Below are 144,179 nucleotides of genomic sequence, written 5' to 3'. Positions count from 1 at the left end.
AATTCAACAACAATCTAATCATACTCTAAATTTACATGGCCAAAAGGCGGAATATCTTAAGGCTAGTGATTTTAAAACTGACAATTCGGGTTATAGAGTTGTGAGAATATCTATAAGAAGATTTATTGAAAAGAAATTAAATATAACAAGCATGAATTTATCAGAACCCATAACCAAGGTAGGGGAATTTATAGCTGGAGGGTCTACAATATGGTAGCCTTGTACTTAGGTTTATCTGCAAACATGTTTCTCAAAGACAAAGCCCTAAAAAAAATTCTTATTAAATTTATTAACAGGTTAACGGCATACTAAATACATAGGTATATGGTGATGATGATGGGTCCATATTCGAATACAAACAAAATTATGACTCATGATGCAAGGAGTGTGGTTTTTAATTTTACATAAAGTAAGTACCTAACCGTAAATAATCATAGCTGTCTAAAATCCAATAAGAAATTTAGGGAACGTATAGTGCAATAGTGAAAATAATCATAAGCGTACCAAACTACAAATGAAATTACATTAAAGTATTGCTAAGGAGATAATCTTACATCATCTGGCCGAGGGTATGTGAGGAGAGAGAAATGTTCTCCTTTGTAGTAGAAAACTTCTTTCAAATTTTGTAGATTTTACAGATTTGGATAGTCTATTTATACAAAATAGATCATATTTCTATGTGCAAGTGCCAAGAGACAATGGATAACGACCAAAAAAAAATTGACCTATTAGCAGTGCACAAGGAAGATTTAGATCAATTAACGTAGGGAAGAAGAGTTTCCTGTCAGGCTCAAAGTTAAATCACTGTCGGTGTAAAACAATTTGTGAATGCTCTAGAGAAGAGGCTATCTTTTGTATCATTGATGTGCATGAGGTTAATGATAGTGATTTGGGTGCATACAATCATACTGATCGTGAGGGATTTTCCCAAGGGTGAAGCACCCATATGCAGATTATTGTGAGCATGTGCACTTACACGCTCTCTCCAGTGTTTCCTATAAATATTTCACCCCCCTTTTTTTTTTTGCTACCATGTTTGATCGACTTGCTCTCCATTACAATCATTTTATGACTAGCTTAAGCCTACCGACAATCAATAATGTCAAAGAGCGCAAATAAACTAATGACTGTGATTCTCGTTTTGCTCCGTGGCACTCGTGATTTTGCTGAGATCAATTCCACTCGAGAAGAGGAGAGAGGGTCCGAGGGGCACCCATGGAAAATATTGGCATCCAAAGAACTTAGTAAGAATGAGGCTAAAGTGAGTTGTGGCCTGCAAGTGAGCAAAGAAAAAGCTTCCATCCCTAGGGTGTTCAGTAGAGTGACTGCAACAACAGAACGATGATGAAGTTTCAGCCTGCGTCCCAACAATTATTGTTTTTTGACTCTAGGTCGTGAGCGTCATAGTTAGTATCTTGTCGGAGCTTCTTCTTGATGTTGCCCCTATCAACCACGATTTTGTCGTCCTGATGTGTTCTCCAACCTGGGCTCCTTCGGCCAAATGAAGCAAGATATGGCGCTCCCATGTGTGCGTGTTTTGTTAGTTTGTAAAGCTCCAGTCTCTAGACCGTGTAGGCAATCCAGGTACTGCGCCGTCAGCCACAGAGGTTGTTGGTCATACAGAGGGAGACTTTGTTGATGGGTAAAGGGTGTTGAGCAGCACATTGCTCCAAGATCAATATCTTTGCAGAGAAATGACATGCGGTTGTATGTAGCCATGCCAAATGATAAGACTTAGCCGAATGAAGGAATGCCTTCAGCGTTCAGTATGCCTATTGCACAAGGAATGCCAGTTAAGCCCTTGGGGCCCCATGTCCGTTGCAGGAGTGAAGTCGCTATCGAATCCACCTCCATGTGGACACCTGGGCGATCAGTAGCTTCCTGTTTTAGTAAAGACAAAATATCATCCAGCATCATGGCCACGACGTGTCCGGCCTGGCTTTGAAATTGCAGGAGCCATATTGGTGGAATTGCCTATAGGGGACCTGTTACGTCTACTGCAGTACGCTACATATTATTCGAGCTAGGGAAAGTTGGGAAGCTCATCGAAAGATCAAGCAAAGGACATGTGGTAGTGGCAAGAGATCGAGAAGGACAAAAACTGATCCTGATGTGAGTGACTGAAGACTGGGCGAGTAGGCAGGTTGGTTGGTGGCAGTTTTCGAGAACCGAGTGTGTGTGTGTGTGTGTGTGTGTGTGTGTGTGTGTGTGTGTGTGTGTGTGTGGGCACACATAGTATTCGATTGGTGGTTATGGGCGCCATGTAGACGAGGCGGCTGCTACAATTTTCATCGACTGAACTGAGCAGGTCCGCCCTTTCATTAGGGAAAAATTGGACCCCCTTGGGGCCATGTAAGGATCCCTAATTGTAAGGGATTAAAGCTAATTTTGTAGGGGATGGAGGGAACAAAGACAATAAATAGGGCTACTTTTGTAGCTCTCTCTCTAACTTCTCTCTAGATAGGAGAGGGGGGGAAAGTAGGGAATGAGGGTGGTAAAGTAGGAGGAATAAGGGGGATAAAGTAGGAGAGAGAGGGGAGTAAAAAGAGAGAGAGGAGTAAAAGTAGAGAGAAGAACCATTCTCTCTCTACCTATCACCAAACAAAGAGAGTAAGTAGTTATGACAAAAGCCACTTTTCAGTTCGTGCATCAATCTACCCCCAAAAAATGAATTTTTTATAAAATCTTCAAAATGGATCTTTTAAGCTTTCAAAACGTCCCTATATATATATATATATATATATATATATATATATATATAACAGTATTTTTTTAGAAGAATCTAGCTTTTATAACCTCCAAATCTAAAATTCCGTGGGTCCCTCTCTACATTAACTCCAAGAATAAATAGATAATGCCACATCATCAAAACGTCCATCTAATAAAGCTTTAAAATTGAAAATTTTAAAATTTCAAAATTTCCCTCCTTTGAGCTCAAAAATTGAACCTATATATGAAAAAATATATTTTAAAGTCTTTTTATCCCAAAAATTGTCTGTTTATCCCAAAAAGTATATCTTATCAATTTTTTTCAATATCATAACTTTTCACCATGTCTCTTCGTGACATAACCAATGAATCACCTGCGCCGTCATCTACTAGGTCAACTAATGTCAGTCTGCGTCTACCGATCGAATTTTCTCCCACAAAAAAAAATGACGAGAAAGCATCTCAACCGGCATCCGTACGACGGTTTCGAGGAGAAACTAATGTTGACTTGTGGCTTGATGGAGGGTTGTATCCAAAAAGATCCGCTCATGGGCTGTCATTCGACATTTCGTACACTCCCAAGCTTAATCAAATATGTGGGAGAAGGAGAACGTCGTCTTCTTGGGTATTGTAAGAGATTGGAATCCAATCACGCAGGTGCGTCTGCATATTTCCGACAACAATGTCAAGTGTTACACATTCATTCCACAAATCTCCAACAACAACTACATTCCACAGAGAAACAACTCAACGATCTTAAAGAGGAGATGAAAGCTACAGAAATAGAGGTAACTAAGCTACAGATTGCAATGATGCACCTAAAAGCTACTCCATTTAGCATGCGTGAGCGTAAGAGGGAGTTCTCTTCCATTGAAAACTTAGCATCTAATGGAGGGGCACGTAAGAAGCGGATCACGGCAACCAGGTATTTTTTTAAATTCACAGTGTTCGTAACTCTCAAATAATTTTCATCAATTTGTAACTCGGTTCACCTTTTGAAATAGAACATATATACAAGATGTATGTGGAAGTTTTAGACAAGAGGACCGTTGCAACCTTCTCCTAGGATGCATCTCAAAGGAAGATATACTTTACATCATAGGTTGTGAAAAGGCCAAACACATGAAAGATGCCATCACAAAGGAGATCCTAAAAAAGATCTCTAACCTTGTGTTTGAGGATGATGTCTAGAGAGCTTGTGATGAGGTTGGGATCAGCACAAATGCATACCATGCACTTCATGGATTGATGAAAGATGCATTATGAGAGCAAAGCATCACCGAGAATTTATTTCCTATTCCACATAGGGTCCGACTTGCAAAAAAAGCAAACAATGATCTTGTTCGGGAATCCCTTGGCGAATACAAACGCATTGAAGGATCCATGATGTACTCTTCCACGAGTGCCAAGTCACGTGGTAATATAAAGGGAGGCAATACTATTCCTAATGGGACAAAGTCTTTTAGTTATCATCAATTCAACAATATTTTTGTTGACTTGAAACGACTACAATGAGCTATGGTTAAATTTTATGCTTTGTCTCCACAAGGTAATACAAATTGTAATGTTGTTTTTTATTTGTATTGAATATCATTTAGTATAACAATTCAATTCTTGTGTTGTTTTAGTACTTGGAGAGAAGCTCATATTTATTCTTAAGCTAGATGAATGTCAAATTGTCAAAGGACGGAGATTGGAACGTATGAGTGTGACACTCATGAATGAGGCAATGTTTTTTGCAAAAGTCGATGCTATCGGTGATCATTCTCAGAAACCATCATTTAGTGTACAATCGGAAAAAGAAATATGGTGGTTAGGAGCTTTTGAAGTTCCGAAGGAGACTCATGAGGTGTTGGCATGGGTCTTCTCTATGATCCCGTGGATCGCAGAGGTTATTAAGGCACAACTAGAGGGAGAAAAGGTAGAAGTAGATGGAGTAGGTACATTTGATGTTGAGTGGCACTTAGGAGGTGATCTAAAAACAATCAAATGTATACTTGGGTGTAAACAAGGTGCTTCATCACTTCTTCCTTGTCCATATTGTGTACGAGGATACAAGGAGAGTACTCGTGGCTCCACGTCTTCAAAGAAAAATGTCAAGGGAAGTCAGGCAACAGGGTCAATGGATGATGATGCAAGGGATTGGGTGTGCTCGGTGTTGAAGTGTCCTATCATGGAGGTCCCCAATCGGTCGACAAAAGATAAAACATGGCATCCCATTATCAATTTTCCACTTACAAATGTACACTTTTGCATTTTGCATGCCTTTATGCTTATATTTGATCGCTTGTTAAAGCTTCCCATAGAGTACGCTTTCACAATGAAACCACTTTCCAGATCCGTGGAAGCCATTGGAATAGTTGAAACAATTCTAAATTCGATTGGATGTCATGGTGGCAATGTTTATATCATCGATGAGGTGGATAATATGCATGAAGTGCCACAAAAAGTATCTATGAATGGTGTGAAAGCACGTAGGTTTTTCAAGAAACCAGAGATGCGAAAGGAGAGGGGTGATGAGGATGCTCCATGGGAGCTATGGAAAGCACTTTGCAAGTGTACGACCGATCAAGATTCAAATCCCATGCTTGTAAATCTGCATAGGCAAGTGTGGCACCACTTGGAGTTAGTGCTTCAAATCATGTGGAAACCCCAAACCACGAGCGAGCAACAAAATTTGTTCAAAGATCACATTTCGAATTTCACTAAAGCATTTGTGCAAGCGTGGGGAGAGAGCAATATCACACACTACATGGTAAGTTACTTTGTTCAGTTCAAATTTTGATGCTATACATAAATATTTATTTGATCTAAGCATATTTTCTTGATGCAAAATATTTTGTATGCGCATGGAGAATTCTTTATGTCAAAATATGGTTCATTAGACATGTGGAGCACTCAAGGAATGGAAAAATCACATTATCGAGCCAAAGGTGTTTACTTTAAAAATACACGTCACGGTGGTGGAACTACGAGATCCAACTACATGAAGGAGATGTTTGATTGGTTCTTTTGTTGTTCTTTGGGGACATGTCATGCCATAGAGCGAGCGTGAAAGTCAAGTCTTGCCAAGGAGGTTAGGAGACAATCTCGACTTATTGCTAAAGAGAAATGAAGAAACTGCACCGGACCCCTTAATCATGATAGGTGGTGTGAAAATCGCCATAGAGTGGGCAAACGTTGGTTACCCAACATGTAAAACAAATGATGCTATGCAATGTAATGTTTATGTTTGTAGATGTCTTTATTGAGTTGCATATAATATTTCTCCATTTATCTATTTTTTGTTTTCTATAGTTTGATGATATTAAGAGTTTTTTTAAGTGGCCTGGTCAAGTGTGAAGAGACCTTTTTTAAAAAAATAGAGGGCTTTTAGAGAAGAAGGAGTCTCATTTTCAATCTTGCCCCTTCTTACACCATGGCACGCACAAAGCAAACATCAAGAAAAGATCAACCTTTTTTTGCTCACCCTCACTCAACCGTCCAAGGTGCTCAAAAACCACCTTGGATACATGAACAAGAGCTTTTAGAAGAGATGGAGAGAGAATGGTCAGGTGAAGAGCAACAAGATGGACAACCTTCATGCAAGAAGAAACGGGTAGTGACATCAGACACAGAAACCGAAACGGACAACGAAGCACAAAGCCCACCATGGAGTGGACAGGAGATTCCAAGCAATCATCGAGTTCCGGCTGGGAAGACATTGCCACGTGGCTTCGGCGCTCTACCGTCAGATCAACCTAGAGGTGATCATGGGTTACTAAATGAAGAGGATTTTGAGCATGTAGCAGACGAGCCAGTTAGAGCGCAGGGTGGAGTTGAAGAGCCAGTCGGCTGACATGGTGGCCTTGAAGATGTGCAAGCTCCCCCTCGCAAGCCCTCTCGTAAAAAGAAAAAGTTTTTCAAGGTTCGCCCTCGCAAGGCCCATGTCCAAGATCCTACCATCCCTCAACAACAAGCTCCTGCTGTGAAGCGACGCATTCCAAAGGCGTTGCAAGAGATTCGTCACTATCAAAAAACTTCAGACCTTCTCATACGCAAGGCACCATTCGCACGTTTGGTAAAAGAGATCATGCAAAGTTATCGAATGGCGTTTCGAGTTCAAGGTATCGCCGTAGAATCTCTGCAAGAAGCGGCAGAATATAATCTAATTTCTATTTTTGAAGACACCAACTTGTGTGCTATTCATGCAAAACGGGTGACAATAATGCCCAAGGATTTAGCTCTTGTGCGTCGAATCAGAGGACAAAGAGATTGAATTTGACTTTTAGGCAATTTTGCCAATGTAAAGATATCTTTTTGAAATATAACGAGTCGTGGCTTTTTCAAATATAACGAGTCGTGTACATTTGTTTGAAGTGATAAGTAAAACTAAGTAGAGAGAGGGAAAGAGAGAGAGAGAGAGAGAGAGAGAGAGAGAGAGAGAGAGAGAGATGTGGATAAAAGAGCTGTCGACCAAGTTTGGTTGATTGAATAACCAAAAAAAACATTGTATTCTTATAATTTTTTCTTTAAAAGCCTTTAATTAGGCTGTCCAGAGGTCTGCCGCAGAGGCGCGCGAGAAGTCAAAAGTAAATGTTACTTCTGACTTCTCGCGCGCCTCTTCAGCAGGCCTCTAGACAGCCTAATTAAAGATTTTTTATGCTAAAATTATAAGAATACAATGTTATTATGTTTTTATTGATGTTATTTATCTAAAAAAAACTCTATATTTTGATTCAGAGAATTACACAAGTGTATCACAAGATAGAACCAATCATATACTATCTATCGTACCATAAACTCAATACAGAAGTTGGAAAGTAGCAATTAAAATCAATTTCCATTCGAATTTTGAAATAACAAAGTACAAAGAAGTGATATATCTCATTACATATTTGAAGGAGTTAATTACAAGATTTATGCAGCTATTGACTGCTTGAGCCATCTAAGATATGGCGAGCAATGTTTTCTCAGCGCTCTTGGGCGCAAGGAAGCTGTTTGTGCAGCACATCCCAAGCAATTTGTTCCACATTGCTTAGAACTACAGCTTGGCTTAAGGCCACGTTACAAAGCACACGACCACGAATGTGTGTCGCAAATGCAGCACTGGCTAGAGATTTATTTACAAGATATATAACTTGGGAGGCTTGAGATATGGTTGACAGGCATAGGATGCGGCTCATTTCTTTCATCATTAACACCCAAAATTGACCACAAGGAGTGTACTCCTTGTGGATTATCGCAAAGCCGTCTTGGGGGAGCTTGCCAAGGTAATGCGCAAGAGACGACTGCCATACAAAATCTTGGAGCCTACCATCTCCTCCCTGACCTGCATGCTCATCCAGCTCCACAACATTCTACAAAGAAATCAATAGGTAAATAAGATTTTAGAATGCAACAATGAAAATTAACGTAATCACAAAACAAAAATCAATTAATACCTCTTATTTTTCGTCGTCTTCATCGTTTATGCCTTTGCTATCAAGAGAAATAGATGAATTGGGAGCCATAGCGACACTCTCAAGTTCATCTATATGAACAGGCATAGGAGTGCGTTGGGATTCAAGCAATGCGCGTGTAGCTACAAACTCATCCTCCGACAAAGATGAGTGCGGTGCATCTGTCACCGCCACCATTGCCAACTCCACTGTATCTACCACACTCTCTCCAAGGGGAAGGAGGCTTCGATCCAAAGGATCGGAAGAGGGGTCAATGGCATAGGACTCTACAGTGGCACAGAGGATGGACAGACACTCATCCATGCGGATATCAAAAGTCTTTTCAAGATCATGTAAAAATAAATATTCCTCCCCATCTATCACAATTGGGGAGAGGTGTTCAAAAAAAACCTCCGGAGTTAATGTCTCCTCTGGCGCATCTGTAGCGGGCTTAAAGGATGCTTCTGCACCCTCATCACCCATGGATTTGGCAGCATCCATGACACCTCCTGGGTAGGTTAGGGCAAGAATATTGCCCTCTTTGCTTGCATCCCAGGGCGCTGTAATGGGCTCCTTTGTGTCCTTGACGACACCCCCAAGGCGCAAATGAGGCAAACTCACCTCAGATCTTTCAGGCTCCTCCGCAAGAAGAAACACAAAAGTCGCCAAGCGACTTAGAAACTGGGTGCCGACCTTCTTCTTTTTCAAACGTGAATATTCAATGTACTGACCTGCCTCACCCGCAATTACACAAAATCGTTGAAGTCGCTGGGTGAAAGGCCGATCGCCTTTGTGTATGTAGCGAAGCAAATTTCATGGAATCCACAATTGCCCTTGTCCAACAATTGGTACAACATACTTGTCCATGTAAAATTCAAAACATTCTAAGATAGGCTGAAAAGATTGGCTGTTTAGGTGAATAGTTGCGTTCACATCAGGGAATTGGGTGAAGAAATTGTGAAGATCATCACGATCTTGCCACTCGGTCGTTTGTAAAAATGCTTGGAAGCATTGTAACGCCGTGGCTTTGGGAGGGGTGGAGGAGGATTCCATAATGCTAGCTCTTAAAGTAGGAATGCAAAGAGTGTTGGAGCTCAAATGAGAGTGTGAACAGGCAAAGTGTGTGAAAATGGTAGGGTTTAGGAGGCTTTATATAGCACGCGCCCCCCCCCCCCCCCCCCCCCCCTCCCCCCCCAAAAAAAAACAATAATTAAAATATTAAACAATTTTCATAAAATAACACAAATAACAAGAAGTTATAAAAAACTTACAAACTAAATTACAATCATTTAACTCAAAAAACACATCACTACAACTTTAAGATAATGTGCATTGCCAAAATTTGATACAACCATCTGCTTGAACTTACAATTGTGATATTATAAAAAATTTAAGTACAAAACATAACTACTCTAATGATAAAATCAAATTATCTTCTGTCGTCCACGCCTTTTCAATTTGAATCGTGCTCTCCATGCGGCTACCAATCTAGCAAAAAAAAAAAAAAAGCATACCCAACTTAGAGCAGGGAATAATCAAAAGAACATAAATATAACATAATTAAGAGAGAAAAATCATTCACCTTACGTCGTCTGATACAAAATTTTGTATCTTCTCCATGCTCTAAACCCATTATCACTAAGTGCTCCCGCACATTGGCCAATGTCCAATGCTTGTTCACTTGGACGGTTTCAACGGCACCACTGGACAATTTGATTGCAATATCAAATACCTCAATTGTAGCATCAGTGGATTGCAATGGAATCCATTCACCAAGCTTGCACATCCACCTTTCATAGAAGTACCGCACGTAAAGAGTGGAGCGCACCTTGATAAAACGGATAGCAATGCTGAAACTTCCAACCTGACACCGAAAGCGATCTCCGTTGTGAAGTCCTTCAAGATACCCCCACTTCTCGCCAAGGATGGCTTCCAACGTATCGTATTGTAGATCTTCGCAAACATACATAGTATTTGTATGATGGAAAGGCAAAGATCCGAAGATGCTAGCGAAGACATGAGCAGGACAACACCATCCAAGCCCAACGGAACGCGAGGCTTTTCCAAATTTTAATGATGCTCTCACATCAGCTACAATCTTGGCTTTCAAAGACATTACAGTGAATGCATCTGGCTTTGGCCACTCCATGCTACGCAAGGTTGTAGCCTCCAAAGGTTGTAGCTCTCCGTAGCCTTCCTCATCTGTAGGTACAATGTACTTTTGGGTGTAAAAGAACACCCTCTGTCGTGCAACTTTTGATGAAGTTGTGTTGGAGAAGAGCATATCCCCAAGACTTGCATGCATGGCCGTAAATGTGCCTGAAAGGCACGAGAGTGGTTGCTCCTCCACAAGGCTAGAAGGAAAAACATCTACATAGAAACAAAACAGTCCGTGAGATGTAAAAAGTCCATTTTTTTGTTACCACCAAAACCATTGAAGTGCAAGGAACATACAATTACAAGGAAAATCCCTTGGCTTGGTGATCCCTTGTAGACGCATGTGTCCAAACATGAAAACATGTTGAACGATTGCCACCATACCCTTGTCTCTTACTTGCTTGAAGCCTAGAAGTCTTCCCTTCCAATGGAGATCAACGTTTGTTCTTTCACGAACGCGATGGGGACCGATTGCGGAAGGTTTCATGTAGACCCACGCACCTTCTTGAAAAACCTGAGGTTCCCATTGCTGCTCCTTATTCTTCGAGTTGTGGAGAACCATACTTTGAATGATGGGTTTGGGGCGTCTATTTTGACCATTGTTTGCCATGGATGCTTAAGTGGGAGCTTGAAATTGAAATGGAGAGCTTGGGGAAGGAGGAGGGAGACAAAGTTTAGAGAGAGAGTGGGAGCTTACAGTTGCAATGGAGATCTTGAGGAAGGGGAGGGAAACAGAGTTTAGAGAGAGAGTGGGAGCTTAAAGTTGCAATGGAGAGATTGAGGAAGGAGGAGGGAGACAGTTTAGAGAGAGAGTGGGAGCTTAAAGTTGCAATGGAGAGCTTGAAGAAGGAGGAAGGTGTAAGAGTTTAGGGAAAGAGTGAGAGCTTTGTGTTATGGAAAGGGGCTATGGAGGAAGGGAGTCTTGGAAAAAAGGTTCTAGAGTGAGAAAATGACTTTTTGATCATAGGGTAGGTTTGGGGGGAGTTTTGGATGAAATATTTTGATTTTTTTTTTTTGAAAATTTTGAATTTTTAAGGTTTTTGCAAAAACGTATCTGTGGACCCACCACTCCCCCCCTCCCTTTTTCCCCCTCCCTCTTTTACCCATCCACCTCCCTCTAGGATACAAAGCAATAAATGAGTGGACAACCCTATTATTCTCTCTACTTTCTTAGGTTCTAGACTTATATACATTGCTCTCTTCCTATTGGTTGGAGCCTAATTAACCTTAATCCTATATGGCCCAAGGAGAGTCCACATTTTTCCTAATGTTTTTTGTATGGTGTGTATGGCCCATGATAGGCAACTGGTAGGGAGTGAGAGCAGAGAGAAAATGGATGTCCACAAGTTTCTAATGGCTGCATGGGGGATAGAGAGAGAAGGTTCACCACATCAGCGACTACAGATGTTGAGAACGAGAAAGAGAGAGAAAGATTTACTGCGGCCCTTTGCATGTGGGCCGTTGGTGGGTGGAGAACTCGGTAGGTGGGAAAATTGGATCCGCCAAGTAGGGAAGTAGAGGCAGGAAGGAGTTCGAATGTCATCCAGAGTCGAGTGGTTGGCCGCCAATGGAGGGAGAGAGATAGAGATAGAGAGAGAGAGAGAGAGAGAGAGAGAGAGAGAGAGAGAGAGAGAGAGAGAGAGAGAGAGAGAGAGAGAGAGAGAGAGAGAGAGAGAGAGACGGATGCATGGGGCTGGGCTAGTGGGTGTAGCAAGAGAGAGTGTGGTGTGGGCACTAGAGTTTGGTAGAAAGTGTGGGGCGACAACTGAAAACAGAGAGAGAGAGAGAGAGAGAGAGAGAGAGAGAGAGAGAGAGAGAGAGAGAGAGAGAGAGAGAGAGAGAGAGAGAGACAGATGCATGGGGTTGGGCTAGTGGGTGTAGCAAGAGAGAGTGTGGTGTGGGCACTAGAGTTTGGTAGAAAGTGTGGGGCGACAACTGAAAACAGAGAGAGAGAGAGAGAGAGAGAGAGAGAGAGAGAGAGAGAGAGAGAGAGAGAGAGAGAGAGAGAGAGAGAGAGAGAGTTCAGTGGGTGGGGGCATGCAGACCACACCCCCACTGCAGTTGTGTTCGACTAGATGGGAGAAGCAGTGTAGCTGCTGCGCAATTACAAGCAACCAACTGATGAGAGAAAGAGAGAGAGTGAATGTGTTTGGCGGCTAAAGCTAGGGTAGAGAGAGAGAGAGAGAGAGAGAGATGAAAATGAACTTGCGCTTGTTCTGAAACTGAGCACGACCGTCCCCTTTTTTTTTGTGTGGAGGCTATGGCCTACGATAGGCAGCGGATAGGGAGTGAAAGCAGAGAAATTTCTTTTGTTGATAATTTCTACTCTGCCATTCATTAAAGTGGCGCCCCTAGTTCACTGCATGGTCCTTGTTGCTGCATGTCGCTGCTGAATCTATCCTACAGGCAAGACAACTGGTTGTTAGTGGTTGCTTGATTGTCACTGAGGGCGACACTACTGCCATCCATTACAAGCATTATCGCCTCGGCTCCTGACGACAATTCCTAGTTGCTTGGGTTGAAGCCTGTCAAAAATTCAGGCATTAAGGTGCTTGAATGTATTTATCTCTATTTATGTAAAGGTCGTTATGGGCCCGTTCCTGTGTAAACTTCCCCTCCTTACTCCCCCTTTGCGGAATTCTTTGGTGGTTAATACAAGTAACGGATGCCTAATAATACTATACGTCCAAAATCTCTCTAATTACGATCTTGCTCGCTCATTTTTGAACTTCTCTTCTATGTTTCATGAAAGAGATTTGGATTTTGTGATATCTTATCTAGCGATACATACTATTCCTTTATCGGTGTTGAGTATCATCATAAGCTTAAGCTTAATCTATTCAATTAATATAATTAATTAGCATACGTATACTAATAATTCTATATCATTATAGCAAGGAAGGGACTCTCTGTAACTTGTGCAACCAACAATAATTACTTCAAGTTGAAGCAAATAAAAACACCAATAATCATTAAAAAAAAACAAAAACAAAATAGTTAGCTGGTATTGGGTGGTTAAAATCTTTAGTTTTTGGAGCGTATCCAGACTCTAATACCACTGCTACAGCCGGAGGCATGGAGTTCCCTACGAAATACTCAAAATATCGTACTACAAACCATAAAACATACTAATTGACATACCTAGCAACCACATAGATGCATAATCGCGAGATACACAAACAGAAGGAGACAGAGTGCGAGAGAGAGCAATAGGGCGCATGCAGACGCACCTCCTAGAAGGGAGTGCTACGCCATCACGCGAGACAAAAGAGAGAAGAGGTGAGAAAAAGAGCGCAGACACTGGGTGCAATCTCCCCCCGTGCAAGAGTGACCATTTTCCTCTTGAACGTATTTGTTATATAGATTTCTTGAATGGTCAAATTGGTTACAAACTGGCCGGCCGGTCATTAATGGCCAAAGCTCATAAAAGAGCACTTGAATAATAAAATGTACAATGTATATATTTTCATTCGCAGGGGTCTAGCTCGGTCCAGTCTTTTCCACCTGTCTGCAGCTGCAATAATTAAATAATAAAGTATCAATTCCACAACATGTTATGCTAGCTAGCATACATGTCAAGTATGTTATGTTAGTTAGCATACTGTGAATGCTAGTTAGCATATTTTGTATGCTAGTTAGCATAGTGTGCATGATGCTTAGCATACTTGTATGCTAGATAGCATACCAAATTATGCTATGGATGCTAGTTAGCATAGTTTGTATGTTAGTTAGCATAGTGAGTATGGTGGCTACCATACTGCTATGCTAGTTAGCATACCCAATAAATGGAATACATATTGACTAGTTAGCATACTTTGAATGCTAGTTAGCATATTGTGTATGCTAGTTAGCATAGTGGGCATGGTGGTTATCATAATTTGTATGCTACTTGGAATACCCAGTGATGTTAGTTAGCATACCTAGTACATGGAATGATATACATATTATGCTAGCTAGCATACATATTGAGTATGTTATACTAGTTAGCAAACTATGAATGCTAGTTAGCATAGTGGGTATGGTTGTTAATATAATTTTTATGCTAGCTAGAATACCCAATTATGCTATGCATGCTAGTTACCATAGTGGGTACAGTGGCTAGCATACTCTGCATGCTAGCTAACATATCCAATACAACTCAGCCAAAAGGAGATGAAGTTACCCCAGCCCCTGCCATGTTCTTGTGTTTTAGCACTTAGAAGAAAAATTTGCTTGTGTCACCTCAACCCCAACCTTGAAGCGTGAAAAATGTCCCTAGCATGCATGTAATAGGGTATGCTTACTACCATATACATTGGTCTAATTAGCATACTCATTGTGCCAACAAGAATATGCAAATAGCATAGCATGTGTGCTAGCTAGAATACAAGGTATGATAACTAGCTCCTTAGATATGCTAACTAGCATGGACAATGCTTTGATCAACATACCTAGAATACCAACTAGCATATTAGCTATGATAAGAAGCATAATCATTGTGTAGTTTAGCATATGAGAATGCTAAACTACATAGAATGTGTGCTAAGTAGAGTAGAAGGTATGCCAACTAGCATGGACAATATTTCGACCATCATGCCTTGAATGCTAGCAAGAATAATAGGCATACCATCTATGTAGTTTAGCATACCCAATATGGTAATTACAATACTAAGTATGCTAGCTAGCATACCCATTATGCTAGTTAGCATACTACGAAAAGTAGCTAGCATACTCATTATTCATTTTGTGAAAAAACATACTCAGCATGCTACTTTGCATACTAGGAATGCTAACTATAATAAAAATTGTATTAAATAGCATATGCAACATGCTCATGAGCATAATAGGTATGCTAAATTGTATAAAGGGTGTTAATTACATATTGTGCTAACCAGCATACTTTGTATGCTAGGTAGATTACTAGTCTTGCTAACTAGCATAATCATTTATACTAAACAACATACCTAGGAGTGCTAACTAGCATAAACCTTGTGCTAAACGGCATACTCAGCATGCTAATGAGAAAAAGGGGTATATTAACTAGCATAAAGGAACACGTATTTAAGAATTTTGGGAATTATTCAAGTCCCATTTTTTAAATGAGACTTAAAACTCGAGTATTTTTTGCTATATTTGACCTCTTGGTTATTTGTGGGGACCCTTTGTGCCATATGAAAATGAGGCACTAGCACATAAAAATGGGATTCAAACTTGAGTTCAAGCTTTACTTGTTTTGGTTGTGTGGGATATTAAGAAGAGAACTGAAGTTAAGTTTGCGCCTCACATGCCTTGCCTAAACTAGCAAGTGAACATACTCAAATGTAGTTCAAGGCACTAGCACAACGATGCGAGGCTCCAACATAAGTTCAAGCCTCACTTCTTGTTGCATTGTAGGATACTAATATGAGGATTGAACTTAAGTTCAATCGTCACATGCCTCACCTAAACTAGCATGTGGGCATGAGGCTCAAATGTAGTTCGAGGCTATTATATGTGACTAGAGGTTGGTATCATAAATTTCTAGTTAACATATTTTCGTAGCCTCAACACATAGCTAGATTTATTTGTGTATATTCAATGGAAAAATTGAAACTATGACTTTAACATTGTTGATATGTAAGAACAATGCTTTAAGGAATAGCACTTCCATAAAAACATGCACCACTCAAAAAAGAGAGGGCAATGGAGTCAAAAGAACCATCAAAGACTACAGTATTAAGAAACTCCGATAACAAATGAGAAAAAAAACTTGACTTGTTTACAAGCCCTACTAAAAGCAATTTTCATGTTAAGGGGATCTCAAATGAGAATGGTGTTTAGAAACACCAAGATAACAAATGAATAACAAAAAGATATTAACAAGTAGCCTTAGTTATATAGGCAATTCATAATCAAGGGGCTAACCCAATACATACTTAGCCCTAGTGTGAAGTTATTTCTATTTTTTGGCTTTCTTGAATTGTCAATTTCAAATAATATGTTTTTTATTCTAGCATCACCTTGATTTCCCAGACAAAAACCTGATTCTAGCATGTTTCACATATTGTAATTTCAAAAAGTCTCCTCCAAATGTTAGTGTTTAGTGCTCCTCAAAACAAAAATTGAGTCCCTTCAAAGAGAGATATCAAAACTTTGGAGGAGACATGAAAACTGTAACTTCAAGTAGTATCAAACAATTGTTAGTGTTTAGTACTCCTCAAAACAAAAATTGAGTCCCTTCAAAGAGAGATATCAAAACTTTGGAGGAGACATGAAAAATGTAACTTCAAGTAGTATCAAACATCAAACTTTTCAGCACATAGAAAACATTTTTTAACTTGACCATATCGTCAGATACCAAAATTGTCAACCCACAGACCAAGATGAAGCAAAAATTACCAAGTAATTTGGAGATAGATTCACGAGTCTCTAGGTAAGGATGATCACATAAATATTAGCATGGTGAGGTAGAGACTTTTGATAATGTTTCTATCTAGAAATCATAGTACTATAGCACTCATGAGGATTGAAATTGAGTCTCCAAGTCATGAGGCCCAAACTAATGAGCTAGAGACATATAAAGATTGCTATCAATTAGAAAGAGTTTTGCTAGAGTCTCTAACTCATGAGGCTTGAACTTATGTTAAATTCTCAATGAAATATAAGAGACTTTTGCAAATGATCATTTGAAGCTAGAAATATTGCTACTAGAGTTCTCATGAGTCTTGAATCTATGGGTCATGAGGCTCAAGAGTCAAGAGCCTACTAGAGTGCTCATGATCCTTGAATATGAACTCTCTAGGTCATGAGGCTTCACAGTCAAGAACCCTTATCATTTCAAGACTTTAGAAAATGGAATTCAATTAGAAATACTTCTACAAGAGTCTCTAGATTTTGGGGTATAGGCGTCTGTGCCTTGCCCGGCCGCCCAGAGTCTGGGCGCCCACTGACTTGTATACCATATACATAGCATAAGTGTATAGGGGGCTGCTCACTCTTTGGAGTCTCCCCACCCACATCGTGTCTGTCTCCTTCTCTCTCTCTCTCACTCTCCGTCTGTGGTGCTCCCCGATCCCCTTCAATTGGTATCAGAGCACTTTGGCGCAGATTACATGAAATGTATGATAGATCTGAGTCATCATGGACTCGTGTGAGACATGTACATTCACGAGCATGCCGACAGGTGACATGTTGGTATTATGGTCATTCTGGACACGTTAGACGGCACTGTTTTCATCGTATGCGACATCGTAGGAGACATGGCAGTCTCAGAGATGTATGTAGTGATGCCATGGACTCAGTTGCTTTGACAGTTGAGACACATGTAGTGTCGGAGTATACTAGTGACGGGGATGTCACTTTTATCTTGAGCTATGCACGAGATGCTATACATGTAGATAGTGCACTCCCTTCGCAGTGATTGCTAGACGCAGATGCTATGTTTCATGTCATGCCGCATCGTGCATGGTTTTGTAGCTATTCTAGCGGGATGCTTGGCAGTGTACGTTTGACCGATAGATCGGTGCATGCGATAGCAGGTGCAGGAGATGTGAGACTTTCATTATCGAGTGGTGCATCTTACTTGTTACGACATGTGCGCTATGTACCAGATTTGACAGTGACTTTGATCTCGATTGGTCAGCTTAGAGATTGTGGATGTCAGATTTCGCTACGAGAGCGAGATTTTGTGATGCATTTGGGTTCGCTAGTGATTGCGAGAGGTGCCAAGAGTGGTACAAGTTACCCATTGCATGTGGATCACGAGAGAGACAGTGTTGTCTCTGTGATCATGCATCCAGGTAGAGAGCGAGAGAGCAGGCGAGTCTCTTTTGCTCATGGGTTGCAGGGTACTTTGCATGGAGTGCAGAGTAGTGAGCTCGTTGTGCACACAGTTGGGGCACGACTTGAGCAGTCACACAGAGAGGTGACAGAGTCAGACATGCATGCTTTGCTAGTGATTGAGCAAAGCAGAGAGTCAGTTGTGCGAGATACTTCTATGCAGGATAGACAGGTAGAGCGGTCTTGCTCTAGTGAGTCACGACAGGAGGACGTTGTGCAAGAGTCTATGTATACAGAGTTAGAGCATAAGAGCTCTAGTGAGTCACAGCAGATTGAGTGGTCATGTTTGCAGTGGATGATTGCAGAGGAGGTTGAGATGTCAGCGATTATGCAGTCATTCCTTTCTATGCTCGACAATGAGCATGGGGATATAGTTGTGCAGGATATGTCTTCCAGCAGACACCTAGAGCAGTTGGTTTGCTATGAGGTTGCACGACAGGTTGATGCGTCTTTTGTGGACAGTCAGGAGATGCATGTGGCTGACACGCCTTGTCAGTCAGAGATGCCTATTGCCAAGAATATATATGTTGATGCATGCTCTGTAGAGCTAGCAGGGCCCACTAGCATTGCATCAGCATTCGGTGGTCTCATGTATGAGATGTTGATCTTGAGACCGGATATCGCAGCTGCAGTGGGAGCATTTGCAGTTGGGGTTGTCAGTCGTTTGTTGACTGATGATGGCATAGTGCACGAGGGAGATATGCAGGTATTGCGTACATACTTGCAGTACGTGTGCGGTACGTCTAGTGGTGTATGGACTTACACGGGAGCAGGACAGCCGGATGCACACGATCACAGCCAGCCAGTGGGCATCGGTTGAGAGCAATTTTCTCTCGCCTTTTGTAGTCTTTAGACTAGGTTCTCTTGCTTAAAGGCACAGTCGCCTTTAAGTGGGAGGTTGTTGGGGTATAGGCGTCTGTGCCTTGCCCAGCCGCCCAGAGTCTGGGCGCCCACTGACTTGTATACCTTATACGTAGCATAAGTGTATAGGGGGCTGCTCACTCTTTGGAGTCTCCCCACCCACATCGTGTCTGTCTCCTTCTCTCTCTCTCACACTCTCCGTCTGTGGTGCTCCCCGATCCCCTTCACTAGCTAATGAGGCTCTCAGGCTTAGTGCTATAGATAGTCTTCCAAATAGTCTCTAAATGGAAAGATTCCTCTCATGAGAATTAATAATTGAGTCTTTAGGTCAAGAGGCTCATGACCTATATAATCTTCAAGATGGATTTCAACTTGAAATATTTTTGCAAAAATCTCTAGATCATGAGGCTCTTGAACTTACCAGCATGATCAACACTCTTGAAGATGATTCATAGCTAGAAAAGTTTTGACTAGAGTGCTCATGTGGCTTGAAAAGTGAGTCTCCTAATCATGAGGTTCAAACTTAAGTTCGACCCTCATAAGCTAGAGATTGAGATAGGATTCTTGTAGATGGGTTCCATCTTGGAAGAGCCATACTAGAGTATTGGCAATGCTTAGAAATAGAGTCATTAGGTCACGAACGCAAACATAAGTTCATGCCACATAAGGTAAATACTAATTCAAGCCTTGTGAGATACAAACTATTCCAGATCGCTTCTACGTAAAAAGAGCTCTACTAGGTTTTTCATGAGGATAGAAAATTGAGTGTCCAAATCATGAGGCTCAAGCCCCAGAGCTAGAGACTAAATTCTCAACTGGAACGATTCATACTAGAGTGCTCATGATGCTTGAAAATTAAGCATCTAGGTGATGAGGCTTGAACTTAAGTTCAACCCTCAGGAGCTTTATACTGAATGCTCAACTAGAAAGAGTATTTCAAGTGTGTTTGTCTCAAGAATCTCTTGTGCTTAATGTCAAGCCACATAAGGTAAAGACTCAATCCAAGCCTTATGAGATACAAACTCTTCAAGATAGTTTCTAGGTAGAAAGAGCTCTACTATATTGCTGAGGAGAATTGAAAATTGAGTGTGCAAATCATGAGTCTAGAACTTAAGTTTGAGCCCCGGAGCTATAGACTAAATGCTCAACTAGAGCAAGTCATACTAGAGTGCTCACGAGGCTTGAAAACTAACCATCTAGGTCATGAGGCTCGAGCTTTAGTTTGAGCCTTGTGAGCTATAGATTGAATGATCAACTAGAAAGAGTATTGCAAGTGTCTTTGTCTCAAGAATATCTTGAGATTAATCTTGAGCCACATGAGGTAGAGAGTGGATTCAAACCTCCTAGGATACAAAATTTTCCAGATAGTTTCTAGGTAGAAAGAACTCTACTAGAGTGCTCACATGAGCATTGAAAATTGAGTGTCCAAGACATGAGGCTCAAACTTAAGATCTAGAGACTCAATGCTCAACTAGAACAAGTCATAGACAAGTGCTCATGAGGCTTGAAAACTAAGCATTGCGGCCATGAGGCTCAAACTAAAGTTCGAGCCTCATGACCTATAGAGTGAATTCTCAACTAGAAAGAGTATTTCAAGTGTGTTTGTCTCAAGAATCTCTTGTGATTAATGTCAAGCCACATAAGGTAGAGACTCAATCCAAGCCTTATGAGATACAAACTCTTCCACATAGTTTCTAGGTAAAAATAGAGTGCTCAGGAGGATTGAAAATTGAGTGTGCAAGTCATGAGGTTGGAACTTAAGTTGGAGCGCCGGAGCTACAGACTAAACACTCGACTAGAGTGAGTCATACTAGAGTTCTTACGAGGCTTGTAAACTAACCATCTAGGTCATAAGGTTTGAACTTAAGTTCCAGCCTTATGAGATATAGACTGAATGCTCTACTAGAAAGAGTATTGCAAGTGTCTTTGTCTCAAGAATCACTTGAGCTGAATCTCAAGCCACGTGAGGTAGAGACTCAATTTAAACCTCCTAGGATACATTTAAGATAGTTTCTATGTAGAAATAGATCTAATAGAGTGCTCATGAGCCTTGAAAATTGCGTGTCCAAGTCATGAGGCTCAAAATTAAGAGCTAGAACAATTCTCAACTAGAACAAGTCATAGTCGATTGCTCAATCATTAGGCTTGAAAACTAAATGTCGCGGTCATGAGGCTCGAACTTAAGTTCAAGCCTCAAGCTATAGACTAAATGCTCAACTAGGAAGAGTATTGCAAGTGTGTTTGTCTTAAGAAGCTAGCTCTTGTGCTTAATGTCAAGCCACAGAAGGTAAAGACTCAATCGAAGCCTCGTGAGATACAAACTCTTCCAGATAGTTTCTAGGTAGAAAGAGCTCTACTAGAGTGCTTAGGAAGATTCAAAATTGAGTGTGAAAGTCATGAGGATAGAACTTAAGTTCGAGCCCCAAAGATAGACACTAAATGCTCAACTAGAGGAGTCATACTAGAGTGCTCATGATTCTTGAAAACTATCCATCTAGGTCATGAGGCTCGAACTTAAGTTCGAGCCTTATGAGCTATAGACTGAATGCTCAACTAGAAAGAGTATTGCAAATGTCTTTATCTCAAGAATATCTTCAGCTTAATCTCGAGCCACATGAGGTAGAGACTCAGTTCAAACCTCCTGGGATACAAACTCTTTAAGATAGTTTCTATGTAGAAAGAGCTCTAATAGAGTGCTCATGATCATTGAAAATTGTGTGTCCAAGTCATGAGGCTCAAACTGAAGAGATAGAGACTCAATGCTCAACTAGAATGCGTCATAGTTGATTGCTCAATCATGAGGCTTGAAAACTAAATGTCGCGGTCATGAGGCTAGAACTTAAGTTCAAGCCTTAGGAGCTATATACTGAATGCTCAACTAGAAAGATTATTGTGTCAAGAAGCTCTTGTGCTTAATGTCAAGCCACAGAAGGTAAAGACTCAATCAAAGCCACGTGAGATACAAACTCTTCCAGATAGTTTCTAGGTAGAAAGAGCTCTACTATAGTGCTTAGGAAGATTCAAAATTGAGTGTGAAAGTCATGAGGATAGAACTTAAGTTCGAGCCCCAAAGATAGACACTAAATGCTCAACTAGAGGAGTCATACTAGAGTGCTCATGAGTCTTGAAAACTATCCATCTAGGTCATGAGGCTCGAACTTAAGTTCGAGCCTTATGAGCTATAGACTGAATGTCAACTAGAAAGAGTATTGCAAGTGTCTTTGTCTTAAGAATCTCTTGAGCTTAATCTCGAGCCAAATGAGGTAGAGACTCAATTCAAACCTCCTGGGATACATACTCTTTGAGATAGTTTCTAGGTAGAAAGAGCTCTACTAGAGTGCTCACGAGCATTGAAAATTGTGTGTCCAAGTCATGAGGCTCAAAGTTAAGAGTTAGAGACTCAATGCTCAACTAGAACGAGTCATAGTTGAGTGCTCATGAGGCTTGAAAACTAAGTGTGGAGGTCATGAGGCTCGAACTTAAGTTCGAGCCTCAAAAGCTTCATACCAAAATCTCAACTAGAAAGAGTATTGCAGGTGTCTTCGTCTCAAGAATCTCTTGAGCTTAATCTCGAGCCGCCTCATGTGCTAGAGACAAATGGTCTCTAGCTAGAAAGAATTTTGCTTAAATCACTAGCTTAGGAGGCTTGAAAATTGAGTCCCTAGGTCATGAGGCTCAAACTCAAATTGGAGCCTCAGGAGCTCTGGACTGAATGATCAACTAGAAAGAGTATTGCAAGTGTCTTTGTCTCAAGAAGCTCTTGAGCGTAATCTCGAGCCACCTCATGCACTAGAGACCTTTGCAAATGGTTTCTAGGAGGCTTGAAAATTGAGTCTCTAGGTCATGCGGCTCGAACTCAAGTTCGAGCCTCATGAGCTAGGAGTGGAGATTTTGGCTTATGAGGCTTCAAGCCTCTGATGAGATAAAGACACATGGATGGATGGAGAGAGAGAGGGAGAGAGAGGGAGAGAGAGAGAGAGAGAGTCAGAGAGTCCTTATTATGAATGGATTTTGACCAAGAGAAACATTATACCTTGAGCTAATTCTACCCACAACAAGAACTAAATGCAATCTTGATGAAGCAAGAACCCACACCAATTGACAATGCACGGTCATAGTAGGTAGCAAATCTTGTAGGACTCTAGCAGGCATAAAAATCACATGGGGTGCAGTTGGCATTGAATATGAGAGACTCACAAAATAGTCAGTGAAAGGCTCTATGCAAAGGCAATCTTCACAAAACAGCTGCAACATAACAAGTTAGGGTGCAGGCATCAACAATAGCCGAGGTTTTGGCTACAAAGTTCATGAAAGAGGCAAATAGGTGAAGCTTCATGACAGCGAGGCAAAAATTCATTGCTCCTCAAGGCGACACTCAGTCCATGCTGTAGCTTATGGAGTGAGCTTGTAGGCACCAAAAACAGCCCATATTTTTGACTACAACGTTCATGAAAGACGAAAAGAAGCGAAGCGCATGACACAGCTAGAATAAGCAAACTCACTAAAGAGGTGGCAATCCATGGCAGAGACATTCACTTCATGTCGAAGCTCATGTAGGGCTCTCTCTTTTTGCAGCTATCATTCTATAGACTGAGCAAAGATGGTGCAAGGAGAATTTGGGGGAGAGAGAGAGAGAGAGACCTATACGTGGATGAATCAGTTTCCTGTTGCGACCTGCACAGAGTTGACGATGTCGATGGAGTCAGGATATCATTAGCGTACTGAAGATCTTGTATGGGCTTGACATTTGTTACCTGAAACGGATTGACAAAATCCATAAGTTTCCTACAGGTGCATTGCCCGTACACGGAGAGTAACTAGCTGTTGGTGGGATAAAGCTCCCCAGCTTCTTTGCAGAGTCAAAAGTATGAAGGGAATGGATTCTTAAGGAAGCAGTCGACGAAGTTGTCACACTTCATTGTGAGACCCCCGTCATTGCCTTCATCGAGACTGTGCAAACTCTGCCTCAAGGGTCCACTCTGACTTGGCGTTGTCATTCAAGGATATCATGCTTCCACCTTGCATCTCCGACGGGATCATCGTCATGGCATCACAGGTTCATGGCGAGCTCACATGGCGAGCTTAGAAGTTCTGTATCACGCCACAGCTCATGGAGAGCTCATGAAGGCACAGCAGCGAGACACGTCACATGTCTTCATCGTTATTTTCAAAATTTAAAACTAACGTTTGATCTCAAATTTGACAGAGGTTTCTGTCAACTTTGACAAACTAGTTAGTGTTTCCTCTCTCATTCCTCAAGCTTGTTCGAACTGTAGCTCGAGCTGTGCTTCCTGTGAGGCTAGTATGTCCTAGACATTTTAAAAAATAGCGCAAAGATTGTAGTTCCTCAAGCTTTCTCGAACTGTAGCTGAAGACGTGTTGCCTTTGACACCTTTTTGCCGGTGAGGCTAGTATGTCCTAGACATTTTAAAAAATAGCGCAAAGACTGTAGTTCCTCAAGCTTGCTCGAACTGTAGTTTGAGCCATGTTGCCTTTAACACCTTTTTGCTCGTGAGGCTAGTTTTTCCTAGACATTTTAAAAAATAGTGCAAAGACATTGAATCTTGTCAAGATGTTGCAAAGGCAAAAACACACGATGACACGAGGAGGAGAAAGCAGTGGGCATGTGTAGCAAAGGAGATTGAGAGGGTTGGATCCAATCAGGGTGACTATGAGCTCTCGTGCAATGAATGCCTAGGAGAGGAGACACAAGCGAAGCAGGGAAGCTTTTCTTTTTCAATAAAGAATATTTATCACCGATTTTTTTGCAAGTGATCCTTCACAGTGGATTGACTTAGCGCAAAAACCTCTGTGGGCATTCTCAAGTAATGAGGTTGATCTTGCAAAGCATAATCTAGCTAGGTAATGAGCTTTTGGGTTTTGGGTTGTTTGATCTTGTATTGAGTGTTCTATCTAACTCAAGTTTCAATGTTTCAACTTGACTACTGTGTAGTCATGATTTGTGGTTCATTTTTTTGATCCGAATCTCGAAAGGTGATTTTAGTGGCTTCCAAGGAAAAAGGCGGAAGGTGGCACATGCACAAAGAGAGAGAGAGAGAGAGAGAGAGAGAGAGAGAGAGAGAGAGAGAGGTTCCGTGCATACGAGGGATGAGCAGACATAGATTTTTTTGCCTAGGTTTGATGGATCAATATGAGCTCTAAGACAGATAGACGAATTTTTTTGTTGTGCTTCTCTAGCAATGGTATGTGTGTGTGCCCTGCAATTTCTCTTGCTTTGTTAACATAGCCACAACACGACCTGCATGCGGGCTGCTTCTCAACGCAAATGAAAAACAATATTCCCATTGAGCTGGCCATTTTTGTGATGTATCTCCTGACGAACTATACCTCCTTGGCCTATTCTACCTGTAGCTTCTTCGGCGCTATCTCTTGTAGCGCTCTCATAGCCCTCCACCTTCAGCTCCCCTCTCGATTTGGCCTTCATTCCAATTGGCCTCCCTATTTATTTATGGCTTGATCAATAGCTGCTAAGTAGAATTAGCTCAGCCTGCAAGCTTTGGCCCTCTGTCGCACTCACTCTGCATGCATCCCCAACTTCTACACACCCACCCCCTTGTGCCTCTAGTATGGCGACCTTTTGCAACACCTCAATGTGAGCCCATTTTAGATGATGACTGAGTTGAGTGCCGTTCTGACCTCTTTTTCTTAGAGACACCCTCCTACAGCTCGATACCCCCTTCTCTCTCTCATGCAATGTTGAATGTCCTGGCAGAGATGGGAGTCAAGGGAAGGGTGCACAATGAGTGCTCCCAGCTAGTGTAGAGAGGGTTTCACAATGACTGGTCAACAGATGGAGACTATGATGACCTTGTGTTATAATAAAAAATTTAGATCGTGAGGTTGCACGTTAGGAGCTCGAGAGGTAGCCGAGTACAAGCGATCATTGTTTAGCACCGGCTTGCCATAGCGATGGCATCGGGGGGGGGAGGGGTGTGCATCCAAGGCGAATGATGGTGTCATGCTCTTCACTTTTGCCTCCAAGTTCCAGATTCTCCAAGAAATTGGCCATGCTCTGTGTGTGTGTGTGTGTGTGTGTGTGTGTGTGTGTGTGTGTGTGTGTGTGTGTGTGTGTGTGTGTGTGTGTGTGTGTGTGTGTGTGTGTGTGTGTGTGTGTGTGTGTTGTATGTGTGTGCGTGTGTGTGTGCACTCACGAGGGAGGAAATTCTACACTGAGCACTTTAGAATGCAGAGCGTAGAGAATGGGAAGAGGCCAAGAGGTGTGGAGGATCTCGGTAGCGCAGACAAGGTGTGGATGGTAAGAGATGCATGCAAGAGGGAGGGGGTACGGACCATGCAAGACACAATGCTTGTAGAGGGGAAAGCAGAGAGCAATCAAATCTCAAAAGGTTCGTGTTAATAAACTGGCCAGTAGTCACGTAGAATTCAAGTTTTAGCATTTTTTCATGTAGAATAAGGACTCCTTGAGACATACCTTTTAACAAAAAAAGCTCCTATTCTTTCATTGCGCAACATAAAATAGCAATGCTTTCTCTATCACAAACTAACACATTCCAAAATTGAGTTTTAGAAGACAACTAGACCAAGATTTTAAAGAAGTGACATTCAACATGTCAACCCCCACATTTAACCATCTAAGGCCCTTGAAGTTTCTTCAAATTCTACCTCTACTTCTACAACAAGGAAAAGCTATGTTAGCTACATTTATGTTGACTTTACAATTCATAAATCAACATTTTCCATTCCTTTACATACTCTTGATACCAATCTAACGTCAAAATTTTCTAAGTTGTCTCTATGCACTTGATTCCTATATGTAACATTCTCAAGTTAGTAGAATCAGATATGAACCATTGGCAACAATGCAGCCTAACAAAGTCGACACCAATGGCCCAACCTCCCACAATGCAACCACCACTCAAGAACATGGTTCACAAAAAATTGTCCCAAAATTACGCATTTTTCCCAAAATTTCTAAATATGTCTTAAGGGGTATATTAACTAGGAATGCTAACTAGCATAAACCTTCTATTGAATAGCATACTCATCATGCTAGTGACCATACTAGGTATGTTAACTCTAGCATAACATATTGTGTGAACCAACATACTCTATATGCTAGATAGATTACTGTGCATTCAAACTAGCATACTCATTATGTAAACATCATACCCAACATACTAGGAAGGCTAGCTAGCATAAGCCTTGTGTTAAACAACATACTCAGCTTGCTTGCTGGTGCGGTATGCTAACTTGTATATAGTGTGGTAAATAACATACATCTTGTTTTGACCACCATACTCTGCATGCTTATTAGCATTTTGGGAATACTAACTACAATACTAAGAATGCGAACTAGCATAAACATTGTGGTAACAACCATACACAATTGGTTAAAAATCATACCTAATATGCTTACTAGCATAGACAATGAGCTAACCATCTTACACATTACGTTGATCAGTATATACAATGTGTACCTGCATACCAAGTATGCTAGCTAGCATACTTGGCATGCTACCTGGTTTCTCAGTGTGTTAACAAGCATTCTGAGTATTATGAACAATGTGGTTACTAGTATCAGTCGATAGATGTGTATGCTATTGATCAACATATAAAAGTCATTATGCACTAGAGATACAACACATAGAATGCATAAATTATGGCATAAGTATTCGATTTATCACATGAAGATCATCTAGGCCCGGTGCATAAGGTGTTTTATGTAGCTTTTACTCCCCATTCTCTTTTGACAAACATCCTTCTTGTTGGGTGAAATGCAAGTCTCCTCTCTCCAAAACACGAGGCTCCTCTCTCCAAAATGTGTAGTAGAATTCCTTAATTTCATATGTGATAGGGCTATGACAATGTTGCTTGTGACATGCAGCCAATGAAAACAATCTCCCATTGACACCAGGCTTTGTCCGCGTGGAAAGGCTTTACTTCCCACGCGTATATCGACGCCTATAGCGACGCAAAAAAAATTGGGGGAAAAAAGTGAAACCTGCGAGCAGCAGGGGCCATTTTTGCCTGCGCTCTGCTCAAATCTTGGCCTCCACCTGCTGCGCAGGTATTATGCCCCCCCCAACCCCTCTCTCTCTCTCTAGATCGTGTGTGTGTGTGAAGGGGAGAGAGAGAGAGAGAGAGAGAGAGAGAGAGAGAGAGAGAGAGAGAGAGAGAGAGAGAGAGAGAGAGAGAGAGAGAGAGAGAGAGAGAGAGAGAAAGAATTAATGTATGCTTAGGAAATTAAAATTAAAGAAAAATAATTAAAGAGAGAAATGAAATGAAATGTTATATTAACGTCTTCGAAAGGCCAAAGTGACCTATGAGACATGAGACAAGAAAGTTACAATGTGATGGATCTGATACAAAGTCAGAGTAAGAAGATGACAAAATAAAATATTATGGAATCCTAAACTGCTGGGTATGGAATAAACGGTTAAACTAGCTAGCTGCGATAGGTAGATCATAGGAGATCCAGCAGTTGTCGCTGGTGGATCTCATCAATCTCCTCCATGGTCAACAGTCTGACCGAGCGTTATGCATGTCGAGCCAAAGTGACCTAGCTAGATCCTCTAATGCAGCCTCTGTCGATGTTGTGTAATCCTCCACAGTCGTGGACGTCTAGATCTCCCTAGCTCAGTCGCTCGTTCGATCAGTAGAGAGATAGAGAGAGAGAGAGAGAGAGAGAGAGAGAGAGAGAGAGAGAGAGAGAGAGAGAGAGAGAGAGAGAGATAGGAAATAGAGAGATAGAGAAAGAGAGTTATATATATATATATATAGATAGATAGATAGATAGATAGAGAGAGAGAGAGAGAGAGAGAGGTAGGGAAGTGAAGAGCGAGACAAAGAGAGAGATAGGAAAATAAGGAAATAGAGAGAGAAAGAGAGATAGCGAGATCGAGAGAGAGAGAGAGAGAGAGAGAGAGAGAGAGAGAGAAAGAGAGATCTAGCGAGAGTGAGATCGAGAGAGAAAGAGAGATCGAGATCTCTTTTTTGAGCAAGAACCATGCAAGGCTTCTGAATCTTTCTCAAGTTGCTCATCCATCTACACATTATCTTCTGGTTTGGACATGGAGGCCCCGTCCGGTTTACAATCAGGTAGAAAACTTTCATTGGGCTGAGAACTTCCATGGCTTGTGCTTTCATCAAGTGCGGCATTGGAAAGCTTTCTCTGACAGGCTACCTCGGAATGGAGGCAGGTGGGTTCGTAGACAGAGAAGAAACTATGGAACTAAAAGAGGCAAAGGGGTTTCGTCTGCTACATGCATTGCCATGTACACCTGGGAGTGCACGTATGTGTCTACCCATATAGGATTTGACAAATAAAGATGAGATTTTGACCCGGTGGTCCTGATCTCCGTACACCTCTGGACCGAGGTGTACGGAGATTGGGCAAGACTAGAGAATGCGAGGTAGTTTACATTGTGAGGAGTATATATATATATATATATATATATATATATATATATATATATATATATATATATATATATATATATATATATATATATATATATATATTAAAACAACATTCATAATCATTGTAGATGGCAACTTCATCAACTAACATGGAGGCAAAGATTGCATGCTCGTGCACGCTCTGCAAGTATCAAATCCCACGCAAGCGTAGGATATGTAATGAGCATGTGCACAAGTACGCAGAGTTTGCTAGAGAAACCGTACAGAATCTACGATACGACTTCTACAGAATGGGCATTGATTTCTGCAACATAGCATCTACATCTGAGAGAGAGAGAGAGAGAAAAAAGATTATGTGTGAAGGTCCGACCAATATAGAGCCACGGATGGAAGCAGAAAAGGGCTTATAGACAGAAGACGATGGCATGGAGGAGATGCTGGATGCCTTCTTCCAGACAAGCGAGGAGAACGCGAATGAAGCAGCACCGGAAACCGTGCGTCTATCTCCTGAAGACATGTTGAGGAAGTTGGCACGTCAACCAATCTATGAAGGTGCCAAAATATATGTGCTTCATACTTGTCTGGCGTTTTTGAATCTTCAGTCAGTGTACGGGTGGTCAGATGCAAGCGTCACTGCTTTGTTTAGGTACGTAATTTACAAAAGAGATTTTCCGATTGCAACGGTGATGTGCTCGGAGAGCTTTTTAATTTAATGTGGCTTAAACAGGTTATTGCGGGAGCAGCTTCTCCCAGCTGGCAATGAAATGCCCCCCTCTAGGCCAGACGCAAAGCAACTTCTGACCTCAGTTGGCTTGGACTACAATGAGATTCATGCATGTCCAAATGATTGCATTCTTTTTCTCAATGAATTCACAGATTGTCTGTCGTGTCCTAAGTGTGGAGCAATGCGCTACAAACAAGATGCAGTTGGCGAGACAATGCCAGCTAAAGTGTTGCGTCATTTCCCTATTATTCCTAGGATAAAAAGCATGTTTCATTGTGATTCCATTGCAAAGTTGATGCGGTGGGATTCTACGAATAGATCCACTGACGCAACATTTAGGGTGCCCGCTAATTCGAAGGCTTGGAGGCACATTGAAGATACCTGGCCACATTTTAGGAGTGAACCACGCAATTTGCGTTTGGGCATGGCAATGGATACAATGCATGTACAATTTGTGGGCAGTCTTTGGATGTGCGCTATTCTACCTCTCTTTGAAAGACAATTTATCAAGGCCACCACCGTTATCTTCCAGATGGCCATCACTTGCACGAAGGCCAGCTTGGTTGCGTCGAACGTCGTCCTATGCATGTACAAGAGTGGCGTCGACGATGGGAGCAACATGAGCGGAAATCTGTTCCAGGAATGAAACGTTTGTCCATTCTCCATATGTTGCCGTACTGGGGTGATCTACTAATTAACCATTTGCTGGATCCAATGCATATATTCAACAATGTGGGAGAGCTCCTCTGGAAGACAATCATGGGAATGAAAGACAATCGAGCTTCACGAGATGATTTTCAGTCGGTTGGAAAGATGCCAGAGCTGTGGCCTTTCACCAATGCAGCTGGTCAAACAAAACTTCCAAGAGCGCCATGGGTATTGCTAAAAAACGAAGAGCGACAAGTGAAAAGGGTGATTTCAGAGTTCAGGACGCCAATAGGATATATGCGATGTCTCAAGACAGCATTCACCCATGACGATCAACTGTCAGGGTTGAAATCACACTACTAGCATAAGTTCTTGCAATTCATTCTTCCAATTGCGATCAAGGGGTGTTTAACGGAGGAAGTGCGGACCTGTATATACAAGATTTCAGAGCTAGTGCGGTGGTTCTCTTCCAAGGAGATACGGGAGGAATCTATTGCAGTCGCAAGGGCTAACTCCATTGAGGCAGTTTGCATGATTGAGAAGTATCTACCCACGAGCTGCCTAACTATCCAAATGCACTTGCTCGTCCATGTAGTAGATGAGGTTGCAGTGGAAGGTACAGTCCACAGCCGTTGGATGTTCTTTCTAGAGCGGTTCATGAAAACACTTAAGGGTTTTGTTCGCCAAAAAGCACGTCCAAAGGGGAGCATGGAAGAAGGATGTCTGGTGCAAGAGTCTCTTTTATTGACGACCGAATTTCTATCCGTTTCTGACCCAGAAATGCCTCGACTATGGAGCGACTGTACACTTCTGGTCGCAATGCAACGGGACGCAGAGATGGAAACAAGCTTGTGCAAATAGATTCTACAAAGACTTGGACAGATGCGAGTGACACATTTGCTCTCCCCGAACATTGCGAGCAAGTGGTCTTTGTACCGGACCCTCGAGAGCGACAATGGTGGTTTGTGGTTTAGGTTGCTCAAAGAAATAAACAAGTATTTGAAGGGCAAGATCTCCTGGAGGAAAGTCAGTCAAACGACGTCCATACTACTGTGACATTGGATGAGATGGACGAAGGTATGGCAGAGGAAGCTGACAGATATACGAGGGATTATGCAGACGAGCCAGAATTGACACTTGTAGATGAAGATGCAATGGATGAAGACAATCTGCCAGAACAAGTTGGGACAGAGTTATGTTTGCAATTAGAGATAGACGATGATACGGTGCAAGATCTTATCGATGATGCCTCACTCGTCGAAGCCTAGGACTGTAAGTGTTTGTGTGAGGACTTTGATTTAAAATTAAGCTTAAATTTAATTTAAACAACTGTGTTCTGACGCTTTATTTTACTTTCTTTGTGCAGGACTTTAGTATGGCAGACGAGATTCCAGATCCCGCTTCCATGAGTGCAAATGCATTTATGGGCTTCGTTACACAGATGACGCCTACTCAAATGGCAGAGGCTTCTCAGTACTGGGTAGCCAGAGGCACGGGTACTACGCCTCCGGGCTTCACACCCGAGGAACCGACGCCTAGGGGGGGACGCCTACGGGGTTCAGGACGCCTATAGGTACGATGCCTTCTTCTCCCATCACGGCCGCTTCGACATCTAGAGGTGGGGTAGAGGCAGGTACGTCCTCATCTCCGCAGCACAGACGCACTCGCCAATCTCAGCAATCGTCAGGTGGAGGTGGTGGTTGCTATGGAGGAGGGTCCATAGATGCTTCGACCCCTCCTCGCTCACGACCCCCATCTTACCCAGGCACACCTCTCGACACACCTCTTGGCACACCTTGGACACCTTGGGGAACACATGATCCTAGTGCCTCCAAGCTCTATACTGTACAAGGAGATGGTTCTGTTGACATGGATAGAGTCGGGAATGAGATGCGACAGCGGATTTGCCAGCTCATGGAGCTGCAGTTTTCGACCAGCATTCTGACGTCTTGGGATCAGCAAGAGAAGGAAAAAGTCACTTACATAGTGGAGACCATCTTGAGAGAGTACCAGCCTGCTCCAGGTTCTTTTGTTGTTTCGGCGCGGTGGATCAAGGGTGTTGCACGGGACACCATCAAACATCGACGAGATGCAGCTCGGAAGGCTTTCAAGACCGGCTCGCCGAAGCCTTCGGGCATCCCACACGAGACGTGGCTGCAAATCAGGGAGGATGAGCGGACAGCGGCCACGCGATTCAGACAGCAGCGTGAGGCCACGCAGGTATGACAGATGACTAGGGGGACATCTCATCTTGGCAGCGGAGGCTTCGACACCTTTTGCTATGAGTTTGTGAGTTTCTAATCCAATCTTAACTATGACGTTTTTTAAAACGCGATGAATCATGTATTCTTATTACTTTGATTTTTGTATAAACGTAGAATCTTGCGATGCATCGAGCTCCATCATGCGAGGAGGAGTCAGATGGATATCGCAGAGGTATCTATGAAGTACTGAATGATCTTGAAGCTTCAGGAGAGCCTGTAGACTGGGAGGCCTTATAGTCTCGCTGATCGCTTGAGGTGAGACGTTAATATGTGTGAGTTGATTTAATTAAGTCAGTATATGTGAAGTAATATCAATACTAATTTTGTGAGTTGTCCTATGTGCAGGTTGTGATGCCTAGTCATTAGTGGACCAGATTTCATCTATATGCTTTGTGAGACATAGACACGCTTATGTGTCTCTTTTTTGTATATACAGTTAGTGTTCAGACAGTTATTGTTTCCCTTATGGTTATGATTATTGTCATTGTCATTTTATAGACAGTTATTGTTTCTCTTTCTATTTATGCTTATGGTTATTGTTAATTTTGTTTATGGTTATGGTTATCTGCATTATGGTTTTGATCAAAGTGGTTATAGCCGGTTATGATTTTAAGTTATGGTTATGGTTCGTTATGGTTATGCTTTTAAGTTATGGTTATGCTTTTAAGTTATGGCTATGCTTTTCAGTTGGTACGGTTGTCTTTCATTGGCCTTAAATCTCATGTGAGATCCTACATGGATAGCATGTAGAAGGCGTATACATGATATGGTTTTTTTAGAAAAGTTTATGTAAAAAGAAAGGGAACTCTGCCAAAATTTTTGCGCGCGGGAGCATGGTTGATATTTTGGTGCTGCTCACTTTCTTGGGCAAAGGGCAGGAAGTCTGGTTGTGGCTGTGTCCATCTTTTAACTGGGCACATGCCAAGCTACCTTCCCTCTGCCCAAGAAAAAACTTTTCTGCTATGGTCGTCGCTATGCCCGTCGCTATGAGCGTCGCTATCCGCGTCGCTAATAGCGACTGGTTTCACAGCGACGCGTATAGCGACGGGCAGCGTCGATAACACCTGTTTTTGTTGTAGTGACTTCATCAAGAATAAATTTGCATATAGCTTCAGTTGTTTTTACTCTTAATGCTTGCCCTTCAACCTGGTTAGTTAGGTCCTCTCGTGCAATAATTATCTCATCTTCCAGAGTCCTCAAGGCATTGTGACTAGATCCACAACCCATTTATAGTGCATGGCTAGTAGATATGTTGGGTACAGTCCATCACGATGCCGCACATTTGAATACATTTGACAAGTTACACATGACTCTACAAATTGAGATACACCTTTTTACATACCTTTCCACCAATATTTTTCTTTCAACTTGGAGAAATTTCCTACACACCCCTATGTCTATCCCATAGACTCCCATGAAACTCTTTCATGAGCTTTACTTGAGTTCTTTATATATATATAACCCTTTGTGGTGTAACACCCTTTTGTTTAGGAGTAACCATCCTTCAAGAAGTACCCATATTCTTTCTTGCATATCCTGTTGAATTCTTGTTCAGATCAATCATCCTGTTTTGTGAGAGTACCCAAGTAACTTTTAATAAGAAGCCAATAACCTTCATAAAGCTCTTTCAAGAACAATTCAAGTGGACTAGACATGCATACATTGTTACCTCTCACATGAGAGATAGAATAGAACTTTGTGCCCACATCATCTCCCTCATCAATCATCTGTGATTCATCTTCATACCTTGCCCTTGATAGCATATCTCTCACTATATTGTCTTTACGTGTATTTGAGGAATTAATGTAGAAAATCCACCGCAACATAACAATGTCTGGCATTGAGCAACTTGTAATCATCCCAAAAAGTGGTAGAAAATCTATTTCTACAACCACACATGCACCAATTAAGTACTCTTTTCCATTTTTCAAGGGTGTAACCATACCTCATAACTCTCTCTTTACTTGTGGATAGTTTCTTTGGTGAGAACTAGTACCTTTGCTCCAGATCTCACCACATACTATGTGTCCTTCTTCATCATCTTGCCCTATTGCCCATCCAATTCCTGTAGGATTAGTGTCTACTGCCACAATTACTGGCCTTTTACAATGATAGTCTACCTTTCTCAAAGTTGGTCCTAGTTGGAGCAACTCCTTAGCTTTTGATGGCTTTTACATGTGCTTCTGTTCATTTAAACTTTTGATTCTTTCTAAGCAATTGATAAATACAATCAACTACATGTGCATAATGTGGAATTTAAATAATATAAAAGACACATGCTATTGGGAACCTTCTAGTCTCAATGATACTAGTGCATGTTTCTTTCATTCTTTGGATGGAATCTACCTTTTTTGGACAAGCTTTCCTACCATATGTCCCGCACATGTGCCCCACAATGAGCACTTCATTAACACCAAACATAAATTTTTTCTCTGACAAAGTAAGATTCACTTCTTCCAACGTAGACAAAATTTTATCACAATCACTTAGGTAATTTGTCACAAACCTCTGACATCTCTGAGGTCCAAAGATTCATCTTTCTCACTTTCTTCACATCCTTTGATAGGATAATCACCATAGTGTAACGGTTTGCTCTCTCTTTGGTTTCTATATTCTCTCTCTCGTCTATATTGTACAAGACACCCACAATAAGTAGCAACCCTAGATTAAATATAGCATCTCTTTTTTTTTAACAGAGACATGGTATTAGATTTACTAGTATGTAGTAGTTATGTTGCATTGGGAACCCATACAGTAGGTGATCACACATACCCCACACATCTATACATGGTATCAGATTCACCATAGTGTAACGATTCACTCTCTCTTTGGTTTTTGATATTCTTTCTCTTGTGGATGACACACACCCTGCATAATTCTTGTTAGTAGCAACCCTAGATTCATTTTAGGGTCTCTTTTTGCTATACGCAGACATGGTATCAGATTTACCAGTTTGTAACACGTTAATATATCATTTCATTTCTCTCTCTCTCTCTCTCTCTCTCTCTCTCTCTCTCTCTCTCTCTCTCTCTCTCTCTCTCTCTCTCTCTCTCTCTCTCTCTCTCTCTCTCTCTCTCTCTCTCTCCCCCCCCCCCCTCTCTCTCTCTGAGATTCACCATAATGTAACAGTTTTCTCTCTCTTTAGTTTTCTATATTCTCTTTCGTTTATATTGTACATGACACCCATTGTATCAGTGATGACACACACCCCACATAATTCCAGTTAGTAGCATCCCTAGATTCATTTTAGGGTCTCTTTTTGTTATACACAGACATGGTATCAGATTTACCAGTTTGTAGCACGTTTGTATATCATTTCATTTCTCTCTCTAACTCTCTCTCTCTCTCTCTCTCTCTCTCTCTCTCTCTCTCTCTTTCTAACAATTTGATACCAAGTATCTCTCTATTTCAAATTCTCTCTCTCTCTCTCTCTCTCTCTCTCTCTCTCTCTCTCTCTCTCTCTCTCTCTCTCTCTCTCTCTCTCTCTCTCTCTCTCATAATACATTGGGCACAAATTCTACCAGTGATCACACATACCCCACACAATACGATACATGGTTTTAGTTTGAACTGATTTGGTCGCCAGGCAACCCTGACCTCTTGAAGATGTTAATATATCATTTCATTTTTTTTCTCTCTTTCTCAATATTTTTTAATTAGTCTCTCTTTTCAATTCTCTCTCTCTCTCTCTCTCTCTCTCTCTCTCTCTCTCTCTCTCTCTCTCTCTCTCTCTCTCTCTCTCTCTCTCTTTGAATGAGAAAAAACCAAAACAACATTTTAATAAATGAACAAAAGATGAAAGATAAATTAAATAACTTTTGTTTACCTGGTTGAGCTGACTATGAACAACATTTTTGGTTGACCTGGCTGAGAGCACGCGTTGCTACCTAAACCTCTTGAAGACACCTGCAACAATGAGCGAGAGAAAACACTCTCATTCTCTCTCTCTCTCTCTCTATCTATCTCTCTCTCTCTCTCTCTCAGACACACACATATACACACAATGTGCTCTCTCTCTCTCTCTCTCTCTCTCACTCACACACACACACACACACACATGCACATACGCACACAAACAATGCACTGTCTCTATCTGGATGCGCAATGAGCAGCCATCGATCCCTCTATCTCTCTTACGGTGGCTGAGAAGTTGTGGAGAAGGTTTGGAGCATAGCAGTTCTCTCTCTCTCTCTCTCTCTCTCTCTCTCTCTCTCTCTCTCTCTCTCTCTCTCTCACTCACTCACTCACTCACTCTGTGTGTGTGTATGGGGGGGGGGGGGGGGGGGACGCATGTCTAACCTCACCATCCTATCTTATTGCAGTATTAGCGAGAACCATGATTAAATTGTCAATCCATGGGACAAAGCTGACTCGACTAGTGCATAGAGGCTATAAGAGGTTGTCAATCTCTCAAAAAACAACTAACAACTTGCATCTAACTCAAGCTACACGCAAGTGACTGAAATGAACAAAAGCCAATAGATCATCGGTAAACAAATTACATCCGTTACAGCATCGAATGACATCCAGATGTAATAAAACTTGTAGGACATGTTTATAAGACCTAAGCACACATGCTTATGGTCTCAAACCTCACTTTAGATGAAGTTCCAAAATCGCGATTATTACCAACAATGTATTTTTGACCTAGTTGTTTTCGGCCTAGAATGCATGTGAATGCTTAGCAATGATGCCCCAATACCGCACCTATGCTTAGTTTTTTATTTGAAAGTGTAAATTCCTAGTTAAGATGAAATTAGACCGCAGGTCGATGACACCAAAAGCTACGAATTACTGTGAATTGCTTACATCAATGCATAGAGCTCTTACCTGCGGTTGCAATGCAACAAACACGACTGCAATGTGACAACCAGGGAGGGAGTAGGAAGCGCGAGAAGGAGAGGAGTGAGCCCTGTTAGCTCACACTGTATTTCATTACAAAAATTGGATTTTATACCTTAGCCAAGGTTTTTGGTGGTCAAAACTAATAATCAGGGAGTTCTACCAAAGCTGGGTAATGACAGGTTGATACAATCTAGAAGCTTGTAGCCCCAGCTCATCAATTATAGAGTTTATCCAAGAACATAGGAGTTACAATATTCCCAATTTATCAAAATAATAAGTGTTTTACAATGAGAACTCCAAAAAATGGTATCCGTGTTAGCTTGTTGCTGCTAACATTCCCCCCCTCCTCGCCTGTGTCGTCCCTTGACACAGCTTTATGGGTTAAAATAGTCTTCGGGCTGGCGGCTCGCGCGGCGGTTTTTAAGCTCATTTAGTGTCTTTTGGTATCTGATCTTCCTTTCTTTATCTGGCACTTGTATAAACTGCATAGTTACTCTGTTCTTCAGCTCCACCATTGCTAAGTAGCCTATAAACGTGGATGTGAGGTTGCTGATCACTGGCACAAATATCTTCGTTGGCCAAGTGAAGAATCCTGTGTATAACGCTTCCTCGAATGCCAACATATTATGTGATGGTAAGAACATACAGCGGGTGTAGAAACCATAGAGGACTTCTTCGAAAGGCTGACCACTGAGATCGTAGCATAATCCTTTATTACCCTTGAGGAATGACATACACGGGGTGCCTACTTGCTCTGGCTCATGAAAAACTTCAATACAGGTGAGTAGCATTTGGCATATTTTATATAACATTGCACATGAGAGATCCGGTAGGCTTTTGAAGAAGGACATGGCACCCGTTAGGGTTTTCACCATGTATTCCTCTGTGGCTGGTCCCTTTTCTAGAGCTAGCAATATTGGGTAGTTCAACCAGGTTGGCCGCTTCTTCATTAGGGCCTCATGCGCTTGCCAAGTCCTTACTCAAGACAGAAAGTGGGATCTTTTTGTAGCGCTGTAGGTGCTCTTGTGAACATAATTAAATACCTTGGATTCTTGCTCAACCAGCTCAGCCTCCACTTGGGGTGGTCTTGATCTATGCCTTCTTCTTGCATGTCTTTGTAGAGCCTCTCCTTTACCTGTAGTAACTCCACTTTTATCAGAGGGTATGGCAGGGATTGTTGGTGCCATTGCACATTGATTTGATTGGGAGTGAGTTGTGTAAAGTTGACAGAGTGAAGAACTCTCAACTCCCAATCCCTCACTGCCTTCCATTGCTCATCCACCTCTTGTGTAATCTTCATTTGTAATGTTTACCTGAAACTCTTCCTTACCACTCAACTCTACTGTGGACTGTGTCTCCAGTTTAGAAAACGACACTGAGGGTATTTCTATTTGTGGCTGCTCCGAAGTGCCTGTCTCTTCTTGCATTTTTGTCTTTCCTTCTCTCAGCAGGTGGTTAACTCTTTTAAGCTCGGCTATTTCTTTTAACAGTTGTTCTTCTCTTTGGACCCACATCAAAGCCAGGTCTCTGTGCTGAGATTTCTCTAACTTTAGTTCCAGATCGAGGTCCTTGTTCTTTTTCTCTAATGCTTTGTACACTTCGTCTGTTCCTTTGATCGAGTCTACGTCTAGATTCTCTCGTATTTGGCTCAAGAAAATTGCCTAATCATTTATTCTTTGTTCTGAGTATTGTAAAGAAGCATTCACTACATCTAACTACACTTGAATCTTCTAAGCTGACAGGGTTGTCGTTAGAAGTTATTTTGTAACTTCTGTCAGCTGTTCATACTTTTCTTTACATGCATCTAATAACTTTGTAAGCAGGTCACCTAACTCTTCCATCTCCTTCTACTCTCTATCTCTTGCTAGCTGATGTTGTTCAACTTCAGCTTTCATATCTTGCACTTGCCTCTGAAGATCGGTGATTACGTTCATTCTGTCTTCTAACTCTCCTTGGAAAGAGTCAATCATCATCTCTAGTTCTTTAGCCTTTGTGCTACGGCTAAGTGTTGCTGATCGGAGTCGTTCCGTCATATCCTACATTTGGCTTGCATATTCATTGACTTGCAGGATTAATTTGTCATTTGATTGCCAGTTGTCATTTCTTGCTAGCTGCCTAGATGTCTCGGTAGTCTCTTGTGTCTCTCTCAGCTGGGTCGTGGTGGCTGGTTATTCTTGCCCTTGAGGTTGTGGTTGGCTTTCTTCTGCTTTGTCATCCTGAGGCTTTGTGGATGCCTCATCCATTTCATGATGTGTTGATGTAGATGGTGTTGTCTTGGACTTTGTTGTGTCCTCTTGTGCATTGGTTGCATGTTGTGCAGATTCTTCTACCTTTTGCTGTTCAGGATCTTGTGTAACTTCGATTGCTTTCTCTTATTCAAGCTCAGCTTCTTTCTCTTTTTGTTGCTCTTGTGTAGCAGTAGCCTCTTGTGCAGATTTTTCTGCCTCTTTTGATTCACATTCTGTCTCTTTGGTGGGGTCAATTTCTGTGGCTTTCTCTTGTTCAGACTCAGCTTCTTTAGTTGGCTCCTTTGTGGTGTCTTTACCTGCAGGTGATGGTGGTGGGCTCGGCATAGGATTATCCAGTTGTTCAGTAGGTAGTGAAGTGGGTCGGGGAGACTCGTGACCTTGGTTGTGTTCCTCTTTCCTTGCCGTTTACTCGGCTTCTCTCTGGTCCTCCGCCTCTTTTGCTTTCCTCACCTCTTCTTGGGCTTCTTTCAACTTCAGGGCTTCTGCTTCTTGATACATTTTTTCCAAGGACTATGTTGGATCTTCAATCTCTTTCTTGGTGTGATGCTTTGTCCTTGGGCCCTTAAGTCCACTAGGCACCGATTTTTCCGTGTCCTTTCCTTCTACTTGTCGGCTGTGTTGGTAAGCATGTTTTTCTCTTTCAAAGCGGGCTTGCTTTTGCACGGGCTCTTCTTGGTGTGCGTCCATGGCTTTTCTCTTCATCTCCTCTCTTAGTGCTCTCTTTTCCTTATTATCTAAGGTGTTGCTGCTGTGTCTTTCTGGCGAGCTTTCAACTGTCTCTTCATCAGATCTGTAGGATCTCTTGGCTGATCTTGTAGCTCGAGGAAATGGTTGTGCTGCCAATATCCAAGTGTTTTGGTTTGGGGCAGGTGGTAGGTTGTCGGCCATGCCGATGGCATGGTACGCAATCCTTGTCAAGACTTTTGGTGCACCCAGGTAAGTAATATTTCCTTCTTTCTTTGTGCCTTTTAGAGTGGTCAAGACATATTGTGCGTGGTTCACCAGCTGCCTGGTTGTTGACTTGAGGACTTGCGTGAAAGTGGTGGCAACTGCATGATTTGGCGTGATATACCTTGGTGGCCTTCTAGCCAGGAAGTGGAAGTGTTGGTGGTATAACCTGGCTGGCTCTTCCACTTGTTTTGTGAATTAGATCTGCAAAGGTGGCTACGGTGGTTTCTTTGGTGAAAGTACTTGCCATTTTCCTATCCCTTGCCCTCATCGTCATTCCTTATATGGACAGTCTGTGTACTTCTGCCACTATTTCTTTGGTTATTACCACTTCAACTTTATTTCCCTACGTGTCAAAAATTTGGGCAGTTCCATCTTCTTTAATTGTGGATAAAAGCTCGTAAACTTTTTGGAAATCCACTCCGCATGGCTCCTGTTCATAGAAATCTCTGAGTCCTAGCCTGCGGTTGGCTTTTTTGGTCTTAGGCTTCACGGTGACATCATATACTTCTTTCGATAGGAGTTGCAACTCTACCTGATGTCCCTCCTCACTCTTGAATCTGTCGGTAAACACTGTGGTATGATGCTCTTCTAGTTGTTCTTTTGAAAGATATGCTGCCTTGGTGGATTTGATTGAATTTGGATCCAATTGGTATGCGGGCAGCTCCTGCAACTTTTCTTTTTGGTTGAGCTTCTTCTTGGTCCTCTCTACTGCTTGCATGGCTCCTGTTCAGTGAATATAGTGTCAAAGTTAGCAGATTTGTCGAATTTTTCTTTGAAATGTCCTTTAGTCTGAAATGCTAACAATTTTGGTCCAATTTGCTTCAAATCAATTTTTGAACAAGCATAGATGCATAAAAACATGCCAGGAGCAAAATTGTAAATTCCAAACAAACTTTTGCAACCAAAGTAAATAATCGCGATTATTTACATCTAAGTATTTTTTTCAACATTCTGAGTGAAATATGGGCTCATTTGGATGCATAGGGTGAAAATGGTACCAGATTTTGGCTTTAGGTCTCTGAAACAGTAGATATAGTGGAAATTTGAGATTTTGAGCTCCAAATTGGTTCAAACTTGGCTAGTGGGCTTAACACATTGATGGTCGGTTTTTGAAACCATGCGCGTGAGAACCACACCCTAAGGAAGGGAGGGTTTGCTACCAAAAGAGGAAAGAAAAAAACAAAAAAAAAAACCCTTTGCCACTCACTATACCCCCCCCGCTCCCCCAAGGTTAACCACCAGTGGGGCACCGCCAGTTTGGCCACACCCCTCCATTATCACCACAAGACAATCTTTCTCTCTCTCTTACTGCCCAGCCCCGCTAAATATTCCCTCTCTCCTACTCTACCACTACATCACCCGGCCCGGTAGGTGCATTGGTGTCTTTGTCACACTCCAACCCCGACATGCCGCCACAGATATTATCCTCTCTCTCTCTTCCAAATATTCTTCCCCTCTCTCTCTCCGCTTGTCCACACCCCAACCCTGGCAAACTGTACCCCCACCCCCTCTCTTCCACACCCCCTTCGGCCTTCAGCACCCCCCCCCCCCCCCCCCCCCCCCCCCCCCCCCCCCCCCCCCCCCCCCCCTTATGTACACCTAGCTCTCTCTCTCTCTCTCACATACACAACACACACACACCCACCCACTTTCTCACCCCATCTCTCCCCATCCTCGTCGTGTCCCTGCGCTGCAATAAAAAAACTACCAAAAAACTATATATATATATATACATTATATATACACACCACACCCCCGTTCCCACGCACACACCCGCTTCCATATACATATACATGCTCGAGAGGGGGAAAGGGGGACACACCCAGCACACAACACAATGCCTCACTATAGCCGAGGGTATACACAGCGCCCCAATCCACTCGAGTTCACATTCAAAACTCAACACTAGAGTTCAAAACTTCAAAATTCAATCCACTAGAGTTCACCTTCAAAACTCAACACTACCCGCAAACAAACCACCGCTTTCACACAACCATACGCATATACCCTTGCAATGCACCAGACAGACTCAATCACTCCGCTTCGCTCAATTCACAGCCTTCCACACTCATACAACCTCTCTGTATCTCTCTTTGCACGACAAACCTCGGGGGGCACACACGCCTACACACTCCCGGAAACACACGCACAAGCAGACAAGAGAAGGGGGAAGGGGGAATGACTCCCAAAAACAGTAGGGAATAGTCTTCTAGCATAGGCAATATCATGTACAACCAACACACCGCCGGCATGAACCTCGGAAACCAAAAACAATGGCTCAAAGGCCTTGGAAAAACACCTCAAGAAAAAAATCTCACATTGGCCAAAGACCCTGGTCCAAAAAGACCCTAACAAATGAACAAAAACCTCCTTTTATAGGGGTGTGCCTAGGAGTCCCAAAAAAGAAAAATGGGGTGTGCTTCCATGTCGTGCACTCCATTTGGAGTTCTTTTCAGCATTTGATTGCATTGCCAACACTTGGCATATGTTATTTTTGGAAACCTTTGCATGCTACACATTAGGCTTTGGTCCCTTTCCCTTTGGACAGCCGAACTTTCTCCTAGGGCTTCCCTTGATTTGCTTGCTTGCCGTTCAAATGTTCTTGTCAATACCTCTCAGCAGCGGGACCCCTCCCCTACCAAGGCAATAGCGATGTCCCTATTGGAGGGGGGGCCTTCCCCTCAAAAAACTTTGTCGCTTACGGGCATGGGCACAACCTCTTGGGTGCCTGCCACATCATCAACGAACTCAACAATCGCACCGCCATGCGGCCGCCCGTGGGCGCGCCATCACCTTGGACCGCCGGCTTGCGCCGCCAAAACCACCACCAAACTCGCCATGCAGCGCCAGGACAACGCCCGGCCTCATCCGTCATAGACTTGGGGAGGGGAGCTCCCCTCACTCCTCTTGGATGCTTATGGGAGGGCCACGCCCTTTATTATATAGTGCGGCCTTCGGGTCCCTGACTGCGCATGTGGGTTTATACCACAGCCACGTGGCGGCTCCATAAGCCATGAGCCTCAAGGGCTTCAAAAAAAACAAACCCCATTATTTTTTTCACCCAAAACCTTTGCAGCCTGCCTCTCCCTAGCTCTCTTCCATTGCTCCTATCTCCTATTGCTGAGCCGCAACAACCTTCTGAAGCCCCACTTTCCCGGATCCAAACACACCCTTCGTCTCTGCATTTTGACTCCTCGGCATCCTCGAACCAGGGCCTTCAAAACGGGAAAAAATCATATGCAACCTGCTTTGGACAAAGACACCCAAACTTCCGACTGCCATATCTTTCCGCTGCGGACTCCGTTTGACATGCAGTCACTTCCTGCTAACTCCGTATGATGCACACACCGCTCTAGAATTTCGTCGAGTCTCAAAAAATGCATGATAGCACATTTTCCAATGCGGCCAAGTGGGCTCAGCCTCGACCCTCGGAAAAACTTCAACTGACCATATCTTGCAAACCATGCCTCCGATCCACAATGCGAAAATCCGGGTAGGCTCCATGAATTGATCTCTACACATTTATACCTCAAGTTCCATTTGGATCACCTGTCCCCAGCTGCCCTGTCCGGCAAAAATCTACAAACCACTGAAACTTCAACCTTCAATAACTTGGGCTCCGTAGCTCGGTTTGATGAACCGTCTGGACCTGCTCCTTCAGCACTTCAAGCTCTTCATTCCTAGACCAAAAGGCTTCACTTTGCATCTCCTACACCTGCTACCCCAATTAGCCCCTTATGGAGCCTTCCCTGGCCTATAAGGCGCATCATGCATACACTTCCGCTGCTACCTCCCATCCCCAAATCTTCCTAGCTGCTTCAGTCCTTTGCCATGCTTCTGTTTGCTTGTACTACACATCTGCACATGCCACCTTCTAGAGTCGACACACGTTGGTTGCACCAACACAACCATACACATACACATATACAAATACACTCACACACCCATATATACACACGACACGTGTATATGCACGCATTTAAAAAAAATACAAAAAAAGAAGCATTCTACGCCATTGACATCGACAAAAATAAGGAGAACACCCAAAGCACGCGCCAACAACAACAAAAAGAAGAAATGCACCGAAGGCATGCCCCAACCAACCCTGAAAAGACGTACGTGCTACACCGATGCACCGGCAACACACCATTCGCCGGCATCACGCAACCACGATGCCATTTTCGGTAATTTGTAGGTTATGTTCATCATTTCTTCAGTTTTCACCCAAGTCTTGTAAAATTCCCACTTTATAAATTCCCTCTCTCTAGGTGATGGTTACAAAGGCCCACCTAGAGATTCTCATTTTAAATAACTCTCAAGACAAAGCAAGGGTCAACCACACCGAGCCCACCGCTTGCTTTGTCTCCTCGATTAGCTTACCCTAATCAAATCGGGATAACCCTAATCCAAGCAGCCAACACCTATAAATTGGCACTGAGAGGTCACTATTGGGGGGGGAGAGGGGGGGGGGGGGGGGGGGGCAGTTCATGATGATACAGACAAGAGCATCATAGAGCCCTGCAAAATACTCAAAATAGTGCATAGCAAGACATAAACAAATAAATCTACGTACCATTAGACTCGCACAAATTCATAATCGAGCACAATACGAACAAAGAGAGATAGAGAGTGGGAGAGAACGAAAGAATACGTGCAGGCGCACCTCCTAGAGCGGAGTGCTACGCAAGCACGGTGAGAGAGGAGGGAGGAGAGAAGAGAAGAAGACACAAGCACTAGGTGCAATCTCCCCCCGTGCAAGAGTGAGCATGTCCCTCTTGCACGTATTTAATTTATAGAGAAGTTCATGCTCAAAATTGAGTTACATCCAATTCACACTTGGGCATAAAATAGTCATGGCTCATAAAGAGCTCAATGTAACAATTAATAGCTGTCTACATCTCAACTTATAACTAAACCATAAATACTAAGGCTTTCCACAGAAAATCCAATGGTGGCAGTTTTATTCCGAATAACTGCTATCGCATAATTGTCCAGCACGTGCCAATCACTGATCTGCTCACACAACACCCAACAAGTGATCATATTCCACAATTGAAATCAACATTGCAATGCTTCATCAAAATATCAAATATTTCACAAATATATCATTAAAATATCAATTCCATTACATACCCCGGGGTTGAAAGACAATTGTCCTCAATTGTTACCAGAACCAAACTAGCGACAGTGGTGGCCAGCCACTGGTAGAGTGGTCTAGTAATTTGGTGTTGCCTAGATCGGCGGATCTACACCAATGGTCGTGCTGCCTAAATTGGCGGATCTGCACTAATGCTACCTAAATCGACGGAACTGCATTTTGAATTCATGTTGCCTAAATCGACGAATCTACACTAGTGCTGCCTAAATCGGCGGATCTGCACTTTTAGAATTCGTGTTGCCTAAATCGGCAAATCTACACTAGAAGAGACGCACTGCCTAAATCGGCGAATCTGTGTCTCTAGGTGTGTGGTATGCAAGTATCAAGGGATGGTAGTGCGGACTTAGCGATTGTGCAGAAATCCATTGACACTCTTCCAAAGAATGGTTTTTGTATTTTACCAAATATATTTTGTATTGGTTTCCTCTGCGGGTAGTGGTCATGTCATGATCTAAAATTATTTCGGGAGTCATAATTTCTTCATCGTCCTCAATGAAGGGGGGGTCAGCTGTGGTAGGGGTGTCGGGAATAGGTCCCTTGTGTGGTCTCAACAAACTGATATGGAAGGAGTTGTGTATATTCCAATGTGAGGGAATGCCCAAGCGGAATGCATTGTCATTTATTTTATGAAGAATTTTGAATGGGCCATAAAATCTAGGGGCCAATTTTACTTTAGGATGTTTTTCTACACTTTTTAAGCGTCGTTTTTCTATTCTAAGCCAAACAAGGTCGTTTTCTTTAAAAGGTGCAGGTCTTCGTTTCTTATTGGCTTGTGCAGTGTATCGTTCTTGTGCTCATTTAATGCAAGCTGTGGCTTCTTGTAAAATGTGTGTGTGATCTCTTGCTAAAGTGTCAGCCGCCGCAGGGACATCAATGCTAATAGTGGAGACAGGGATAGGGAGTTTCTTCCCATAGACAATTTCAAAAGGTGCACGGTTTTTGGATGAGTGGGGTGTGTTCTTGTAAGCAAACTGAAGCATAGGGAGGTGTTGGTCCTAGTTTGCAGTATTTTCATTGGTATAAGATCGAAGAAGATCCATAATAGTACTGTTTGTGGCTTCCGTTTGACCATTACTTTCAGGGTGAAATGCAGATGTGAAATCCATTTTAGAGCCTAAGTTTTTGGCTAGGGCGACCCAAAAATGATTGCAAAAGAGTCCATCATGGTCAGAGAGAATGACTTTGGGGAAGCCATGGTAGGGAAAGATGGTTTTGAGGAAAAGGTTTGCAGCCTGTGGTGCAAACAATGCCTTTTGCAGGGTACAAAGTATGCTTGTTTGCTAAAACGGTCAATTAGGGTCCATATCATATCATTGTGTGAGGATGTGGTGGGAAGTCCTATGATAAAATCCATGGAGATTTGTTCCCAAGGGCCAGCAGGGATAGGGAGAGGCATTAAAAGACCATAAGACTTACCATGATGACGTTTAACTCTTTGACATATCAAACATTCTGAAACAAATTTTGTGATATCGTGCTTCATTCCAGGCCCAAAAAAATGATCTTGACATGCAGCCAGTGTGGATTAAATTCCTCGATGACCCATATATGGTGGTGCATGCATTTCAGTCATTGATAGTTCCTTGAAGGGTGTTGTGATGTGTAGATTTTGCTGAAAATAAATATAACCATTTGCAATGTGTAGTGTTCATAGGGAAGACCATTATTGTGAGTTATTTCAAACCAAGCACGTGAAAAAATGTGGATCGTGAGCATATGTGTTAGGCATAGAACGAAAAGGTTGCACATCACTCACAGAAATGTGATTCAAATAAACATGCTTGATTTTATCGAAGACACATGAACGAGTAACAGAGAGTACATTTACTTCAGGTTTTCTACTTAATGCGTTTGCTACTACACTCGCTTTTCCTGGTTAATATTGTATCATAGGATAGAAATTTTGAATGAAAACGGCCCATTGGATTTTATGGTTAGAAATGGTGGATTGAGTCAGAAGATGTTTAATGGCCTGTTGGTCACTCTTGATTAGAACTTCGGAGACCATGAGATAATGTTTCCAAATGTCTAGAGCGTGGACTACGGCTAGCAATTCTTTATCGTATGTGCTGTATTTGGTTTCAGATGGTTTGAGTTTTCGACTTTCGAAGGCAAGTGGGTGATCATTTTGCATTAAGAATGCGCCTATGGTTGAGACACTCGCGTTTGTAACAACTACAAAGAAGGGTTGTGTGAAGTCGGGTAATTGTAGGACGGGGGCATGTGTGAGGAGATATTTGAGAGTGTCAAATGATTTTTGTTGTGTGGGACCCCAATTGAATGGTACTTTTTGACGAAGTAAAGTGGTCATCGGTGACGCAATGTGTGAGAAGTTTTTGACAAATTTTTGATAAAAGCCTTCTAAACCTAAAAAGGATTTTATGTCATGCACGGATTTGGGGGTATGCCATGTTTTAATAGTTTCAATCTTTTGAGGGTCAACAGATATTCCTTTTTCTGAGACTATGTGGCCTAAATAGTCAATGTGTGTTTGAAAAAATGTACTTTTGTCTAGATTTGCAAACAACTGGTGGTCACGCAATAACTCAAAGACAATATGCAGGTGATTTTTGTGTTCATGCTCATCACGACTAAAAATCAAAATGTCATCAAAGAACACAATAACAAAGTCTTGATAATCAAGAAATATTTTGTTCATCATGCTAGCAAATGTGGCAAGTGCATTTGTGAGAACAAACGGTAAGACAATAAACTCATAATGACCAGACTGGGTACGAAATGCAGTTTTGAAAATATCATTAGGGTGCATACGGATCTCATGGTATCCTGATTTCAAGTCAATTTTGCTAAACAGTTTCGCTCCTCGTAAGCGATCTAGGAGATTGTCTATACGTGGGATGGGATAGTGGTTTTTGACAGTAACTTTGTTTAATGCACGGTAGTCTATGCACATGGACTAGGAGAATTGGTGCACCAAAGTGGATGCACTAGGATGGATGAGGCCCTTATCTAGGAGTTCGGTGATTTGTTTTTGGATTTCTTGTTGGTGCAAGGGACTATGTCTATATGGTGCTCTGTGTGGAGGTTGTGAGCCTGGAAAAATTTCAGTTTTATGATCTAATTCACCACGAGAGGGTGGGAGGTGAGGGGGGTAATCATCCACAAAGAAATCATTATACTGTGAGAGGAAATCATTATGTGTGTGAGAGAGAGATGATTGTGTGTGCTCCACTTCAGTAGCAAATATCATGTATGCTTTGTCATCCTTTCGTAGTGCACATTGTGCTTGTGTGTGTGATATCAAGGGAAACATAGCAAGTGATGCATCAGCAAAAGTGCGATAGTCAATTTGTGGAATATGTTGGTGTCGAAAAGGCATGCCCAAAATGATATCGGTGGATTGCAATGGTGCAGTTAAAAAATCACGCTGTTTTGTGTGATCACCAATGGTAATTGTGAGAGATTTAATTTCACATGTGCCATTGTACCTAGTACCTTGAAAAGCACATTTAACTTTGTATGCAGATGGTGTGGTGGTTAAATTCAATTTTCGTACCAATTTTTCGGAAATAAAATCGTGTGAACTACCATCATCGTGTAAAATAGACACACTTGAATTTTGAATTTTGCCTTTCTAATGGAGAAAAGCATGAATTGAAATTGGCATACCTGATACGTGAGGTGGTGTTGCGGCTGTCCAATCAGCCATGGTGTCGTCTAGGGGTTTTGATTCATCTTTGATGTTGTGTAGGCAAGTTGTGGGTTGGTGAGGACCGGGTGGACGGTTGTTGGTGCAGTTGGCTTCAACATGGCCGTATTGGTGGCATTTGAAGCACCAAACACCATTGCGTCGTGCAGGGGGGTTGGGGTGATAATGTGGGTTTGAAATTTGAGGTGCAGTGTGTGTGGGTGGAGTGGTGGGATTGTGTTGTGGGCGATGATTGTTTTGGTGAGTGACGACGAGGAAAAGGGGGTGGGCAGTTTTTTATGTAATTATTTGTGCGAGGGTTTGAAGTATACCTGTTGAAATTATTACCGTTGCGATTGCGATTGTGGTTGTTGTTACTCCATTGATTGCGAGGTTGAAAATTGGGACGGTTGGGGTTGCGGCTATTGCGCACTTCATGGACGATAGAGTTGATTTCTTTCTCAGCATCGTAGGCCAAGGATATAGCTTCATAAAGAGACGTCGGTTTAAGAGAATTGAGTTTTGACTGTATACCATTGGGAAGACCGTCTTCATATTTGCATTGGAGAGACTCTGTAGGCACTTCTTCTACCATACGGAGGAGTAGAAGACGTTCCCAGAAGCGGTCAGTGTAACAAGAGATGGTGTCTTCTTGCATCCAGGAGAATTCGGCCCAAGCACGATGAGCGTCAAGACCAAACTGAGGGGGTAGGAATGAATCTTTGACCCACTGTTGAAAATTGTCCCAAGTTAATGGTCATTCTGCCATTTTGCGAAGCATGCTCCACCAAAGTGAAGCTTGACCAGAAAGGTGATTAGTAGCACATTTAATTTCATCTTTTTTAGTGACAGAATCGCTAGCAAAATAATCGTCGAATTGAGTTAACCAAGACAGCACTGTTTTACGAATTTTGCGACCATCAAACTTGAAAAACGTGAAAGATTTTTGACTTATCTTTGCCTCTTTGCTAGATTGTTGAGCCTCGAACGCAGCCTTCAAAATTTTGATCATACGTTCATCTTTGTTGTCGTCTTCGCGTGCTCGTTTATGATCATTTGCGGTGAGGCGTTGATTCGCAATGTCTAATTCCTGTTGCAGCAAGAATACTTGTTGCTCCAAGGTCCGTACCGGGAGAGGTGAATCACTGGTCCAATTGGAGGTGGCACTGGCGCCATTTGTCTCCATGATTATTGGGGAAATTGGTAATTATGTTGATTTGCTACAAATCCCTATCCGGGGTAGAAGGTTTGTGTCGAATAAATTCAACTATCCTGATTCCACGTTGTCGAATAGAGTAAAAGAGTTCATAAGCCCAATGCCAAGTAGTGCGAAGCTTAGGATGGTGCAGAGCGGTTGCGAGGTTTTTGACGTAGAAGCGATGCAGACGAGTGGGTTTCTGATGATGTAGCGGTGCACAATCAATGTGTCACTGGTTGTGAATGCGACATAGCAGAGGAGGCATATGATTGGAGAAGAGCGACGAGAATTACCACCCTGTTTGATAGGTTCGACAAGCTTGGTCTAGTCGAAGAACGGTGATGGCTATCATTGCGGCTTATTTTGCAGAAGAGATCGACATGTCCTGAGTGTATCTGCTTGGGTAGGGAGATGCAGTCCGTACTATCGACATGTCAAAGATGATGACGATGTGTATGGGTGTGTGTGTATTCTTGCTTAGAGATGGTGAAAAAGCTCTCTGTGAGATGGCTTACCAAGCTTTCCTGTGGTAATCCCTCTTTTTTTTCTAAAGATAGTCGGGAGTAAAAGTAAAGGATACCCCACAAAATATATATATATATACAGAGCCCTTATTGTGCGGTTTTGAACGCCATCATCATCTGTGGGTCTCGGCCAAGATCGAAGGGAGAGAGACGATCAATCGAGTTAGTCAATTGGAAGTGTTCCTCTCTCTTCTTTTTTTTTTTTGTCCAGAATCGCTACATGGAAATCCAAAAGGAGGAGTCTTATAGTCAGTGAGAAGTGGGGCGGGGTTGTTGAATACGAGAGGGCAAGAGAGAGAGACAGTGAAGGTGTGGTCGGCATGCGAGAAAGAGAGAGAGATTGGTTCAGCGGCGTCCGGGTGTTGGGTAGGCAGGGCCGCCACAGATAAAGGTGAGGTTGAGAGCGCAGCGAACTGGGAGGTGGGAGAAGTAGGTAAACCAAGAAAGATCTCAGCCGCCCGCAGGAGTAGCGGGGCGGTGGTTGCGGGCTAAAAGGCCGAACGTCCAGAAGAGGGCCAATGGAGGCTGGTTTTCCACGTCGTGTACGGCCGCCGGCAGGGCCTACTGAGTCCTCTGCAGGTGGAGTGGCACCCCCCAGCAGCCTGTGAGGCTGGTGCAACAGAGAGACAGAGAGGGAGAGGAGGCGACAACAAAAAAAAAACACTCTTTTGCTACTGACAGCCTTGCGCTTATGCTCAGAACCCGTGGCTACTGCATATCCTGCATCCTTTATTGTTTGAAAATAAATAATCCATTATTATTAAAATTTTGCTTAGGGGATGTTTCCCGTGATACTAATGAGAAAAATTGCTCGGATGACTCGCCTTCTCCAACTCCTGAGATGGTTCCTAGAGCACTAAAATTCATTGATAACGGCTCTTCTTCTCTGTTCCCGTCTTCTACTCCTTCTAACTCATTCTTTTTTTTTTTTTTTTTATTTAACAAATCTCTAGGGATTATTCGACAACATTTGAAATTATATGATTCTTACACATATATATTGCTCCTATCTAAGTACCATATCTTCTACTCTAACAATAGCCTATGTCGACTAATCAAATAGTACACATAGGCTCTATTCAACCTCTATACAAGAACTACTCGATACTTGCATGAAGGCTTTCAATAACAGAAAAAAAAAGACCTCTTCCTATCCCAAAGCAGAGAAGAGTCGTGAAATATAATTAGAGATAATCATAAAAGAGAAAACTTATCTTCATGTTAATTGTGCATAGAGATCTACACCAGGAGCGATGATCTACGCTCTGATACCACTGTAGCAAGACATAAACGAATAAATCTACGTACCATCAGACTCGCACAAATCCATAATCGAGCACAATACGAATAGAGAGAGATAGAGAGTGGGAGAGAGCGAAAGAACACGTGCAGGCGCACCTCCTAGAGCGGAGTGCTACATGAGCACGGTGAGAGAGGAGGGAGGAGAGAAGAGAAGAAGACACAAGAACTGGGTGCAATCTTCCCCCGTGCAAGAGTGAGCATGTCCCTCTTGGATGTATTTAATTTATAGAGAAGTTCATGCTCAAAATTGAGCTACATCCAATTCACACTTGGGCATAAAATAGTCATGGCTCATAAAGAGCTCAATGTAACAATTAATAGTTGTCTACATCTCAACTTATAACTAAACCATAAATACTAAGGCTTGCCACAGAAAATCCAATGGTGGCAGTTTTATTCCGAATAACTGCTATTGCCTTATTGTCCAACACGTGCCAATCACTGATCTGCTCACACAACACCCAACAAGTGATCATATTCCACAATTCAAATCAACATTGCAATGCTTCATCAAAATATCAAATATATCATCAAAATATCAATTCCATTACACATGAGAGGTCAGCACATGGTAGAGTGTAGTGGGAAGAGCTGGCACTATTGGTATCACGGGGAGGGGGCTTGTGTGATGGTTTGCCTTGGAAATTTCACCATGTGAAGGGAGCCACGTCCACCTCTCGACTCCAATGGTCGATGCACACACATATACATGCTCTTGGTAGCAAGCTTCACAATCATTGATTCGTCTTAGAGAACGCACCAAGTAGTTTTCACCATGCTTTCTCCCTACCTCTCTATCGCCACGCTGTGCCGCCTCACTGAAAGGAAGGTCATTGTAAATACTGCAGAAATAATTCTCCCTCACATCCCCGAGGGTTTTCATTCATTTGTTAATTTGTGTGTGTGTGTGTGAGTTTGCGGTGTTCACATCATCGTGGTCTGCGTCCTAGCCACTCAAAGCTAGGTGGTGCCTCTGTTTTCTTTATCATGACAGGCTCAAGGCGTGCCATTCGGCCCCCGGCGTTTTAGAGGCCGTCGGGGTTCAGGGTTTGCTTTGCTCCCATCATTTGGTGCCCCCACTGAGGAGGGCTTCTAAGACCCTTCAATTTACAATGTTGAAAGTGACGCACATCATCAATCATGGACGAATGGCTGAAGGAATTTTCTAACTGGAGGATGGAAGAAGAGGAGACTAAGGAGGCACTAGCTGCCTTCATTGAAGTACTACTTCCAGGCTACAGTGTCGTCAGTATTGAAGAGGTAAATTCTCCATCTCGTGGTACTCGTTCTAACCACAAATTGAGAGCATTAGGTGGGAGGTCAGTGAAGTGCCATCACTGTTGTCAACTAAGACACACTGTCAATGAGTGCCAACAACAACGAAGGCAGCAAAGGGACTGAAATTGTCTACATCGACATTCATCGTGAGGAATTCATTCACATCAAAGAAGGAAAGAAAATGGTGAGGTCTCTTTTCCCTAAAGAAACTGCAGTCAAAGTTATAAGCTTTACTCCAAGATGGCCTAAGGGGGCTTCTCAAAAGGAAAATATAAGCCAGTCCAGAAACACATAACCCCAAAGGGAGAAGCATCTGGCCAAGCAAGTGCTTCAAGCTCAAAAATCCGAGTTGTACCCAGCTTGCCAAAGAGGAAGTCATCCGAAGCTAAGCGATGAAAGGTTGCCTACCGATTTTCACGACGCATGCGAGTGCTACCAATCCACTTCGACAATCCTAAAGAAGAAGTGGTAAGAAGATTCCCATGTCCTAGGGAAGAGTGGTTCGGCTACTGCTCTCACTGTTTTGGAAGACAGGTAGAGGATCTTCCTCCTCTCCCTATACAACTTATCTTGAAGAAACTCTCTACCATGGGTGACACCCAGTGGGCTGGAGACGAGTTGCAGCTGAATGGAGTAGAATTCATGCAACACGCCGACTACGGAAATTACTTGCAATTGCTACTAGCCTAGAGGTTGGGAGTGGTCAGACGCGTCGCCATCACCCCGTACGTGTTGAGCAACGAAGGAAAGGTAGAGCCCATGAAAGGCAACGACCTCCTGTGGATGTGCCGACTCATCAATACTGGCATGGTAAGAGTATAAGTAAGTATTCCACCCTCTGTGCATGATGGAAAATGGGCCGACGGCATTCTCGTTCAGATTCCTGCAACATATGCATGTGAATATCTATGTAGATAAGAAAATCTTCTACCAACAGAAGATCGTGTACCTATTCGGTGCTGGGGTGCTAGGAGAAATCCTTAATTCCCGAAACCCTATCATTCTCCCCATATTGGATTACCATCATTCCTTTAATGTTTCTATCTTTATCTTGTTTTAACCTATCCACCCAACCCTGTAAAAAGCCACTATGAGCCGCTTACTGTTGTTAATATTTTTTAAAAAAAGAAAAAAAAGGGTTTGTAATTTCTTGAGTAACTACCATGGCAAGTGTTTCTTTCCCTACGTTCAGTGGAAAGAAGGGAGAAGATCTCACCACCGACTTTTTGGATGATTTCAACATTGCTTGTGTCGTCTCCAACAAAGATGACGACGCTTCACGACTTCCAATTTTTACTCTACTGATGAAAGTAGAGGCCAAGTCCTGGTATAATGCATTGCCCCAGGCTAACAAGAATGCATGGGATGGGTTAAGGGATGCTTTTGTAAAGAGGTTTGGTGGAGGCACAACCTCAGAGAAGCTATGGCAGCTCTACTGATGGAATTAAAGAAGGGAGGTCTGCTAGAGTATGCCACCTACGAGTCCAAATTTGTGGACTTATGGGAGAGATGGGTTGCCTCACTGGAGGAAGGCGAAGGAGCACCTAATTTCCTAAAGAAGGACCGTTTCATTGCTAGTCTATGGTCGCTTCTTAGAGAGAAGGTAAAGGGAAGGTTTCCTGCAACATATGAGTTGGCAGTCGAAGTAGCCCGCCTTAAAGACAAGAAGCTGCACATGCAAGCAAGAGTAAATGAGTCAGAGGAAACAATCTTAGCCTGACCAACCCCAGTGACTGCAACAGCTAGTCATAGAGCCCAACCGCAAGAGGCATCAGAAGAGAAGCAAGACCTGCTGAGTCACATCACCACCCAACTAGAGAGTTTATCCGTGCATCTGGTGCAGCAAGGGCATGCACCTGTCAGGAATCCAGAACAAGGAAGAGGACAACGAAGGCAGAACCAAGAGTACCACTGCTACAATTTCGGGGAAGACGGCCATGGAATGTACTACTACCCACATCCAAGGAGACAGAATATCAATAGAGGGGGAGACATAATCAGATATCTTCGCCAAGATCAAGACCACCACCACCTAGGCAACCAGGACCGATCCCATCGGTCCAAATTCTTTGACCACCCGTACAACAACAACCACCACCCCAACCTCTCATTCCACCACTACCCCCACCACCTGCTGTGAACCAAGCGGTGAGTGTTATTAGCTTGGAGGCTAAAGGGAAGGCAAAGGTAGAAGAATCGGTTCGAGAGAAGCACAAAGGGAAATCGAAGGTAGAAGAAGTGGATGCTATGGGAGTGAAACGTGCCAGGCACGAGGAGGCTCTCAAAGATAAGAGAAGATGAAAGGGAAGGCCAAGTCTAGCAAGCAAGCAGCTAAACCGCGACAAAAAATAGACATCGTGGACTTCTCACTAGGTGAGTATGCAAAACCCTATGACTTAGTTCAGGATGTGTTAATGCAGAGCCCGAAAATAACTTGGCCCCAATTACTCCACCTTGCACCAAGAATGAGGAGGCAATGGACAAAAATGGTAAGTACCAGGAAATCAAGACCCAAGATAGCTGGGGCTATCTCTGGAAGGGATCTCGACGACATCCCACCGACCATGGATGCTCAGCTCACTTCAAGGGGCAACAAATCTCAAACGTCTACATAGATGGTGGCGCGCAAATATGCGTCATGAGTGAAAAGATGATGCACCATCTAGGTCTAGAGGTACGTAGGCCGGCACCCTGCCGAGACAAGATGGCAAACAATGTAAGAGTAAAATGCGTAGGTATTCTGAATGTGGTGAAAGTAAAAGCATTCAATATAGAAGTGGAGGTAGACATATTCATCATGCCACACAAAGGGGAGGGCTACCCCATCATTCTTGGGAGGCCTTGGCTTATGGCTATGGAGGCTAAACAGGACTGGAGCACCAGAATGATTCAGATGAAGGATGCTAAAGGGAAGTCCATACTCTACGACATGAGGATTGGAAAGCAACGCAACATGATCTTGGAGGCTTCAGAAGATGAGTCCACCAGCGAGTATTTGTAGATTGACACAATCTGAAACACCCCCGACAAACCAAGAGGAATCATCAGGTACGCAGTCCTTGGAGAATGCAGGTAAATTATAAAAAATTCTCTCAAATGAGTGAACCAATGAAGAAAGGAAGGAATATGTCTCCATGCTAGGTATCTTCACTACTTTGTTCATTGATGGCTATGATAAGATAACAGGAATTACAGTAGTGCAACACCACATAAAACTCAAGGAAGGCAGTAAACCCGTAGTGCGAGCTGAGAAGACTTGGAGTAATCCAACAAGATGCACTACTTAAGGAAGTGAGAAGTTTGCTACAAGCAGGTTTCATCTGCCCTGTCGAAGACTCAGAGTGGGTCTCCCCAGTAGTAGCACACCAAAAAAAAATGGTAAGTGGAGAGTCTGTGTAGATTATAAACCTCTCAATGCAGCCACGAAGAGGGATCACTTTCCCCTCCCATTCCAGGATGAAATTCTCATTGAAGTGGCAGGTCACGAATGATACACAGTGTGCGATGGCTACTAAGGATACTTCGAGATTAGCATTGCGGAAGAAGATCAGAAGAAGACAACCTTCATCACACCTTGGGGATGCTTTGCTTACAGGGTGATGCCTTTTGGCCTCACTAACGCCCCGACCACATTTCAGCGCTTTGTGACCTTTGTTTTCCAACCCTACTTTGGAACATCAATACGGGTTTTCATAGATGATTTTTGCATCTATAGTTCACGAGCCCTTCATTTAAGCAAAGTTTATGATGGCTTAACCAGGCTGCAAACCTTGGGTGGCCCGCTCAATGTGGATAAGTGTCACATTGGTGAAAGCAAAGTCACTCTCCTTGGCCATGTAATTTCAGCAAAAGAAATTGAGGCTGATCCTAGAAAGATTCAAGCCCTGGTATCTTTGTCGTCACCCACCACCGCTAAGCAGTTGGTTTCTTTCCTTGAGAAGGTAAGATACTTAATCAGGTTTATTCACTTGCTATCTCAAGTGGTTTGTAAGGTCTCTGACCCCGATCAAAAGAGCACGATTGTACCATGAAATGAACTTAATGGAAAAAGTTACTATTTTTAGCAGTTTTCCAAATTCTGTCAGTGCCATGATGTTTAGAATGTTTTAAAGATTCGAAATGTGAATTAAAATAATTTTGTTAAAAAAATTCCAAAAATAGCAAGTTTTTGGTCACCCGACCCGTCCAATTTTGGTCGTCTCGAAAAACTGCACTCGTATCCCGAATTTCAAAAAATGCATTTTCGGACCCTGGGTGCTGCTAAATATGGCAAGTCCTCGGTTCAGTACATCTTAGTTAGAGCTCCGTATAGCAATTTACGGCATCAAAATCCGACTCGTATGACCCATTTTAGCCAAAAATCAATTTTTCCAAAAATTGAGCGGGGAGGCACCCGAGCCCGGGACTGTGTGGGAACAGGTCCCAGGCCACTCCAGATCAGCTTTAGCAGCTAGGGGGCGCCCTCTTGCCTTGTGGAAGTCCTGGGAAAGCTGCCAAGCTAGTAACTAAGTCTCAGAGTCAGTTAAACTAGCCAACCTGACACTTGGTGAGTAGGGAGCTAGACTTGCCATGCTTAACTGGAGAAGCTCCCAGATGCATTTAGCAACCCAGGTCGATTTTCAGCCTGTAGAAGCCTATTTAAAGACCTGCACACACACACACACACACACTTATGCTCAAACACACACACACAGTGCATACACACACACACCTACACACACTAGGAAGGTGCTGCCGGTTCACACGCCTTTTGAAGGAGAAGCAAGGAGGAAGGTGCTGCCGAATTCTCGTCTCAAGAAGCTCGATTAGATCAGAAAATCGAGAAGATTATCAGCTCTAAATCACGGTAACCACGGTTTAATTAATGCCATCTGTAAATTCCTTTCTCTATCATCTAAATTCTTCGTCTATTATGCTTATTCCTAGTCGTAATTCTCTATAATTTCTCTCTAAATTCTCCTTAACCATATTCTATTATGTAATCATCATCCCATAGCTGAATTATCAGCCATTCATCACTCTTAATTAATGATTAGTGCACGATTATTAGAATTTTCTCTCTCTAGGTAGCATAGAAATTAATCGGCAAGCTGGTACTTGTGTAGATTGATAAGAATCACTCTTTCTATCACGCATTAATATTGTAGCTGATTTAGATTCATTTCTGTTATGCATTAAGATATAATTAAGGTAAGATTAATCTATCATTAAGTCTCTAAGAGGTGGTTTTTCTCACACCTATACATGCGGTGATTCTGCACCCTCTAATTGCTAGGAAAGAGATTAATCGTGCTTAATTCATTTCTCTGGTAATTCCATTTAGTGAAATCCTATTATTCTTAATCATGTAAGCCGAGTAATTATCTTTAGAGCCGGTTTCCATAGGATTATGTGTCATCCACAATGATTGCTATATGGAAAAATCTAAACCTCTCATGTAGTAGGCATTGTTTGATGTTGCTAATCTATCATTTGGCTTGTTATTACGCTTGCGGACATTAGCTCTTTTCTCCAAGTTAATTATTTAAAGTAGTGATTTTAAAATGGCCCCGGTTAAGAGGACTCACTTTGGTGGAGCCCACAACCACGAGGCAGGAACGAGCAAGGTGAGCGGGAAGGGAAAAGCTCCCATGGACGAACAATTACCGGCCATCTCACGGGCCATCGACGAAGAAATGGAAGAGGTAGATCATAATTTCATTCAAGTTGTTTAATTTAACATTGCACACATTTAGTTAGGAATGAAAATATCCCCAAACATGTTGGAGAAATCCGACGGAAACCTCGGCATTGAATTCATTGTACATTAAGTTCTAAATTAGGAAGGAAATGATTGACGGGTATGCTGGTTGCAATTAGGAAAGAATGTCTGCTAGGGAAAATTTAGCTCGACATGTTCATTTTATTTCCAATGTTGAATTAGTCTTGACCCCCCTACTGATGAGAGGGGGCAGATTTCCTCGTTAAGGGCTCTTGAATCCACGACTTGCTTTCTATGCGGTGGATACCCACGACTTGCTTTCTATGGGGTGGGAACCCACGTCTTGCTTTCTATGCGGTGAGAGTTTCCATGACGTGCTTTCTATGCGATGGACATACCTAGTTGTATGGGCAGCTAGGCGACAACGGGAGGAGTGAACTCTCACTGGAGGGGGGATGTTGTACCTCCAAAACATTGGAGCTTTTATGAATAAGTTTGAGTAGAATTTTTACTAGAATTATGTCTTGGTGCTGTTTGCAATACTGGTTGAAGGGTTGTCTTAACGAACAATGTGCTTCGGAATTAAAACAAGGAATGTTTATGTTGAACAACCTTTGTGGTAGTAATTAGGTCACACAAGGAAGTGTGAGTATGGGGGTGGAAAGTGGGGGCTTGGATCAGGTTTCCAATGCCTACGAGATGGGTGGTCCCGATTGGTCGGGAACTCTCTGTCCCCATAGTGCTTACTTCGATATTAGTAATACTCATTGCACCTAGAGCGGTGAAATCTCAAGAGTACGTGCCTATGAAACATGGGGGAAAAGGAACTCGGGGTTTCTCTCCTCTTGGAAGGTGGGTCTTAGGATAGTTTAAGTACGCTTCCCCTGCGAGGTGGAGCTAGATCTCCCTACTAGTAGGCTCGAACTCGACTCACCTTGTGATGAGAGATCGTCCGCTAGTCGAACCCTGAACCATTTTGTTTGCTTCCGCAATAGATCTAGTGGCCACCAGGTTCACCATCAAATCCGCTGGTTGATACGGCGGGGTGGGGACCTCACACCTGGTATCAGAGCCTAGGTTAGAGAGCCTAGGTTAGGCTGAGAAATAAAGTCGTATTGTTTGAACATTTAAAAGGAACTGAAAGTATATAGGTAGTTGATCCGAATTCCTTGCATTGGTTCTGCAGGAAGACCCCGTGCTCGAATATCGGAGGTTCCAAGTGTTTGAGCTTATTTATGAGCAAGCTCGAAGATCCCCAGTTTACCAGCTCAGGCGAGATGTCATGGAGTGACTGTTGAAGGCTTATACGCCACACTCCACTCGCATTGATAGAGGATGGGAACTTGATTGGACATTTCCAGGAGGTGTTTACTACATCAACGCTCGGAAGCTAGGATGCCTGGCTACCGATTTGAAGAAGATACGTTGGGGAGAAGAGTTGAGGGTCATAGAGATATTCTACTTGGTGCCTACACGATTGGACCAGACTGTTTCAGACAACTCCAATCAAACCATCAACGACTGGCTCTTGGAGAAGGTCACCAACGTGATCCCAGCGAACCGAGTCAAAACCTTTGCATTACTGAAAGCGAAACTCCGGCTTGATATCTTAGTTTATTATCCACTCAAGAATGAGTATAGAAACTATTACACGAATGAAGTAGTGCATCATGTGAATACCATCTCCTAGGCGTATTTTATACGCAATCCATAAAGCCATGTAATAAGCTGATCATCAGTTATCCTAAACCTTGAGGGGTTTCAATTGTAATAAATTTTCGTCAATAAAGTGCTTTTTGTCTTTGAATCTCTGTCTCTTGATAAAGTAGAATCTTGAATTTTATTTAAAGTCTCGTGTCTATTTTGAAATCCAAGTAATGTATTAAGAATTCGTATAATCCATGTAGGTACCGCTTGTTTCTCTGTACTCGGCAGCGCAAGAGAAAAAGATCCTCCTTAAGCAAGCCCAACCTCCGATATTTAAGGGCGAGGGAGATGCGGAAGTATGGATGGAAGCCATTGACGATTACTTTGAAGCTGTGGGGACCCAACCCGTAAATCAGACCATGCTTGCGATGTTCCGCTTGACTGGCGATGCCAAGATATGGTGGAAGCAACATTGCAGAGACATGGATATTAAGGGATCTTCCCAATCATGGGAAGACATCAAAGCTGCAATAATGGGACGTTATTTACCACCTGCCTATAGAACCTTGAGGATGAATGAATTCTTTTCACTTCGGCAGCTGAATTCATCTATCGAAGAATACTATGCAAAGTTTGTCACTCTTTGGAGATATGATCCTAAGATGACCTTGGAACAACAGGTGGCAAGGTTCTGCCAAGGACTAATCGATCCCCTGAATACTCGGTTGGAATCCCTCAGGCCGACGACGCTACAGGATGCCTTGTTGAGGGCCAAACCTCTAGCTCTCGAAGTTGCTACTTACTACCCTTCTACGTACTTGTATTTTGCGTAGTTGGTCAGTACCAAGCGAATAAGGTAAGGTCACTTAGTCCGAAGTGCCCTATTTGCTTGGTAATGACCAAAAGAAAAGTTAAGTGATGTCTGCTAGTACAGAGGTCAATACTAAGCAAATAAGGGGAAGGTAACCCCTGCTTGTTGCGGATTTAGGGTTTTCCTTTGCCAAATACTCCTTTTGATTTCGGTCCCGTGCGCTTTAATTTGATGTAGTTGGTCAGTACCAAGCGAATAAGGTAAGGTAACCTAGTCCGAAGGGTCCTATTCGCTTGGTACTGACCAAAAGAAAAGTTAACAGATGTCTGCTAGTACAGAGGTCAATACTAAGAAAATAAGGGGAAGGTAACCCCTGCTTGTTGCGGATTTAGGGTTTTCCTTTGCCAAATACGCCTTTTGATTTCGGTCCCGTGCGCTTTAATTTGCTGTAGTTGGTCAGTACCAAGCGAATAAGGTAAGGTCACCTAGTCTGAAGGGTCCTATTCGCTTGGTACTGACCAAAAGAAAAGTTAAGTGATGTCTACTAGTACACAAGTCAATACTAAGCAAATAAGGGGAAGGTAACCCCTGCTTGTTGCGGATTTAGGGTTTTCCTTTGCCAAATATGCCTTTTGATTTCGGTCCCGTGTGCTTTAATTTGCTGTAGTTGGTCAGTACTAAGCGAATAAGGTAAGGTCACCTAGTCCGAAGGGTCCTATTCGCTTGGTACTGACCAAAAGAAAATTTCAGTGATGTCTGCTAGTACAGAGGTCAATACTAAGCAAATAAGGGGAAGGTAACCCCTGCTTGTTGCGGATTTAGGGCTTTCTTTTGCAAAATACGCCTTTTGATTTTATAAGAAAGAAACAAAATTACAATTGAACAACGGGTTTGAGTTAGAAAACACTTCAGACTTTACAAAGAGTGGCCTATTAATTTCCGGGGGGTTTAGGGTTTAGGGGTTTAGGGTTCACAGCCAGCTTATCTCTTCGCAAAGCATGTTTGCAAAGTTAATGGCTTCCTCATATTTACCGGCTAGCTCAAGCACTTCATCCTTCATTTCCTGAAGCCAATTAATGATTGCCTCCATAGAGCCATTCTCGGCGATCAATCGCTGCATGTCTCCAAGCCTTCTTGCTTCGAGAAAGTTTTTAAGGATTGAGACCCTCTGCCTGATGATCAGCATTTGCTGCAGCTTTAGGCTAGCATCCTGCACAGAGCATTTAGCAAGTAAGCTCTTCAAACTAGGAGCTTGGAAATTGGGAGCAGAAAGAAAAGAATTACCAGCAACTTACCTCGAGAATTGACTCCCATGTTGACAGCAGCCACTCCCGAGCTGTGTCAGTCGAGAACATTAAAGGTAACATTCGGGGAGGGCCAAGGAGGGACCTCATGAGGAGGGCCCGGATGCGGTGTTGCTGGCGCTACGGGAGTATACCTTGGAAAGGCATCGCCACTATCCTAAGATTCTTTTAGTTGTTCTGCGAAACCCTGAGGGAGGTTCTGAAACAACTGCTTCTTAAATAGACTTTCAGACAAGCCTAAAAAGCAGAGGCTGGGCATGAGGTTTCATGAGAGGGTGGTACTGCCATGAGGTTTCATGAGAGGTGGATGTGGGAGAGAGAATCAATGGTATCATCCCCCCGATATTAGGGGAGGTGATCGAAGGGAACGACATGACAATTAGAACCGCATCGATTTAAGATCTCCTTCACATTGCTATTTTGTATCAGCGGATGCAAACCTGTTCACTTTATTGTACACTTTTCTGAGGTCACCACCCAACGAATAAGGTATTTTTTTGCAGGGGCTGCAAACCTGTTCGCCTGGTAGTGATCTCAGAAAATGTAAGTGATATCTGCTATTACTATTTTTGAAGTCACTACCGAGCGAATAAGGCAAGGCAAACTCTTTCCTATGCACCTATTCGCTCGGTAGTGACCTTTGAACATATAAGTCATGTCTACCATTACTATTTTCTGAGGTCACTACCGAGCAAATAAGGCAAGGCAACTCTTTCCTATCCATCTTTTCGCTTGGTACTGACCTTTCCTTAAATTTGAAGTCCCTTGTGCTGACAAATGAATTTTCTTTTGGTGTTATTGTATTTGTAGAGATGCCTCGTGTTAAGGCCTGTGCTAGGAGGGCAACAGGTGAATCTTTGAATGCTCAAGCAAGAAGACACCGATATGAGGCGCACAAAGGTGTAGTGCAAGAGCTGCGCAGGATAGAACGACACATTCAACCTGCTACTCCACGTCTCCCTTTACAGCGAGTAGTACAGGAGATCTGCGAGTAGTATAGAGTCGGCATGCGATGGGCCAACAGTGCACTCCTCTGCCTTCAATAAATTGCTGAGGACTACCTCGTGGAATTCTTCAGTGATGGATATATCCTGGCTGCCCATGCACACCGGGTCACTATCATCCCGCGGGATTTTGATACTCTTCGTAGGCTTCGTTTCCGCTACGATGGGCTGCTTCAGCCAGTACCAATCCGAGATAGTAGAACCATGGATATTCTCAACATCCCCCCTCTCCATCCTCGTGCACAACAGACAGAGCCGTCTAGGGCTGAAAAAAACAGCAGAAGGACCTAATCACGGGTCGAGAGAAACGACACAAATGGACAGGTTGAGATAGCCGCAGAGGGCCAAGAGCAAGCCACAGTGGACCTCGAGGCAGTCATGGAAGAAACAGAGACAGTTATCGAGGATCCATCTAGACACCAAATGAGCAAGTCATGGAGGATCCGCAGCCCATCGTGGATGATGAGGGACAAGAGCAGGTGAGGGTGGAGCCTGAGGCATCTATGGAGCGCATCTATGGAGCAACCAATATTGAAGGAAAATGATCCAGAGCCTGAGGTTGTTAGGAAGGCTGTTAGGGAGGAGCCTGATGCAGCCAAGGAGCCAGCTCAAGAAAGGGAAGGGCAAGGCTCTGCATCAGAAGGGCCATCCAACGTATCGGATGAGTCAATTATTTTAGAGCAAATCAACGAGGAGAATGAAGAGGAGTTGAGAATTTTGTTGAGCTCAGCGCCTCTGCATGCGCACATACAGTTGCCTGCAAGGTCAGAGGAGGCCTGCATTACCAACCTCGATAATGTAGACTTCATGTGCATGCGCAATTTCACCGACTTGCTCGCAACAAATGAGGTCATCAATGTTGCTTTGTGGTAATTCTCATGCTCTTTAAATCTTATGCTCATTAAATGGGTCTCTACCGAGACATGGGTCAATACCAAGCAAGACAGTGGGTAATGAAATTGAATTTTGGTACTACTCGCTCGGTATTGACCCATGTCTCTGTGGCAGTTGCCAACTTTTTCTTTATAATGGTTCACTACTTTAAAGACATGGGTCAATACCAAGCGTGTCAGTTGTTTATGGAATTGGAATCCGCCGCTGACTCGCTCAGTATTGACCCATGTCTTTAAGGTAGTCGTCAAGTTCTTCATTTCAGCCAAGACACTGGTCAATACCAAGCAAATCAATGGCGTATGGAATTTGATAGCTGCCCCACTCACTCGGTATTGACTCACTTGGTGTTCAAGTCTAATCTTTGCCATTTGTTCATGTTAGCCACGCTGTCTTGCTTCTGCCCCCTGAGGTTCAAGAGAAAGTATACGTAATAGATCCGCTGATATCGCCTTATCTGCAGAACAACTCAGTTTCCTTTTTGAGTCTGATGAACTGGTTTAGCAGAGTCAACTTTGATCTAGCGCAATTTATGCTCACTGCGTACAATCAATCGTGAGTATATTCTTGCCTTCTAAAAATCATCTTGCATTGCGAATCTCTGCTCATCTTTGATGGTGTCTTTGTAGTGATCATTGGAGTCTGATGTTATTTGACATGGAAGCTAAGATTGTTTACTACGCAAACTCCAGGCAAAGCAGGGCGTTTCACGGTCGTGTAAAAATGTAAGGTCTATTTGGGTACATTTGGAAATCAGTGTAGTGTCTCTGTGGAATTTGTTGCTGACTCAAGTGGTTATGTATGTAGTGCCGCGAAAAAACTTGTATGTTGTGTAGAGCATCTTTTGTTAGAACATGATCTAGGAAATGTAGTCAAGCACGAATGAGTAACCGTGCCCACGCAGACTGATGACTATAGCTATGGCTGGCGAACCTGTTTAAATGCCGTGTTGCTCATCAGTCAAATAATGGATATACCGAACGTAAAAAATCTGCTATTTTATTGTTTGCTGCAACGTATGTATGAAGCAACAGATGTTTGTCTCACGCTTCTACAGGAACTTCAATTACATAACTACACCAACAACGATGTGTGACATTTTTTTGTAATGGACATCCAGCATATTATAATCTCGGTAAACAAACGCACAAGAGAGGAAGCGGCGAGAGCTAATGAGTTCGAAGAGGCTCGCATTAACGAAATGACCCAACACCACAATCAGACTCAAGAAGAAGTTTGAAATATGAAAGAAGCAATACACCAATATTTTGCGGACGCTGCAGAAGTAGAGGAATGGGCTGCACGTCGACGGCAAGAGCAAGAACAGCGGGAAGCTTCACACATGCAAGAAGCATGGGAAGCCATGGAAGAGGCCCATGATTTTGAGCGACGCGAAAGGATGCACGAGACCAGCGTCCCCATAGGTAGAGGTAGCAGCAACCGGAGCAGAAGGCAAGGGACGAGTGGCACAAACTGGGGGAGAGGACAGTAGCTGGGAAAGGGAGCAAATTACTCTTGACAGAAACAACACAATATGTAAATTTTTGAAACATTGAAAATGTACATTTTTGAAGCATTGTTTGACCGCCAAAAAATATCTCTGCATTAGTCATTTTGAAGAGTACATCATGGTTTGCATGGCATCAAATCTCTTTGCGTGCACAAGGTATGTGACCTAGCTTCCGGTGGAAGCAATTAAGTGAAGTGTATTTGTTATGGACTCCTTGCACAATGTTGTTTTCTCCTTGCGCCTTGGAATCTGAAAAGAAGAAAAAGTTTGATTCAGTCATAGTGTATTAAAGACAATCAAAATTTATCAATTTAGTAAGCACCTTTCTATTGTTGAGACTGAATGCATACAATTCCGGCAAAAGTGGAAGTTCTTCACATGTAAGATCTATCCTGAGCTATGCCAGAGTTGTGCTTGACATTGTCTCCATCACAGTAAGTAGGCTGTCTCAAAAGTAGAGCTCCATTGATAAAGGTTTGTTCTCGAGGCTGTTCTCTGTATCCTGGTCGAGTGGAATAAGCTGCCCACTAAGAAGATGATATCTAATATAGTAAAACGATACTAAGAAATTTTGAGAGCTTATAATGAACTTGCAAATTATAGACTTATTTTGCAAAATACATATTTTGTTTAATGATTGTTTCCTATCCCAATTATCATCTAAAAAGTCCAAACAGCTCTCAGAATTGCAAATGAACATTGTTGCGGTAGTTCTTATTTTCTCATCGAAGAAAAAATCTGCAAACACTTCAAGAGGCATAAATACTGCGAGCCGAACTATTTTTGTGGAAATTGAATACTTGAGGGACTTTTGTATATCCTGAAACAACTTATTCCTGAAGCTTTCACTAGTCTGCGAAGTAGGCAGGGACCAATCCTTGCTGTCAAAGGATGGAAGTGACAAAGGAGCTACACGACCCCAACCAATGGAAGTTCTTGGTTCCACATATGACATATCATAAAAGAAAATTCCATTATCTGCAAGTTCCTTGTGTTGCTTTCCTCGGTACATTTTCTCACCAATAAATGCATGGAAAGCATAAAAAATCCCAACTATACTCTCAACTGGTTGCCAATCTGTCCTATTCGATGGATAAATATCTGAAACATACCAAAGATGATATCCACCACTTAATATTCGAATATAATCATGCACTAAGTGCGATGCTGAAATAACTTATAGTTGGGTCGATGCCTTGGAAAACTTGGAGGAGATGTTTGCAACCTTAAGTCAGCATGCTGGAAAGCATGTTGTATGAGGACCTCTTTCACCCACTTGCTTTGTGCACACACTTTAAACTCTTTAACTTGACCCTTGAAAGCCTCCACGAAATCATTGTGTTGCCTCCTCTTCCTCCTCCTAGTTTGCAGTGGAACCCAACTTCCGATAGTTATACGAGATGGAATCCATGCATGATCGTCTGTAGTATAACTGTTAAAAATGCTAATAGAGTCAATGGTAGTGCTAGGCCTTCGAGAAGTAGACATGGTGTGCAGTAGAATGAATACACAGAAAGTTAGCGCAAATATAAAAAAGGGAAGAAGTTTTGAGAGGGAAGTAGAGCTACTCAAAGTCATATTTGGGCGGGAACAAAGTACTACATAGAGTCTTCAATGAAAGTTCTGAAATTCCTCGGTACATAGTTAGTATGACTTACGACATTTATGCCTTGAAAGCATGAAATTGTGCAATTTGATGAACCAAAATAAAATTTCCTCCCTTTTTCTAAAAAGATCTTGACTCCAAAATGTCGATTTTCAACGTAACATTAGCCTCTTCTTCATTGGTCGAGCGCCACTCTCTCTCTAGAACTGAAAGGCCCAAAAGTGAGTCCAACTTTCTCCTAATGCTGTGACAATTTCCTTTAGTTCCACTAGTTTGATGCCTTGCATTTGTTCTTTAGGTCCTGTGCTTGCCAAGTCGAATGGGACTGTGGTAGCCTCTTCTTTTGTGTACCCTGCAGCTAGCAAGTCCAAAAATGTGTTATATTCTTCATTTGGCTTTGTCTCCTCACTCTTGGGTTTAAACTCTTCCCTTTCCTGGCTTTGGTCTCTCTTGCCCTCCTCCTGGCCTTTGTGTTTGTCTTCCTCCTCTTTATCTTCTTGTGGAGGGTTGTGAGGAGGTGGTGAGGGCGGTGGGTTGGGTTTAGGGCTAGTTGGTAGACATGTAGGCTTTCCCTTTAAATCTCTTTTGGCTTTAGTTTTTCTTTCTCTCTCTTGGATATCTTGCTCATCTAGCAGTTTCTGCCGTATTTGCTCCACTTCCTCCTCTATGAAAGGTATATGCGATATATTCTCTGATGTAGCATCAAGAATCTCAAAATTTTTGATATAATCCTCGAATTTGTCCCTTTCCACTCTTCGGCATGATCCCGACATTGACTCTAGAGATGGCTTCCAGAGTTCACTCAGATCACCTTTAAGGGCTCTCTCTGCTCTGAAGCTCTCCATCATCCTCTCTAATCTTGCCGCTTTTTGTGACTTTGTTTCTTTCACCGGCACTTGGGCAAATTCTTTCTTTCCTTTCTTTTGCTCTGGCTGCTCCTCTTGAACAGGTTCTAGCCGTCTTTTCAGTCTTGTAGCAACCCTTGGTGCTCTTTGGGGCTCGTCTTCTTTTAGCCTCAGCCAGTCATTATGAGACGGGGGGTGAGGCCATCTTCCTTTTGCGTACAGTTCCCCATAAATCACCATAGTGATTAGTTCTCCTGGCACAATATATGTTGGCTTCTTGTTACCCATCTTTACTAGGTTGTCATGTATATACGCTGCATAATTGATCATCTTTGGGGTGCCTTTCGTCATTTCCCAAGTGAATGTCATGGCAATTGCACCTTGAGGCATTCTATACTTTTGTGGTCTCTTCGTACACATGTGGAAGTATTGGTTGTACAAATGGATCATGATTGCCACTCTTGGGTTTGCAATATCTTCAAAGGTGTAGTTTCCTTTCTTCTCATTGTACACCTTGACCTCATCCCTTCTTTTAGTTACACTATCCCCCTTGTTGGAGAGGTCTAGTGCATCGGCTACAACCTGATCAATGATGATTATTTCTGTTTCTGGCCTTCCTTGTAGATCTGTTACTTTGGCCACTCCATCTTCTTTGATGGTTGTCACAAAATCCCAGACTCTCTTTATGTCCACCCCTGCCGGTACTGCTTCAAAGTAGTTGTGGAGATCAATCTTTTCCAAGTACCCGGCCATCTTGCTTCTTATGAACTCATTGAGTTCTCGCGGTAGCATTGGTAGCTCGATCACATTACCTTCAGTGTCTTTGAACACTCCTTGGTAGATCTTTAGGTCGTTGAAATCTAACAAATCTTCTTGGATCCATGTGCTGGTGGGATTTAGTGTTCCTTTCGGTATGACGAAGGTTTCCACCTCTTCTAGGTAATCCTTGATGGTCATTCTTTTCTTCATTGCCGATGACTTCGCGGCGGCTGCCATAGATCCTGTTGCACTCAGTAGTCCGAAGTTAGCGTTTTTTCCATATTAGCTAAGAAACTGACTTTAACTATCCAAATGACTTGAAAATTGAAAATAAAGCTTAAAAGGAACTTGTGAAGCTGTGCATGTGCTCACAGTGCAATTTTGGCCAAAAATTTCCATTTAGACATCCTACGCGTAGGATGTCTTTTTCATCAGAATTGGTTGATACCTGACATGCTGGTAGTTCATGACTTATGGAACATGGCTATGTGCTTGGATATAGATTTGGGCATCAAAAAGTGGATTTTTTGGCTGATTCAGGCTTTAGGTCTGATGAAAAATGTTGGGATCCGTGCTCAGAAATGCCCTTGAGACATCCTACACGTAGGATGTCTCCTGATGATTTTTTCATGGATTGTGCTCCTAGTGCCCGCCCTTGGTCCCCCTGAGTCCTTTTTAAGCCTAATTTCAACAAAAAAGTCAAATGGATAGAAATTAACTCCCTGTGTGGACTTCAGAGCCTCCGAGCCGTTTTTTGACTTTTGGAGTGCTTTTTGGCGATGAAATTTCTTGATGTTGGTCTCCATAGCTTCCCAATCCCCTGGGGATCCTTGTGTTGCGGGAGTGACTCACACACCCATGAAGTGCATGCAAACACTACCTAGATCAACATAATGTCAATCGAGGACACAGATGACACGATAGGCACACGGAGGAAATCTCTTTAGCTTGTCAGGCTGAGACCATCCTACACATACAACACTCTGGAAGGCCAACTAAACCACAATCAAGAACCTCACTGCTCTCAACTACACCACCTAGCCACACACATACGGAAGGTAACTCATCTAATCATGCCAGATTCGTACAAAACTTAAGGAACACCATCCCCTCACTAGGATACACCTATCCCTACGCTTCTACACTCAAAACCCTCACTCTAAACCCATCTGCGGAAAACACATAGGATGACAGAGTAGAATTTTGAAAGTGCCCGAAACTGAAATTTATGAGTACCTATGCGTAGCTTATGCTGCCACGATTTTATAGACTACTAGCATGCAGAAAACAGACATCGTTTGATACACTTATGACCACAAATAGCTCATAGATGCGTCGACGTGTGCGCTTCGTCTCGCGTGGAATGCTTGGCGTTGTCGTGTAGCTCTCCTCGAGCCTACAACAATGGTGTAGTCGGATCTCCAACGTGTTGAGCGAGTCGGGCGTAGCGAGAGGATAAAGCTCACATGTTAAGTATGGAGCCTGATTTACCCTTTGTAATTTTTTGTGGTAAAAGCGCACATTTGTAAGGCCCCCATTATGAGGAGAAGCCATCGTGCGTGAAGGAAAATCACTCACCGGAAACCAAAATTTTCTCGGACAAGAATCAGGGGCAACTTTAAAGGCCTCGGGGGCGGAGGCCCCCGAGACTTTTTTTTCGTCGGAATATTCCTTTTCACCGGAATATTATGGCCGGACGGCGGCCGGAAAGTGGTCGGAAAACAACCGGTTGGTTGGTTGGTGGCCGGTAGTCAATGGCCGATGGCCGGTGGTCGGAAGTCAATGGCCGGTGGCCGAATTCAAAAGCGGACTTGTCTTCTCAAGGGCGGCCACACATGGGCGGATTGGAGGGTCCGATTTGGACTTATTCACACAAGGACGGCTACACATGGCTGTCTCTCATAAGAAAGGGCAGCCCTTTTGGCCTATAAAAGGAGCCCATTTCTACACACATTTCATAGTGTGTGAAGTTGATGCAACAAGGTGAGTGTGAGGTGGTGAGAGTGAAGCAAGGCGGGAGCTCCATTAAGGGTATAATCCCTTTGTAAACTACTTGTTGTTTTGAAGTACTAAAGCCATTGAGTGGCTGCTTTCCCGTGGACGTAGCCCACATTGGGTGAACCACGTATATTGTGTGTACTCTCTCTCTCTCTCTACTCTATAATCTCGTGTATATAAATCTGTCTCTCTCCATTAAGTAATCTACTCAATTATCTATTTAGCTACGTCTTATTTCCTAACATCACACTCACTCTCTTTCTCTCTCACACACAGTAGACGGCAGCACTAAAGTTTTGATTATGATTCAAGTCCCCTTTTACAAAATGACCTAGGTACCTTATATACTAAGGCTACCTTAGGTTTAACCAAAAATGGGGTTGAAAGGGTCAACTGGCTTTGTATTTACAATCTAGAAGTGCCATTGCACCCCAGCTTCTGAAACTAGAACAACTACTCATTACAAATGACGTTTATAGCCATAATCTGCAGCATTTCATAACTCGCAAAAGATAAGACTTTGGTACGAAACTTGAGTTATGTTGTGTTGTTGACCCAGCGGTCAACACTCCCCCCTTCCACGTTCATGTTGTCCCCGACATGACCTGATTGTCGATGGCGATGTGGTCTTTGCTGTCATTTTGGATTCATCTGTTGCACTGCTTGGAGATTTGTCGAACCACAACAAGAACTATGATCCATTAGAGCGGACATCTATCATCATAAACATTCATCTTTTGAGATCATGTGATTACTTTTATGTCTTCTCTTCTTCATTGGGGACTTCTTTGTTCCTGTGCAATCATGTTGTTAGTGTTGTCTGCAGCTTTGTCATTGTAGGCCATTCTTCGACTCGCCATTGAGGAGAAGTATGCTATGATCTGAAATTGGTGCTCCAATTTATTTGTCAATTGATTTGAGTAGCATTTCCTTATTGTTGATGTATAATGAATATGTACAAGAGGATGGTGATAGGTGTCTTTAGATTAGGGTCTAAAACCTCGATGACCAAAGGGAAAAAACCCGGTGGGAAAAAAATGCCTTTGGTATACACTTTTATTGGAGTTGAGCAGTTGAACGTGAAGTACATGGTCATGAAAGGTGAGTGCTTGGGTGAAACACGGAAAGAGTGACTGATGCAAGTGCCAATTATGGGACACTCCATATGCATATGAGAAATTTGTCACCAAAAGCATACAATGTGAAAGAAGGAGATGATGGGTGTTTCGAGTAATAAATGTAGCACATGTGACATCAAAAGATGTCTCAATAGCTTCCACCTTTCCAAGAAGGGTTGTCGATGTAGAAGTTTCTCCACTCGTATCTCACTGTGCTCAGTACGTGAGTGTCTTTTGGACCTTCTTTTTCACTTCACGAGACTTAAGTACTTAGACTTCGACTCTTTTGCTCACCTATACCAGCATGAGCGACACAACATAAATATGCTCAACTCTTCCAGCTTGAGCAGTACCTAGAATAGCTAAGATGCTTAGACCACAGGGAATATTACTTGAAGCTTTGGGACTAACACCTCACTCATTTTGTGGCTTAGCTACTCGACTCTAACTTTTATGACTTATTGGTTGCATGTTGACACTGCTTTGTGACAAGTTCTTCGGCTGTTGTAGTGGCTGCTGAGACATACTTCATGAAGTTTCATCGTTTTCCTGTAACTTCTTATCTAAATGCTATGTACACTATACACATGTCCCTAGGGGTGCATATATGGATTTTGTCCCCATACTCCTCTGTAACACTACTATGAGGGCATATACTCTAAATTTCGTCAAAAAATTATCACAATAAAACACAAAAATTCAATGCATCTCACAAAACATTGCCCTCTAATAGTCATAATGTTAGGTCTGCATTCAAAATGCCTCCCCCCTTCCTATTTGGAGTCATCCTTTACGACAGGGTATCGCAAAGGGTATGTGTTGTGCTTGGGCAATTAAAAGTTGTGCCTATGCAAGCCTTCTAATGTAGCCCAATTATGCATACACAGTCAATGCATGAAAACGATTTATGTTGTGCAAGATGTGGGTATAAGAAATTTGCTTATTGGCATTTGTTGGCGAGGCTTCCTATTCTAAGAAATGTGATGGTCTTTGAAGCTCCTATATCGTTGCTTGATTGAAGTGAATTGCTCTCTTCTAATTGTACTGTAATCGTAGGAAGAATTGTAAGAATTCAAGCAGGGATGCACTGACAGCAGTTTTGTTGTTCTTCTTTGGGACCCATTTCTTTGCGATTATTGGTTGTTTTGTTGCTGGCTCTCGTTTGTGAACCCATACTTGCCCGTGCTTCATTTTTGTTTGAAGAGACTTCTTTGGGATCCACCTTTTTGTTGTGTGAGTCAACAGTGGTCTTTGCTTCAGTCCTTGTATGCTTGGTTGGGGACGGGATTCAAGATTTGAAAGTTGATATTGTGGTTGTTTTGGAATCCAAATGAATTCATGACTTTTTTGTGCTTGAATCAACTTCGTTGGAGCCCAAACCCAAGTTGTGAAAGCTTGCGACTTTGTGATATTCTTACGCGTTCGTGCATGCTTTCCTTGTTTTTGTTTTGGTGTTGGATCTTGTGATTTGTAATTAGAGATCTTTGTCTTCTTGATCCATATCTGTTTTTGGCCGATCTGGATTTTTGGTATCCACATTTGTCGAGATTTTTGGCTTTGACTTGTTGTCCTGTAATTTTGACCTGTCATGGTTGTTGCACAAGGGGTTGGTGATAGTGATGGCCTGAGTTGATGATAGGGGATGTCGTACGATTCATCACTATCGCTACTATCCTCAGCAAGGTTGACTTCTTGTACTTTACCTTGATTTTTTGGTTGGTAGTGTAAAGTTACTGTCTGTTTGCTCATGGGTGGTAGTTTCTTGGAGGACTTTTCTAGCCCATTGATTAGAGCTTCTTGGAGGACTTTTCTAGCCCATTGATTAGAGCATAGTTAGCTCGTTGCTCTGGTCGTATTCCTCCTAGCTGAGTCTTTGCATCCTTATTAGGAGCCCTGTATGAGGATGCTTGTGGTGGCTGTGTCTTCACCGAGGACTTTGGAATCCACTTTTGATGCACTTTATTCGTGTAGCGATGACATTGATTCCCGAGTCGTTGATCTTCTGGAAGCTCGAAGTGTTCTACAGAGTCATAGAACTCGTCGTCTTCTTCATCTTTTGATTCTCCACATTTCTTTGTTTGCTCCTTATTTCGAGAGCTTGTTGATGTGTGGTTCTCTTAGTTTTCCCGGATTACACTCACTGCAAAATAATGAACGACATCATAGCCATTTTCATCGCAAAACTTTGTTGTGGGAGCATCCTCCACGGCGCACACGTCTAGAGTAGCCAAGATGTGTTCCCATCCAAAAGGCTCTAACTCTTCTTCAGGAAATGGTTCTGGGATATAGCCCATATCCTCTATAACGCGCTCTAGGATACATTCCTCAAGTTTCAAGCTGCCACATTGTGAAGCTCCACAGATCCATAGTTCTTTAGGCTTACCTAACGAAGCTGGAAGTTCTGATCCTGCTACCGTGGCGGAATCAAACTCCTCAACCGGTGTTCTCGTCACATCCCTATAGCTATGGTCCCTCAAGTTTATCTTTTTTATGGTTTCCATATGTCTCAGGTATATATGGTCATAACCCCAATCTTGGACCATTTTCAATTGTCGCATGAATGGTCTTCCTAGAATGATGTCATAGTTGTTCTTCTTGCCAAAGTCAACAACAGCAAAAGTGTGTTCATATTCAATGCCACAAGAAGTAACAAGTACTTTTTTTAGCATTCCTAGGGGCTTTTCCTTGTGTCTATCTTTGCAAGCTGCAGGGTCATTCGTGTGGATATCAAGACAAGTTTTTCCCATTTTTTCCAAACCTCTTTGGTTGCAATGGACACACCAGCTCCACTATCAAGGATTGCCATGGTTTTTACACCATTGAATTCCACAGGAAGGGTGGTGTTTCCATCTTCTCCCTCGTAATACTCGCCTACCTTGTTTAATGGCACTAGCCTAGTATTTAGTTGAGGCATTTCAAGCTCTTTGATGCCTTCCTCGATTTGAGTCATTGGGGTTTTTACACCAAATTTCTCTAGACATTAGCCCACATGTTTGGTCTTATTCTGAGCAACTCGGCTAACATTATTGTACAGGTGACTGGGTAGATAGAATATGTACTAGCCCCTTTGAATCAATGGCCTTGTTGGGAGACAGTCTCTATGATGGGACTACAACCACATCTGACTTGGTCTCGTAATCTCCCATGTAGGACGGTAGTGTTCTTAACGAATGGGGTTGACTATCCATAGATTGTACAGATCCTTTGTCGCTCCAATATGATTGCACGTCTAGATTCATTTGAGATCCAGTCTCAAATTCCTCTATTGGTGGTAGAAACACTCCTCGTTCATCACCAGTCTTGTCTACTAGTCTTCTTAGGTCATCGCCTTCATTGGCCTCTCTGACTTGTTTCCACAATTCGTCAAGACCATCTATCTCTTTACAATCCTCAGGTATATCTTGGTGAAATCCCTCGGAAGAGTTATCCCTGGTATTCAGTACTATCCTTGGCTCTAATGCTGGGTCTTTGAGGTTTGGTCTGTGCTCATGACTAGAATCTGGCTCTTTTATTTCCTGGTTTGGTGGGATTACTTGTGTAGGCATGACACGAATCACATCCTCAGGTTTTGCAACTGGTGGTTCTAGTAAAGCTTGGGCTGCTTGAATCATTTTTTGGCACATTTCAAACCTTTGCTTTTCTAGTTCCGCATAGGGATATGTCACCCGTCTCTGTTCTTGGGTTTGGTTGTTTTTGAGCCTCACATCATAGGCTCTCAAGAGGGCATCTAATGTCTCATTAACCTTCTCTGCCAGCACAGATCCTCCTGAACTAGCACTTCTCGGTTTCCCATCCGTGGATGGTTCTTCTAGAGGTTTAACCATCTGTGTAAGAGAAGGTGCCTCCTTTTCCTCATGTTTTTTTATCTTCTCCTCAGCTTCGGTAAGCTTCTCAGCTAGGGATTTTTGCTCTCTTTCCCTGATTGCTTTCATCCTAGTCTTTCTAGCTTTCCAACTATTTTGTTTGCTCTTGGTTTTCTGACTAGGCGTCTGTCTTTGGTCCATCATCTGTCTTTAGACTCGTGTCACTTTCCGTGTTCTTTGTCTCTGGATTTTTATCAGCTTTCTTTTGAGCTTGTGCTCTCGTATCCACTTGAACTGGTACGACATTTTCATTTTCTGAGCAACTAGGTAGCTGAACAATCCCTAATACATTTGTCGTGATTTTCCTGATATTGTTCGGGTTTTTTGGGCAATCGGGGATCAAGTGAGTGATGCCACACTCAAGACAATAGGCATTTACTTCAGTGATCTCCGTATGAGGACATTGTTTGACCAAGTGGTTGTCACGACTTTTGTGACAATCTGTCTCTGGTTGAGGAGATTCTTTTAGCATTTTCTCTTGGCTATAAGCAAGCTTTGACCTAGATAAGCCGCTATTTGCAATGAATCGCAATGTCCTTTTGTCCATTTCATACCTTCTTTCTTTTGACTGAAACCCAGAAGGTGGAGGTTGTACCGGCCTCACCACTCCATGTGTTTCTCTCACATTTTGTTGCTCCGAAGGGTAGTACTCACTTTGGTTGCTATACCACATTGTAGCTGGTACTGGTGTTGGTTTATTTGATGCTTCCATCATTGGCATGTATCTCATGTCTACCTGCATTCTAGCACCTGGCAGCGGAGGTTGTTGTCCTAAGACAATCTGTGGCCTTAAAACTCCTACTGGTCTTGGCGCATTCCTTGTAATGTATCTAGGTGGAGTAGGTGTTTCTAGAACAGGTTGTACATACCTCTCCATAGAATTTTCCATGCTATAATAGCACTCTTCCCTCGTATGGTTCGTCCATTTTCTCTCAATTTCACACCACTTCGGCTCTCCCGAATCAGACCTTACAAGAGGAACAACCTCTTGACCAAGTCCTCAATAATATTTTCTTGATCAATAGGTGCCATTGGCTTGGTAATGGAATCACTTATCTGTGAAACACTGTGCTGAGAGGATGTGTCATCTCCTTGACTCTTTAAGTCCTTTTCTTTGTATGCCTCACAATTATCCACTAGATAAAGAGCTTCTTTGATCAACTCGTTTAGCGCCATCCTCCTTATCATATGCAGATCCTTTTGAAGGCCCGCATGTCTCATTCCCTGGATAAAGATCAGCATCAGTCATGCTTGCATAGGTAATTCCGCTCTCGGACAGAGCTTAACAAATCTCTTGAGCCGTAATGATGCTTTGCATATTGATTCATCCTCTTTCTATTTGAATCTATGGATTTGCGAGACCGTGTTGTGAGCAATGCCTTTTGGCGAGAATTCTTCAATAAACTCCTCAAACAACTCATCTAGGGTCTCAAAATCCCATTTTTCCACCGAGTCGAACCATGTAGCTGCATCATATTCTAGAGTCAATCCAAATCCCGCAAACTGTGTCGTAAAATCTGAAACTTCCTCTGCTCTAATCACTCTTCTAAAAGCCGTTACGTGATCTCTCGGATCTTTATCTCCGGAGTATTTTATGTTTACCCATTTCTGGACTTGGGATGGTCTAACTCGTCAATTGTCTACAAGTCTAACCAGAGACTCTCCCAATCCTTCTCTCGTTATCACTCTTGAAGGGAATACTGGTCTCTTGGAATTCCTATAGGAATTCTCGTGTTTGGTGGAGGCATTTGTGGTCCTTCATTGACTAAATATCCACCTCTTTCTAATACAGTCTGTGGATTTGTGCTTTCTACAACTCTGTATTCTCATCCATACTTGTCGACAACTATAGATCTCCATTGATATTCGACTCCGTATGTGTAGACATATAAGAGCTTGTAATCCGTTATCTCTTCTAGGTATGGATCTGAGCACTTATAAAGATTGACCTCATTGTCGTCAATGTATCTATATAGTCCTTCACTCTCATGACCAATCATCCAAACTTTCTCAACAAGATGGATCATTATCAATTGCAAGTTTGAAAGATCCATTGTGGGAGGATCTTCCTCTATCGTCGGGATCTCCAAGCTTGTGTAAGCTGCGTTTGAATCTAGGGTAGACATAATTTCTACGCTTAAGATCTTTTGCTTGGTTCAAGTAGACTTATTCCACTGTGTTCAAGTTCTTTGGTTAGGGAAAAGTCGAAACTATGTCCAAAACCGCAACCGTTTCGTCACAATTCTTGCAAATTGTCGCTTTCAGACACCCCTAACTTGCGGATGTATTTTGAGGCCTCAAACGACGTTTTTTTCAAAGTTGACCTAAATGGGTTCCATTGGCATGCATTTAGTTCAAGTTTTTCTCTGAGATCTGTAGAGTCGCTCTCAGGCTACGTTTTGATATAAAAACTTTTCCGATCCGATACCGTTTGTGAAAGTTATGGCCAAAATAGTGAAATGCAGTTTAGACTGGTCAAAATGAGTCCAAATTCAATTTTAAAAGAAGATTTGGGATCTCTGTGACACTGTGAACACTCCTATATGGTCAAAAGTACAGTTGGGCCCTAAAACTGGCCTAGAGACATCCTACGCGTAGGATGACTATATGCTCAGAATTTAACAAAATTTGGTTAAGAGACTCCCCTTAAGTCCAGCAACACAATGGTATGCTCAGAGGTTGATTTGGACCTAAAAATGGCCTTGAGACATCCTACGCGTAGGATGTCTTTTTGCTCAGAATGACTTGAAATTTTCACCCCAGCTTCTCCTTGATGTGTTGATCACAGTGGTGTGCTCATAGGTTGGTTTGGAGTCCTAAATCAAGCTGGAGACATCCTACGCGTAGGATGTCTAACTGCTCAGATTTTGTCCAAACTTGATCCCAAGATTCTTCTAGTGCTCAGCAACACAATGGTAAGCTTAGAATTGAATTTGGATGCCAATAGGTCAAGATTTAGGCTGCAAGAACTTCTAGTGCACTCCAAGAGTAGGATGTCTGACAATTCTTGTCTTTGCTTGGTAAATAGGGCAAACAAGGTCCAAATTCACTTTTGAAAAAAGATATGGAATCATTGAGACACTTAGAACCTCCCTATATGGCTACATTTGAATTTTGACCACTTTATGACCCTAAAGACATCCTACGCGTAGGATGTCTTTTTGCTCTGTTTCAACTCAAACTTGCACTGTAGCTTCCCCTTGATGTGCTAAACTCACAGCTATTTTTACTTTTGATTCTGGCACCTATAGGTTGTTCAAATGATCAAGAATCTGTTCCAAAAGCCTGATGTCTGTTCTGATGAATTTCCAAGTCAAATCAACTCCAAATTGGACCAAATTTGCCTAGGAGGCTTATCTAAGGCTATATGACAACATGGTATGGTCACAGGAGAATATTGGTCTCAGAATCATGCAGTAGACATCCTACGCATAGGATGTTTTTTTGCTCAGAAGGAACCCAAACTTGGACCAAAGATCCCCCTAGTCTTCAGTAACCCACCGGTATGCTTAGATTTGAGTTTGGATCTCAAAAGACCCCAAAACTAGCTATTCTTGCCTTTTGTCTGTCCAAAAATGCTAAAGTCTGTTCAATCTTTACTTTCACTGACCCAAATGAGATGAAATTTATCACATGCACTCAATACAACATTTAGAACATGCGTATGGAGTCATCCTATGGTTTGGTTTCAAAATTAGGCCTTGGACACAATTTGGGTAGGATGTCTGGCAATTCTCATCTTTTGGCTTTGATCTATCAAAATTTGGTCAAATTTCCACTTTCCAGGTGAAAATAGGGTAAAACCTACCTTCTAAACACATTGGTAACCTTAGATTTTCAAAAAAATGCCCAGATCACCTTGTAGACATCCTACGCATAGGATGTCTACTGCTTATTTTTTCAGACTGAAGTGTCACTGATGCTTCCTTATGCTCTCAGCAAGTGGAAGTATGCTTCACAATTGCAAAAACATGCAAAAATCACTCAATTTAAGCCTTTCTGAAATTTTACGTTTTCTGACTCCGCCTTTTGGCTTTTGGTCAACAAAAATAGGGAAAAACACCCCAGTCAATATGTTACTATGGTAAAACCTACCCTCTGAACCCACTGGTAACCTCAGTTTCCCCAAATTCCTTGCCAAAAGTGCCCTGGAGACATCCTACGCGTGTCTACTATCTTAAAATGCAATTTTTTTCTGGCAGTAGTATTCCCTATGCTCTGTAGAGCTCTCAGCAATAATCACATAAACTTTTGAACTTCAAATCGGCTTCCAAACACAATTTACCATCTTTCCTACTTAGAGTTTTCCACTTCTTTGATGAGCCTAACAAAAAATAAGACATGCATAAAGTACTCTAGATCAGTAATCAAGATATCCTACTTACCCTACTCCTACTTATCAATGTGAGATGGTGATTTTGATGTCTTGGTTGCTTCCTAGCCTCACACGGACTCTCAAGTCAATCTACCACCACATCTACCACTCCAACTCCTACTCTCTACACCACAACCTACTCTAATCCACAGATCCTAACTAAACCTATCTAGTTGCAGACCCTCGGCAAGACACACGCTTCCTAGCTATCCACTTGATCGCGGAATTGTTGGAATTAGGGTTGCAGAGAAACACACACAGCTTGGAGAAGACGAAGGAAGCTCAAGGCACACAATAGAGAGTTTGTTACTTAGTGTGCAATGGAAAGATAGATAGCCCTAAAGTGATGGGCTTATATACAATGCACAGGGGAAAAACCTCCTAAAGAGGGAAAAAATGCCCCGGCAGTCCTAGTGTGTTCACACACATCACTACCACATGTATATGGTAACAAATCTCCCCTGGAGTGATGCGGTGAACGAGAGCTGGCACATGAGTAAAGGGAAGTGCCATGCCCTGAGGACAGGATCAGTCCACAAAGGGGAGTAAGCCCAAAGCTTTGCGAAAAGCTTCAAGCTTCTCACGAGACGATGCCTTTGTGAAAAGATCTACAAGGTTGTCCTGTGTTGGCACATAAGCCAAGTTGATCTCTCCTGCTGAGAGCCTCTCCCTGACATAGTGGTAATGCACCTCAATGTGCTATGTGTGAGCATGAAAAACTGGGTTCCTTGCAACTGCCAATGCGCTCTGACTCTCATTGTAGATAGTGTTGGCAGTGTCCTATCCAACACCCAAATCAGCCATAAGGCGTCTGTGCGATACACGCTCAACCCTAGCTATGAAGACTGCCCTGTACTCAGCCTCACAACTCGAAGTGGCCACAGTAGGTTGCTTCTTGCTCAACCATGATATACATGAACTGCCAAGCATGAAACAAAAACCACTTGTGGACACTCTCGTGTCAAAACAACCAGCCCAATCTGAGTCCGAAAAAGCATGTAAGTCTGGCGGCAATGATCCCCCCTTGGGATAAAACAAGCCAAGATGTAAAGTGCCACTAAGGTAGCGGAAAATTTTCTTGACAGCCTGCCAATGCTTAGACCCTGGGCTATGCATAAATCTGCTGACCTGTGAGACTGCAAACTGAATATCCAGCCTCGTGTTGCATACATAAATGAGGCAGCCAACAGCAGTTGGTAAAAAGTGATATCAACAGGATCGCCAGCATCATGTAGACTCAACTTCAAACCTATTTCCATGGGAGTGGCAATAGGTTTGCAATCCTCAAGTCCAAACTTACATAGCAATGTCTCTATGTAACTTTTCTGACATAAGGAAATACCACCATCACACTGCTTAAACTATATACCCAAGTAATGATGCAACAGCCCCAAATCTTTCATCTTGAAAGTAGCATTCAAATCAGCCTTAAATTCAGCAATATGTCTCTCATTTGGTCCAGTGATCAGTAAATCATCAACATAAAGAACCACAATGATAAGTACATCACCCTCACGCTTTACATACAATGTGCTTTCTGTTGGCCTGTTACAAAATCCTTGTTTGACCAAATGAGTGTCATCTTTCTCATACCAAGCACGAGGAGATTGCTTCAATCCGTACAAAGCCTTCTTACATCTGCACACTTTGTCCTCTTGTCCTTTTATGACAAAACCTCCTCAAATATGTCACCATTCAAGAAAGCAGTAACAATGTCTGATTGATGTACATCCCAACCAAAATGAGCTGCCAATGCACGTAGGAAACGTATAGTAGTCATACGACAAGTCGGAGAAAAAGTCTCTTCATAATCTATGCCTTTTTGTTGTGCATGACCCTTTGCAACAAGTCGAGCCTTATGGCGATCGATCTCACCATCCGGTTTGCGTTTCAACTTGTAAACCCACTTCGTACCAATGGCCTTTTTTCCAGGAGGCAAATCACATAAAGTCCATGTATCATTCTCTATAAGTGCATCATATTCTGATTTCATGGCAGCCATCCAATTTTCTGAATTCTGTGCTTCATCAAAAGATAGAGGCTCCTCAACATCATGTAAGCTAGACACAGCCAAAGCATAGCAATCTGATGCATAAGATGCATGGAGAGAGCCTGAACGAGTACGACTAGACAAAGGTGCATCCAATTTACTATCACGCAAAGTGTCACCATCCATTTTGGCATACCTCTAGCCGGCTCATTTTCAGCCCTTTCCTCATCAAGTACATCATGTACATCTACATCAGTAATAGGCTGATCTAAAACATTTTCAGAAACCCCCATAGGCTGTACATTTTCCTCATTGGAACTTACATTCGTATCTCCACCACTGAAAGAGGCAACAAAGTGTCATAAATGTCCTGTGAGCTTACATTATTGTCTCTAGTACATGACAGCAAGGGCTGAACAGAATCTTCCACAAACACTACATCCCGAGAAACCAGAATACGTTTTGTTTGTGGGGATGATACAACCTGTAACCTTTGCTTTCAGCACTATAACCAACAAAAATACATTTGACAGACTTATCATCCAGTTTTTTGCATTGCACTTGTGGCACCAAAGCATATGCCAAACAGCCAAAAACACGCATGTGCTCAATAGAAGGCTTTCTATCATGCCATGCTTCATATGGATTAATAGAATGCAAAGAGTTTGTAGGACACCTGTTAAGTACATAAGTGGCACACATGATGGCCTCAAGCCAAAAAGAATGCGGCAAAGCTTGACTTTTGACCATACATCCTGCCATTTCCGTCAGTGACCTATTTTTCCTCTCAGCAACACCATTTTTGTGAGGTGTATAAGGCACTGTACATTGGTGTTTTATCCCACGACTAGCCAGAAATGCATTAAATTCATGAGACATATACTCCCCCCCTCGATCGGAACGAAGGGTGCCCATAGTACATTTCGAGACATTTTCAGCCATAGCCAGAAATTGTTTGAAGCACATAAAAACTTTGGACTTTGCTATAAGCAGAAATACCCATGCATGCCTAGAGTAATCATCAATAAGAGTCACGAAGTACAGGTAATTACCCAAGGACGGAGTTTGCATGGGCCCACAAACATCACTATGCACAAGCTGCAACCTGCATGTGGCCCGAACTGAACCATCCTTTAGAAATTTAGAACGTTGTATCTTACCCAAAATACAGCCTTCACAAACATGTTTGACAAGTGCTTCAAGAGGCGGCAAAGAAGCAACCATATCAGATTTCTGCAAATGCAGCAAACTGGTAAAATTTAGATGACCAAAACGTGCATGCCAAAGTTTTGCATTTTAAATAGCCCTTGAATCTGCAACAGCATTTGCAAAATTTTGTCCACACTTGTCATACAAAGTGAGCTTATACAGCCCACGCACGGCACAAAAGGCCAGATGCAACAATTTCATCACCAAAACTGAGATCATGAACTGTACATCTGTTATCCACAAATTTGACTACAAGTCCAAGTCTAGCAAGTGCGGATACAGACAAGAGATTCTTCTTGATTCCAGTTACATAAAGTGCATCAACAAGTGTGAAGGAACTGCCATTAGCAGCAGTGAACACAATCTTTCCAACTCCCTGAACTGGATAAGAGGCGTTGTTGGCACAAGTGACTGAATTCCCATGAGGGACAGACTCGACAGAGGTAAAAAATTCACGATGTGAGGTAATGTGCTTTGTAGCACCACTGTCAAAATACCACACATGTGAATCTGCAGCAACTGACAAGCATGCATCATGGACAGTAGGATTGTAAGTGCACTCTGCGCTAAACGCTCATTCTGCATCAACATCAGCATTACAGTCTTATTTCACATAAGACTCAACAATGGCTGCATTTGTAGTGGAACCAGCATTTGCAGTGGAACCACCCTCTTTCTTCTTAGCCTCTTTGGCCGTCAACTTAGGACACGACTTGATCAAGTGATCATTGGCTTTACAATAATGGAAACCCATCTTCTTTTTGCCCTTATCACCAGAATTTCCAGACGAAGTGCTGCCAGCAGAAGCATTAGGAACAGAATTTTTTCCACTCGCAGCAGAACCATAAGAAGTGGCTGCATTACTGTTACCACCCTTTCTTTGAGAAGCAATAAAATCTTGTTCAACTGCACGTTTCCTAGTTCTGTTTTTTCTGGAAAGTGACTCTTGCAACAGCAATGTGCATAATGCATCAAACTTGACAACTTCAGGATTTCCTTGGGTCGTCAGTCTCCAAGTACTAGCAAAAGTCTGGTAGGAATCTAGTAAGGCATCAAGAACAGTCTGCACAAGGGAACTGTCTGAAATGACTTCACCTGCAGCAATAAGTTTCTCATTGATATCCTTGACACTAGCAAGGAAAGTATCCATATCATCTTCCTCATGCATAATCTTCGACTCCAGCTCTTTACGCAGCAAAGCAATTTTAGCCTCGTTGCTGCTTGCATAAAGACCTGCTAAAATATCCCAAGCCTGTTTTGCAGATTTTGCTAAACGTATTTGAGGAACAATGGTGCGCTTCACAGACAACTCAATCAATGCATTAGCCTGCGCATCCTTAACATCCTAATGAGCTTGTTCTGCCGTAGGCAAAACAACTCTAACAGCTGCAATCCTTGCAACAAGACCTGCAACATCCTCAACATCACCTACATTCTCAGAACGAGGATGTACATCAATGCCCTGCACAATGTTCCAGACACCCTTTGAAACAAGAACATGTTGCATCATATAAGCCCACATAGGGTAGTTGTCCCCATCCAACCTGTCCTCAGGAGCAAACATCTTGAACACATCTGTGTTGTTGTTGTCAGCCATGGAAAATGTTGCACCTGATGTGAGAACTGCCCGAAAATAGGAGAAACAGAGCGGGAACAACCTGTGCTATATAGCACAAACCGTAGAAGACTATAAGACACCTGTTATACAGAAATCAACACTAGCAGAAATTCTGCACAAAATGACGAAATAGCTTGTGCAGTAATGCCTGTAGTAAAAACGGATGCTGAAATGAGCCCAAATCAAAATTCTGAGCAGACCAAGCTCTTAGAGCTTCCCAAAGTATTTGTCAACCTGCGAACGCTTGCCAAAGCTCACTGAAATCGGAGAAAGTGAGCAGGCGTGTGCTGGAGCAGCTGGCGACTAAGCCCGGGAGGACGTGACCTGCTCTGATACCAATTGTTGGAGTTAGGGTTGCAGAGAAACACACACCGCTTGGAGAAGACGAAGGAAGCTCAAGGCACATAATAGAGAGTGTGTTACCTAGTGTGCAATGGAAAGATAGATAGCCCTAGAGTGATGGGCGTATATACAATGCACGGGGGAAAAAACCTCCTAAAGAGGGAAAAAATTCCCCGGAGGTCCTAGTGTGTTCACACACATCACTACCACATGTATATGGTAATAGGAATATCCTCTTCCGGATCAACTTAAGAAAAACGCTTTCTTTAGCCGAAACTAAATCAAGCAACCATCACATGAGTGTTAGTAGGAAAACTACTTAGGTCCTTGTGTCCCCGGCAACGGCGCCAATGTTGCGGGAGCCACTCACACACCCATGAAGTGCATTCAAACACTACCTAGATCAAAATAATGTCAATCGAGGACACAGATGACACAATAGGCACACGAAGGAAATCTCTTTAGCTTATCAAGCTGAGAACATCCTACACATACAACACTCTGGAAGGCCAACTAAACCACAATCAAGAACCTCACTGCTCTCAACTACACCACCTAGCTACATACACACATACGGAAGGTAACTCACCTAATCATGTCAGATTCGTACGAAACTTAAGGAACATCATTCCCTCACTAGGATACACCTGTCCCTACGCTTATACACTCAAAACCCTCACTCTAAACCCGTCTGCGGAAAACGCGTAGGATGACAGAGAAGAATTTTGAAAGTGCCCGAAACTCAAAATTTATGAGTACCTATGCGTAGCTTATGTCGCCACGATTTTATAGACTACTAGCATGCAGAAAACAGACATCGTTTGATACACTTATGACCACAAATAGCTCGTAGATGCCTCGACGTGTGCGCTTTGTCTCGCGTGGAATGCTTGGCGTTGTCGTGTAGCTCTCCTCGAGCCTACAACAATGGTGTAGTCGGATCTCCAATGTGTTGAGCGAGCCGGGCGTAGCGAGAGGATAAAGCTCACACTCACTCTCTTTCTCTCTCACACACAACAGACGGCAGCACTAAAGTTTTGATTATGATTCAAGTCCCCTTTTACAAAATGACCTAGGTACCTTATATACTAAGGCTACCTTAGGTTTAACCAAAAATGGGGTTGAAAGGGTCAAATGGCTTTGTATTTACAATCTAGAAGTGCCATTGCACCCCGGCTTCTGAAACTAGAATAACTACTCATTACAAATGACGTTTATAGCCATAATCCGCAGCATTTCATAACTCACAAAAGAAAAGACTATGGTACGAAACTTGAGTTATGTTGTGTTGTTGACCCAGCGGTAAACACCTTGCCGTATGGTTTTTGTCGACTTTGGCTTCATCGGAGCTTTATTTGGCAATTTGTCGCTCTAGAAGCACCTGTGGTTGCGTTTACATATCTTCAATGATTTGTGGTGGTCTATCACCATAGGACTTGGTTGTTGATGATTTAGGAAAGCCCCTCGTGAAGTTCGGTGGCAAACGGGCATGCGGTTTGGCCGCGAGAGCAATTTGGCGCTTTGTGTGTCTGATGCCGTTTCTGAAGTTTAGTGCTGCTTCGAGTCACTTTTTGGTCATGCGGGTCACATAGACTTGTCGAGCATGTCAAGATGCTCCTACCCATGAACTTTGGTAGCATTTGGTCGTCTTTTCACCGATTTCCCATTTGGTGGCCTCTTGCGGGATTCTAGGAATTAGGGTTTTTCCCGATGGTTTTCTATTGCCTTTGGACATCCAGGGTTGGTCTCCTATGCTAGGGTAAGCTGCCGATGAAGTCTTGTTGCTTTTGGGTTAGCCATTAGGTCGCCGCCTCTACTTGTAGGTCTCTACAGCCCGCTTTGTGTGTGAACCCTACGCTAGTTTTCGCGACAAAACGACAAACATGCGCGAAAAGCTCAAGGTGGTGAGCCTACGTCTCATGTCTGAAGCTTGTCGGGTAGTCGTGCGCGTCGTAGAAGCTGTTGGAAGGTGCGTCCGCTCTAGGTGGCAGAAGCTCTCTCCACAAAGTCAATAGTGAAAATGAGCTAAAAATGAGGTGAAAATTTCTTATAATGAAGGTCCCCGAACCACTTTTCATGAAATTTGATATGAGCTCCTATCTTCTTGCGAGATGTGGTTTAGGCTCAAAAATTTCTTGATTTGGACTCCATTTGCTCTGTTTTACCAAAATTTTGGCATTTCGGTCAAAACCTGGCCAAAACACGCTTTCCGCTCCAGTCTCATAGTTGCCCCCCCACTTTACCATAGGTTGTCCTATTGTCACTAATCATCCCCATATTTTTTGTTTTTCATTACGACCGTTTTTCACCTACTTTTTGTATTTTTGAAGTTTTTTTGCCGAAAATTAGTAAAATTAAAAGGAAAATAGAAAATCAAATCCAAAAAATCCTAATAAATAACAAACATCACCGCAAAACATTATATACACTCACATGCAATTTTTATGGCCGGATTTCTCCGTTTTACCAATATTTTGTCCGAAAAATGGCTATTTCTACTTATATACACACACATAAGGGCTTGATTTGGCGTTTGGCCCCATATACCTGTAGATATATGTTGTATATGGGCATATGTACTTGGGTTAGTCCAGAAAATTTCGCAATCAAACAACAACCCTTAAAATAGTCAAAAATCATGTCCTTTTTTGCTCTTTCTGCTATTGGTTCCGCATTTGAGAATGCCTCCCAAATTAATGTGCCGTGCATAGGTTGAAAATTTTGTGCTAATGCTTGGCCAATTAATGTGGCCCTAATTTATGCATACTTGGTCAATGCATGTAAAAATTAATGATGTGCAAGAGAAGGGAATAAGCAAGATGCTTATTGGCATTCGCCGTCGAGGTTTCCTATTTTCTTTGCAAGTAACAGCTGTAACTCTACTGCTCTTTGTTTAATTGTCTTTTTTGCCACAGGCAATTGCTTTGCCGCTACTGTTGATATAGCCGTAGTTGTTTCTATGGAGAGGATTGGCTTGGCCGGAATGGCCGTGGACCGTATTTCCTTTGCTTTCCAGTGGTCTTTTTTTTTGCCGGTTTTTGCAGATGTTTTGCTACTTCTTTTGTTGCCATTGTTTTGTTGCTGATTGGCATCCACATAAGTCGGCTGTCCTTTTTCAAATGCAGCTGTCTAACTTCCGTTGTTACTTGTACTGAAGGGAGTTTCTTTTGCTTTTTCTTGGGTATCCCAATGCTAGTGACATTTGAGTTGTTGCTGAGCATTTTCTTTGGGATCCATATATGTTTTATGCCCATGGTTTTTGGTTGAACTATCTGCTTCGGTTGAATTCTTTCGTTGCATTGTTGTTTGTCTGCCATGTCATTTCTATCCTTCCGCATCCATACTTGTTTCTATTGTTTTGGTAACCTAGATCTTTGCACTGCGGTCGGTGACTTCGTATGTACGTAGTCAGCATGGTTTGCTTTTACCTATCTGTGGGTCTCGGGTATCATGTTGTTCTTTGGTGGCATTCTTGCTTTTGGATCTTTTTTCAATGATTGCATTGCTCGCAGCTGATTATTCCGGTATTGCTGAGCAAAGGCTGTCACTTGTTGTTCTTGGGCATGCTGAATTTTGACTGTTTTTGCCTCCCAATCTATCTGCACATTGTACTCTTTTTGCCAAGGTTTTGTCCCAACATCATTGGGTGTTGTGTGTTTTCAACCTCCACCACATAGAATTTGTGTGGGTAAATATATTGATGTATTTGTACATGCAATATAGTCCATCCCAATGTTTTCAATGGGTGTGATGTACTACTTTCCAACACTTGAGGAGTAGGATGAAGTTGACCTATGGATTTGAGCTGTTGGTATAATCCATAAGAGATCAAATTTGCTTGAGCTCGAGAATCAAGCAATGCCGTCGATTCAACTTGATTGCTTCCCACTTTGACTGCAATTATTGGCTCCATTGTGTCTTCATCCAACTTCGTTAGTCGAATGGCATTGATTCGCAATGGTGCTCCACTTTGTTGTTGTTGTCGCAGAAGTCTTTGTTTTGCAATGCGTTCCTTTGATTCTGCTTGAGCTTCCTCTCGTACTCTCTGTTTTTCCTTCATTCATTGTTTTTCTTGATGAATTTTTTGGAGCATTTCCTGTGTGAGTGGTAGATGATATTTCTTCAGTCGACATCCACTAATCCAGTTCGGCATTTCTTCACCTGCTAATGTAGCAAGCTTGACAGCTCCACTTTGTGATAGATCACTAATCACAAAGGGTCCCATCCCTCGCTTTTTAAGTTTCTAGGCATGTTGCTTCAAAGTATAAACAAGTACATAATCACCTGTTTTGAACTCTTTAGTGCGCACATGCTTGTCAAAAAACTCTTTTTGTCTTCTCTTTTTAGCATAGATTGAAGCTACAGCTCTCAAGAAGAGCGGAGTTCATCTAGCTTTTCAAGATCATCTATTCTTGAAGAGAGATCATGCCGTGTCCATTCTAAGCGTTTCGCTACTCGTAGAGTTGGAATTAAAAACTCTATGGGTAGTATAGCATTTAAGCCAAACACCATGTTGTACGGTGTTGTTCCTATTGATGTTTTGTAAGCTATCCTGTATGCCCATAGTGTTGAGTGTAGCTGTTGATCCCAATATGTTCTTGACTCTGACACTATCTTAGTGAGAACTGTGCATAGTGTTTTATTTGTGGCCTCAGCTTGTCCATTTGCCTGTGGATGGTATGGAGCAGATTTCCTATGTATGACCATGAATTCCTCTAGCAGATGTTCAATGAATTCATTAAGAAAATGTGTGCCACGATCACTGACAATTTCTATAGGTAACCCGTACCGTACAAAAACATTCTCATACAAAAATTGTGCAGTGGTCCGTGTATCTGCTTTTTGCGTTGCCTTGGCTTCCACCCGTTTTGTGAGATAGTCCGTAGCCACAATGATATATTGGGTATAGGTGCGATATGCAGGGGGTGAGATAGGTCCCACAAAATCAATGCCCCATTTTACAAATGCTCTTGCTCTCATCATTGGCCGTAGTGGCATCTCATCTCTCTTTATCGGCACCTTGGTGCGCTGACATGCGTCACAATGCTTTACAAACTCTTCCGCATCCATGTGCAATGTAGGCCACCATATTCCTGGCGTTCAGACAATTTTTGCCGTCTTATCACCCGAAAAATAGCCTCCACTTATTCCGCTATGTGCATGCTCTAGAATCAGCAGGTATTCGCTTTCACTTGCACAGATTCTAATTTGATTGTCCTTTCCTCGCTTATAGAGTTGGTTCCCAATTATCTAACAGTCACGGGCTTCCAGCTCTAAATCTTTTTTCCCAGCTCTTGTTAAGTTCTCAGGAAACGTCCTGGTGGTTAAGAAATCAAGAATATATTGACTCCATGCAGGTGCAATGTTTACCTGAAACAATGTTGTGTGATCCACTGGTCTTTTGGCACTATATATAGTACAATTTGGTAGCATAATAATGTGTGTCCGCATACATAGTTTGCCAATAAACCCCTAACTGTTTCAGTCTCTGGTGTGTTTTCATTGTTGAACAATGAAATGCACAATCCTGGACATGTTCTTCTTCAAGGTAGCACTCGTATTCTTCCGGATTTATACATAATCGTACGATTTGCTCCAATCCTAAATGATACAGCCGTCCTGCTATCAACTGGAAGTTTTTTATTTGTCGAATTGTTTGTTTTTTGGATCTGTACTCCGTATTATCAAATCTACTTCCAAAGGAAAGAATGCTAACAATTTCCTAGGACCATTTGGGTACCATTTCAACATTGAAAAGATAAGCATCTGGTATGTCATCATCTACTCCTTCAGGAGATTCCCCGTTGTGTATCCTTGAAAGATGATCCGCTCGTAGATGAGTTTTACCCTTTTTGACCACCACTGTGAAGTCAAACTCCAACAATATAATAAACCAGCGTACAATTCTCCCTGTATTGCATGGTTCATTTACCAGATACAAAAGAGCTTGATGATCTGTAAAGAACACAAATTTTTTTGCGAGCAAATAATGCCGAAATTTATTTACAACATAAATCATTCCTAACCCTTCTCGTTCGGTGGTTGTGTAGTTCTTTTCTGCACTGTTCAACTGTCGGCTTGCATAACAAAGTGGAAAATCCATTATTCCGTCTCCAGGTTGAGCCAAAATACTTCCGATTGCATATGCAGAAGCATCAATGTGAACATGGAATATCTTTTCCCAATCAGGTGCCTTAAGTACAGGTGTTGATATAAGGTTTTCCTTCAGCTTTTGGAATGAAGTTTCACACTCCTCGGTCCAATCGAAATTAACTAGCAAACGATACAGAGGTTGTGCGATAACCATGAAGGATTGCACTTGTTTAGCATTAGTAGGCCTGGGTAGGTCTACAATGACTTTGACTTTGTCTAGATCAGTGATTATGCCATTTCTTGAGACAATGTGTCCTAAGATGCGGCCTTGCTTAACCATAAAGATACACTTTTCCAGGTTAAGGTAGATTCGATATGTCCTGCATTTTTCAAATACCTTTTGCAAATGGTCAATATGTTCCTCTCGTAGAAGAGAGTGTACACAAAGATCATCCATGTAAATTTCTAAGAATATTCTTAGGTATTCTTTGAACGCGTGCGTCATTAACCTTTGGAAGGTAGCTGGGGCATTAGTTAAGCCAAATGGCATAACTCGATACGCATAAATTTCCCATTCTATGGCAAACGCTGTTTTGTGTTGATCCTCTCTTGCTATTGCAAGTTGGTTGTATCCTAAAAACCAATACAGAAAGGAATAAGCCCGTTTCCCGGCCAAGGATAATTATCCCTTATGGTGGACGCATTTACCTTTCTGTTCTTTTTGGGAACTACCATAATGGGTGACACCCAATCTGTATGTTCAATCTCATAGATGAATTCAGCTTCCTTCCATCAGCTTATCAATCTCTTCTTTGATTCGTTTAGCAAATGTGTCATTATAAGTATAAGGACGTTGTTTGCTAGGTTTTGCATTTGATTTCAAAGGAATTGTATGTTGGCATATCTATGGATCAACTCCTTTGAGGTCTTTATAGGACCATGCAAGAACATCTTTTTACTTCTTGAGAAGTTGGGTTAGTCGTTCTTCTTCTTCAGGCTCTAAATCGTTTGCTATATAGAACGGCTGAGGCTTTTCACCTGGTTCTGCAAGGTCTATCCTTTTTGCATTTTCTTGCCCATCGTAAGATTCTTGGTTGGTTCTTTCCCTAACTGGTGGTGTCATTATGATTTTTCTGTCCTGGATGGTAATTTCCGATAGTGTGATGGTACATTCATGTTTCCCTTTTCGGACTCCCCTTTACCATCACTATCTTCTTCAATAGTCCATATCTCATGTAAAGACCGTTTCAGTTCTTGGTATTTCTGTTTGCACTCCAATTTGGTCCACTCTTGGTCTTTTGTTGTTTCTCTTTTTCATTTTTGAGATTTTTGGGATTTTGTTCTTTTTTAGCTTTTCGTTCCTGTTTTATTTCCTCTCGCGTTATTTCTCTTTGATCTTTTGAGAATCTTCCTGATATTTTATCTTTTACACAATCCTCTGCTTTCACAAGCATCAGATAGTGAGTTTTACCTTTTATCATGGGCATCAATTTCTCTCTCACTTTGTTTCCTACTCGTTTCCTCCTATATCGTTCCTGGAGTCTAGGGTGTTGATTAGCATAATCATAAAACTTGATATTCTCGGTTTCCCTTCCACGCTCACTTGAGGTGCCTGAACACTCATTATCTGCATCATCGTTTACTTCCAGATGTTCAGAGGAGTTATAAAACTCTTCTTGTCCCGGTGGTTCTATCGTCTCATCTTCTCCTGGTATAATGTGTACCATGTAGTAGGGTAGCACATCATAGCCATCCTTATCGCAAAAAAATTTTGTTGGATTATCTGTAATGGTACAGACATCCAATTTTGCTAGTATGTGTTCCCATTCTAGAGGTTCCAAGGCATCTTCACGAAAAGGTTCTGGAATATACTCCTTGTCCTCATAGCCATCCTTATCGCAAAAAAAAATTGTTGGATTATCTGTAATGGTACAGACATCCAATGTTGCTAGTATGTGTTCCCATTCTAGAGGTTCCAAGGCATCTTCACGAAAAGGTTCTGGAATATACTCCTTGTCCTCAATTGCTCTTTCTAAGACGCATTCCTCTCTTCTTAAGATTCCACAATGTGAAGCTCCGCACATCCACAGCTCTTTTTGTTGCCCTAACCATGCTGGGAGTACAGTTTCGATCCTGCTACTGTAGCTGAATCAAACTCTTCCACAGGTGTTTGGTTCACATCTTTGTAACTATGGTCTTTCAGGTGTATTTTAGTTGTTGTCTCGCCATGTATGAGGTATATGTGGTCGTAACCCCAATCTTGGACCATATTCAATTGTCGCATGAATGGTCTTCCCAAGATGATCTCATAATTGTTCTTTTTGTCGAAATCGACTATTGTAAATGTATGCTCAGACTCGATCCCGCACGAAGTGACAATCAATTTTTCTAAGAGTCCTAGAGGCTTCTCCATGAACCCATCTTCCAATTGCAATTTCATTCTGGTAGCCCTTAAAGCTGGTTTTTCCCATTCTTTCCGGATTTCCTTGGTGGCGATAGCAACTCCCACTCCACTGTCAAGAATATCTTTGGAAACTACTCCTTGGAATTCTACTGGTAGCATGGTGTTTCCATCTTCTCCCTCACAATACTCTCCAACCTTGTTTAATGGTACTGGCCTAGTGTTTAATTGAGGTCTGTCCAACTCTCTGATCCCTTCCTGTAGCCTCAAGGTGGGGTCTTTCACTCCAAAATTTTCTAGGCATTTACCTACTGTGGTCCACATGTTTGGCCGTAACCTTAGGAGTTCTGCTAATGTGATTGTGCATGCTGTGCACAGGTGTGGACAATAACTCAATCAATCCTTATGAATCCATCACTTTTTTAGAAGAAAGTCTTTGAGATGGGATTGCTCTCACTTTTGACTTGGCTTCATACTCTCCTAGGTAATAGGATAAAGTTCTCAGCGAGTCTGGTTGGCTGTGCCTTGAACTAATTGATCTTTGGTCTCCCCCTTGTGAATGTATCTCAAAGTTCATTTGTGACCTTGCCTCAAATTCTTCAATAGGAGGTAAGGTTACATTATTTTCTTTTCTCGTGCTATTCATGCTGTTACTCATCCTATTATCCTCGTTGGCCTCACGGATTTGCTTCCACAAATCGTCTGGACCGTTACAGTCCTTACCCATTTCTGTCAATGTTTTAGGCTGGAACCCGTCACTTGCCTCATCTGTTGTATTTGGCACTATGATAGACTCTCCTCTAGACTCATAGGCATTAGTGAGTCTTTCCTTTGTTTCTACATGTTCCTCTAAAGTTGGTTGGATAGGGGTTGGAGCCGGTGCCTCATGCCAATTTGCAAGTTTACCTAGCGGGTCTTCCATCAATGATTGAGCTATTTCGATCATCTTTTTACACATTTCCAACCTTTTTTTTTCTATTTCTACATATGGATAAGTCATCCACCTTTGCTCCTGGGTTTGGTTCTTTTTGAGTCTGGCTTCATAAGCCTTTAGAAGCGCATCCAACTGCTCATTTACCTTGTCTGCCACTACAGATCCTCCTAATCCTGCACTTTTGGGCTCTGCTATTTCCTTGGGTGCTATGGTTGCCGTGGTGTGTGAGCTTAGGCTAGCTAGATCCTCTAACCTCTCTAATCTATCCTCAGATAGAGCTGTTTGCTCTCGTTCGTTCTTGTCTTTCATACGCGTCTTTTTATCTTTCCAAGTGCTTCTCTGATTTTTCATTTCTGAACTTTGGGCATCGGTTTTTGGCTCTTCAACTATGGGTTGGTTCGTCATTCTATGAGCTTGGGATCGCGTTACTACCTGAATAGGTATGATTGTTTTATTCTATGACCCTCCACTGGAAGGTACTGTTTCTAGCATGTTCAAGGTGGTTTTTTCTCCTTTGCTCGGGTTTTTAGGGCAATCGGGAATCAAATGAGTAACTCCACACTCGTTGCAATACGCGTTGACTCTAATGATTTCATCATGAGGACAGTCTCTTAGCCAATGGTCTCCACCACACTTGTAGCAGGGTCCCTTGGGTTGTTGAGGTACTCCTTGAGCTCCTCTTTGTTGGGATGCATGTCTCTGTCCACCCATGCAGCCATTGTCTATGAACAACAGTGTTCATTCATCCAAGTTATATCTCTCTTATCCTGATGCCTGTGTAGCTATTGGTGGTCCTATACTTCCTATCATGCTCCATGCTTCTGGTGTCGAGGGTTCTTCTGGTGGATAATAGATAGACTTTTCCGCATATCCATTGGGATCTTCATAATATGCATGCATAGGCACCAAAGCCTTATCTTTTGATTCGGTTACGGTTGGTGTGTATCTTATACCAACTGGTCGTAATCTTGGTAGGGGTGGTTGTTGCCCCAACACCGGTTGTGGTCTTTCTACACCTACAGGTCCTGGTAGGTTGCCTGCTTGATACCTAGGCATCGGTGGAACTTGAGGAGAAGCTACTGGAGCTTCGCGAGCGTAAGGTCTCTCTCTCACATATCCCTTGTTATAATAACATTCCTCTGTCCCATGGTTTGTACATTTTTGTTCAATAGCACACCACTTGGGCTATTTAGCCTGGGGTTTGGAGTACAAGTTAATCTTTTTTAGAACTTCATCTACAAGCTACTCTTGGTTTACAGCTACTTCTCCTTTCGGTGCTGTCTTAGAAGACTTGCTCCCACTTTGTTGTGAAGATGAATCGTCTTCAAGGTCCTTGAACTCCCCCTCTTTGTAGACCGCACAATTGTCCACAAGGTAAAGAGCCTCCTTAGTCAACTCATTCAACATCGTGCTCCTCTTCATACGTAAGTCTTTCTGGAGATCAACATTCCTTAGTCCTCGGATGAATATGCATAAGTCTGGACTGAGTTGGCAGTTCTTCCACAAGACAGAACTTAACATATCTTTTTAGTCTTAGGGCTGCCTTTCGTACAGATTCCCCATCTTTCTATTTGAATTTATGGATTTGTGAGACGGTATTATGAGCTATCCCCCTTTGTGAGAATTCCTCGATAAACTCATCAAACACTTCTTCCATAGACTCAAAGTCTCTACGCTCTACAAAGTCAAACCAAGTGGCAACGTCATCCTCTAGGATTAGTCCAAACCCTACAAATTGGGTAGGAAAGTCTAACACCTCTTCTGATCTAATCACACGCACAAAGGCTGCTACATGATCTCTTGGGTCTCTTGCTTCTTGTGTATTTCTTGTTTACCCATTTTTGCACTTGAGAAGGTCTGATTCTCCGATGGTCTACAAACCTCATCATTGGATCTCCACATCCTAATCGATATACCTCCTCAGGTCTTCTGTGATAGACTGGTTCCTCTCCCAATGATGCTCCTAAGCCATAATTTCTAACACTTCTCGCCAGAGATGGTTCATCTCTTCGAACGCGTTCTATGGGTGGCCATCCAGGTTCTGTTGACCCTTGAGTCTTTGGCTTACTCTCTCCTTGATACGTGGAATAGAGTGGCGGTTCTTGCAAATCCCTTAGCCCTCGTGTGGCCTGATAACCATCTTGATTTTGGTCTTGTTCCAATGTTGCACTCTGTCGAAGCCATGCCTGCAATGATGGCTTGTTTGCTGGTGGGTTTTGGCTGTTGAATGCCTACGGTCGGGTGGAATGTGAGGTAGCGTCATACTCATCAGAAAAAGGATTGGTCGACTTACTTGGGGTGTAGGTGGCTCTTGGCACTTCCTCAGGGGCATATACTGATGCTCTTGGACCTGTTGCCCTTTATACCTCCTCTAGGATAATAGGTTGGTATTCTCGCCCGTATCTATCAACAAAAACTATACCCTTCCCCAAAGCACTTTCATAAGAGAATAAGTAAAGAACCTTGTCTTTCCTTAATTCGTTTACGTATGGTTCTTTGATGCAAAAATAAGCCACTATACCCTCACTCTCATGCTTGTAGATTCCCACGTTCTCATTATAAGTTGGAACCCTGGTTGTTTTCTTATCATACATAAAAATAGCTCCGGGCCAATCAATGTTTGGTGGCGGTTGTTTTGCTTCTGAAACCATTTTCCCTTTCGCCACGTTATCTCCATATCTGTTGTAATCTTCAGGGTTACTAACTATCAGATAGTGGTTCCCCCTTTCGTCTCGGAATCTATCTCCATCATCATAGACTCGGATTATCTCCAATCTCTGAGCCGGCCTCTCTTCAATACAAATGCACTTGCGTCCTCGATAGTCAGAATAGACTAGGGCTCCCCTCGAGTTTGTTCCCTCTAAGAAGATCACGGCGGTGAGTTTGGAATCATTCAATGGATTTAGGGAGGTGCTTCCTCTTGGCATTGGTCCGTCATAGGTAAAACCTCCTGGCTATTGACTACCCATCATGAATAAAGATTTGTCTGACGAAGTGTCAGTATCACTACCTTCATCAATAATCGGTGCTAGTGGATCTAGCCTTGCCTGAGTTACACTCTCCTCGGTGGACACTAAGCTACCTTGGTCACCTGCCACTTTCTAGTCTCTAACAATGTATCTTCTTGATCTTAAATTCATCAAACTTATCAATGCAATTTATCACAAATCCAACCACTCACCTGGCAAAGTATCAATTTCCGCACAACTTCTTGCTTTGTTGCTAAATATACCTGTACACCAGCGTTTAATTTCGGCAATTGAATCAAAGCATTTATCTGCTAGAGGTTATCTTAGTAATGATTGGTATAACTGGAGAGTTAATCTCAACCACTATTGTATTTTATACAATGCTGATGTTCTGGATTAGGTCTGCCAATCTCGAACTGTACTTCCCTCGGATGTTAGTCAATTTACGCTGTTGGGAAACAAGCAAATTGAAACACCTCTATAGCGATGTCACCCAAGAGCGTTGAAAGAGTACAAAAAGTACATCAAAAGCTTTGGGAAAATCCTTTGAAAAACCACTAGTCCAACAAGAGTAGTCCCCTTGGGAATTTACTGGTCGTCGCCCACCCAAGAGACTATGTCCCATAGGAGCAAAACCCTACCAAAGCATGGATTTACAGCACACGCCAACCAATGCATATGAAGACAAGAGCCTCTCCTTTCACAATCAAACATCACAAACCCACAACTTCAACATCAATTCCACAGTTCATAGATACATGCCCTCCGAATCTGTCTATCCACAATTTGCCACTAGGCTGCCATAGCCATAACCCTGCAGAGAACTAGTCGTAACCTGATGAGCACAACTCCAATTGGGGAACTTTAAAGATTCAGATAAATCTTGAAAAATGACTGGCGAGAAAGCTGAAGATGACTAAAATTGATTCCATACGCCCCCATGAGCAAAATTGACGCGAACAGAGAGCTGTCCCAGCACGACTACACGTACAGAAGGCTAGTCAGGGCAAAACAATTGCATCCAAGAGCACCAAGGAGACAGAACGAGCTAAAACCTGAAAATTTCTGATCTTTGGCTGAACGTTTTTTAGTTTTTACATGATTTTAAGCTATATACAAGGCTCGCTTCAAAAAACTCACTCACGGGCACTTACACTAGCCCGACAGCTGTCACTAGACTAGCGACTTGCAGTGCATGTACGTGTGCTTGCTAAAGAAAGCTAAAAAAACCCACAAAAAGAAAGCCCACACGCCCTTTTGACATCGGGCATCATGTCCGTATGTACAAATTTACAAAAAACGTGGTGTCAGAAATGCGCCCAACATAGTTTGCCACACCCTAGCCTGCTAGATCATTCATGATCAGCAGCACAAAAGAGATCTTGTAAACCACATGAGAGAGTCTTCACTTCATCTCCATCATTAGAAACATGATCAGAAAATTCTTCAAAAGAAGGCTCATCCTCAATCACAGTCATCAACCTTGCAGTATATTTCTTCAACCTGTAGCCATTCACACGTGCTTTATGTGGGGTACCATCCAAGTCAGCAAGCTGATATGTGCCATTTGGAAACCTATTTAAGACCAAGAAAGGACCTTGCCACTTGATTTGAAATTTCTTTTTAAAAGTGCTATCAAGCTTACTATTGTAACGAAGCACCATGTCACCCTTCTTGATGTCCTTGTTCTTTACCTTCTCATTTGCCTTTGCTTGATTCTTCTTCAAGACCTGCTCATAATGCTCAAAAGCTAACACCCTATCCAATTGTACGCATTGCAAATATAAAAGTCTTTCCTTGAATGCATCCTTGGGCTCTTCGTCAAGCTTTAGCATCATCTTCAAGGATGGTATCTCCACCTCAATAGGAAGTAAAGCCTCTTTGCCAAAAACTAGATGGAAGGGAGAAAAACCAGTACCTGATTTGATGGCAGTCCTATAAGCCCATAGAGCACAAGGTAGCTCTAAATCCCAAGTCTTCACATTGTTTCTTGTCATCTTTGTAAGCATCCTTATGAGCTCTCCATTAAACCTTTCATTCATGCCATTGCATTGGGGATAATATGGAGTAGTAAACATGCGATGCACATGAAGCTTTTCACATAGATAATCTACCAACTCTCCCTTGAAACCTGGACCCTTGTCAGAAATAAACTCCAATGGCATGTCAAATTTGCAGCAAATATCTTCATATATAAATAAGGAAACATCTTTACTCGTGATGTGCTTAACAGCTTTGGCTTCGGCCCACCTGGATAGATAGTCAACAGCAGTAAGTATGTAACATTTGCCTCTAGCTGTCATAGGTAAAGGACCTATTGCATCAATACCCCACTTCTCAAACACATCATAAGCCACAATGGTGCCTCTAATTTCTGATTTGAGAACCCTATTTTCCATACTTTGACACTCTTTACAAGACTTTCACCAATGATGAACATCACGTTGAACACTTGGCCACACATAACCCTCCTTCAAGACTTTATGCAAAGTGATCTTTGCAGCAAAGTGACCACCACAAGAACCCTCATGATTCTCCTCTAAAATTTTGTAAATTTCCTCTTTCCAAGGCACTTTTCTCATCACAAGATCAGCCCCCTTCATATACAAGGCATCACCAAGTAGCACATACCTTTTGGCACGACGTAGGAAGGCATACTTTTTTGTCTTTTCCAACTCTGATGGAAGCATACCTGTTTGTAGAAACTCTTCCTCCTTCTCTAAATCTTCCCTTCCCAAATAAAGAGGAGAATCAGCCCTTATCACATACAATTGCCCAATTGAAGCTTGCGCTGCACCATGTGCTTCTTCATTTTGAGACCTGTCCACATGCCTTAAACTCCAAGCTTCAAAATGCTTAAGCAGATTCTTCACTTGAAAACACATATTTTTCAGCCTTGGATTCTTACTTTTCCACACCCCAAGTACTTGCTTAACCACCAAAAGAGCATCACCTCTTACCCTCACACGATGGATGCCAAGCTCAAGACAAAGATTGAGACCTTTCTCCAAAGTAGCATACTCCGCTTCATTGTTGCTTTGTGCGGTAAGCTTCAAAATCCTTTTAGTTACAAAAGCACCTTGAGGATCATAAACTACCACACCTCCTGAAGCTTCACCATGCGCTTTCCTGTAAGAGCCATCAAAAAACAATAGATAGTCATTGTCTATGTCAGGAGCTTCCATGTGTTGCTTCTTCAATGCATCCTCCTTAAGAAGAAGAGGGCTTTCCTTATAGGTAAGCAAATTAGCAAATGTAGCCCTTGTACTCTCCTCAACAAGAAAAGAGAATTGGAATTCCTATAGCTCCACAATCCACTTCATGAGCCTCTTTGACAAAGTAGGGCTATTCACCAATTGAGGTAGAAAAGTGTAGCTAGTGAGGAATGTGAATGGTTTAGGGAGAAGGTAGTGCCTAAACCTTCTACATGTATAAATCACGCTTACCATAATGAGATCCACCTCAGTATAGCCTCTCTCCACCTCTAGCTTCACCCTGCTAGCACAATAGATAGGCTTCATGTAGTGAGAAATGTTACCTCGTTGAAGAAGCATAGCTCCAATAGCATCCTCACCTACTAATGGATTCACATAAAACTCCTTATCCCAATTAGGAGCTTGCATAGCAGGAAGAGAACCAAGAACCTCTTTGATACCTTGGAAAACCTCTTCACATTCATTTGTCCATTGTAGAGGATCCAACCTTGCTACTTGTTGTAGAGGATAAAGAAGTTGAGAGGACAAAGGAATGAACCTTGCCATATACTTCACCTTTTGAATAAAAGTAGAAAGTTGCTTTGTATCTTTAGGTGATGGGAGGAGCACCAAAGCCTTCACTTTGTCAGGATCCGCTTCAATCCCATTCTCTGAGATCATATGCCCCAAAAAATTCACTCTTGGTTGAGCAAGATGACACTTCTTTGGGTTGAGTTGACCTCCACTTTCATCATATTGCTTCAATGCCATCCCAAGCTTTGCACAATGATCCTTTCTAGAGCTTGTTGACGCGCTTTTGATACCACGCACAGCCATTCATAAGACCAAAAGGAAGCACACAATAACAAAAGCATCCCCATGGTGTGATAAATGTGGTCTTCTTTCGATCTTCTAAAGCCAAGGTGAGCTGAAAATATCCAGAGAATCCATCACATACGCTATACCTCTCATGCCCTGCAATAGAATCAAATATGTCATCTATGAAAGGAAGAGGGTATGGATCCCTCTTCATGGCTGGGTTTAGAGGCTTAAAATCAACACATATCCTCCACTTTCCATCCTTCTTGGGTGTGACAACAACAGGACTCACCCATTCTGCAGTGCTCACAGGACATATGAAACCTGCTTCAAGAAGCTTGTCTACCTCTTCCTTTAAAGCATTAAGTTGTACCTTTTCCATTCTCCTTAGCTTTTGGCGTACGGGCTGAGCTCCTTCCTTGATTGGAATGTGGATTTCATCTCCCTTAAAGCCTCTAATTTCCTCATAAGAAGTGATGAATAAATGGGGAAATTGTTGTATCATATGTAGGTACTCACTCTTCTCATGACTAGTCAAGTCGGGAGACAACATACCTTGTATCAGCTCCTGTTTGACATTAGGTTGAACTTTGGGTTGCATCAACTCTTCATTTTCCTCATAAGGACCAGAGATATCCTCTATCTCCATAAGGCCAATAAATCTTTGTTTCTCATCATGCTCTTCTTCAAGAAACAAGGAGGAAACATCTAGATCACTATCGTTGCTATCTTCTACTTCACTGCCATCATCCCCATTGTCTTCTTCTTCACTTGAGGACTCTTCTTCATCACTTTTCTCATCAAAATCAGCATTCGAAGATTGCTTTCTAGCCATGTCAAACCTCTTCTTATCACCCCTTCTATTGTAGAGAGTGATGGTACCATGTCCCCAATCCTCTATAGCTTTGGTTGCCTGTAACCATGGTCTTCCAAGGATGAGAGGGAAAGCACCAATACCTGCGGGCATAACATGGCAATTGACCAGCACTTTAACATCAAATACATCCACTTCCAAGTCCTTTACAACTCCCAAGAACCTCACCCTTGATTGGTTGGCAAGCTTTATGAGAAAACATGAATTCTTCACCATGTTGAGTCCCAACTTTGATACACAAGCTTGAGTTATAACACATACCTGGGCACCTCCATCAATATAAGCCTCTCCAATGCACTTCCTCTTATGCCATGCATCCATAGTAGGGCATATATCAGGTAGCTCATTCAAAGATAGGACTCTCACTGTTTCCTAGGCTTTCTCTTCTTCTTCTCTTTACCTGTACCTGTTTCAACCTGTTTCTCTCTTTTATGGCTGGGACTTGCATCACTCATGTCATGATCTCTTGTAACCCTCTTACCTACAGGCATGACCATAGCTCCCAAATCATCTTCTTTCTTCTCCAAATGGATTATGCTTACCACTTTTGTTTTGCCCTTCTCTTCCGCTGTCAATCCACTTGGTCCTGCTTCCCCTTTAATCTCAATACCATAATCTTGAGCTCAAGAAGGAATTTGTGGAGGAAGAGGAAACATGTCGCCACCCATTCTCTTTGGCTTGTCACATTGAGGGCTTTTATGACCCCATTCACCACAATTGTATCATTGAAATGTATCCCCTCTTCCAGCCATGCCTCTTCCTCTACCACCTATATAACCCTCATTGCTTCCATAACCGCGTCCATATCCATAACTCTGACCTCTTCCACCTCCCATCATATGCACACTAAGATTCTTCATAAGACCTACAACCTCTTGCATCTCCTTGCGAAAGGCATTCACATCATGAGAAGCTTGTTGATCATAACTTGGCTCCCTGATGAGGACACTTGGTTGCTCTACCGCTTTCACTTCAAGCTTTGGCTCGACATTGATTCCAAGTTGATGAAGACGCTCTGCTTTCCACTCTTTATTCTTTGCAATTTCAACTGCCTCCTCAAAGGTCCTTGGCTGCTTAAGCTCTACCTTTAAGCGTAGGTTACTCCTCAAGCTTGCAAGAAACCTGTCCTTCTTCAACATGGCTGGAGGAATTTCAGCCCCCAAACATGTACACCACTTTGCCCATAACGCATTGAATGCCTTGACAAAGTCTTCTATGGTTTGGCCTTCATCTTGTACTAAGCCTTGAATAGACTGCCATACCTTTTGTGGGTCTTCCACCTGTTGAAAGTGTGTAATGAAAATCATGCCTTACCATTTCATAAGTCATAACTTGAGGAGGTTGGACTGATTGTAGATCCTTTTCGTAGCCTTCCAACCATTCCCTAGCATCTCCCTTCAAACAGAAGTAGAAGATTCGTAGCACCAACGCTGGGTCTTGCTTGTCAGCAAGAAGGCAAGCAAACTCCATTCTCTCAATGAAAGCTTTGGAACTTTCATTTGATTTCCCACTAAACTCCGGAAAATTAAACGCCATGTCTTCAAAACCTGTAAATTAAAGGTAACTTGAAGCAATTCCTCGGTGGCGGGCACCAAAACACTGTTGGGAAACAAGCAAACTTAAACACCTCTATAGCGATGTCACCCAAGAGCGTTGAAAGAGCACAAAAAGTACACCAAAATCTTTGGGAAAATCCTTTGAAACACCACTAGTCCAACAAGAGTAGTCCCCTTGGGAATTCACTGGTCGTCGCCCACCCAAGAGACTATGTCACATAGGAGCAAAACCCTACCAAAGCATGGATTTACAGCACACGCCGACCAATGCATATGAAAACAAAAGCCTCTCCTTTCACAATCAAACATCACAAACCCACAACTTCAACATCAATTCCACAGTTCATAGATACATGCCCTCCGAATCTGTCTACCCACAATTTGCCATTAGGCTGCCATAGCCATAACCCTGCAGAGAACTAGTCATAACCTGATGAGCACAACTCCAATTGGGGCACTTTAAAGCTTGAGAGAAATCTTGAAAAATGACTGGCGAGAAAGTTGAAGAGGACTAAAATTGATTCCATACGTCCCCATGAGAAAAATTGACGCGAACAGAGAGCTGTCCCAGCACGACTACACGTAGAGAAGGCTAGTCGGGGCAAAAAAACTGCATCCAAGAGCACCAAGGAGACAAAACAAGCTAAAACCTGAAAATTTCTGATCTTTGGCTGAACTTTTTTTAGTTTTTACATGAGTTTAAGTTATATACAAGGCTCGCTTCAAAAAACTCACTCACGGGCACTTACAGTAGTCAAACAGCTGTCACTAGACTAGCGACTTGCAGTGCATGTACATGTGCTTGCTAAAGAAAGCTAAAAAACCCACAAAAAGAAAGCCCACACGCCCTTTTGACATCGGGCATCATGTTCGTATGTACAAATTTACAAAAAACGGGGTGTCAGAAATGCGCCCAACAACGCGAAAAAGTTTGAATTCAGTCTTTGCTTCGTCAAATGGACAAACAAGGTCCAAATTCACTTCTGAAAGAAGTTCTGGAATCCTTAAGCCAAATGGAATCTCACTATCTAAGCCCAGTCAAATTTTCTCTTCAGTTGGCCTCAATAGACATCCTACGCGTAGGATGTCGCGTAGGATGTCTTCTGCTTTGTTTTGCCTGGATTTTTGCACTATGGTTTCCCCTTGATGTGCTGAGCCCACAACTGTTTTTACTTTTTGATTTGGACACCTATTAGCTGGTCAATGAGTCAGAAATCTGATCCGACAGCCTGATACTGATCTTGATCAGTCTAATCAACTCCAATTTGGACCAAAATTGACCAGGAGGCTTGCCTTATGCTATACAACACCTTGCTATGCCCACTGTCAGTATCTGGCTTCAATTTCTTGCTTTAGACATCCTATGTGTAGGATGTCTTTTTCATAAGAATGGCTTCAAATTCAAAACACACGCTCCCCTCGGGTTGCTGATCACTTTGGTATACTCAGAATTTGGTTTGGTCCAAAATCACACAGAAGACATCCTACGAGTAGGATGTCTTTTTGGACTGTTTGACCCCAGACTTGACCCACAGCTTTCCCTTGATGTCAGTAACCTAGTGGTATGCTTAGATTTTGGTTTGGATTTCAAAAGTCCCCAATTTTAGCTGTTCATGCCTTTTTCAGTCAAAAGTGCTAAAGTCTGCTTTGAACCCAATTTTCTCACCCAAATGAGATGAAACCCCTCTCGGTCACTCAATATATCATGCAAGACATGCTCATGCAGCCATCTTATGGTTTTGGTCTTAAAATAATGTTTTGGTACAATTTGGGTAAGATGTCTGGAAATTTCAATCTATCTGACCTTATCCTATCAAGATATGGTCAAATTTCCACTTTCCAATGGAAATTAGGGTAAACCCCACCTTCTGAACACATTGGTCAACTCAAAATTTCAAAATTCCCACCAGATTAGCATGTAGACATCCTACGCGTATGATCGTCTCCTGACTTGAAATTAATTTTTTTCCTGACAGAAATGCTCCTAATGCTTTGTAGCTCTATCAGAAACACTCACAGTAACTTTTGGACTTCTCTTAGGCTTTCAAACACACTTTTGCGTCTTTTTGCATCTTTTACAAACTTGTGATGACTTTACCAAGCAAGTATACATACATGAAATGCTCTAGATCCTGAATCGTGATGTCCTACTTACTCTACTCCTACTTATCATGTGAAATGGTGACAATGGTGTTTTGGTTGCTTTCTTGCCTCTCCGGACTCTCAAGCTCTCCTCTCACCGCTTCTACCACTCCAATTCCTACTTAAGAACTCAACTACTACCTAAACTATCTTAGTCTACCTAAGTCAAAGGATCTAGGCCAGACACACGCTTCCTAGACTCCCTCTAAGACCTAGAGAGTCCTCCACCCTCTGATCCTATCTAAATGTAAAACAAGACTTTTGGCAAGCCAAAAATCTCTATCCTCAAGGATTAGTCTCCGTCACCTACCTAAGGTTTTCGTCCCCGGCTGCGGCGCCAATGTTAGACGGATACGCCGCAACGAACGTAAGCACAACGAGAACTCACCTAACATATAATGTCAGGTAAGGACGAATCTCGACCCGCAGGCGCGTGGAAGCAAGCATAAGGTGTCAAAAACCTACACTCGACCGACTCCTAACTAATTCCTACAGAGGTCTCTACCAATTGTCTAAGTCACAGCCTTCAAGAGTGCATAAGAGGAAACTTCCTACAACGCTTTCTAGAGCTGAACACCCATCAAACAATCTCGAAACACCATAGAACTTTAAGGAGACCCTACTAACACCAATAGGTCGCTCTCCCTAAGGTCTATGAACCAAAACCCCAACCCAAAATACCCGGTGCAAAATCGCGTAGGATGTCTGGTCGAAATTTGCAGGTCTTTGTTTCCAAAATCTAAAGTGTCTAATGTGTAGTTCTACTCATTGTGAACGCGTGGATATGCTGCAATGCAAAATCAGACAACGTATGCTCACTCAATCACCAAATGAAGCTCGTAGAAGGAGCTCGCAAAACCGGACCGTACGCGTGAAATGTAGGTATCGGTGCGTAACTCTCATCGGGGGCAACACGCAGCACTTCTCCGCACTCGATTCCGACCACCGGTGCACACTTAGCGTCAAGATGAAGCTCACACTCTCTCTTGTACACAGTACGCTCACTCACAAACTTCAAAACTTGTTTTTTTAAAATGACAAAAGGTTTTCATTAAGGTCAAAAAGTGGTATATATACCTTACAATTCTCAAACCTAAAGTTCCAAAATCAACCAACTACTCCATCTATCTATCAAAACTGGGATACAATCTGGAAACTTCTGTAAGTCCCAATATTTACAAGGTGAAAAATCAGGTTTCCTCAATAAATGAATAATTACAAAAAAATGATAATCCTCCGAGTAGTTAGTCTCTGTGGGGTGTGTCCAGCTTCTAACACTATCCCTAGTCTCTCTGGTCTCGGACAGTGTCTGAAGGGTGGGGGTCAGTGGTCTGGGCACTCATATCTACAATGGGTGAGCTACCGGGCCCTACCTCTGGTGCTCTCAACTGGGGTGATGTGGTCCTCATAGACTCTCTCGTATGCTCTCTAATCTCTGTCATGAAAGGCTGGCATGGGTCTCTAGATGGTGCAAGGTGTCGAGGTTGAGACTCTCCAAAGTACGTCTCTCGAAGGCTCTAGGTCTCTATCTGCGGCTCACTCTGAGTGGTACACAAAGTGCTAGCAATCGCCGTGTACATTACTCTAGACTCGTGATAGCTCGAAACACTTGGCGGAAAATCAAGTCTAGGCAACGAGAATCCTGGCGGTGGTTTACTGAGTGATGTGGGTCGTGGTACTGTGTCTAAAGGAGGTGAGGCAATCCTACTCAAAGCAGGGCTCTGGGTCAATCGAGGATCATATGGAAATCCACAAGTCAAAAAGTAAAGCTCAGTGCCTGTGGTGCTCATGTAGCATCTGTCTTTAGGCTCGCCAACTAGTGTCACAATATCTGTGGATAGGCGTCTACTAGAAGTGCGACACTCTAATCGATATATACGCTGAGCACTATCTATATAGATCACTCGAGGACCTACCCGCTGTAATGTAACCTGCATGGGATGGTCGAAGGTCTCAAGGCAATCATCTACGTGTACTAGCTCTATCTCCTCTAGCCTAATCAAATGGTCGACCACATACGTGGCGCGATAGTCATCTCTAAATGTGCCATCCCGCGTGTCGTCGAGAAGGAATCGCACTACCTGGAGGGTCTGTGTGGGGCCAAAGGAGGCATGGCACTGAACAAGGAAATGTCCATATGTGTCCGTGTAAAAGGGCCGGCCTCTGTGCTCACCTACAAGCGTGAGCAATGTGTACTCAGAGCACGAAGTTGTCATGCCATCATATGTGCGCTCTCGATGTGTGATAGGCCTCTAAACCTCGTCAACTCGTCGAATGTAGACTAAAATCAAAATCTGCACTATATCAAGGTTTATGCTTACAATCGGACTCAAATTTGGCAAAATCTGACACAATCTAACTCTCAGACGTATCTGCTCTAAATGTGTCTAATCATGTGTACATGCGCACGAGCGTTGAGTATGTGGGGCGTGTAATGCGTGTGGAATATGTGTGAGAAGCAAAGGAAAAAAATTTAAAAAGTTTTTTTTTTGTTTTTTTGGGACGTGTGTGTGTGTAAATTCGAGTGAGAGAAAGAGACAAAAAGAGAAAATCAAGGAAGTGTTTAATGGAGATCTTTTGTGTGGGTGAGTGAAAGAAACAAAGAGAAAACCAAGGAAGTGTTGAATGGAGATCTTTTGTGTGGGTGAGTGAAAGAGGGCAAAGAGACAAAAGGAGAAAATCAAGGAGTGATTAAGGGAAAAGAGACAAAGAGAGAAAGTCGAGGAATATTTAATGGGGGATTTTTTTTTATTTTTTTTGTGGTGTGTGAGTGAAAGAAACAAAGAGAAAATCAAGGAATATTTAAAGGGGGGCGGTTTTTGTGTGTACGTTTTTTTTTTTAATTAAATTTTTTTATTTTTTTTGGACGTGTGTGTGTGTGTGTGTATGAATCCGAGAGAGAGAAAGTAAGAAAAATAAAGAGGGGTGTATGTTTGTGTATGTTTGTGTATGTGTGTGTGTGTGTGTGTGTGTGTGTGTGTGTGTGTTTAACACATCAATTGCCAATCAAACCAAGACCCGTTTTAACCTCTTTTTTGTCCATTTTTGGCCCAAAAATTAGCGCAATTGGTAGTTCAATTAGAAAATTTATACGCATACACTTGTTTACCACTAATCCAACATCACAATACAATCATAAACACTCCAATTTTCCACTTGCAATTAGTTTAATTATGTGTGTATACACAAGCACAATTAAGCCTAAAATGCACCAACTAATCACACACAATTCTACCGAAATTTGGACAGCAGTTTGGTGTAAAATTGGCAATCAAAAACCATAAACCATATCAACATAATGACCATAATCAATCAATGGTTTTGCATCAAACACATTAACATCAAAATTGCCAAAAAACAAGTACCAATTTGTTTACATTTGCCCTCACGTTGGCATACACTAGTGCACATAGATTTGCACCAATTAAGTGCACCTAATCAATTCTCAAACTTGCACTTTAATTTCAAATTTTAAAGTGGGTTAATGCACTCACATTACAACAAGAACCGTGTCAATTTCTCCACTCCAATTGACGATTACACACGTGTGTGTGTGTGTGTGTGTGTGTGTGTGTGTGTGTGTGTGTGTAGGCAACCGCTTCACCGCATCTCCACCTACAAGCACCTATCACAAAGCATCATGTGTAGCATCATTTTTCTTCAAATCAAACACATAATCATGAAGGCAAAACATCCAATTAGAGATTTATTCATGTGTAGTACCAAAAATACACAAGATTAGTGAGTAATTAGACATCAAAATTAGCATAAATCACACATAATTACACACTTTCTAATCACTCAAATCATGCAAAATTGATAAAATTTCAACCCGTAAGAGCGATGCACAAGCCTTTAATTAGGCACATAAACATGTAAAACACTCCAATTGTTAGCGGATTAGTAGTAAATTAGTGATCAATTAGTGAAAATGAAGAGAAAACATGAAAATTACACACAACTTTTTAACAAAATCTCATCACAAATCAACCATTCACCATCACTAATATCTAATCCTAATGAAAATTAGAAACTCAAACCATCACACGGGTGATCCTCTAGCTTAGGCGCTCGATCCCCGGCAGCGGCGCCGATGTTGGTGGTCATAGCACAGCGCACAACCCACCGGCAATGTCAATCCGATGGATCAGAACCCGGCTAGTGCATGGAGGCAAGGATGCACCTAATGTGACGGAATGAGGACTCTAGGAAGAGGGATAAAGCAAGAGAGGAGAAGAGGGAAAGCCAATGAAGCAAGATCTATGCACACACACTCTCAATCTACACTCTAACTCTCTAATCATGCAGACAATGGTGTATCCCTTTGCTCTAATCTCAAGCACACACACTCTAATTACACATTAAGCATACACAAAGAAGCCTAATGAGAGAAATGTATGCGGCCCACGTACACACACACTCTAATCTAGCACACATGTGAAGCAAGAATGCTCAAACAAGAGGGAAAAAATGAGAGAGAAGAGAAGATCAGCACTAATCATACACCATTAACACACATAAGCTCGAAAGACAAGAGAAAGTAGAGAGAACTTAGCTTACATTAATCCCAATGACTGCTACATATGATGTGAAAGATCCAAGCTCCATAGCCACTCCTCTTCTTCTTCTCCACACTCCCTCACACTCTCTTCTCTAAGAATGCCCTTTCACATCTTGTGAATTGACTTATATACAAGGGCTTTTAAAAATGGGCGGCCGGCCAAAAAATGTATAACATGCTGTAGATATCTAGGCTCATCTAATCATCAATGTACAACTTGGAACTCACTGTGGAGTCCGTAAATACAAAACATATATGCATACATATATGTATACACACCAATGGAAGCATAATGCATGTTGTTGATGCTCGCCCGTCAACAGATGCCACAGTGACACACTTGGCTGTTCAATCACATTAATTACATGGTTTTTAACCTCTGAAACATGTAAAGTATACAGAGTTCTTGACTTGCTGCCATGTGCTATGGTCATCAAACCTTTTGAGATCTTCCAAGCGTTGTTCCCAAAAACTGTCACATAACCCGCATCATCCAACTTCCCTGTACTGATCAAGCTCTTTCGGATTGCTGGAACATGTCTGACATTCTTGAGCCATAAGGAAGATCCATTCTAAAACTTCAACTTCACATCTCCCACTCTAAGTATGTCACAAACCTGCTCATTGCCAAGTCTGACATAATCTTTAGTAGCCACATATGATGTAAACCACTCTTTGTGCGAAAAAACATGTAAAGATGCCCCTGAGTCGATAATCCAATCACTCATAGCATGTCCATCCGCTGCAGTCAAGAAAACAAAATCAAAATTTCTTGTGAGGAAGATGTCACCAGCAACTATATCAGAATCACTGTCAGAACCAGATCCTGTGACATTCACCTCTTCAATCTTCACTGAACTCTTCTTTTCATCTTGCTCAGAACTCTTTGTTTTGCCTTTTTCTTGTTTCCACTTCGTATTGTCTCTCTTCATGTGACCCTTCTTGCCACAATGGTAGCATTCTATGTTATCCTTTGACTTTGAGTCACGAGACTTACTTCGGTTTTGTGCCTCCTTACCCTTCTTCTCTTTAGACTGTTGTCTCCCTCGAACGACCAAAGCACTATTGCCTTTGCCTTTGTCAATGTTCTTCCATTTCACCTCCTCTCTGAGCAAGCTGCCTTCTACATTGGCACTTGTAATACCTTCCTGGCATGACAGAATTACTTAATGTTGTGCAAAAAGTATCCCAACTATCTAGCAAAGTGATTAAGAGAAACATAGCCTTCACTGAATCTGGAAAGACTATCTCTTATGTTGTTAACTGGCTGAAAATTGTGTGAAATTCATTGAGATGATTTGACATGGTTGTCCCTTCATCTTCAAATCCACCAATTTCTTGATCCAATAAATCTCTAAAGTAGCACTTTGTTTTTCATACATACCACATAACTTTTGCCATACGCGATAAGCCGTTGTCTCCTCATCCACATTGAAGTAAAAGCTTTTTCTAGTGTCAACATGATAGTGGAGCAAGATAACTCATCAAGATCCTCCCACTCATCCTCGTCCATGCCTTCTGGTCTTTCCCCTTTGAGCTTCAATGGCTTCACCTCCTTTTTCTGCACCAAAACCTTCCAAATCTGCTTCTTCCAAAATGGAAATTGTGTGCCATCCAGCTTCTCAAAGTCTCATTTTGAGAAGACACCATGTCTGCCAACCTGTCTACTGTCTTGGGAAAACTCCAGCAGAGTTTCCCTTGTAAACTGGCCTCTGAACACAGTAAAGAGCACTAGAAACTAGATGAAAAACCTGTTCTCAAGAGCTACCAGACTTCCCAAAACAATTTGGCAGAGTCTCCCCTATTAACTGAGCTCTAGAAATCCAAAAAACAGCTCAATGGACCATAAATCAATTGACCACTAACAAATATATTGTCTCCTACGTGTATAGCCTGTCTCCTATCTCTGTATTTGGGCAACCACGGAACTTGTATCCATATCATACATGAACCATCAACAATGTCTCAACGGCCAGACGCATAAGAGGCAATCCAATCTGTCTAACACAAAGTCATACATCCTATGGGATAAAAGTCGTCGAAGAGGATGCGTGTAGAGGGGAGCTCCAACAACCTAATTTACCTCACACTGGGTAACCTAGCCCCCACTGCTCAGCTTCAATAAACCTCACACACGACCCTCTTAGATGGCTCAGCAAACTGCTCAGATCTAACATGCATCCTATGAATATCCAATCTCTCCTATGACCGCTGCGGCAGTCTGTCTGCTAGCGTGACTCACAACTGGCAGACCCACAATACCAATACATCAATCTACATGCCAGTGGTGTCAAGCCGTCAAATGGCTACACCTCCCCTGGAATGTGGCAATCACAAGATAAAGCACAGATTGATATATATCTGATCATATATGTGTATCTAGAGTAAAGGGCGATGCTTCCAGAGATGGATGAGTATGATTGTGGCGATGTAGATACCATAGATCCACTTGCCGATGCTGAAGTATGTGTGCACCACCAATGAAGAGAGTCACTCTCTATGCACCTGTAGCCGTGGAGAATAGCAGATTCCACCAAAATCCATTGTGCTGCTTCTAACCGGAGCTGCCGATTTTGGTTAGATAGAGTATCAGATCGTAAAAATCTGACACTACCTCAAATCTTCCCCTGCTACTACTGTAGATCACCTATTCCTGTCTACACACATGTTCTCCTGACAGCTACAACTTCAGCCCTTAGCCTAGCATTACTAAGGAAGCTCCAATGTTGAGCTAGCCAAGGCTCTGATACCAATTGAAGTAGCCGGAAGCGCGCGGAGCTTGCACTCACCCACACACACAGAGTAATCGACACACAGAGAACACATGCAGAGAAGGGTAATGTCCCAAATTATATTATCTACTACAAAGATTAAGTGGGTATATACAAAGAGTAAGGTTATTGAGTTAGTCTTGGGCGGCCGGCCACAACTGGAAGCCACTTGGGCTTTAACCCCAACAATTGTGAGCAGGTGAGTGACATGTGCCTTTTTTATTCTTATTTTCTTGTAGTGTTAAACACCTCGGTGGATAACCATTTTTTCCATTAATGAAGTGGAGACTATCTTCAACCCTCTTCCACATCCGACTTTGGATGAGGTGAAAACATAGGAGAGGGAGGTCGATGAATCAAGTTCGGCGGCAGCAAGTCTTAGCGAGGATGATTGTCATGATGATGAAGATGATGAGATGGAGGATGATGAACTCGAAGATGATGAAACTGGCAATGCATCCACAAACGACAATTTCGTTTCTCTCTTTATTGATTTAGGAGCCATGGGCTTAAAATTGGATGATGCTTCATGTAGAGATCTTTTGGAAGATGATTCATAAACATTTTGGAGTTATGAAGTTTTTTGGTCATGTAATCCATTCACCTCTCTCTCCCTCTCTTTAGATTTGAGAATATGCTCAATTATGTTAATCAATTGACAATGATTATTTTAGTTATAACCAAGTGTAATCTTATATCCCCCTTCTCCTTCTCCCCCCTCTTTCTCTTTCTCTCTCTCTCTTTCTCTTTCTCTCTCTCTCTCTCTCTCTCTCTTCTTTTTTATATTTGAAAATTATATACAATATTTTTTAATTTCTATTGAGAGGAGGGAAACACCAAACTTTGAATGGTGGGGGGAGGGGTTAAGCCAGAATTTTAAAGTTTAGGTGCTAAATTTGGGCAGCGGATATAACAACGATAATGAGCACGGTAATAATAGCGGAGAAAGTCGTGGTAATACTTTAAACACAAAAAAAAACCCGTCCTCCTCTCTCTTGTTTCTCTCATTGAATTTTCACCTTCTTTCTACAAAACGCGGTAAAACAGTGTGGTAAACACTTGGGGATTTTCATAGTGTCAAGAGAGAGAAAGAGGGTTTTCTGCTTTATCTCCTAGGTCAAGAGAGAGAGAAAGAGTGACTCCTTTCCTTTCTCCTCTAACTCCTTGCTTAGATTTGAGAGTGAGAGAGAGATCAATATTGAGTCCTCTTTGTTAGCAACGGCTAACACAAGCTACATCGGTTATGCATCAAGCGGGAGATATACTATGGATGTGACTCACTATTTCCTAATCACTTGTATAAGTCTTGGGTTCATTGGGAGTTCCAAAGTTGTATATGCTAGTTACAGGGCTCAAGCTTAAACCCATAGTAGAAGGGATTGTGGTGAATGTTAAGTATGGAGCCTGATTTACCCTTGTAATTTTCTGTGGTAAAAGCGCACATTTGTAAGGCTCCCACTATGAGGAGAATCTATCGTGCATGAAGGAAAATCACTCGCCAGAAACCAAAATTGTTGCCAAAAATCAGGGGACGGAATATTCCTTTTCATCGAAATATTATGGCCGGATAGTGGCCGGAAAGTGGTCGGAAAACAACCAGTCGGTTGGTCGGTGGCCTGTAGTCAATGGCCGGTGGTCGGTGGTAGAAAGTCAATGGCCGATGGCCGGTGGCCGAATTCAAAAGTGGACTTGTCTTCTCAAGGGCGGCCACACATGGGCGGATTGAAGGGTCCGATTTGGACTTATCTACACAAGGGCGGCTACACATGACTGCCTCTCATGAGAGAAGGCAGCCCTTTTGGCCTATAAAAGGAGGCCATTTCTACACACATTTCATAGTGTGAAGTTGATGCAACAAGGTGAGTGTGAGGTGGTGAGAGTGAAGCAAGGCGGGAGCTCCAAAAGGGTATAATCCCTTTGTAAAATACTTCTTGTTTTGAAGTGCTAAAGCCATTGAGTGGCTGCTTTCCCGTGGACGTAGCCCACATTGGGTGAACCACGTATATCGTGTGTACTCTCTCTCTCTCTCTACTCTATAATCTCTTGTGTGTGAAATCTATCTCTCTCCATTAAGTAATCTACTCAAATATCTATTTAGCTACGTCATATTTAACTAACAGTGAAAGCCTTTCAAAGGAAGCCTTTATGCAAAGAGTCTTCATTCTTGAGTATCCACTTTTGAGAGCTCTCTCTCTCTCTCTCTTGAGTGTTCATTCTATGGCCTAGCCTTGAGCTTAATGCCCATGCTTAAGAGGTTAGTGCTAATCCATTGTTAGAGTAAGCTCTCCTTGATTAATCGAATCCCTATTTTCTCATTAGTCTACTTCTTCTCTCCATTTCATTATGTCATGAAGTAGTATTACACTCTCATTGTTCTAGATTTGAGAGAGGTATGTACTTCTTGCTATTGACCACTCTTATCCTTCGATGAGAATTCGATTTGCAATATTTAGCATCACTAATTAGGTTGATTAAGTTGGGTTTTAATCTTGTAATTAGTGTGTGTGCCCTATTGTGCTTGTGTGTGGATAGGTGTTATGAAACTCTAGCACCATTCACCTCGTGTGTGTAGCTATTGACTCTTCTTCTCCTTCATGTGCTCACAAATGTGTGTGTGTGTGTGTGTGTGTGTGATTGAGAGAGAGAGAGAGAGAGAGAGAGAGAGAGATTGAGAGTTGCGATAGCATTGGTGACGAGGTGGTTGAGCACAACATCGATGGCAGCTCCTTCTTGTTTGCAGCACAGGATCCTTCACGATGGAATCATTGAGCGATGAGTGAACAACCCTGCCCCTTTGAGCTTGCTAGGATCTTTTAGTTGTGTGCTTGTAGCCTTTCAAGGCTGCCACATAGTGCACATGCAAGTTTCCAGCTTCGATACATGGCTAAGCATACACAACTGCACAAGAGATATGGTAGTATCTAGTGATACTTGATGCTATATGGGGTTTGATGGTACCCTATGATGTAGGAGATTTTGAGCTAACTTTTGACCCAGGAGGTGACAGATATATGCATGGTCTAGGGCAATTGATTTATATGCCATATGATCCAGGCGGTTTTCATGGAGATTTGTGGCTTAATTCATGTTTATGCTCTATTGATTAAAAATTCTTGTATTTTGTCTATAATCCTAGAGGATGGTGTAAATTTTTTGAAGGAATTCTCATAGTGGGACACATGATTGGTTTTCATTTGATATTGGGGGCTACTAAAGTGCAAGTTGCAGATTTGAAGAGTACCAGTTATTTGTTGTAGCACGTTGCATGGTGCTAAACCAAAAAAAAGAAAAAATGAGAGCTCTCTAGCTCGTTCACTTCACTTGAGACCTTTTTAGGATTTTCCCTACATTGCTAGCATTTTGTTCACTTCCCTTTTAGAAACAATTGCATGGTGGGCTCTTCCCTTTGTCCTTTCTCTGCATGTTTTGGCCGCCTTGCTTGGCTTTTTGATCTTGCCTTCTATCTACCTCTTCCATTGCCCTTTGTGGCCTTTGTGACTCTCTTTCTCTTGCTCCACTAGCGAGACTACCCCTTGACCCCCCGCAGTTAGGGACCACCTCCAGATTGTCTTGGGCTCTCCCTCTCTCTCTGATTTACTGTTATCAGTCATGGGACACACCCCTTTATAGCATGCCGAGCCTGCTGCCATGGGACCCTCCCCTATGCACTAGCGATATCGCTAGTTGGGGGGTACCCCTTTTCCTTTATAAAAATTGGGGCCCATGAGGGGGCAAGAGCCAGCCAATTTCAGGTGCCATGACACGTCAGCAATTTCCACCATCGACGCTCAGCCACCACCGCATGTAGTCTCCACACCTTCAGAAACCGCCATTGTGCGCCACCGGCACCGCTCGCACAGTGCCCAAGGGGCGGCAGCCATAGCCACGAACGCAAGGTGAGCTCTCTCTCTCGCTTCACACTTGTAATGGGCTCACACCCCTGGTGTTATACGCAACCCCCCGTCATTGAGTCCCTCATGTGGGGCTTGTGCCTGCCATGTGGCAGCACGATAGGGCGCCCCCTCTTGGAATGACCTCCAATGCTCAAAAGCCCTTTAAAAAAAAAAAATCTCACATACTCAATTTCCCCCCATTACTTCACCAGCCTGTAACATCCGGGTCTGATTCCCAAGCCGCCAAGCCCGGCCGCAAGCTCAGGCCGCAAGCTCATAGTTCCGACTTCATTCTAGGCAACCCTTGCCTCCTCTCCACTCTTCCAGGCCCGCCTAATAAGGTTGCCAAAACACAAGAAAATCATCTGCAAGCACCCCTCAAAGAACAATCCCAAACTTTGACCTGTGGTACCTCGCTGATGAGCACGATTTCCCAAGCGGGCAGGTGGGCACCAACCGGGCCCCCAACAAAACTTGAAATGACCATAACTTGCAATTCGCAGCTCTGATCTACAATCTAAAAAGATGGGTAGGCTCCATAAATTGAGTACTACATGTCTATACACTGACATCCACTCGGGCCACCTATCACCAGCTACCCTGTGCGACAAGAATCTGCAAAACACCGAGCCTTCAAACTTCAATATCTTCGGCTCCATAGCTCTGTTTGATGAGCCATCTAGACCTGCTTCTTCAGCACTTCAAGCTCCACACTTCTAGGCCCAAAGATTGCACCTTGAACCTCCTTTATCTTCTCCCCAAATTAGCCCCCTTTGAGCCTCTCTTGGCCTATAAATCGAATCAGCCATACATATCCGGTGCTACTTGTCTGCCCATGATCTTTGTAGCAGCTTTATCCCTTTGCCATGCTTATGCTAGCCTGAACATACCCCGGCCCATGCCATCTTCTATGGTCGACCAACTTTGGTTGCACCATCATTGCCCACCCCCTTGTTGAGAATTTATGCTCAAACAAAAAAGAGCTTTATTCCATTTCTAACTGCAAAACCTGGCACACACTATGAGAAAACCAAACCATATATACATAGTCGTATTCTACCTATTGCCAAACCTTCAAGTAGGTTGCCCCACCCCTTGCATCACATAGCTTTTGCCTGCATAGCTTTCTAACTACCCGGACCCAGTGGAGCAGTCTAGGCCTACAAATGATGGTATGCAGATACAGGTGGTGTATGGTGCCATGTAGTGGCCATGCTGATGCAAGAAACCTGGCTCCACCATCCTTTCCAGATTCATAGGTATCTGCACCGTCTTGGACCTTTCTTGAATGCAAGCACTCTAGCAGCTTTGATAGATTCAAATACTGATTTCTTTTTACCCCAGTAGCAACCTCTAACTGCTTCCAACAGGCTTCAAACTGCTCAATGAAAATAGAAAAATCTTACTCACATTGTGGAGTACCGCCTTCATCTTTGCACCAGCTTCCTCCGATGTAATCACCTCTCGAAACCGCTCCAAAAACTGAGTTTTCAAACTATGCCATGATGCTCAATCACCGCTCTTTAAACTATCAAACCAAATCTTGGCTTGTCCTCACATCAACACCAACACCGTCAGCAACTTTTCCGCATCCGTCAACATATGCATCGACATCAGCCATAACTCAAAATCTGCGAACCAATCCTTGGGATCTTCAATGCCCGTAAATATGGGGCCAAAACCTGGCTCCACCATCCTTTCCACCTTCAAATTTGACCATCGAACATCTTGACCATCAACCGACCGCTTTGTCGGCTAAAAAACACCGCTTCCAACCTCAAATTAGAGCATTAGACAGCTCCATAGTGGGGACACCAGAAGATGGAGAGGGGAAAGGGGAACACAACCAACACACAACACAATGCCTCACTATAACCCATGGTATACACAACACCCCAATCCATTATAGTTCAACTTCAAAACTTGACATTACCCGCAAGCAAACCACCACCTACACACAACCATATACACACACGCCTTGCAATGCACCAAACAGACGCGATCACTCTACTCTACTCTATTCATAGCCTTCCACACGCACACTCCCTCTCTCTACCTCTATTTGCACAAAAAACCTTGGGGGGGCACACAAGCTGACACACGCCCGAACACACGCACAAGTAGAGAAGAGAAGGGGGAATGATGTCAAGAGACAACCATGAATGTCCTTTTTGCATATAAAACACCATGTACAACCAACACCCTGCCGACACAACCCTTGGCAACAAGACAATGGCCCAAAAGTCTTGGCAAGAAAGCATAATGTCCAAAAGCTTACTTTGGCAAAAGCCCTTCAAAATTCACATTAATTCATGTTTACATCCTTTTATAGGGGGAGTTAAACCCAAAAAAAGAAAAAATGAGAGCTCTCTAGCTCGTTCACTTCACTTGAGACCTTTTTAGAATTTTACCTGCATTGCTAGCATTTGGTTAACTTCCCTTTTGAAAACAGTTTCATGGTGGGCTCTTCCCTTTGTTCTTTGTCCGCCTGATTCAGCCGCCCGGCTTGGCTTTTGAAGCTTTCCTTCTCTCTACCTCTTTCATTTCCCTTTGTGGCCCTTGTGACTCTCCGTCTTGCTTGCTCCACTATCGAGACTTCCCCTTCACCCCCCGGCACTCAGGGGACCACCTCCGGATTGTCTTGGGCTCTCCCTCTCTCTCTCTGCTTTAGTGTTGTCTGCCGTGGGACACACCCCTTTATACCATGCTCTGCTTGCTGCTGTGAGACCCTCCCCTCTGCACTAGTGATATCGCTAGTGGGGGGGTATCCCTTTGCCTTCATAAAAATTGGGGCCCTTGAGGGCGCGGGAGCTAGCCCATACTGGGTGCCATGACACATCAGCAGCTGCCACCATGGCCACCGCCCGCCCAAGGGGTGGCAGCCATAGCCACGAACGCAAGGCGATCTCTCTCTCCCACTTCACACTTGTAATGGGCTCACACCTCTGGTGTTATACACAACCCCCTTCCACTAAGTCCCACATGTGGGGCTTATTCCTGCCACGTGGCAGCACGATAGTGCACTCCCTCTTGGAATGACCTCCAATATTCAAAAGACCTTTTTTTAAACAAAAATCCCACATATTCAATTTCCCCCCCCCCCCCCCCCCCCCCCCCCTCCCCCACTTCACCAGTCTGCAACATCCTGGTCTGGGGTCAGATACCCAAGCTACTAGGACTAATTGCAAGCTCATAGTTTTTCCTTCGTTCTAGGCAACCCTTGCTACGTCTCGACTCTTCCAAGCCCGCATAATAAGGTGGGCCAAACACAATAAAATCATCTGCAAGTACCCCTCAAAGAACAATCCCAAACTTTGAATTGTGGTACCTCGATGATCGAACTCCCAATTGACAAACTATCACTTCTTGAGAACTCCACATGATGTCCTCTACCTTTGAGAGCCTTTTTGAAGCCAAAAAGATGTCAGATGGCATGATTCCCCAAGCGGGCAGGTGGGCACCAACCTCGCCCCCGACAAACTTCAACTGACCATAACCTGCAATCTGTAGCTCTGATCTGCAATCTAAAAAACACAAGTAGGCTCCATAAATTGAGCACTACATGTTTATACACTGACATCCACTCATGCCACCAGGCCCCAGCTACCCTATCCGCCGGCAAGAATCTGCAACACACCAAACCTTAAAATTTCAAAATCTTGGGCTCCGTAGCTCTGTTTGATGAGCCCCCTAGACATTCTCCTTAAGCACTTCAAGATCTACACTTCTAGGCCCAAAGACAGAACCTTGAACTTCCTTCATCTGCTCCCCAAATTAGCTCCCTTTGGAGCCTCTCTTGGCCTATAAACCGCATCAACCATACATATCTGCTGCTACCTGTCAGCCCATGATCTTTGTAGCTTCTCTAGCCCTTTGCCATGCTTCTCCTAGCCTGCACATACGTACCCATGCCATCTTCTATAGTCGACCAACTTTGGTTGTACCACTGGATTGGGCAATTGTGGCTAAAGGGACAAAAAATAAAGTGAATGCATGGGGCTAAAGTTCTCAATTTGTGGAGCACGTCAACCTTTTTAGATCAACAATCGCTTACGGCTACCAAGATATTGCCAGATTAAATTTCATCGAGGGCTAGTTCCGTACGAGTCTGTTCGGCTCGGTCGATGTGCCATCTGGGAATTTTACAGGCTCATTGGGGTTTGCATGCATTCTATGCAGCTTAAGAAGTCTATATGAGTTTACGAATTGTCAGAAAGAGTCCGGGTTCATGAGATAATACGGCTCGAGGCAAGTGTCACAATTGCTTGCAGTGTTGAGCTAGATAATTTTTGGCATCATCCAAGAAGCTGATACAAGAAATAGACAACCGAGTGCAAAGGGAATGCCTTTCTCCGAATCCAATCACATGTACTTGCTTCTCGAGGGTAGGAGACATTGATAGGGGAAACAAAATTCACGATGATATTGTTAGTAAAGGACTGTTGTGAAAAGATGTCGTGCGACGCAATGCCTAGGTTAAAGTGTATAGTCAAGTGTGTATGCCTAGTGCGGTACCCTACGGAAGCATATTGAGTTCTTGATGATCTCTTTGTCTGAAATATCGTCTCCTAGAGTGTGCTGAATGCAGGTGCTTGCAGTGCTTTGGTGCCAAATGTGATGTCCCTCGAGGGGAACCGCCCCCCCAAATTAAAGAAACTTTGGCTGCCCATTTTAAATAAAAACACACATTGTGTGTGAAGGGAAAAAAGAAAACAAAGGGCATGGTGTCGACCAGGCTGCAAGCAAGAGAACGAGCAAGGAAAAAGAAGATCAAGCCGGCCTGCACGAGGCTTGGATGAGCCTGACGAAGAAGGAAAAAACACCTAGCATGCCAAGGTGCACCTTTTTGGAGCCTGGCCCAGAAGATTTTTCACACCCAACATTCGTCCACTACCATGTCATTGCATGTGCTCCCATGCCACATTAGTCACGATGATGTGGCTGCATGGTGGGGCCTAATTTTTTAGGAGTTGGGGGAGAAGGGCTTGGTGGTGAGTGAAAAAGAAGAGAACAAAAGCAACAAAGGGCAAGGAAGGGTTGGCTCTCTTTCTCAAGCCAAGTCAAGGAAGGTTTCTCACTCTCTCTTTCTTAATCATGATGAGGAAGAAGGGAAGGAGGCTCGGATTCAAGCTCTCAATCAAATAAAAAAAGCAAGAAAGGCGTTCTCTCGCTCACTCGGCCATAATTAAGAGGAGGTAGAAGGGAAGGACGCTCAGCCTCAAGCTCTCAATTGAATCACAAAAGCAAGCAAACGTAGATAGCGAGGAGACAAGAAGAATAGGGGAATTCAAAAAGGAAGAAACAAGGAGAAGGAGGCAACTCGAGAGCGATCTGTTCTTCCTCTTTCGTGCCTAATCAAGGAAGCTAAAGAGGGGCTCTTTCTCTCTAGCTCTTAAAGATCAAGGAGGAGACTCTTTCTCTCACTCTTCACTAAAAGGAGAAGAGTGTTAGCAGCGGCTAACATAGGCTACACCAAATATGCATCAAGCGGTAGATATGCTATGCCCAACATTTCTTCCATGCACTTGCTTTCTACCATGTCACCATGTCTTGCTTCACCGGCACACGTGAACGTGCACCAAATTAGGAAGGGGGAAATGTTAGCAGTATCTAACACATGCTACATTGGTTATTCAAGCGGAGATATGCTATGGATGTGACTTACTATTTCCTACTCACTTTGTATAAGTCTTGGGCTCATTGGGAGTTCCAAAGTTGTATATGCTACTTAGAGGGCTCGAGCTTAAACCCATAGTAGAAGGATTGTGGTGAAAGGCTTTAAAAGGAAGCCTTTACTCAAGGAGGATTCATTCTTAAGTATCCACTCTTGAGGATCCACTTTTGAGAGCTCTCTCTTTCTTGAGTGTTCACTCTATGGCCTATCCTTGAGCTTAATGCCCATCCTTAAAAGGCTAGTGCTAATCCATTGTAATTAGAGTAAGCTCTTCTTGATTAATCTAATCCCTTTTTTCTCATTAGTTTACTTCTTCGCTACATTTCATTATATCATGAAGTAGTATTAAACTCTCATAATTCTAGATTTGAGAGAGGTATGTACTTCTTGCTATTAACCACTTTTATCCTTCTATGAGCATTTGATTTGTCATATTTATCATCACTAATTAGGTTGATTAAGTTGGGTCTTAATTTTGTAATTAGTGTGTGTGCCCTATTGTTTGCTTGTGTGTGGATAGGTTTTATGAAACTCTAGCACCATTCACCTCATGTGTGTAGCTATTAATGAAGTGTTGTGATTGGCATGTGGTGATTGGAGAGGCCAACACCAATGTAATTAGTGCGTGCTCATCATTAGTGTGCTTGGGATTTCTAGTCTATGGTAAGTCGGAATTTTGGTGGACTTGATGTGTGTACTGAATTGCAACCCACACAAAATTATCAAATCCATGGATCGGCAACCCGGCTAGGGCATGTAAGCACGAGCATCGGATGAATAGAAATAGAGGATTCAAGAGAATACCTCTCCAATGCAAGTAGAGATTAGCCATGGCAAGTTAGCCATGGCAAGACTAACTCTAAACATACTCTAATCACTGATCAATCAACTCCTACACACATACAGTCCACTGAAGTTCTAATTACCATAGACTAGAAACCCCAAACACACTCATGATAAGCACGCACTACTTACAATGGTGTTGGCCTCTCCAATCACCACATCCCAATCACGGCACTTCATCAATAGCTACACACACGATGTGAATGGTGCTAGAGTTTCATAAACCTATCCACACGCAAGCAAACAATAGGGCACACACACTAGTTACAAGATTAAGACCCAACTTAATCAACCTAATTAATGATGCTAAATATCGCAAATCAAATGTTAATAGAAGGATAAGAGTGGTTAGTAGCAAGAAGTACATAACTCTCTCAGATCTAGAATAATGAGAGTGTAATAATACTTCATGACATAATGAAATGTAGAGAAGAAGTAGACTAATGAGAAAATAGGGATTAGATTAATCACGAAGAGCTTACTCTAATTACGATGGATTAGCACTAGCTTCTTAAGCATGGGCATGAAGCTCAAGTCTAGTCCATAGAGTGAACACTCAAGAGAGAGAGAGCTCTCAAAAGTGGATCCTCAAGAATGAAGCCTCCTTGCATAATGGCTTCCTTTTAAAGCCTTTCACCACAATCCCTTTACTATGGGTTTAATCTTGAGCCCTCTATCTAGCATATACAACTTTGGAACTACCAATGAGCCCAAGACTTATACAAAGTGAGTAGGAAATAGTGAGTCATATCCATAGCACATTAGGAAAATTTTGAACTCATTTTTGGGCCTTTTAAGAGTGCCACATCATCAAAATTGTACAAAAGAAAGCAACCCGGTAGACCCCTCTAAATATTGCTTAGAACCCCATGATATGACCTATCATTGGAAAGTTCTTGAAAAATTGATTCTAAAGAGCCAAGGTCTGAAAAGTTTGGATGACTTCTATGAAAATTATGCCATTTTTTTTCAAACAGTCAGGTTTTGTTACCGTTACGGTAATCTAAAATCACCTTTTTCTAGATCTACATGAAGGCAATGTCCGATACACTCATGCTATATATCAATAGATAGCATTTGAAGAGTAGATTTTAAATATCCAACCTACGGCAAGTTTGGATCTTATTTGCAAAAAAATTAGCGATCCCCACTTTTTGAAAGCTATGCCACATCAACAATTCTTACAAGGCCCATTTTTGAGTCCAAACTTTTCCTAATTATTATCTCCGGCTTGATGCATAACCAATGTAGCATGTGTTAGTTGCTGCTGCTAACATTCCCCCTTCCTAATTTGGTGCACGTCCTCGTGCGCCGCTAAATCAAGACACGATGACATGGTAGAAAGCAAGTCCATGAAAGAAATATTGGGCATAGCATATCTCCCGCTTGATGCATATTTGGTGTAGCCTGTGTTAGTTGCTGGTAACATTCCCCCTTCCTAATTTGGTGCACGTCCTTGTGTGTTGGTGAAGCAAAACACGGTGACATGGTAGAAATCAAGTCCATGGAAGAAATGTTGAGCTGCAAAACATAAGAACAATTAATAAGCATCAAAGGCCAATAAGGATAAAAACATGTAGTACAATGAAGAATCATTCAAAGTGAATTTTTTGCTTCTACAAGATGGGTGAATCATAGTCAAAAACTAGACATCATAAAGCAAAAAATACATCTAAACTATCGTGAATATTAAACCACTTGAAATTTTAGTTTTATGCATGAAACACAAGCAATCAATTAAAACCCTAGGCTAATTCAAGTTCATAAATCTACTAGCCTAAAAACTATGTGACCAATATTAATAAATCATTCAAGTCTATCATGTCTATGGGCTATACAAAAGCTCCTAATCTATTTAGTACATTGTTAGATCTTTTTTGAAGCTCGTGGAAGTTTTGCTTTTTGAAAACAGTAAAGCACAATACAAGGCTACCACCCCAAGGCAAGTCTAGGTATGACTCTCGGCTCCTTGAACCCTCAAGAAGGTGTTCCAAAAGCCTACTAGTCTACCAAGGCGACTCTAACCCCTATGAGCCCCGGGCATCGGTCTAGGGTCTTGACCACGCAAGCCAAAGTGATTCCCCTCGCCTGCCAAGTGCCAATAAGGTGCTAGGACTCACAAAGACACAGCATAACATAGGGATTTGATTTTCATGTACCTAGTAGCAAAATGGTACCTAGTACCATTTTGCTACTTTTTTGTGACACTTTTTTTCTTCATTGATCCATTTTTTTAGCACTTTTTTATTTCTTCCAATATGAGATGCTAGTGGAGTAAAGGACTAGAGCTTAATCATAGCCCTAGGTCATGTTAAAAATGAATGGAATATTAAGACTATCACTAAGAGTCTAGGACTAATGAGAAATGAACGTACATTAACATAAGGTCAAGGCCAATTACCTATGATTAGCACACATAAAACCTAATTTTTTAATGGGTTAATATTCACAAAGAAAAGTGTTGAAACTTTAGTATGCCTAGCTTTTGAACATGAAAGAACCATAGCTTAGAAGCAAAAATTACTTAAGCCAAGCAGAGAGAATGAAGAGATGAACAAAAGAGAAAAATCATGGAAGGATTACACCTATTCATGCTCTATTGAGCATCATTGAGCAACATCCCCTTTGTGTAGATAAGTCTCTTGATCTTTTTTTTATTTGCAAAAGAAGATTTTTGAAGCTGTGTAAACACAAGCTCCAAAGGCCTTTTATTAAAAGCCAAAAAAACACACAAAGAAAACATTGATGAAATCTTAATGCTAGGGTCTTCCATACCCGAATTTGCCAAAGGGAAAAAAAATGAAAGAAAAAAGTTCCTTTGGCTATACACATGGTGCTCTAAAGTAGCAAATTTATGCATACATATTAACAAAGAGAGAGATAAAATGCTTCTACATAAGCAAATTTTGCAATTTTTACCATCTCTCATGCATGATTCAAAGTTGATTAATTTCTAGCTCAATGAGGTATGGAATTTTAAAGCAAGCCAAGAGCTGAAAATAATGCAACTTTGATGAAATGAAGTGGCTCTTCAAAGCCAAATTTTACAATTTGAAGCTCTAAACAAGGTAGATACAACTAGCTCACATTAAATTTTTCAAAATCTAGAGCAATCGATGAGCTAGAGATAACTGCAACTTGATGAAATAAAAATGAATAGCTCTCAATAGCCAAATTCTATACTTGAAAGCTCTCAAAAAATTTGGGTAAACACTAGCTCAAAATGAAAAATTTTAACTTTTGACCAAGCTATGAGCTAGCATATATACAAATTTTAATCAAAAGAAGTGGAATGGCTGTAACTAGCCACATTTTGCAATGTATTGCAATGATGACTGGAATTGGAGCTGATCTCTTGAGACAGCTAATTCCAATGTTGAAGGATTTCAGCTACTAGTGTGGAAAGATTTCAAACGGCAGATTAGATAGAAATCAGAGACTAGACTAAAATGTGGATACTAAAATAAGAATCAGACTTATAGAGTGGAATAAGGTTCAGATTCAGATTAAGATGCAGAAGACTGGTCGACAAGTAAGTATCACTGAAATGTATACCATGATTGAGATTACAGATCAAGATTATAGCGAATATGATTACAGAGAGAAAGTATAGCCGACAACACTGCCACTGATGCTCAATTACAATTATAGCCCAAAGCGCTAATACAAGTGATAACAATTGCCAACCCGATAATGATGTAATGGGCCCTATTTATACACTTCGGGTTTACTTTAGTAATTACTCTAGTAATTACTAAGTAATTCGCTGTCCATCTTCTAAGAACACATTCCCACATGGTGATTATCAAGCCGTCTACATCCTTTCCTTCTTTCTTGAATTTTGGCAAGATTCCAAAATTTTTGAAAAATTCCCGTCTAATTCTCATGTGAGACTGAAAAATCCATCGTCTGGTTCTGGTGTGGAACTGAAACATCCATTGTCTGGTTCTGATGTTGGGGTGCAGGAGTTCAAGAAGGAAAAAGGATTGCGGGAGGCAGCGGAAAAGGCCAAGGTGGAGCTCTCACCAGGCCAAGGTGTTTGTCATCAGGTCAAGGTAGAGCTGTCATCTCTCCCTACCTGTTGAGAAGAAAAGTCGCCACTGAATTCTGAGATGGAACTACCCAGTATCCTTCCATTGGACCATCTTCCTTTTGCCTTTGCTCTTTGACCGGGATGGTGCTTGAGAAGTCCCAGCACCAGCATTCTCCTTCTGAATTAGTCGGTAAATGGCCTCCTGCTCAAGCTGATCCCGCCGGTCTGTGGTCATCTCTACCTCATAAGGCCTGAGAGAATGATAGGTTTTGGTGTCAGGATCATAGAGTGTACGCCTGCCCTTACTCAGTCTGGTTCCGGCCAGCTTATGACAATGCGAAGCAGTATGGATCCATCCTTTTGGAAGAGGCTGATTTGTTTTGACTCGAGCTTCGAAAAGAATCTCAGCCATCTCCCTGTACTGTGGTGCTAGACCCGGCTTTGCTGCCATGTCTTTCTCAGGAAGTTTGGAAGATTTGACCATAAGATGTAGCAACTGATTAGTAATCTTGGTCAATCCTCTGACCTGAATCTTCCACTGGCCCATACACAGTTGAATCCTATGCATCTCCCCTTTCATTATCTGAATGTCATTGATTTGGAGAGCATCATTGATCAATGTCTGCCAAGTCTTCCATTCCACAGTTGAGCGCTCATACCAATCCTGAAGCTCATCAGTTATTTTGAAATATGTGAGTCGATCAACTAGTTCTTGATGTTGAGGATACAGTGCTGGAAAGAATCTTGGCAGCTCAGTTTCTCTTGCTGGAACAGTATACAAGAGAACTAGAGAATCAGGCACAAATTCCAGGGAAATTGAGAACAGCGTGGTTCTCCTACTGCATCATCTTTCTGGTGATTCTCACTAGCTGGAACAAGGTTCGGAGAGTAGTTGCCTGTGCTCCTATTGACATTTGCGTTTGAGGTCCTCTGTTAGTGACTGTCTGGTCCTCAAGGATGGCTTTGACTCTGTGATCAAAAACACCTCTGGCAGCTTGCATCTGTACCACAACTTCCTTGAGTTGTACCCTAACATCCTTCATGCAGTGGTAAGTTGGTTTGTTACCCAGTAGAAGTTCCAGTTCTAGAGCAAAGGATCGACAATCTGCACTAGACTGCCTTTGCTAGTGCGGGTTTGCCACTTTCTCATCAACATTGAGTATCCATTCCGGAACTCGTTCCAACAACAACTGGACTGTACTGGGATGTGCAGGTAGTCTACAAGCTTCTTTATCATGGAAAGCAACTGATTTCCAATGTTCTACCATTTCCCTGGCTCCCACATATAGTCTTTGAAATCTTTCCAAGTCAGTCCAGAGAGCATCATCTTCCAGATACTGTCTGGTGATGGAGGCCTGTTGATGTCTCAGTTGCTTATTCAGAGTAATGATCTGCACTGAATGTTGATGATCAGTCACTGGTCCCTCATCCTGAACTTTCATTTTCTCTTTAGCCTCTCTGGCTGTGATGGGACTGATCAGTTGGCTGATTCCCAGTGTTACTAGGCTGCTGCTCTTCAGTCTGTTGATTACCCAACTGGTGCTCTTTATCATGTCCTTCCTGCTGGCCCTCATTCTGATCTGGCTGGTCTGGCTATGGCTGGCCTCCTTCATCTGGACATGTCCCTCCAGTACCTGGTCCTGGAGGTGGAGATGGTGGTGGGGCATCATGATCGTCCTTCGTATGCCCAGTTTCTTGATCATCCTCCTTCTGATCAGCTTCATCTTCTTGATCTTCTTCATCCTCATCCGGGGAAGTCTGTTGCTCAATATAATCCATTATAGCTTGGTTCATCAGAGCATTATTGAACTCACCCACCTTGTCCTGCAAATTGTTGTGCATACTTTCCATTAAGGACTTTAAATTTTCTAAGTCAAAAACAGCATTGCCTGAGGGGTTTAAAATTTCAGACAAGCTATTGTAGATGTATCTGTCAGTTAGCGAACGCTTCAGAGCTATATGGTGCAATAGCAGCTTTCTGAATTCTGCCCGCTTCATCCTGAGCATTGTTTCAGCTCGCTTAGCAGCTCTCAGTGCTTCATTCCTTTGAGTTTTCATGATCATAATTTCAGACTCAGCCTTAGCCAACTTTTTGTTCAACAACTCCTGAGTCCTTTCTGATTGAGCTTCCAGTACCCTGTGTTGTATGTTCTGCATTTCCTAGGATTTCTGGAGTGTTTCAATCTAATGTTGTGATTCTGCCAAGTCAGCTTTAAGCTTTTTGACTTCGTCTTCTGATCTAGCAACCTCCACCAATTGTCCCATACAACTGACAATGGTATTCCAAGAAGACTATATCAGTATTGAACATCTGTCTTTGACCGTGGTTGGATCAGAATCAATAGGTTCATATATTGCCACTGGAGCCACGTAGGGTAAAGTTGCATAATCAGATTTGCTAAGCAAAAGATGCCCTCTTAATTTTTGAGTTTGCATTTGCTGCAACTTATCCTGTTTTACCAGTTGTAGAGGATTTTCAGTAATGGCAGGGACTCCACCAGACAAAGTTGAGAACGCTGGACCTTTCCCTTTGTCCAATTAACTCTTGCCTTTGTCCCGTGACTGGTCTGGTATCTTTTCAACAGTGACTGGCTTGGCATGATCTTTCCCAGATACAGTAGCAACTGTATTTTTGACAACTAGCTGATTAGGCACAATCTTCTGAGCAGATTGCTGCTCAATTTTACTCATCTCAACTTTCTCAGTGCTTACTGCCTTAACCTGGCTTTCTATTTGCTTCAAAAAATCACTGCTTTTTGTCAGTGTGATTCTTGGCTTCTTTGAAGTGCCAGCTTCTTTTGCAGTGGCTTTTCTTTCCAGGTCAGTGGAAATCGTTTGACTATATGTTTCCTGGTCATCTGAGGACAGTTCAATTTTCTTTGGTTCAGAAATGGGCTGCTCACTCCAAGCCTGCTTTACCTGCTCATTAACATCTACAACAGTAGCCCAATACAAGAATTGCCAGACATACCATGCCTTGAAAACAGTTTGAGATTTCAGCTTGGTAGTCTGTTGGATTACATTATGCGAGAGTATTTGACAAAGGTTGATATGGACTTGTGGATCCAGTATCTTGGCCAACAGCATAGCAAACAATTTTTCTGACACATATGTTGGGTTGTTCTTAAGGCTTACTGCTTCGGCTACAAACCTATAAAAAGCAGCTGAGGCTTCCAGTCCTGCTACTGGAACTCCTTGAGCACTTTCCTTGCGCTTCTTTCTAGCCGTTTCATCCTCCTTCAGAGCGATACTCATTTGCTGCGCAGTTTCCACAGACGGTTTGGTCTCATTAGGCATCTGAAATGCAAATGCAACGGCTTCTGGTGTTACTGACACCTTCCTGCTATTTACCATAGCAGTGCTAGTTTCAGCATCAAAGGAGTCAGGAACTTAATTGATGATATCTGAATCAAAAGCAATCCTTGTAGCTTGCAACACAACTCGCAGATCCCAGAGTTGTAGCAGAGTCATTGCGTGATCAGTAAATACATATCATTGATTTTACTGTATGGAAGAACGGGAAGGCTTGCCTTTGCCTCAGCAACTATAGCCTGGGTTTCTTCAAGAGTTTCTTGCATCTTTTTTGAGCGTTTCCTTCTACCCATACACTGTGAGGTCGATGACAATGAAACAGGCAAAGGAGAAGATGACTTACTTGTGTCGAAGCCATTTCCTAGTGTCACTGGTAAGATTGTCTGACAGTCAGCTGTCTCGTCAGAGGTCAAAGTTTTTGGCTGTAGTGAAGAAACTTCGGAGCTTGGCGATGGCGAATGGTTGACAGGAGGAAAGCGTCACGCAGGAGATTTATGAGGAAAAATGCTAACTCTCCTGGCTGTTATACGTGTTCGCGCCATAAAAGATCCACCACTTGCCACTCCTAGACTTGTGTGCGCCGTTGCTGTCGTGGCAAACATGCATTGGACAAGACTGCGACCCATCCTTGTAATAATTACCACTGGCATACCACTTGACCGTTGGCCACTTAAAAATTGGAAAGTGTGTACATACTAGTTCTGTAACTGATTCCCACTCTGGCTGGACCATACTGGTACTGGTTCTTAGGTCAGCCTAATCTGGTTCTTCTGGTACTGGTTCTGAAGCTAGAACTAGTTGCACATGGAAGAGACCAAAAACATCTGATTCCAGTATCTCTTGATCAACAACCTCCAGTTCCTTAGTACCTTGTTCCAACCCAGTTTCTCTGGTCTCTGAATAATAAAGTTTGATCTTTGCTCCATTATATAATCCCGACAACATCAGTCCAGATAAATATTTCAATCTGACTGTGCCATTGGAGAAGACCCAATCGACCTCAAAAGGTCCTGCCCAGGCAAGCTTCAAATTCGGCTTCTTTGGACCCAATCTAAACTGATAGAGAAGCACTAAGTCTCCTTTCTGGAATTCTCAAACTTTAATTCGGCGATCATGTCAGTGCTTCCTTCTTTGTTGAACAATCTCTTGTTCCAATATAGCTCTTTGTCTGAGTTCATCTAACTGCATCAGTTCATCCAGCCTTTTCTTAAGATTATGGTTGAAGACTAATCCATACTTCACAGCCATTCTCAGACTCGGGATGACAAACTCCATAGGAACCACAGCTTCAGTACCATACACCATTCTGAATGGTGTCATTCCAGTAGTTACCTTATAAGTTGTCCTATAAGCCCATAGAGCAGTCTGAAGCTTCAAGTCCGATTATAACCGCTGTGAGCGGGATGAAAACACACAGAGCGCCTCTATAACGACCCGACACACACTCTTGGGAAGATACACACACACACTATGGGGCACCACTCGGCTTACACAACACACCTGGCCGAGACAGGGAACACACCTCTGGAGTGAGAGGAGAGAGACTATCCACTTGCCCACTCCACGCAGACACACACACACACACACCCAAAAAACTCAGCTCAAAAGAGGAGAATTTCTGATGTTTACATACAATTGAGCTTGGGCCAACACCAATGGGGCAAATAGCTCACACAGTATGGGTAAAATAAGCCAGATATAATCACAAACTGGAGCAGAAAATTCGCTCATAGGAGAAACTTACACAGAAAAACGGCAAAAAAAGAGTGAGGAATTTGGCAAAATGGACAGCGCCATCGCGTCCGAAACGGCCCAAAACCTCAGTCTACAATGTCAAAGTGCTCAAATCCGACCTCGGATGAGCAGTTTACGGCCAAAACAAGCTCCAAAATGAGCAAAAACACACCTGCGGCTCTTCCTCCTCTCTTCTCCATGTTTTTTCTGGTCTTCTCTCAGTTTTTTCAGTTCCCACACTTATCTTTTTTAGTTGGGCACCCTTGGTCTTTTAGATGACCTCAAACGGACCCCGAACAGGCCAAAAACTGACCTCGCAGTGCATAGTTGTCACCTTTTTGCATCATTCGCACACCTTGCACTCAGCTTTTTTCCAATAAGGCATCTCGCCACCACGTGAAGTGGCCCCAAAAATTGATCCTAATGATGACCTTTCTGCATAACTCTCACAAGAAAACACCCACGTTGTTTCCGTCCTCATCCGCGTGCAAATATTGACCTCGCTCGCCCTCCTGACGCCACTAGATGCCATCTAACGCACCAGCTGACCTCATGTCGTCGACCCGTGGATAGCTTCCTCGAGAAGTTTTACGCACTTCCAACTCCTCCTTATTGTATAAAAAACACACTAGTACTGGTAACGATGAAAATCGATGCACTATGTACATGCTGCCCTACCTGTACACACGTGGCCCCCACGTAACCACCTGGCTATGGAAATTGGGCAATCCTTTATTTGATGCACCATGCATGTATATGTACATATGCGCAATCCCTTGCTCCAAAAAACTCTTGACACCGCTATAACCATCCATGAAGCTATACATCTCATATCCTGCGATCTCATCAAGCAACATATTAGTAAAAGGTAAGGGAAATGGATCCTTAATGGTCTGGGCATTTAGTTTCCTATAGTCAACACAAACTCTTAATTTCCCATTCTTTTTAGGAACGACGACTATGGGAAATAACCAATCACTGTTTGTTGCTTCTGTAATGAACCCAGCCTTGAGAAGATTATCAATCTCCTCCTTGACCTTCTTTGCATAACTCGGGTTCATGCGGTCTCTTTGCAATCTTACTGGTCTAGCATCCGGTTTCAATGGTATTCGGTGCTGAAAAACTTCAGGATCTACTCCCTTCAAATCTGTATGTTCCCAGGCAAACACATCATAATAGTTCTGGAACATTTTCTGTGCCTTTTCCTTCATTGCCGGTTTCAAGTGCTTCTTGACTTTGATCATTCTAGGAATTTCCTCTGATCCCAGGTTCCACTCCTTTACTTCCTGATCATCTGGAAGCAACCAATTTGGTCCGCCTCCATTTTGTTTGGTCGATTCTTCAGTGTAGTCCCAAGAAGGTCCATTCATATCTGAATCATTATTCAGATCCGGTGGGTACTCTTCAGAACATACTGGTTCTTCCATTATACCAATATCAGCAGCTGATTCCTCCATTCTTCCAGTCAGTTGAACTGTCCTTTCCCTTGCATTGACTTCAGTAAACTGATCAGGGAATTGTCTCTTCTGCTTGTCAGCTTGCTCTTTGTTCAGCAGGACTGCATTCAAATCGATTTCTACCAAAGGAAATATGTTCATAGCTGCTAGCATTCGCTCAATTTTCTTGGCTCTGTATTTCTAACACAACTCCTTCAGCCTCAATTCCTTTTTTCAGCTCCTGGTGTTGTTAGTCTGGATTTTGATTCTACCACCCGCTAGCCCCTTCTATGGTCAAAGTTTGGTTTGCATAGTCATGAACAACATGTGTTGTTCTTAACCATGGGCGTTCTAGTAGCATTCCATATGCTCCATGCACATCCAAGACTAGGAAACCGGTTTTAAATTTCTCCCTCCCAACTCTTATCTACATGTTTTCAATCATACCCGTTGCCTGTACGACTCGATGATCTGCCATTCTTACTTTTAATGGTGTTGGTTTCATGTTAGTGATACCCATTCTTTGCTGAGTATGGGCTCCCATTATGTTGACTCCTGCTCCTCCATCCAATATGATGCTTGAGAGAGGTTCCCACTGCTTTCTGACCTTGTAGTCTACCTGAGTAAGTGGAACTTCATCATCCTGGACAGCCGTCAGGTCCACTGTTCTGGCCTCTGCCTCAGTCTTCCTACGTTGTCTGATAAAGTTGGCCACCTCAGGCAAGGTCTTTCTTATATCCTCCAGCTCTACAGTCAGCTTCTGGATTCTATCACAAATTTTCACATGAATTTCTTCTCTCTCTTGGTCAGACTGATTGTTGGATCTTGAAGAACTAGTATCTTCACACTGCCATTCTTCTTTTGCAATGCTTCCACTCTTTTCATCCACTCCCATTTCATCAGATAGTCCATGTCCCACAGCCAACATGGTCATTGGCCCGTACTGACCAATCTTTATCAGTCAATTGGGCTGGTATCCTCTGAATGACTCTAGCTTCGAAACTTTGTGGTTGCTCTAGTAGCTTCTTAGCTAAATCCTCCGTGATTTTAACTGCTAGTTCCCGCTTCTCTTGCCACTCATCTACCACCTCTTCTTTACCTTTGGCCTTCCAAACTTCCCTTTGTTGAGCGCACTTGCTGTTGTTAGGATTGACTGGTACTTCAGAAATGTCTGGAATTTCTTCAATATTACTCCCTTGCTCCTGGTAACCACCCTGACTAGGACTAACTCTGGTGCCTTAGCCTCAGTAGCAGTCGTTACCGGTGCATCTAGACATTGGGCTGCAAAATGACCATACTTCCCACAGGTATAGCAATTCATACTCCTGGTCTGAAAGTTGCCTATTCCTCTTCCTCTGCCCATTCCTAGTTGGTATCTGCCACGTCCTTGACCAGTACCACTGGTACCTGATCTTTCCTCTTGAGCTACTTTGATTGGTTCTACCCACACTAGTTCGGTGTAGGCAACCACTAATAGATCCTTTCCTTTCTTAAAATGGTGAATTCTGATGCCACAATTATTCCATAAGTGACCAAAAGCCTTGCAGTAGGTACATTGTGGACATTCAGTGGAGATGTGGTCCTTGGATTTACATCTTGAACACCAAGACTCCATCTTTCGGACCGGCTGTCTTGTGTGGCTAATTTCTGCAATCTGCCTAGCCATTTCTTCAATTTTCTTGGTCCATGATCCCTTCTTTGATTTCTCCTTTGTCCGTTCATTTGAGTTGCTGTCGGAGATGTTGGACGTTGCACTGTAATCAGAAGCTTCATGAGGTAGCCGAACTACTACTACTGGTCCTTCGCTTCTTGTGGCTCTTTTCTTTCTTAGCCTATTGTTCCAGCTTTAATCCCTTTGGACCAGATCATTGAATTTTTTTGTAGGGGCTGGTACTTCTTGTTCCCTAAGCTTCTTGCTTCTGAACCCATTCAGAAACCATGCCCTCAATCTCTTCTCAGACGACGGTTCTTGCAACTGCCTGGTCAGTTCTTTTATCTTTTCTACATAGCTGCAAACTGAAAAATTCCTCTGTTTGATCTGATCCAATTCAAAGAGAATATCCTCGTCCCCTCGATTGTCGGAATATTCCAACCTGAAGGCCTTAAGTAATTTGTTATATGATCTTAGATGGTATGCAGGGTAATGGTAATACCATTTCCTTGCTGCATCCTTCAAGGTTTGTGGAAAATATTCCCCCCAATCATCTTCATCAATGTTTTTTAGTTCAGCATACTGCTCAAAAGCTTGTATATGAACATCTGGATCATCCTTTTTCCCTCCTTTGAATATGGGAAAGGAAATCTTCAGGGAAGCTGTGTACTCATTCCGATTACTGTTGATCCCACTACTTCTCTTCTTGGCTTGAGAATGGCGCTTGGGAGCCTTCTTGCAATTGTCAGTGTCACCATCCCAATCAATCTCTGTCTCTGTCTCAGTATCAGTATCTTCTCTGTTTTGTGTGCTAGAAGTACGGTGACTTCCCTGTCTGCCCTTGATATGCTCATCTCTCTAGCGAGACTGAGAACTCTTGGAACTCTTTGCCTTTCGTGCTTCCCGTTCTCCCCGTTGGCGTCGAGAATGACTGGAGTGTTGTGAGTCCTGTGCCTCCTCAGTCTGACTATGCTCCTCCTGAGCCTGAGTGTCACTCATTTTCTCTTGCTTGGGGTCAGACTCTCTTCCTCACTCCTCAGGAATAGGATCCACACGATTGGTAGATTTCCGGCCACGATTGGACTTTGGTGCCATTGCTGAAAACTTCAACTGGGAGAAGAGTCTTTCAGTCAACGAGCTTCATCTCAAGCCACCGTGATCGCCAAAATGGAATTGGAGCTGATCTCTTGAGACAGCTAATTCCAGTATTGAAGGATTTCAGCTACTAGTGTGGCAAGATTTCAGACAGCAGACTAGACAGAAATCAGAGACTAGACTGAAATGTGGATACTGAAATAAGAATCAGACTTATAGACTGGAATAAGGTTCAGATTCACATTCAGATTCAGAAGACTGGTCGAGAAGTAAGTATCACTGAAATATATACCATGATTGAGATTACAGATCAAGATTACAGCGAATATGATTACAGAGAGAAAGTATAGCCGACAACACTGCCACCACTGATGCTCAATTACAATTATAGCCCAAAGCGCTAATACAAGTGATAACAATTGCCAACCCGATAATGATGTAATGGGCCCTATTTATACACTTCGGGTTTACTGTAGTAATTACTCTAGTAATTACTAAGTAATTTGCTGCCCATCTTCTAAGAACACGTTCCCACATGGTGATTATCCAGCCGTCTACAATGACCCCTTCTTGGATCAATGAAAGTTTTGGTTTCCCACAACCCTTAAATAAAAATCTCAATCATTAGTGCTCTTAAGCATCTAGTCATTCAAAAAAGCACTATAAGCGTGCTCAATCACCAATTGTGCTAATGCTATCTCATGATCTTTCAAACAAGCTCAATGATTAGTGCTTTTGCAAGGATTTTCATACATATGAAGCACTAAAATGCACAAAATACCTCAACCAAACATGGATTCATGCCCAATGTAGTTCTCACAATCGAGAAACTCACATGCATTTCAACAAGAACTTGCCTTTTAGTGCAATGAGAATTACAAAAAAGGACTAAAATAATGCTCGGTTGAAAATCTCAATGCTGCAATTTAGGCACATACAATTAATGCCCGCATGCTCTTATGTAGCAAGTTTTTCCATACAAAGCAATAAGAGCGAGGAAATTTCATGAATTCATACGCAGCCTATCACTCGTTCTCTCATGCACCAAGTCTCAGCGTCTGATATTGAAGAAAGTTATCATGGAAAGGGACCCACAATTTCAAATTTCTCTTAAGTGGCCATTTGTGGCTAGCATGCTAGTTCATAGGAAACTCGATTCTGAAAAATGCTACTCATGAAGTTGTGTGAGCTTGGAATGCCAAGTATTTTATCGTCCCCTCGTACAATAAAAAAAAGGTATTCTTTGTTATTCACTCCTTCAAAACAATTCAATTATTAATGCATGCAAGTATTTTGGCATTAAAAAGTGAGCACTAAATTGCTTTTCAAAACCACTTGTTTCGGAAGGGGAGCAAGGTACGAGGTGTGGGAACCCCATCTTACCTTTTTTTTTTTTTTTTAAGGCAACATTAGTTTTATTTTATGTTTTTTTTTTAAAAGCCCTGGCAGGGCTGACTGAGTCGGCACGGCGGTGTGTGTGTGTGTGTGTGTGTGTAGGAGTGTGTGTGTTTGTGGTGGTCCGTAGGTGGAAGACCAGCGAAGTAGGCGGGCAGTTGCATCTAGTTGCATCTATGCAGCAATTGAGGGTTTGGGAGCAGTATATGGATGATAGAATATTGTGGGTCCTGGGAGTGTGCAAATGGAGAAAATACGATAGAAGGAGTGTTACAAGAAGAGCGTGTGTGTGTGTTTTATGGGGTGCGAGCCAGGTCAATGAAGGCGCGTGAAGGAGACTTATGATGCCTAGTTTGGCGTTATCAAAAAACTGTGTGTGTGTTCGGGTCGGATGTGCCAAGAAGGGCAAGTGGATGCGTGTGTGTGTGGAATTGGAACTGATCTCTTGAGACAGCTAATTCCAGTGTTGAAAGATTTCAGCTACTAGTGTGAGAAGATTTCAGACAGCAGACTGGACAGGAATCAGAGACTAGACTAAAATGTGGATACTGAAATAAGAATCAGACTTATGTACTGGAAATAAGGTTCAGAGTCAGATTCAGATTCAGAAGAATGGACGAGAAGTAAGTATAACTGAAATATATGCCATGATTGGGATTACAGATCAAGATTACAGCGAATATGATTACAGAGAGAAAGTACAGTCGACAATATTGCCAATGATTCTCAAGTACAATTATAGCCAAAGTGCTAACCCAAGTGATAACAATTGCCAACCCAATTATAATATAATGGGCCCTATTTATACACTTCGGGTTTACTGTAGTAATTACTAAGTAATTCGATGCCCATCTTCTAAGAAGACGTTCCCACATAGTGACTATCCAATCGTCTACATCCTTCCCTTCTTTCTTGAATTTTGGCAAGATTCCAAAATTTTTGAAAAATTCCCCTGTCGGATTCTGATGTGAGACTGAAAAATCCATCGTCTGGTTCTAATGTTGGGATGCCGGCTTGACCACTAATAGAATGGCCATTCAAAAATTACGAGTAGGAGTTCAAGAAGGACCAAGGATGGCGAGAGGCAGAGGAAAAGGCCAAGGTGGAGCTCTCACCAGGCCAAGGTGGAGCCGTCATCAGGCAAAGGTAGAGCTGTCATCTCTCCCTGCCTGTTGATAACAAAAGTCGCCACTGAATTCTGAGATGGAACTACCCAGTATCCTTCCATTGGACTGTCTTCCGTTTGCCTTTGCCTTTTGACCGGGACGGTGCCTGAGAAGTCCCAGTACTAGCATTCTCTTTCTGAATCAGTCGGTAAATGGCCTCCTACTCAAGCTGATCCCGCTGGTTGGTGGTCATCTCTACTTCATAAGGCGTGAGAGAATTATAGGTTTTGGTGTCAGGATCATAGAGTGTACGCCTGCCCTTACTCGGTCTGGTTCTGGCCAACTTATGACAATGCAAAGCAGTATGGATCCATACTTCTGGAAGAGGCTGATTAGTTTTGACTCGAGCTTCGAAAAGAATCTCAGCCATCTCCCTGTATTGTGGTGCTAGACCCGGCTTTGCTGCAATGTCTTTTTCAGGAAATTTGGAAGATTCGACTGTAAGTTGTAGCAATTGATTAGTAATCATGGTCAGTCCTCTGACTTGAATCTTCCACTGGCCCATACACAGCTGGATCCTATGCAGCTCCTCTTTCAATGCCTGAATGTCATTGATTTGGAGAGCATCATTGAGCAACGTCTGCCAAGTCTTCCATTCTACAATTGACCGCTCATACCAATCCTGAAGCTCATCAACTATTTTGAAGTATGTGAGACGATCAATGGGTTCTTAATGTTGAGGATACAGTGCTGGAAAGAATCTTGGTAGATCGGTTTCTCTTGCTGGAACAGCATACAAGAGAATTTGAGAATCATGCACAAATTCTAAGAAATTGAGAATAGCCTGGTTCTCCTGCTGCATCATCTTTCTGGTGATTCTCACTAGCTGGAACAGTGTTCGGAGAGCAGTTGCCTGTGCTCCAACTGACATTCTCGTCTGAGGTCCTCTTCTAGTGGCTGTCTGGTCCTCAAGAATGGCTTTGACTCTCTCATTCAAAACACCTCTAGCAGTTTGCATTTGCACCAAAACTTCCTTGAGTTGTACCCTAACATCCTTCATACAGCGGTAAGTTGGTTTGTTACCTAGCAGAAGTTCCAATTCCAGGGCTAGGGAGCGACAATCTGCAGTACACTACCTTTGCTAGTGTGGGTTTTCCACTCTCTCATTAGCATTGAGTATCCACTTAGGAACTCATTCCAACAAGTGGACTGTACTGGGATGTGCAGGTAGTCAGAAAGCTTCTTCATCATGGAAAGCTTCCGATTTCCAATGTTCTACTATTTTCCTTGCTCCCACATATAGTGTTTGAAATCTTTCCAAGTCACTCAAGAGATCATCATCCTCCAGATACTGTCTGGTGATGGAGGCCTGTTGATGTCTCAGTCGCCTATTCAGGGTAATGAGCTGCAATGAATGCTGATGATCAGCACCTGGTCCCTCATCTTGTACTTTCATTTTCCCTTTTGCATCTCTGCTTAGATGGGACTGATCAGTTGGCTGATTCCCACTGTGACTAGGCTGTTGCTCTTCAGTCTGCTGGTTACCCGACTGGTGCTCTTTCTCTTGTCCTTCCTGCTGGCCCTCATTCTGATCTGGCTGGTCTGGCTATGACTGGCCTCCTTCATTTGTCCCTGTCCCACCAGTACCAGGTCCTGGAGGTGGAGATGGTGGTGGGGCATCATCATCATCCTTTGTATGCCCAGCTTCTTGATCATCCTCCTCCTGATCAGCTTCATCTTCTTCGTCTTCTTCTTCCTCATCCGGAGAAGTCTGCTGCTCAATATAATCCATTATAGCTTGGTTCATCATAGCCTTATTGTACTCACTCACCTTGTCCTGCAAATCGCTCTGGATACTTTCCATCAAGGACTTTAAATTCTCTAAATTGAAAACAACATTGCCTGGTGGGTTTAAAATTTCAGACAAGCTATTGTAGATGTATCTGTCAGTCAGAGAAGCCTTCAAAGCTGTATGGTGCAGTAGCAGTTTTTTGAATTCCGCCCGCTTCATCTTGAGCATAGTTTCAGCCCACTCGGCAGCTCTCAGTGCTTCATTCTTTTGATTCTTGATGATCATTATTTCAGATTCATCCGTTGCTAGCTTTTTGTTCAACAACTCATTAGTCCTTTCTGAGTGAGCTTCTAGTACCCTGTGTTGTATGTTCTGCTCTTCGTGGGCTTTCTAGAGCTTTTCAATCTGAAGTTGTGCTTCTATCAAGTCAGCTTTGAGCTTTTTGACTTCCTCTTCTGATCCAGCAGCCTCCATCAGTTGTTCCATACAACTGACAATGGTATTCCAAGAACATTGTATAAGGACTGAACATTTGTCTTTGACTATGGCAGGATCAGAATCAGTAGGCTCATATATTGCCACTGGAGCCACGTAGGGTAGAGTTGCATAATCAGCTTTGTTGAGCAGAAGATTCCCTTTCAATTGCTGAGTCTGCATTTGTTGTAACTTATCCTGTTTTACCAGTTTGCAGTATGTTTCCAGCATTTGTAGGAACTCCACCAGGCAAAGTCAAGAATGCTAGACCTTTCCCTTTGTCTAGTTGACTCTTGCCTTTGTCCCCTGACTGCTCTGCTATCTTCCCAACAGTGAATGGCTTGACATGATCTTTCCCAAACCCAGTAGCAACTATGCATTTTATGACTGACTGGTCAGGCACAGTCTTCTGAGCAGATTGTTGCTCATTCTGACTCACTACAGCTTTCTCAGTGGTTACTGTCTTGACCTGGCTTTCTATCTGCTTCAAAACTTCACTGCTTTTTGTCAGTGTAATTTTTGGCTTCTTTGAACTGCCAGCTTATTCTGTAGTTGCTTTCCTTTTCAGGTCGGTTGAAATAGTTTGACTGTATGTTTCCTTGTCGTTTGAGGACAGTTCAATGTTCGTTGGTTCAAGAATTGGCTTCTCACTCCAAGCCTTCTTTACCTGCTCATTAACATCTGCAGAAGTAGCCCACTAC

The 144,179-nt window shown here is 42.6% G+C and overlaps 1 long non-coding RNA gene and 1 pseudogene across 2 annotated transcripts; both read right to left on the bottom strand.

The window, feature by feature from the left end:
- Nucleotides 1–45,786: 45,786 nt before the first annotated feature.
- Nucleotides 45,787–112,363, bottom strand: LOC147459570 (uncharacterized). Of its 2 annotated transcripts, none has more exons than XR_015187730.1 (3): nt 112,269–112,363; nt 111,203–111,333; nt 45,787–46,039 (listed from the first exon to the last, which is right to left on the bottom strand). It is a non-coding gene; the product is annotated as an uncharacterized LOC147459570 (long non-coding RNA). The 2 variants fall into 2 exon arrangements; XR_015187729.1 differs by lacking the exon at nt 45,787–46,039 and adding an exon at nt 53,042–53,303.
- LOC147459571 (uncharacterized) lies at nt 109,413–109,924 on the bottom strand (annotated as a pseudogene).
- Nucleotides 112,364–144,179: the final 31,816 nt, after the last annotated feature.

The sequence above is a fragment of the Adiantum capillus-veneris genome, chromosome 4 (genome assembly GCF_014529385.1).
Source record: "Adiantum capillus-veneris isolate H3 chromosome 4, ASM1452938v2, whole genome shotgun sequence".
In the NCBI taxonomy this organism is placed as follows: Eukaryota; Viridiplantae; Streptophyta; class Polypodiopsida; order Polypodiales; family Pteridaceae; genus Adiantum; species Adiantum capillus-veneris.
This window is presented reverse-complemented; position numbering and strand designations above follow the sequence as displayed.